Below are 122,884 nucleotides of genomic sequence, written 5' to 3' on the forward strand. Positions count from 1 at the left end.
CTAGTCTTCATTTCCTCTTTAACTAATTTTCATTTTGGACAATGGATAATGATATTTGATCATCATTTCTTGCCTGTAAGTGATGCTGTCTCTTTCTCACACATATATGGTATTCATTAAGAGCATTCCTGCCAAATTGTAATACAGTTTTAACTTGATGTGTCATTTTTCTGCCCTAGTTGTGACTCCTTCCTTGGTTTTGTGTCAGTAATATGCTGACTAATTTTCTTTCTCATTTTTTAATTCTATAAGGACTTCTGAATGAAATCCCTATTGCAAAAGTATAAAAAAAAATCTGCTTAAATTATAAATATTATGAAAATTTGAAGCTGTTGGTATTGTTTCTTTTTTTTTTTTTTTTAATTTTCATGTCTTTTTTGGTATTTATTGATGTTTATAAAACACAACTAAAATCCATTTCTTGAAGAATATTGCCTGTGTTTATTTGTACTCCCAACTCGTTCTGTATAAAGTCTGTATTTCAGTTTTTGAGTCTCTGGTTAACTTAGTAAAGCAACTTTAATAACAATACTATCGAATGTGTGGAGGTATTTTTAGACCTGTTGCAGCTCATTGGCTTAATGACTTGTTCCTCCAGGGGGCAGCTTTTGCTGCTGAATCATAAATACCACTCAACTCCTTTGCATTCTTCACTAATACTGTAACTTGTTCTTACTGGATACCAGGACAAACTAGTGATTTCTTTCAAAAGACATGCAATCAACAAATATAGTTTGCAAGGGAATAGCTCCTAAACTGTCCTTTAGGCACAAGATATTTGTACTCATGTGAGCAGGGCTAGCAGGGACAGAAATTACATGTACTGGTGAAGACTTTCTGGGCCAGGTTTTGTCCTGTGATTTCACAAATGCACACTGGGGTGGAGCGGGGACTTGAGGATCTGCGTTATGGCCAGGCAGACCTGTGCCCTGACTCTCAGAGCTGTACCTGCAGAGGGTAGGAAGGGATGGGTAGGAAAATGGCAGTGGCCCTGCCCGTTTTCTCCATCAGCATAAGGAAAGAAGAGAGATGAGAGGGAGAGAAATGGTTAATGTTTCATCAGTCTCATTCCTTTTTGCCATGTCATAGTTTGGGTTATGATTCCCCCTGCCCAAAATGTAACACATCACTCAATTTCTGCAGTGAAATAACTAGAAGCTTTGTGAACAGGATCCTTTGGTCAGCTGGGCTTTAAATCAAGCCAAACATTCAAAGCAGTGATTCGGAATGCCAAGTGTGACCTGCTAGGACTGCAGCCACATACTGCAGTGTGATGCCTTGTTTTCCTTACTGCACTGTGTAAGCACAGCCCCATCCTGCCACTCAAGCCCATGCAACTTTTGCTGTCATGGCAGGATCCAAGCTACAGCAGAGACCCGAGGAAGGGTACGGCGATGTCACTGCTGTTTCTGTTGCTGACATAACAGCAGGCACAGCTCTGGGAGATGGATTGGTCTCAACAGGAACACAGGGCAGCTGCCCTCTCCTTGCATGGCAAGCCTACTACCCAGCAGGCTTAGAGGTTACAGAGCTGCAGAAGACCTCCCAGCCAGATTTATGCTTCCTGCAAACCTGTCATTGTGTTCGTCAACAAGACAGACTGTCATTAACTACACAGGCTTTAAAAGAGAAATTTGGAAAGCCCAGTGTAAATATAATCATTAGAAATGCAGCTTCTCAGCAAAACAACACAGATGATTCTGGAGTCGGTGTTTTCAATTTTTTAAAGTGAGTATAGAGTATGGTAAGTGATAATGACTTACTGTGGTGATTAGCTCCTTACAAAGTCAAAGAACTTGCTGACTAATAAAGAATTTAAGCCTTCAGGTTCTCTGAGTCAAACTGGTTTGATGAATATATTTATTGCTTGGAATATTTTATTCATCTAGACAAAAATTTCTTGTATGTCACTTTTCACTGTAATTGCTGTGAGAAAAGAGGTAACTATTTAAGAGGGATCAGGAAATATTATTTCCTTTCTGAAAGCTCTTCCAAATCCTAAACCTGTAACAGAATGTATTTGTGTGTTGACTGGCAGATAAAAATAAATGAACTGTAAATCAAGACAGGGCAACTGTTCAACTATCTTCTCTTACTGGCAAAGTTGTAAATTTGTTGCTTCCTCTGCTGCAAATGCAGAAATTTAATCAAAACCAGAGATGAGACCAGAGGTTGAGATGGGTATTTGTTCCCAGCAATGTATTTATACTTGCAGATATGGAGACATTTAATATTAAAATACAGACTGTTAAAACCCCGTTGGCTTTGTTCAGCTGGCTGTTGTCAAACTTCACAAGAGCAAAAAGTATTTTTCAAACTGCAAAAAGTAGCAACAATAACTGAAACCACACATTTGATTTTGCTTTGTAGTTTACTAGACGCTATTAATTTTTTCCCACTGTGCAGTGACATATGGGATTGTATAGTCGTCCTGATTTCAGCTGAGTTGCACCTGTTCTCTTCAGGACAGATCTGAGCAGAAACAAGTAGGATCCAACAAAATAGCATCAGGAGAAGCCACAGGAGAAAAGCACCATGGCATTTTTGAGGATTGCTAAGTACCAGTCCTTCAAGAAAAAAAAAAGGAAAGAAAAAACAAACCAATCTGACAACCTGAGCCTGAGTTAACTTGACAACACTGGAACAGGATTCTTAGAGAGGTGGTTGATACCCCAAGCCTGTCAGTGTTTAAGAGGCACTTAGACAATGCCCTTAACATGCTCTTAACTTTTGGTAAACCCTGGAGTGGTCAAGCAGTTGGACTAGATGGTCACTGTAGGTCCCTTCCAACAGAAAATATTCTATTCTATTAACTAGAGTTGCAGGATTTTTTTTTCCTATGTTCATTCCTGGGTTCCCCAGTAGAAGAGAGATGTGGAGATACTGCAGTGAGTCCAGTGCTTGGGTACTGAGATGATTAAGGGATGGAGCAACTCTCATGTGAGGAGAGGCTGAGAGACCTGGGACTGTTTAGTCTAGAGAAGGCTCAGAAGGATCTCATCAATATGTATAAATACCTCATGAGAAAGAGGAAGAAGAGGGAGCCAGGGTCTTCCTGGTGATGCCCAATGACAGGACAAGAGTCAATGGGCCCAAATGGAAACATGGGAAATTCCACCTGATCACAAGAAAATATTTTACTATGAGGGTAGTCAAACACTGGCACAGGCTGCCCAGAAGGGCTGTGGCATCTGCATGTGTTGGCCTCCCTGCAGCTGATCCTGTGGATCACATCAGGGCAAAAACTCAGCAGCTTTTGGCTTGCTGCTTCCTCCTGATATGTTTTTTCATCCCTGGAGCTTAGTAAGCAATATCTTTACTAGGAGGTGATTTGTTCAATAATTTGTTGCTAAAGAGCTGCTCTGCTCCCCCTTCTGCCTGCAGCCACACATTTTTCCAGCTTTTCCACTGCCTTTTTGTGGTGTGGGTTTCTTTTACAATTTCGACATTTAACAGTCAGCTCTTGCCCTGAGCCCTTTTTAGTTTTTACTAAGCCCTCTGACTCCCAACAGTGCCATTAGCTTTGGTAATATAGGACTCCAAGACTGCATGGCATCAGGTAGTTGCAAAGTATACTTGGAAATCTATAGGAAGAAAAATATGAATAAAGCATGGATGAGGAAAGTTCAACAAATATGGTCCATTTAAGCATATTTAATCAAAGAGTACATAGTGAAGGCTGTAGTGGGCTTTATATGTAAGACTCTTGCACTGCTGGCCACCTTGCCCCTACTTGTCAAACTAACCCATCATATTCGTCTGTCCTCAACATTACCAAATTATTCCCATCCTGAAACATCATGCTCTTAGTGCCACTTAGCAACTCTTCATCTGCTGGAGTTTATTCTACTGGAATTATTTTCACTGGTCAGTCCTTCTCTGTCTACCAGCTCACCTGAAAGGTTTCTCTCTGTAAGCTGAAAGTCTTGTCTGGATTTCCTATAAATATCTTTTAACTTGGGAACAATTCTTATTCCTCGTCTGTGCAACTTGTTTGCCCTGCTTTCACTGTCTAACTCCATGGTACTCTGGCAAGGCTGAATCCCCATGGAGCATCATGCTCTGCTGTACTTGAGCCTTTTTCCTTCAGTCTTTTTTTTTTTTTTTTTTGTGAGAGCACTGGGAATGACATCTGTGTGGGAAGGTTATTTATGAGGTCCGTATACCTCCCATTTTTCTTGATAGGACTGTTTTCACTGCATCTGTTATACTTGTCTAAGGAAACATAGTGAATCACAGCTCAGCTGCTTCCCCAGCTGAATGACCTTTTCACATCCACTGCCCTTTGTAGGCTCCCAAAGAAAACGGCCCCATTCTGTAGCTACACTAAATGATCTATGTGATGCCAGTCAGTTTGACATGCCAATGGGACCCACCTGCAGCCACAGCCCCACGCTCACACCACAGCTCCACAAAGCTCCTAGATCACTCACCTGTAAACGAGGTGGCTAAAACCAGCCAAGATGCTGCCCCAGTCTGGGGCTTGGCCAGGGGCACTTTCCTGATGACAGCTGTTGCCATAGCTCCTCCTAGCACTGTGCTTGGAGGTAAAAGCAACATCAACCTCCTGTGTATTCACTTCCAAGGCCAGGTAGGTGCATTACTGTAATCATGGTAATCACCATGCAGGTGACAATGAGGCAGAACCAGGATGATGAGCTATTTTTCACTTCTGTTTTCTTTGTTTTATATCAATGGGAGCTGATTACCCACTGTAAGTCTGAAAATCACAGTAGGTTGCTATCAACATGTATAGGATCTCTGGTTGCCTTCAGGAAATTGGACTGGGCTTCTTTGCATGGTTTCAGTTCACCTTCTGTTCCTTATGGAAAGCACCAACACAATGGCTGCATTTGTTTCAGTGCCAAAAGATGCGGCTTTAATACAATAGACATCTGTGAGCAGCTTCAGTTAAAAGTTCAGAAGGAAAAAAGTATACTTCCTTAAAGTATAATCTAATGTATAATTTTTACAAAAAAAACTTGGAAAGTTTTCTTTGGAAAATTACATTTTTGCCAAACTATCTATTTTTAAAGAATAATAGAAAAACTACTTGGCTGAGTTGTTAAAAATGGAACATTTTATTCCAGCTGTGCTAACATAAATATTTTTGCCCACAGATTTTTCACTGTTTAAGGTGACATAAAGTTACTCTATCCAATTATTTCTCTGCCTTATCCTCAATAAACGAGTAGGTGTCTGTCACAAATAATTTGCATGGCTTTATCTTGAGCCTGGGCTCAGCAGTTGCTGATAAGTAAGAAATAAGTGCAAAGGACATATTTATGTTGGAGATTCCCCATGTGGTTTGTTCAGGGCAAATCCTGCTCCAGCTCCCTGAATGCTGTTCTAGCACTGGGAGCTATGTGCCAGGGGCTTTCTGCCAAGGTACCCCCCCTTTTTCCAAACAGCTGTATCAGAATGCAGAAGATGAAACTTATTAAACTAGGACAAGCTGCAAACACCTGCCAGGAAAAAGGAATGATGATACAAAGGCACGCAGCAAGAACAGAAGCATGGCAGGGAGCTAAAGGAGATGCCATCTGAAAGGTATGCAAATGAATGTGTCTGAGGCAGGAGTAAAGTGAAAAAGGACCACTGGTGGCTAGAGAAACAGATAGCAGCAGTGACAGAAAAGTATCTTCTGGTGAGAGGGGGATGTGAATTAGACACAAATAGGCAATATTGCAGCAAAAAGGTAAGGGAGGCTACCATTCCTCATGAGGCACATTGTCCCTTTTTCTCCTGCCACGGGACCACGTGGGGACAGGTAATGGGCCAGGGGAAAGAAAGATTAGTATCTGGGCAAGTAATACACGGGAAAGCCCCCACCCAACCTGTCACACACTCCCTTCCTGCTGCTGCTCTGGCTGTTGCCGCTCTGCTCCTTCTGCTCAGGCCATATGAGAGTCCTACTTCTTCCTTTGCTGTAGTGCTTCTTTTGCTGTCTCTTTGCATCTGAAGCCTCCAAAGGATTGCTCAGTAAACTGCACTTCATCTGGGATATCACAGAAAGGCTCTCCCTGATTGTCATGATGTATCTGTGCATAGCCTGGGCTGCTGGGCAGCAGCCAGAGCTGAGGACACCCCACTAACACCACCCTGGGTCTGCAGCCCCTCTTCACCTGGAGTCACAGAAGAGGGAGGGGGCAGCTGTGATCAATGGCACAGGGAACCTGGCATACATGGATAGCAACAAGCAGCAACCTTTACAGCTAAGTTTGGCTTCACCAAACACAGGCAGCACTAACAGTGTGACCCAACAGGTCTCCTCATCTAGGGACACCAAGCTGGTGTTTCCTGTCCTGCCACCTGTCAATGCCCCAGCTCTTATGCTATGTAGCACACTTCAGCACACATGGAACTAAGTACTCCTCAAAAACTGTTCTTTACATGTTCAGAGAGGGCTTCTCGATGAGAAATACCTCTATCCTCACAGTAATTTTGCATGTTATTCTAACACTGTTGGAAACCCCAAAGGCCTATACCTAATCTCTACAGTAAGAAGTCTTAAGAATGAGTAAAAGATATTTTCAGTAGTTCCTTTAAAATGGGAGCTGCTTCATGATTTTCAGTTTCCATTCCTGCTTTAAGAGGTTAGTTTTATTCAGAAATTAACTCCTGAGTGAACATGTCATTGTATCTCTGCAGGAATAATTTTTCTTCATTGATTTTTCTATATTTGAGAAGCTTGCAAATACACTATTTTAAATTACAGCCCTATGTTATATTCCTGAAGAAATGTCCAGCTTTGCCATTTCAGCCATTAATATGAAAACAAGTGCTTGTGAGGAAAAAGGGTAATCCCAATGTCTGATCCCAATAGTGGGTTAAAGGCTGGGTTAGATTTGTCAGGCAATTTTGTTAGACCCAAGTGGTTCAGATTTCATGGTATTTGTTGTAAGAAACAGCCAGCCTTGCTGATGTCAAGCAAAGGGCAAATCTGTGCTTTGCAGCAGGTGTGGTGAGATCCTGTGGTCTCATCCTCACCCAGAAAGGGTATTCAGTACACAGCTTCCCTCCTACCCTGCCACATTCTCCCACATCATCAGCTGTTGCATGGGCTGGTCAGACCTGGTTGTTGCAGAAATGCTCTGGAAGGATCCTGGCTTGGGCAAATCCACACCACACGTGTTTGATGGGCTCTGTGACTCCAGTAACCTTCTAAATAAGCTCATCACAGTGCCATAGGTGTGTTTAAAAAGAGCAAATCCAGTGAAGTGTCCCTTTAGCTTGTATTATACACACAACAAGAGAAACATCCTCTGATGTTTCTCATGACTGCACCTGTACCACACCCGTGTCAGCCCAACTGCAGTCTTTGATTGCTTTTCTGTTGTTGTTGCCATGTAGGGTCAAATATTACTGACCAGAAGACCCTGCCATCCTCTTAAATATGTATTTTTTCATCTAGGATGCAGAGGTTTCTGGTTTCCATATCATAAAATCTGCAATCTACTATTGCAGGTAGATAAAAATATTAATTAACTGATGGACACTTTAGCTGGCCTCAATAGCTCAAGCTACATGTATGTCTTTTAAAGGGCCCCTGCAGCTGTATGTAACCTAATCAAGCAAAAAAACTTCCAGAAAAAAATTTATTGGTAAATGGTTTTAGAAATGTAGAAACATTTAGAAATGTAGAAACATTTAAAACACATTGTAGCTCATTTTGAAGGTAAATAAGATTGGACTGACAGGTTTGTAATTACTTAGATCTGCTGAGAATTCAGAACAAGGCAAGCTGTTTGACCAAAGGCGCTTTCTAGTGTCTAACTCATCAGTATTCATTAAGTGGAAATGTAGGCTGCTGCAACGAAGAAGAATATGACATACAGTAACTTGAACTTTGGCAAGATCAAAAGCAATTAGTTAGGTACTAGAATCAGAGTGCTTGAGTTGAAGGGGAAGAGAAAACAGGAAAAAAAAAAAAAAAGCTCTGCATGATTTTGCATTACAGGAAATGATTATAATTTTGCAATAAAAGGGTGGTTGCAGAGAGAAAGTGAAAAAACCTAGCAAGACAGCCAGACTGGCCTTTGCTCAGCTGGGATGCTCCTAGCTTCTGTGATCTGGATTTGTTCAAAGTGGTTATCAAAAATGGCAAAGCTCTGCTGTTGCTCCCTTACGTGCCCCAGTCTGTCTGAGTAGTTGTCTTTCTACAATAACCCTACAGATGGTCTTCTGGGATGGTCTTCGGTTTTCTTCCCCAATGACACATCCCAGTAGAGGGAAAAGTGAAAAGCAAAAACCAAGGGAGTTTTAATGAGAATAGAACTGTATATATAAATAAATAGGTATACAAATAAATAAATAGAGAGCAAGAAAAAGGGGTTGGAAATTATGCTTAGATAGAGAGGCAGAAGAGGTGCAAATTCAGTTCAATTCTATCTCAAAAAAAGGGTTGCAGACAGAGAAGAGGGAAAACAAATTCAAAAACATTTTTTCTTTGAGGCAAACCACCTCCCAGATACTTCCTATTTACAACTAGAAACCCACCATGCAAAATAGCTAAGTGGAAGGGTAATTAGGAAAACGGATATGATTAAATGTTTGGGGAACATGGTATCTTCTCTGCCCCTGTGCTCAGCTGCTGCAGGAAATGTGCCAGAGACAATGGAGAAACAGAGCCATCTCTGCAGATAAGAAATAACAGGCAGGTGGACTCTGCCTTCAGTAACACTGGGATCCATGAACTCTGAGTGGGATTTGAGCAAGCAGGATCTGTTCCTCATCTGTTTCCACCTACACCCCTTCCAGACACCCTCAGGGACTGGACTGGCATCTTCAGGTGCCCACGGCCAGTGAGCGCCATCCACTGCCTCCTCCTCTTCTCAGAAGCCAGGATGCTGCAGGAGCTGCTGTGAGACAGTGTGACTCCTGCGAACGCCTGCGTAGTGACCTCTGCATATACATAAGGCATAAAAAAAAAAAAAAATGCCTTAGGACAGCTTCATGGTCACCTAAAGTAGTTACCTGGCCTCCCTCTTGGCTGGAAAAAAGGGTTATATTTTTCTTTTTTTTTTTGTTTTCTTGTTGCTTTCTTTAAAGCTAAGGCATAAAAAAGTATCTTGGAAAAACAGACCACACTTGTGTCTGAAGATACTGACTTCTGTTAAACTGGAATTGTCTGCTACTATGAGGGCTGTGGCACAGTGAAGAAAGAAATAAAAGGAGAATGAGAGCAAGGCAGAGTACAGAAGTGAGGAACCAACTTTCCCCTACATCATTGCCAAGGATCACAGGATTTGCAGTTGTTTTAATCTGTTCTTTTTTTCCAAAATTAAAATTGTAAAGAAATTATGCTAGAAGCAACCCAGCTGTTCCCACCAACCCTCACTGGAGCTGTTTTAGTTCACATGGTTGGGTCTGCACAGGTGGGTGCAGGGTGACACAAGGATGCAGGATGCAGTGTGACCCAAGGATTCCAGGACTCAGACAGTGCTGGTATAGGGGCCGTAGTCTGTGTCAGTGTAGTGCTAGCCTCAGCCTAAAATCTATATAACCCCTAGAACAGACCTCCTCTTGTTCATCTAGCTCAGAACATCAGCAGAAAAAGTTCATAGCATTCCATATCCATCCCTGCAGACACATGCTTTTAATTCTTTCTATTGTGTTGGTATATATATCAGCCATTAAATTATAGGCACATATTATAGAAACTATGGAAACACTATCCCTGGAGATACTCCAAACTCATCTGGGGAAGCCTCTGGACAGCCTGCTCTGGCTTTGAAGTGTCCTTGTACTGATCAGGGGATTGGACTAATTGAGCTCTCTATAGCTCCCTTCCAATTTAATGTTTCTACAATTCCATGATATGAGTTAAGCTGAGACCAACACTGAATAAGAAGAGAAGAAATTAACGTAGAAGTACAGAGCTTGTCCGCTGCTATAGGTTGTAACACTTAGTATTTACATTTCCACTTAGTAAAGTCTAGTTTGGTGTAATTCATAATATGGATCCTCCTATGATTTAAGTAGTTTCTATGGTTATTCTTAAAATTGTTATTTCACAATGTTTTAAAGTCCCACTGAAAACAGAACCTGTGATAGTTCATACACTTCTTCTGGGACAAAGTGAGGAAAATGACAGTCCCAAGACTGTGAAGGAGACCACCACCGTTCCTGGAGCTCTTAACATCATTGGCCTTAAAGTAACTCCAAACCCTCAGTACAGAAGTGGATTTTTGCTGTGCCAGCACTCTGGTTCCTGAGGTGGGACACCAACCTAGCCTGCCATACCACTTTGCCTGCTCTCTGATCCAAAAGATGTTTTGCAGGAGTATTAATGCATCAGTTTTTGTCTCTGCATATTGCAGCTGAGAGAGGCAGGAAAAGAGTAACACTACAAGCATGACGTTCACTGTCAAAATAATTTGAATTAAATAAACATCATTATTAGTTGAGATGTCTTATTACAACATTTTTGAAACAAGGACTGTTATCAGACTGTTTTGAACTATACTTAAAAGTGATTCATATATATCTTTTTTAAAAAGAAGTATCCAAAGGATGTCTGTACAGATTAAATGAAACAATCTTGTTTATCCTAAAAGTAGGTTTTTTAAGGCTTTTTTTTCAAAAACAGGGTCATCTTTTAGTGAAGAAAATGTACTTCTGATGGACCTGTGATGATTTTTTTCAATTATTTAATTCATCCAGAAAAAAAATAAAAAGGAAAAGTCAGTTATTAATAAAACCTTGATCTAATTTTCTTTTATGACTTGATCCTAATGCATGTTTGCACACAGACCTCCTGTTGACCTCCATGGAAGTTACGCATCTAAAGGGAATGCAGAAAGAAACTCAGCAGACAAAATTAGTGGTTTTCTAATTCCTCTAATTGGTGTTTAATTTTTCCGCAGTTTAGTGACCAAGTTACTGACTCTTAATGGGAAAAAGAAATGTATGCTGGAATGTAATCAGATAAGAAAAATAGTTAACATTATATTAGTGCTCCAGAAACAGAGCAATTGGTAAATGTGAATGTTTTCATTTGAATTACAAATGCCACCGATTGCCATTTCCGTTTCCACTTCAACTAATTTATATTCAGAAAACCACATCCCTGAAAATGTGTAAAACATCTGCTTTGAGAAACTGAGTGTCAATAACTAAACTGTGTGCATCAACATACAGAGACCTTCGGAGCAGTAAAGAGGAGGACTGGACCATCTGCATTAAGGACAATGATTTGTGAATTGTCCACAGGATGGATCTAATCATATTATCCATTAATTCAGCCTGCAGGGGGGAAAGAAGTGACTCAAAATATCAGCAATGACACAAAAAAAGTATGCTGAGGTTTTTCAAATGAAACATGACAGTGACTTCAACTGGGTCCTCTTGTATGTAGGTACTTCAGGAACCCCTTTTTTTCCTATTTTCTTTGTTTTTTCCTAGATTCTTTATTTTCCCAGAAATTACTGCTTGTCCTATGTATGTGGCACTTTATGCTAAGCAATCTTAAATCCTGTGGTGCAGTAACTAGGCATGACTTGACCTCCCACTGATTTACTGAGCCTAGAAAGCCTCTGCAATAAAAACTGCAGTGAAACAGTTGGGTAACTTGACAGAAGTAAGTAATACATGCCTATCAACTCTCACACATACCTTTATCAAGGCCCTTTACTGAATATTACTGACTTTGTTTAGCATGCAACATAGGCCTTCTTCTGATAATCAGTAACATCTGCTTTAAATCAAAAGAGTAGGGAATAAATACTTCTTGCCAGCAGACTCTGCTCATCCTGCCTGTCTGTAGCAAATTTTAAGTGGAGCTGGTGTCTAACAAAAATCACAGCTGACAAGGTCCATTTTTAGCTACATACCTCTCATCTGGATATCAATATACAGCACCTCATTTCGGGTTTGGATTTCTATCAGCAGTGAATCATAGAATCATGGAATCATAGAATGTTAAGGAGTTGGAATGGATCAGCTTAAAGACCATCTATTCCTAAGCCCCCCTGCCATGGGTAGGGGCACCTCCTACTAGACCAGATTGCTCAAGGCTTTGTCCAACCTGGCTTTGAACACTGCCAGTGTTGGGGCATCCACAACCTCCCTGGTCAGTGTCCGGTTTCAGCATCTCACCCCCCTCACAGTAAAAATATTTTCCTAATATCTAAGTTTCCCCTCTTTCAGTTTGTACCCATTATTCCTTGTCCTCTCACTACAGTTCCTGATGAAGAGTTCCTTTCCAGCTTCCCTGTAGGTGCCTTTCAGATACTGTAAGGTTGCTATGAGGTCTCCACGCGACCTCCCATTCTCCAGGCTGAACAGCCCCAGCTTTCTCAACCCAATTCTCCAAGCATCTCCCGAGTCCTGGTAAACTCAGTGAGCTTACCTGATGAGCACATAATGGGAAAAGTCTCTACAGTTAAATAGAGAAATGCTGCAAATACTATTTCAGGCTGTCTGTCCACCAGGTAAGATAAAAATCAATTAGTTTCATTATTAAAGGTGGTGCTGTCAGATTTATAAGCCCTTTTATGAAAATATCCTTATTGGTACTACATACTCTACCATCATTCACTGAGACTATTTAATTTCCTTAGTTCTATACTAATTTATATTGAAGATAGATTGGATAGATAGACAGACAGACAGATAGATATTCCAGGGTGGAAATGTATATGCCCTGAGTATATACAGGCCCCTTTCCTATATACAGGCACTAAGAATGATGCATGATTAAATATGGAATTCTCAGAATTGCTGCTCAGATTAGGAGAAGTGGGGATGGAGACTCCTTTCCATCCCTGTCCTAAGTATTAGACAACCTGTGTTAGCATTCAGGGAAACAACTGCTTTCTCTCACAATTCACACCAATGAACTTGGATTGGGAGAGAGTCTTTTTCCCTTATATGCCAAAGTTGCCCTTTGTGTTCGAAGGACTGGGGTCCAGTGCCACAGGAAAGCTGGAAGCCAGGAGAAGGAATTGCTAGGCAAATGCAGCTCAGCACTTTGAGCTCCATGATGGAGGCACTGATTTGCTCTATCAAATGCCCCAGAGGCGTTCAAGGCCATGTTGAAGGGGGCTCACTCTGAGCAACCTGGTCTAGTGGAAAGTGTCCCTTTGGCAGGGGAGTGCCCATGGCAGGGGAGTTGGAGTTGCATGATCTTTAAGGTCCCTTCCAACTCAAACCATTTTATGATTCTATGATTAATATCAGCACACGGAGGCTTGTACAGTACAATAAACACAGATATGCTATCTCAATCTTTAAGCCTTATAACTTTCACAAACCTGGAAAAATTTTCACAGAAAACCCAAAAAGACTATACAAAATTCATGACTCAGTGTATGAAAACAAAAAAAACTTAGTGAAAATGGACCTTTGGAAAATTAATGCATTTTTTTCTCTTCCCATTTTTTTTCTCTTGAAAGGCCTTGGAAAAAAGACCAGCTCAGTTGGACACTCAACAAGGTATTCTTAGTCTAAAGAAATATAATCTGGCTATACAGCAGTAAGTACAAATATGATTTTTCAATGAAAAACATCGTTACTTATATTAATAATAATTGGGTGTTATATCACATGCATTTTTTTAGAAGTTTTACATTATAATCCTAATAAATTACAGTATGATAAAATTATTAACAGCTCATAGATAAAGAATTAGAATATGCTTACCGTAAATTAACACTTGAGAAAATAATAGTCTTGGGTCCCTGAGAGAATTAGACTTTTTGAGATTTTTCTTGGCCACAGCTGTAATACAAGGACTAAAGAAATTGTGTCAGTGTTTTCTATGTAATTTCAATGTCCATAATCTAGAAGTAAAATTCTGAGTCATTTATATCTCTGGGCTAAAGTCCAATGAAGGAATTGTTAAGTGAATTCCTAGTAGTCAGGCTTTATGGGGTGGGATCACCTCTGTGAGAATTCTTTTTTTCTCATGGTGTTATTTTATAATATTCATACTGAAAATATGATTTTCTAAGTTATTTCAGATAATTTCTATTTTGTTTTCATAACTGGCCTCATCTGAATAGTTATACCTCTTCACCAATGCATCCTGGTTTTCTGGAAGTCCCCAAAGATTTGTGGGTTTACAGGGTTGAATTACAAAATTTTAATTAACAAGTATTCCTTATCATTGCAGGATTATTTTGCTCTCATGCAAAATCTAGTAGTACAGCCTGGATTAAAAACATTTAAAAAACACTTTCAGTGTAGGTTTTTGGACTTGCTAAGGCTATGATTTCACAAAGCCATGGACCAAAACAAGCCTCACAGTGATGGCTTTTAGTATATATGTATGAAACATAGATTTGTTTGACATCCTGCAAATGTTTGTTGATAATGCCAAATTAGTTCATTTTACTTTCTCTCACTCTAACATACACATCTATATTTGTGGGCTTGTGTGTATGTCACCAAACTCCTCCATCCTCTCAGTCACTTCTGTCATTCTTCTCTGAATTTTCCAATCACTTCTAGGAAGATAGTCTGCATCCCACTCAGTATTGCAGCTCCTGTCACCCCACAGGCATGGAGAGCATTTGCTGGATTCCAAGCTTTGGAAGGAGATGCTTCTGCATAAACAGCCCCAAACTGGCCATATATTGTGGCAACCTCAGATTTAATAATTTTTTAGCTCCAAAGCATCTGTGCGAGTCTCAAATCAATCAGCACAAATGAAAGCCTGGGCAGAGGCATGTTGCATATGGTATAATCAGAAAACTGAACTCTGCTCCACTCCATCAACTCCAAACCATCCTTTTCCTTAAGATCCTTTCATCAGTTTTTTGCCTCCACTGTGCTCACCTTGTCCCAGTTCAGCTCGCCCTTGGGATTTCTTCTAACACTCTGTTTACTACTCTCTTCAGATCATTAAATAAGATGTTAAATAAGCCTGCCTGTAAACCCAGTCTCAGTAGTAAGCCACCAAGCACCAATCTGATACATTAGCATTTATCATTACTCTTTGTTTACAATTCAGGGTGTTTTTATCCCAGTCAATCTATCAAGACAATTACAAAGTAATATCTCATAAGTGACTCTATCTAGTGCATTACTAAAACGTAATTATATTGCTGTAAATTGTCAGAGCTATCAACAGAATTAGGCATGTTACATTCATAGAAGACCTGCTGCTGTTACCTCCTCTGCTTTTCTTCTTCCTGATTTGCTTGTTTGAGGCAGAGACAGGGCCTAGGAGCAAGAAGGGTGTTTGGGCAGCACGTGCATGGATCCATGAGATACTTTGGAGCAGATACAGCTGGAAGAGTTACAGACTGCTGCATTGGATGGGAATTGTCTACAGCACTGTCCTCAGTGGTTCCAACTTTCCTTCCACAGATACCTAGGGTTTTCTTTCCTCAGAATTTTCTCCATTGTGTAAACCAGGATGGGAGCTCATCCTCATCCAAATGTAACTGCCATGATTTTTCTCCCTTCCAGAGAAACCAAACTACATTTGATTTTCTTTTCTTGTTCACAGACAACTTGGAGCACGAGTTGCCTTACTGGGGAGTTTACTGCACCCTGAGGTCATCAACAGGCAGTCTCTGTAAGACCTCCCCTTGAAGCAGGATACATAGAGTGGCAGTGCACTTCATAGCTCTTCATCCACTTCTTCCTGGTTCAAACTTTAAACCACTGCTGGAAGTCTCGTGCCAGCTGTTCCTTTTCTGCTGTGTCTCAGCCACTGGTCTTAGTCTGGGAAGCACATCCAGCTCCAGGAGTGCCATTGAAGCTACTTGGGACTGACAGCTCCACCCAGACAGTGTCTCAGATGGCTCAGGCTCTGCAGGAACTGGCAATGTGGCTGCTCCCAATTAAACCCTACATTTGCTGCATAAATACCACAGTCCCCATATGACCTGAATCCACTGCCTTTTTCATGTTCATATTTTCCGGGAGCCCATGTCTGGTTTAGCAATTAACAGGTCTTTTATTAGATCTCCTTTACTTCCTAAATGCTCTTATTTTTCTTTCTCAGTATGACATAACCTCTTTAGAGTCAGATAAAGCTCTTGTGTGAATTTAGTCCCCTCACCAATTTCTGGATGTTTTACTTTCTGGCAACCTTTTTTTCAGGCGGGAAGTGGCCTTCATTAAAATGTGTTATATTTTTCATTTGTTCTTTGATCATTTCCAACTACATTTCTACTGGCTTTCCTACTTATATCTTTTCCTTAAAAGCCTTAGCCAATTCTCTCTTTTTGTTTCGTTCTGTTGCTGCAGATTTTCTTTGATCTCAGCTCTTCTGTGTAGCTCATTGGTCTAGACCTGAAGATGAGGATGATGGGGAAGAAGCAAAATAGAAAGCATGCCTGAGATCTCAGCCTTAAGGATAAAATTAAACACTTGATTAAATGATGAGTGCCTTCTGGTATGGATTGCTTAGCCATGCTAAGAGATAACATCACTCCTGGCCACTGAAGGCACTTAGCTTCCCACCTAGTGCCATGCAACCTCGGAGCATGGCAGTAGCAGAGCAAAGTACACATGTCCACTTTTATTCATGGAAAGTATTTGCTTAAATTGCTTTTAAGCAGCTGAAAGGGACTAAGAGGAACTTTGTTTTCTGCAGAATCACAAACTCAACTAATCTCAGCCCTTCCAAGGTATTAGACTTCTTTGCTACAGTAAATTCTGTCCCACCTAAGTCAACAGTGAAAATTAATAATTCAAAATATTTTGTCATCTCAGAGGCATTTGTCTTACCATAAGATGTGAGGTGGCCAGTACAGCTGTATTGTGCTCTACTTCCCCTTGTTTTAAACTCAAAGATTTTGACAGAAGATTACCTAAAATAGGGAGTGTCTGAGTCACCCTAAAGAAATAGTTAATAGAGCATTAGATACCACATTTCAAGTCTGACTGCATTATTCAGGGAGGAAAAAACCCCACTTCAGTTTTATTTAAAGGACTCAAAGTAGTGTTTTCAAACACATGGCCTGCCACTTCTTAATCTCAGTAATCAACTACAGTATCTTCTGCAATGACTCGCAGAGCTAGCTCTTAAAAGAAAGAGATAATTTTTAATTAAAGAAAATTCTATGAAATAGTAATAAAATCCAAATCTTCTTGAAAGGATTTTTGGAATATTTTGAAATCCAGCTTGGGTGTCAGTGTTGATCTGAGGCATGAATATATTTGCATAAATGGAAAAGAAACGTGGAAAGGTCATGGAACTTAGAGAAGTGTTGGGCATACTGCATGAACTGAAAACCTTTCGCAAAGCATTATTTTTGCTGTCACTGTTTTCCTGTTCATCCATTTCAGAAAGCAACAGTTTTTCATAGTGTTGAAGGTCCTTCCTGCTGGAATCAGGTTGTGCAGTCATCACTTACTGTCTGCTGAGTCCTTCTGTTAGGCAATGGAAATCACTGACTTTCAAGAGTCACAGTTAGACCTCACCATGAGATGTACTAGAGCAGGGTACATTTGCAATGTGTTTCAATGGAGACATCAATTTTTTTTGTTCACCAGCACTGCTCCTGAAACAGACTTTGGGACTTATTTTATCATACTTGCAGCCCCAAATGAAATTGCAACAACGCACAGGGCAATCCTTGCCCCAAAGTATGCCCAGTCTAAATACAATGGAAGGAGAAAAAACTCACAGCTATTTTTCTTCTTTACAGATAACTGATTAGGTCTTTCAAGTGGGATGTTAAATGTCTTTTCCAAGGTCATATTAGAGGTGTATGGCAAATCTTGGACTGAACCTCATTATCTACCACTAGACAGTTGAAAATTACAAACCTTTTCTGCAAAGCAGTGTTCTCAAATGGAAAGATTTCTCTAGTGTTACCATCCACTGTACAAATAGTGAAGCGGAGGAAAACAGTTCAGCCCTCATAATTTAAACTAAATAAGGATTAAAGCAGTTTACTGACTTGTTAATGACACATAACTCATGTGCAGAACATTTGGAATCAATATCAGTAACACAAGAGATAAACCATGTCTCCTTCAGGCTAAGAAAGGTCCCTCCACAAGCCCCCTTAGCTGCATCCTGAGTGTGGATTCCTGCTTGTTGCATCCCATCCAGTCATGCCACCTGCTGAGCACAGGTTCCAGGAGGAATTTCATGGGGATGATGATTTGTTGGATGTAGGTGGTGGCAGGGCAGCTTCTGGCAGCATCAAACCAGGTTTGACTACTGCTGGTTGCCCTTCAAGGTGTCTCCCTCACCCCAATTTTCATGCTTCTTTCATACTTCATACTTCTTTTCAGGCTGACTCCTCCTTTGTTTTAAAGCTCTCTTTTAAGTTCCCTGCATATTGTTTAATCCACTGAAGTTCTCTCTCCCCCTTTTTAATACCATCGATGTGGGATTGATGGTCACTATCGTGTATTCAACACACACACACACACACACACGCACACACATACGCACACTTTACCTCTTTACCTCACACATTTGTGTTATCAGGTGTTGTTATTCGGGCCACTTGCCAAGCCTGGGCTGTGCAAGCAGCTACACAATTATTTTTAGAAGTGTTGTGTTGTGTTATTTTTTATTGTTTAATGTGGTTTGCGGTTTAGTTTGGTATCTTGGGGGATGCTTGCAACTCTGCACTCAGATGCATATTTGTTTCTCATTAAAGTAAAATTAGTGCCACTCAGTTAAAGGCTGTGTATTGGCACTTCTGCTATTTACATAAGGATAAACACCTGTGGCTACACCCAGCACACTGAGTTACTAAACTGGTGGTAAAGACATAAAGAACAGATGTCGTATTACCATCCATTAGCTTGGTTGCATCCTAGTGGACTGCACAAAGAGTGGGAAGCTGAGGAATCCTTTCCTTCTACGTTTTCCCTTGCTGTCAATCTACCTTGGCACATTAAGCACAGAGCCAGCACAGACTCTACTGTCAGACTCTACTGAAACCTCTTCAGCAGCTTGAACAGTCATTTACAGTAGTGGAGGAATGTGTTCCAACTTCAGGGAAACAGCAGCTGCACCTGGGACTTCAGATCTAGCCTGTGTCATGGGAATGTTGTACTTAGCTACCTCTCGATCCTCTGCCCTCCTAAGCTTAGTTTTGAGCTCCTTTTACTACAGGAACTAACAGAATCTCATAGATGTTTTACTTTGTGCTGGCTGGCTTCCCATCCATGCCAGCTGTGCAGATTGTGTCTCACAGTCCTGTCCTGTTGGCTTCATGGCCTGGGAAACCAGCACAGATCCTTCAAGCCATGTGAAGTTCCTTTGCAGTGCTCCATTTTAGGACAGGTCTGAGCCCAAAGAGAGTGTACAGGCTATATATTAATATTTTCTTAGCTCTTTACAAAGTACAGGTATGGCACAGTGGATCAAATAATGGCTTGTTTTGGTAACAGGCTGTTGTAGGTAGGAAGAGCAACAGTCTGGATTAGAAACAGCCCAAGAGGGAGGAAAAAAAGAAACTGAGAGAAAACAGTTAGCTATTATCTGCAAAATGGGAATAACAAAGCTCTAAACCAAGTTAAACAGTGGTGTTAACAAGACTGAAAACTTGTTCTCCTAGTTAAACAGTTTCCTGAAGAAATCGCAAGAGGTGACTTGACAGCAACTGCTTGCAGGAAGACCAACAGAGACACTGACAAAATAAGCTATATGACAACGTGCTTGGGTAAGTCTTGACGGAACCTACATTTTAGAAAAAATTAACTAGTTTGGCAAGGAAGGGAAAGGATAAAGGCTCTGCTTGTTTCAATCTTGTGCTCTCAGCTTGTTACATTTCTATGAATAAATAAATCACAGGAGTCTGGGAAGAAGTTGTGCTGGGTTGTCTTGATACCAGAAAACTAGAGGGTGGCAAACTGGTGTGAAGCCAATTTTGAAAAGGACTCTGGAGGAGCTTTGTGGAACTCTAGTTCTGTAACCTTGATACTTCTACCGGGCAAATTAAATGAAAGTATAATGAAGATTAGAATTAGTGGGCACTTGAATAAAAATGATCGGAGAAGAATCGTCACGGGTTTCATGAAGAGAAATACTGCCTTATGAATTCTTTGAGTGGTTGAACAAGAATATGGGTGAAGGTCTACTTGGATTTCCATAAGACCTTTGACTAAGCCTATTGCCAAAGATCATTTAGGGAACTAAGCAGCTGAGGAGCAAGCAGGACAGTGCTTTTATGGATGAGTAAATGATAAAGAGGTAGGAAAAAAACAGGACCAACTGTTTTCAGACCGGAGGGAGCTGTGGAGGATCATTTTGCTATTTGACATAATTTGTGAATGAGCTGGAAGGGGATGTGGGTAACAGGCTCCTGTGATATTTCAGATGAAACTAAATTGCTCAGGGTTTTAAGGATTAAGAAAACAATGAAGAAAGATGGATAGCCTACAATGTCATGTTATGTGAGTTAATAAAGATTAAGAGAGGAGCCGTGCTGAAACAAGGCAAGGCTCTTGCACTATAATATAACTATAAAATGTAACACTGGACAATTACAACTTGATTTTATAAAGTTGTTTGAAAATGGAAGTGATGAAAATTAACATTTTTTGATTTCATATTTGTTATAGCTTAATTACTTTCAGATCAAACACATTGCCTTTATCAATAAGAGATGTGCTTTGCTAGCTCTGGAAATTCTGCCTGCCTTCTAGAACTCAGACTAGATTCTCTTCTCATTATGTCTGCTTTGATGCCTATAGAAAATCAAGCTGTGAATTCACTCAATATTCATCAGCCCTAAGATCTTCCAACTGTGCTTTTCTAAAATTTGTGCACAACTCCATGAACCCAGGTTTGGTGATCACCGTGACAAGAATGCCCTTGAGGGATTCGACATATTCAGTTTTACTGATATTATATAAACAAGGTGCTTGCAGAACTGAAACACAAAAAAGGGTATTTCTGTCACAATATAGGGACTGCATGCTCACAGGCCTATGACCTGCTGTGTAAGAAGATGGCATTTTTACATATCTCTTTTCCAGAGTATGGCTACACAATAATTATTTTTGATGATGCACTTTGATATATTCTGTAAAATTAATGAAGCCATACCAATGGCAGGTAGAGCAGCAGCATTTTGCTGTTAAATCCTCAGTGATTACTTAATTCTAGAATTAAGGAATTTATGGCAAGAACCTGTTCATTCTCCTGCTAGTGCAGACAGAGTCTCAACGGTATTGGTAAAAAATACACGGAAGCTAGTGAATTATAAATTAAAAATAGAATAACTACTACAGTTCCTCTCTAATGAAAGATGGCAGAGAAAGAGACAAATTATTCTGTTTAAAGAGACAAATTATTTTGTTTAAAGAATCAATATGTGTACACCTGCTAGACTGATTTGTTTACTGTGAACTACTTAGGACAAGGGGGCACAGGCTTAAGCTCCGCCAGGGGAAATTTAAGTTGGATATCAGGAGAAAATTCTTTACAGAGAGAGTAATCAGGTATTGGAATGGGCTGCCCAGAGAGGTGGTGGATTCACCATCCCTGGAGATTTTTAAACGCAGCTTGGACGTGGCACTGAGTGCCATGATCTAGTAAATGGACTGGATTTGGACCAAGGGTTGGACTCGATGATCTCGGAGGTCTTTTCCAACCCAATCGATTCTATGATTCTACTTCTTTAAATGCCATCTCTTGTGCTCTGAGTCATGGTCGTCACAAAGCATGCACAGTAATTTTAGCTCCTTCATGGAGCCTTAAGAACTTTTATTCTAGCTGGTTTTTTTACCAAGAATGAGTTGTCTGCTGAGAAAGCATGTCTTGATCATGTTAGTCATTTTAAGTGTGGGAATAAACCAAATTGCATATTCCTTTTTGTTGTATGCCTTCAGTTCAGGAAACAATGTTAATTTTGTCATCCTGAGTCAATACATTTCTTTCTAAATGGAGAAGCACCTAGTTTTTGCCTTATAATTCCCTGAGAGTTTTGTTAAGGGATAATAATCTCTGAAACTGCAAGAAGGTAAATCCTATATTGTCTCACTGAGAACCAAAACTGAGATCTATCCAGAGTGCTGGACAGTTGAAACTCTAAACAGATGGCTTGGCTCCTTGGCAGGCTGTAGGTTCATACTCTATCAGTCTACCTTCCTAAGTTTCTTAACCCTATTTTAGTTCACACCAAAAGACATAAAAAGACAAACAGTGTTGACATATCATCAATGTATTCTAGTAGTAGAACCCCTTTGAATTTGATATTTAACACTAATGGAAGATAAGTCACTCTAGTACCTTCAGGGTAGGCCAAGGAGCCAGAATTTCTCTATTTCTCTTGCAGAATGTTGTTATTCTCTGCATCCCTGCCCAGTTCTGCAACTTTGTGCAACTAGGCTGATTCAGTCCTACACGCCTGCTTAAACCTTCCCTGTTGACTTCCTTGGGACTGAATGTGCTTCTACGTATAGTCAAATACGACCATTGTATTGACTTCACCAGGAAAAATTACAGTGTACATTGGTAGGCTCCTGCAGAGCTCTTTGCAAGGGAATACAGGAGACTACTGGGTGTATTGCTCACTGCTAAGTTAAGAAAAATATTGCATTGGAGTTGACACTCCATGGTAGTCAAATAAGAGTAAGTGGAAACAAAAGCTTAACACTTTTAGAGATGTTTAATTGAAGTAACACTTCTCAACACCTCGGCATGCAAAGCTGCATTCTTGAAAGTGAAGCCTTTATCAGCAGAGTTATAAGAAAAAGCTTGGGAGATGGGAAAAATTTTGGCTAGACTTCAATAGCTACATCTTCTTACTATTTACCTGCTGGCAACACAAAACAGCCAAAAAAAGTACAGATTTGCTTCTACAGTTATTTTTGACTTTTATATCACGTGAAAAAAATTAGGGCTTGTCTGCCTTGTGGACATGTAGAATATTTTAATCTCCACTGTAACAGCTCTCATCAAATGTGTTTCTAACAGAGATGATAAATCTGGCACTGAAGTGAGGTTAGTTATGGGCTAGTGAGGAAGAAATGTGCCCATTGATGTCAACAGTTCCTTTGGGTGGAAAGGTGACAGCTTATGTTAAGGAAATTCCAGTACCATGGCTACTCAAAATGCAACTGTGGACATAGTCCCACTGACTGTTTGCCAGTTTTTAACTTTCTATTTCTGTTAAAACTACTGGGGACACAGGTCAGTGTAAGAAAAAATCTTTGAGGTTACTGGGTGCCTCAGATATCCTCTGATCTTGTCAGTGTGGGCATAACACAGGATTCAGACACACAGCTAATGGAAACAAGGAGACATCTTTGAAGCTGAGGCCTCAGCTATTCATGATGATTTTTTAAACCCAATTTTGGATCTTCAGGTCATGAAACGCAGGCTCTTTTTGCTCAAATATCTGAGGAGAAAGGACACACTGAAGACTGGCAGTATATCTTTTTAATAGGATACTAAGTATGGCATAAAAGGTTTCTAAGTGGATTTGCAACCAGAAAAGTCTTGTGAATCTGGGTCAGTTCCTTTAAGTGGAACATGGTGATGCAGAATTTAACAAAAAGCCCATTTGATGTACTACACTGTGTCTTACAGATTCAAGCCACTTTGGAATCTCCATTTATCAGGCAGGCATCTGAAATCTTGCTCCTTTCAGTTTTCATTGCTTTGTAATGTCTCTTTATGCAAAACAAACAAAAAAAAAGGATAAAAAAGTCACTATGTATACCTCTAAATTCATTGGCCTGAACTGTCTCCTGTCAAGGATTTCATGATGGCTTGCCACATGTAAGAACAAAACAAGATCCTGACGCAGAATATTCTGTCATTCAGAGGTCAAACAGGTAGCAGGGGGTGGATAAGCCCTGTTTTGTTGAACGAATTTCAGAAAAAAGCCAAATAATACAAGTGTTAGTACACAATGGTCACAAATACTCATGACAACCTCACATTTTTATCCTTGGGCTGTTACGTCCCTTACAGAGGTTCTGTGAGTTAAATCCTGATGCCCTTAATATTTCAACAGTCCAAAAGGTATTAGTGGTTTTGCCTCAGAAGTATATCAGATATGGCTACTGACTGAAGAACTCTCCAAGTCAAACACTGTTTCCCCTAAGGTCCTCCCTTCCCCACAGCTGGAGACTCCTCCCAGTTTTGCTAATGGACTGGACAAGGCAACTGAAACAAAGATGTATCTTTTTGAATTTGTTTTGAGCTTGATCTAGTTCCTTATCATATTCACAGCATTTCCTCACAAACAGCCCTGCCAGCACAGCTGTAGGAGAACTGCCTTGTGGCACACAGGCATTTTGCCTAAGAAGCCACATTTTGTTTAAGAAGAAGATGCATTCCCTTAGAAAATTAGCCTTTTCTGAAGGACCTCATGTCAGGATACCTGCACAGAGAAATGAATGCATCTGCAGCAGGAAGCTTCCCTCGCCTTTTTCTTCAGTTACAAGCAGAACAAAACATTTGCCATTTTGTCTGCCCCCTAGAGATGTGTGGTTATCTCTCCACAGCAAGAGGGCTCAAAAAACAGCAGTTGCTTACAATATATCTGTCCCTTCATTATCTGGAGTGCTAACTGGAGCCTGCCCAGTAAGCAGTGATGTTGAGAGTAGCATAAAAGCTAGTATGGCAAAGGAAGAGCTAGGTGCCTCGTGAAGTTATAATGCCAGAAATCCTGAGAGACAACAAAACCAGTGTTGGATGACACACACACACAAAAAATTGCTGGTCTGCATAACCCAAACTTGTGGAATTGTTTTTGTCTTACCTACCTTTAACAGCATGTACCTACTTCAGAGCACATAGGGCTGCCTTTACTGCCAGGAATGAAACACAGACACTGTGAGGACAGGTATGTTGGCAGATGTCCTAAGCTCTCTCTTTTACAATTAATACACTTATTCACTTCACTGACAGAAAGGGAAGCCTGAAGTGGCAGGTACAAACATCCCAATCATAATCTCTTGCATTTTCACAGATACCCTTCAAACACCTCTAGTCTGAATGCAGGATACTGCTCACTGCTATAAATGCTAAGAAGAAAACCAAAAAAGAGAAAGGTTTCACTGAGAGCAGAGGACTAGAAAGGAACTTGTCCCCTTCTGTGGGAGGACTTCTGCATAGCATTCACAGCTTCTGTTTCACAATAGGTTATTGCCTTTTCAGAGAGAGATGAAACTCAGTTGGAAGGTGTCTCAGTCCTTATATAGATAATTATTGAGAACTAAACCAATTTGTCCAGTTGAAATGCAGTTTTGTGGCTCATTACAGAGATTACGGACAAATGTGCATCCAGTTCAGGTTTTAAATTAATCTTCTCACTGGTTTATGAATGTTAAATGGTCTGAGGTATCCATGGTGTGAATGTGCCTAGAATGAAAATAAGATTAGATTCTTTCAGAGTAGGCTTGCATCCAGTTCAGGAGATGCAAGTTTGTTTAGTCACTAACATCCAAAATCAGTGACATGGAGAGCTTCATTCCTCACTGACTGCTGAACAAATGTGGCATATATCCCTTCTGGGACAAAGAGATTAATAAACATTTGAATGCGACAATCAGTAGCTAGCATGTTTTACCAATTTTAAATTAGCTATTTTGGTTCCAAAGTGACAGTCATCAGAAGAGAGAAATATTTCTTATCTCTATAAAACATCACAGCATACTCTTCCAACATGAAACTATCACTCTGAGGAAAAGAAAAATCAAACATGAAACCACTTGCTTCAGAGCTTGGTAGATCTACACTACATTGCAGTCAGTGCAATAATTGTGGTTTATACCCAGAAAGACTACAGGCTGTATAGATAAAATAGGTAACAAGGATTATTATTGCTTCTTGCTTTTGTTCCTCAGTTGAGGAAATGAAGGATTAATCCTAGATCCTCAAAGTTGATTAATCATTAATTCAGTGGAAGTGTGGGACTAATTATCTCTAAGGATCTGGGCAAAAGAGGTTTCCTAAAGGTCACCAAGGAGTCTTTGACCAGTCCATGAAGAAAAGGAAGATGAATTAGATAAATATGCATCCAAAAGTATGACCAAATACTGTCTCCAACTTCTGTTTACAGCAGTTAGGAATCCCAAGAAGACCACTTTGATGATAATATCTCTGAAACTTTGAATGAAACAACACAAACAAGTAACAGGCATGAGAGCTGTGATTTTGCAAAGTATTAGTGACTGTTCTTTAAACTGTGGTTAAGTGTCTCAAGTGGTGAGTAAAGGCTAAGCTACCTCGTATATACTGTGGGATGAAAACATTTTCATAAGCTCTCCCAGCAGAATAGCTACTGTGGTGTAAACTTGCCCTGTGGCAACCTGTTCATGCAGCCAGTCATTCTTTCTGCTAACTTCCAGGGATTAGCAGAAGATGTGTCCCATGGGTGAAAAATGTCTATATCTTTTTATTTTATCCCATTTTTTGTGATACAGAGTATTAAAATATTTTTACTTTTTTTTTTTCACTTTTCTAGTTTTGAATATAAAATAGGCTTAGTGCAATTCTCCGATAGGAGTTCTGTCATTGCTAAGCTGATTAGAAATCCAGAAGCAGCACAGCTGAGCTCTAGTATAAGCTATCAGTAACAATAACCACTGGGGTTTACTGTGTACTCCTGAAGAACAAAATCCATTTTAAATCAGAATGAGAGATGTGGAACAGTCAAGGAAGCTTGGAGGGTGACTGGGTAGTGACTAGTTATCAGTTAAATGGATTTTATAAAACACCAGTTTTTCAAAGCTTTACTCACTAACATGATATAAGACCAGACCGTCAGAGATTCTGCATCTCATCAGAGGCAAAACATGGCAGCAAAGAGAGAGCTGGACTATAAATTGTTTTTGATGGCTTGGTTTCTTGAAAGCCTGCAGCACTGTAATCACTGAACTTTTCTGAGTCCTCGATCACACAAAAACCTTACCCTAAACAAGGGTTCTAATAAAATGCCTCCAAAATGCACTATCAAGCAGCACATAAAACTGCTGTACATGCAGAACTCTTGGCATGAATCAAAGCTTTGAAGATTGCATTCAGCCGATGAGGAACTTTATGAAGTGGAAGGACATTTTTTCTATCTCGCCACTGTTTTCTGACATCATTTTCATGATTTGGGTCTGATGTGGGCCAGCTATGTGCCGCTGCATAAGTGTGTGAGCTGTCAGGCAACACACCAGCACTTCTGTTACAGCAGCAATCCTGGTGGCTCCATTCACTGAACAACACTGGGTGACCTATGACAGCATGTGGTGGTGTGGCAGTGGCAGGCAAGTGGACTGTTGCATGCAAACTGTCTGCATCCACACATTTGTTGTAGAACAGCAAGTCTGATAACTATTGCTTTCTCCTCACCTTCATCTCCCTCTGAAGTAGACCACTGTTGTTACCTTGCTGCTGTTTAATCCTGACCATGATTTTGGCCACTTCCCTGAGCAATCATTCTGCTTCTTAATAAGAAAACGTGGTCTTACGTAAGTAGCTAGAATTATCAGGCATTACTGGTACAACAAAATTATTAAGTTTCCTCAGACTTCTTTTTTGAGCTACTTCCTTCCTAATTTGGAAGAACTAGCTATACATGCAAGAGGGAACAAAAAACTCCTTATAAATCCATTTTTTTCTCTGTTCAAATAGCTAATGCACACAGCATAATGCACACAGCAAGACAAGAGGTCTAGGACTGAGGCAATTCTCTCTCCACATAGACCACTAAAGACACTTCAAATTCTCCACTGAATCACATTTAAGAATATCTTGGATCTGGTGCTTGCTTGCTCTTAATCTAAAGGTGAATGGTCTTGCAACTTATCATAGAATCATAGAATGGTTTCTGTGTAAAGGGGCCTTAAAGATTACTTAGTTCCAACCCCACCCGCCAGGGGCAGGGACACCTTCCATTAGACCAGGTTGCTCAAAGCCCCATCCAACCTGGCCATGGACAGTTCCAGGGATGGGGCATCCACAACTTCTCTGGGCAACCTGTGCCAGTGCTTTGCCATCTTCACAGCAAAGATTTTCTTCCTAATATCTAAACTAAATATCTCTTTTAGTCTAAAGCCATTCCCTTTTGTCTTATCACAAGGGTTGTCCCAAAGCCCCAACTCCAACGGTAACCTCATCTGGAGTTCCCTACATCTTGTTATCCCCAGATTTCCCCAGGGCCCTGCATTTCAGCATGTTTGGTTGTGGGCCCTCCAGTGAGGGTCCAGATGCCTAGTTGTTTTATGCAAACCCTTAGACAGTGAAAGCTGCCATACCAGAATGTGGCACTGACTAAGATCACTTCACTTGATAGTATGTTGTGGGGTGTGGGGAACTGGGGGTTGTGGCTCCTGTTCACAGGGTAGCTTCTGGTTTTATTCAAGGGCTGTGTAAGCAGGTGATCATTCCAGAGGAGGGAACCCAGGTCTTCACCTTATAAAATTCTCAGCTGTGATACTTAGGGTCTCTTTGAGTACTCTTCTCTTGACCCTACTGTGCTTGCCTTCCTGGCTGCTTAGAGGTTTCACTTGGAGGAAGGTGCTGTGGGTACCCTGCCCCTCTCACATGTTCAGCCTTAAGGCCAACACACTGTTGGAAGGAAGGGTAGATGGCTTGCCTCCTGTCAGATTGATGAGGATGCTGAATCTAATTAGAACACTTTTTGGATGATTGAGATTCTCAGAAGATGTGAATTCTGGTCTGTGAAGTATGAGCACTGTATGTAGCACGCAAGCTGAAGGAGGCATTTAATGTGGGTCCCTGTCTCTAATGGTAGAGAAGGACTGGAGTTCAATCACTCTTTTTACCATAGACTAATTTCTGTGTTTTCCAGATTGCTCTTTGGAAATGCCCTGGAACATGCTTATGCTTTGTGTAGAAAACAGAATGAAGTGCTGGATGCTCCTCTGCATTTGGGTTCCACCATCTCACTCTAACAATGGTGCTAGCTGACTCCTGCATCCCTTCCTGTTCTCCATGTCTTAACTCTTCACACTGTCTGCCTTGGCTCCTAATTCACATGCTCCAGCTCCTCTGCTGAGGCTGAAGGGCTACTCCTTAACTATTGTAATATCTATGTGGGAGACATATCAGCAGGTATTGTGGATCTTTTTAAAATTAACTTAATCCCAGAAGTCTCATTAGCTTTGGTCACAGCACTATTTATCATTTTCATTTTATTTATAATTTCCACAAATGTAAATATGAGACAGATATATAACTGCCACTGAGACCTGTACCACAGATCCTTCACAATCCCTGTTTCTCAGCTTTTAAATACATAACTAATCCTATGATCCCATGCCGAGATTCTTAATTTCTCACCCCAGTCACTTCTCCTGGGGTTGGTGGTGGCTGCATCTGCAAGAGAATTATGAGTCAATCCTGAGTCATGACAAACCAAATGCTGTGCACAATTAACTGCCAACTCACAGTTTTAAAGAGACGCTGATCCTATTAGGGTTGCAGTGACTTATGAATAATTATGATTCCTTGGATAGACTTCTTGTTTTCTGAATTGACACAGTCAGATCACAGAATCACAGAATCGCAGAATCAGAGTTATCAAGATTGGAAGAGACCTTCAAGCCCATCTAGTCCAAATGTCAACCTAGCACCACCATAATCACCCCTAAACCATATCCCCAAGTGCCACATCCAGACAGGTCTGGAACACTTCCAGAGATAGTGACTCTACCACCTCCCTGGGCAATTTATTCCAATACCTAACCACGGTTTCACCACAATGAAAAGAAAATTTCTAATATCTAATCTGAACCTCCTCTGGTGCAACTTAAGACCATTTTCTCTCATCCTTTCACTTGATGGCACATTCTTACCAGCATAGACCGTTCACAAATATGTACATTCTTGCGCAGGAAAATCTGGTGCTAGAAGCCAAACAGGAATCTGCAGTTTATAGTGCACACTTGTAATTCCAATGCCAGCGCTTGAACACAGAATGGTTGTGCTGGAGTTTTCTAATGTTCTGCTCTTTCTTACAAGTGGCTGTTAGAGACTTAAGGCCTGCCTATGCTTTAGACACTGTTAATATTTACAATAACTGATAATAATAGTCAATTATAAAGGACCGTGTTTATATAGAAATGTTAGTTACTTGTCTGTCTTCTATTCCAAGGCATTTCACAGACTGATGGATAAGAAATCATCTCCATTTCCCGATGGAGAGAAAGCAATCTGCAAATAGGGATGGCCAAGTATGACAGTTCTATGACAATGTATCCAGCATCTGCTACAGATATGATGCCATACATTCCTTATTGCATATAGAAATAGGCATGGCCTACTGCTTCAGTACTTTGTTGGTGTTTGGGTCTTGAAGGTATTTGCCCCAGAAATCTGTTGTAAATGGTTCCATGGGGTCTTTTATATGGTTGAATAACTATGAGAAAAAATGGTCATGTTCTGCTTTTTCCATTTTATTTCTTGTGCATGATGAATTGACAGTCTTGTACCTATTAGCCAAAGGGAGCAGATGGAAGAAATTACAGTGACAATTTTTTTCTAGTGGTATGCTTCAAAGAAACCACAAAATATTGCAGGGAAGTCTTTTCCTTCTATTATTTTATATATCAAATGTAGGTATCAGGCAGCCAGAAGTGCCCATTTCAGTACAATTTCCCAGTACCATTTCATAACAGTCAGTGTATTAGCTGTTTTGTTGTTCTCCCCCCTCTCCAGTTTCTGGGAAAAAAGGAAAAGATTCAGACATTCTGTTATGTTTTTTTCTTTTAACTACAGTGAACCCCACTGATGACTGCAACTGTGACTAAGGTAGGACCTCTGGGATTCAATCAAGTCTTCTGCTATGGAGGAGATTTGAGTGTTCTCCTGTTAAAGCTGTGAACTCAAGTTTACAAATACAAGTCTGGAGCCTATTCCTTTTTGATCCAGCTGTAAATGGATATGGAATCATGGCCAGACAGGCTACAAGCTGCTGCCTAAGAGAAATACAACGACCTTTCCAAACCAATACAATGGTCTTTTTCAAGATTCTTCTCTCATAAACCTCATATTCACTAGGATATTAGCTATTAGTCTCAACAAAATCTCCTACAAATACTATTATGAAAGGGTCAGCTTAAGGGGAAACTGTGATATGATCAGGAATAATCTTTCCCCCATGTTTTTAAGAATATGAAATTGGCTGCAAGAGTCAAAAGAAGGATTCATCTAGCCTGGGATTCAGCCTTCAAAATGAGTTACTATGTGGTTTGTCAGAGGTAGCACTTGATGTGTGGCACATTTGGCCTCAGATATCTCAGTTTAGCTATGTTCCTCTTGGCAATAACTCTCAATTTCCCAGAAGCATGGACCATAAATAATTGCCAGTATCCAACAACTGATAATAGAACTGATGCTTCTGGGAATCACAGAATCTGAATACAAGGGCAGTGACAGATGAGACACTAGGAAACCCTAGAACCTCCCACGTTTTTATTCCCTTTTCTCCCACCCACTGACAAAAGCACCATCCAGTGGAGTAGAGCAAGGTTTTAGTCAAGCATGTGCCCATGGCAGCAGCCAGACTTCAAAGGTGCCAGGAACAGATGGTAATATCCCTTAGTTAAGGGATGTTTGCTGAAACAAATAGAGCAGATTGTGGCACTGAAGGCTAGTTTCTTTTGAGGGGAAAAACAACAACAGCAACAATCCCAGGAGAACAGAGGTTAGCAGATTGGATAAAGGCAATAAGAACAGTACACTCACAGTACTGTTTCTTCCAAATGCTCCCATGGCAGCTATCCAGCAAATAATCATTTGAGGACTTCCTAAGCCAGAGGTATTGTCACTATGTATATTAGAATTGTACTGTGCAATTGTTTAATATAATTGTGGTGTATACAATGGATATTTTAAACATACGTTGCATATAGTACCATTGAACATAACACAATACATCTGCATTTTACTTTGGTTGAAGTTTTTTTTCATGAATTCGTCCAGTCACTCTGAATTATGCAAACTTGTACCAATAACTTTCTTCAGGAAAACTTTCCACAGCTTGACTGAATATTGTATAAAAATTCACCTCTTTTGTTTGCTTTTATCTAGTCATCTGCTGGTTTCACTTGAAGTTCTCTTGCTTTTGTACTGGATGAAATAGTTTATAATAAAAATTTATAATTTTCTTTTCTATCCACTCATTTTCACAGACCTTTCTACCCTCTCAGTTATCTCTTTGCCAGTCTACTCTCTTGTCTATTTATTATGTAGCAGTTCCATACCTTTTATCATCCTTATGACTCATCTCTGTGCTTCTTCCAGGTTTGTTATTGCCCTCGAGACAGAAGAACCAGAACTGTACTGAGAAACTAGAACAGGAACACTATGCACATTATTTTCTGTTTTGTTTGCCGTTGCTTTCCTGATAATTTTTAATACACTATTTCCTTTTTGCTTACAAACAGAACAATTAATAATAAATTAGAGAAATAACGAGAAAATAGCCTAGATTATCCCTTAGCACCAGTAAGGTACAAACTGATCTTGGCATACAGAATGCAAGAGCAGCAAAGATGCTAAAGGTGCAAAGAAGTCACACATATGCTCATAACTAATATGAAGACCACTGCCTCCTACTGACCCCTGAGGAACTGTCTTAAATTAGAACTTCTATTAAAAATAATACTTTGATTAACCTTGAGCTTTTCTTGCCAGCATTTATTGCTCTATGGAAGGGCTATGACATTTCCAAGGGGCCAGTGTTTGAGCATATTTCAAGACTCACTGGATCAGAAGGAGATTTAAATTAAGGCTTTACAGTTCTCAGATGGGACAACCTCCTAAGGGGCTTTAATTACTTGGCATGGAACCTGGGGCTTGTGAGGCTACTGCTTCCTGGCAATGTTAGCTAGCAGCCCAGAAGAAGGTGCCACCAGCAATTCCAAGTTTTTTATTTGGGAGGAAATACTTCCATGCTTTATAATCATGATGATTAAGACTGATTCAATTTTGATCCAGCAAAAGGTCTTTGAATACTAACGCATTTCTTTCAGTTCAGTGTTTTCCATAGAGATTTGGCTGGAGTCAACACAAACACAAGGCACTATTTGGAGACCTGCACTGTGAGGATGCTTCTCAGAATTTTGTGGCTTTGACATTTAGGGTTTGAAATTTGAGCCATGACAGGCAGAATTTTAAGCAGGAAAACAAGGAAACGAATATGCATAGAGACAGAGTAGCATCAACTGAATGAGGGCAACAACAGAACTGCTATGGCTGTGCTAACAGCACTTTGGAGAGATTTTTATGGCACACATAAGAAAACTGAGAAAAGAGAAGTTTGAGAGAAATTTGTCTTTTGAGAATGACCAATGAAGGAAAAAGAAGCCAAAGGCGAGAGGACTTTAGAACTAGGTATGGGTGATCCATAATATTTCCAGTATCAGGTTCAACTTGATTTATTGAAGCTATTCAGAGATGCTGATGATGAAGGGAACACTTGCAATTCTTGGGCCTTATCTACAGAACAGACCTGTTGCGGAGAAAACGGAAAAACATTAAAAGTTCAGTTTGTTTGCATGTTGTTCTACATTTAGACTCACTAAACTACCCTGTTGCAGGTCCATCAGAATCCTGCAGCACTCACAATTTCAGGCATTCTTTTCTAAAGAAATTGGGAACATTTTCACTTACTGGAGAATCCCATGGAATTGTCTGAAGACAAATGTAACTCCCTTATCTTTGAGTCAAAAACATAAGTTCATTTAAAATCAAGACTAGGGTTTGCTATTTCAGTAAAAGCTCTCTAGACTTTTCAAGAATGAGGTGGGTAAAAAAAGGAAACTAATCCTACTGGATGAAATTAGCGTTGGTGGAGTTTCTGATCATATAGGGATTGTGAATGTCCTTCCTTCCTTACTGCACCACAGTTTACTTCCTGATCCCACAATCTCTGAGAGAGCCATACTCTACTCATCAGGAGAGCAAATATTCTCACATTTCCAGTTTTCCAAACAAGTCTTTTATTATTGTGTTTTGAGAGGGATGAGAAGTCTTGATTTATTACCCTTTTTTTTTCCCCCTTAACAAACAGATTTTCATCTGTATGTCTTTGGCTTTAACTTATTTAACCTATTTAACAGCTTTTGGTTTATTTAGATAATTTTAGCTTATGCTATTTTCTTATGATGATTCTTGGCAATGTCAGTTGATGATTCTGGGAGTTTTGGTAGGTGCAGCACAGAAAATGGCAGAGACAGCCTCTGTGTCACAAGAACTTCTGGGTAAGTACCAGACAGAACACGATCTGGTAGGTAGAACATACCTCACCCGCATGAGAATAGGGACCTAACACATTTTCTTTTCAAGACATTTTTGTTGATGGCTCATACCTCATCCCTCCCCTCTCCTTCCTCCCTCTTCTCTATGAAATACAGGTGTCTTTTCTACAATTAACCTCAAATATTCACAACTAGAGCAGTAGAAACAGTTTTCCTTGAGCTCAAACCTTTTAATATTTGATTTTGGAACATATTCATTTATTTATATGAATATCAGTATGGATCGTTATCAGATAGTGGGACTAGAAAATAATTACCTTTCATGTAAAACCTTTACCTTTAAAGGGAAAGCCCAGATCAAGAATTTTTAGAATTAGAATTTTGTCCCATTTCTTTCCTCTGGACCAGAAGTCACAGGATGGCTTTGAAAACCAGAAATGACATGCTGCAGGGGACAGAGAATTGTGTTAATGTATGTTTTGCTTTTTGGTTTCTGCAAGCTATAACCCCCCCCGCCAAGCCTGTCTGCTGGGAAGCCTTTCTGTTGGCATATGCATGGAAAGAGCAAGAAGAAATGCTACTTCTAGGAGAGAACGGAAGTATAAAAAGCTTCAGACCTTTGTGACCTTTGCTGGGAGACTGCTTTGTCCTTCCATGGCAAGGGCTGCCAGAACTAGTAGTGTCTTGGGGACACAGAAAATTTTGCCTATTTCTTCTGTTGTTCCCACATAATCTGCAAAACTTGTCCCTTACCCTGACTGTACTGCTGTGGTCTCAGCCTACTGGACAGTCACTACAGCGGCAACTTCTCTGTAAGGAAGCACTCTTCTTTGTAAGATCATTCAGATCAGAACATTTCAAATATATAATTGATTGTATATGAAGCTGTGGGAAACGACTGAGCTGTAGACAGCTTAGGCCTTGAATTTGAGCAGTTACAGCTACGAGGTTGTAAAGGAATGTAAACATCGAAGATGAGAAAGCAGAAAAGGAAGAAGAACTGCAGTAAATAACAGGTGTTGTTTTGAGAGTTGCCAGCATATGAAGGAATGCTGACCACCTATTAGAAAAGCAGCTTAGGCACATGAACAAGAATACTTAACCAATGAGATATGGTATATTTGCACGTGGACAGAAGAAAAAGACTATAAAACTAAGCCGTCTGTAAATAAAGTGTTCACTGCCTGTCGACTGACTGAGTGTGCGTTTTTTCAGCCGCTGCATGAAGCTACCAGGTCTTCTTTTCAGACATGAAGTAGCAGCATTATCTGAAGTACAATTTTGCATGAGCTATGCTTTGCTCCATCTAATTCATACCAGAGCAGATACAAGCTGCTCTTCAATGTGAAGAAATCTGAAAAGCCTGTGGAAAGCCTCAGCAGTTGCACAGAAGAGCATTATTGCTACAAAGCCATTGAACTTGTCTCCACAACTAAGGACATACCCAGTTGTCAACATCCCATCTCTGTCCCTCTCAGAGTTCTAGGCACAAGGACACCACAGGTAGCAGTGCTGCCAGTTGTCCTGCTGAAGGAAACTCCTGTAAGTGAGTATAGGGAACAAGTCAGAGGTGATATAAGGGAAGAGATGGAAAAGAAGACAAGTTTCTCCCTTCCTACAGTGAGGAAGATACAACCTTACATAACAGAGGAAGGTTATTGTCCCAAATGCAGGGGAAAGGAAAGAAATATCTACAGAACATGTTTCCACTAGATTTGGTTTGTCTAGTATATTTAAACAAATAACAGTATTACAACCACCTTCTAGTTAGTATGACTGAGCTCTGTGATCCTTTGATATTAATAACCTGAGTACTATCAAAAGTAAGATTTATGGTATCTACAGTTGAACTGAAGGGAGTTTACAGACATTACGATGAGAAGTGGGCATTGGATCACCCGATTTGAATCTCCAGTATTTCACAGACCATTTCACAGATGTATCACCCAGCTCCCCTTTTATTGTGCTATCTTGTGTTTGGCTAAACACATTTTCCAGCAATCTAGCTAGGCTTGTGTCATGGTTTGAGATAGTCCCCAAATCCAATTCCCTAGTTCCATCCCCCCTCCCACATCTCAACCTAATGTGAGATGGGCTTTTCCAGACAAAACACACCAGACTCAAAGTGGGGGAAAGGGAATATATTACAGTGACTGTACAAATAAATACCATATCACATTATACACATGATCACAAACTATCTCTACCATGACATATGTATTTACAGTGGATCAGGTCTCCTCTCCCCTCCAAATAAAAGTCCAGGAGGGAAAGAAGGACAGATCCCTTCCAGTCCTTAAGCAGCAGGATCTTCTAATGCAGCAGGTTCTGTCTGTCTTCTCCACATGCAGCAGCTGATAGCTGGCTTTCTGCCAGCACTCAACGAGGGAGGTATCAAACTCCCCCGGCCCCATCGCCTCACCCGAGGGGTCTTCCGTGGACTTCGTAACCCCAGACAAGGTCGTATCACCACGTCATATCACGAAGACACAGGGGGGTCTTCATGAAGGTCTGGTATCTCTTGCAGGAGACTCAGCTCCTTGCTTGCAGGGCCTTTGTTGCCCTGCCTCTCAGGCTGCCACCGCGGCAGCAGTGCGAGGGGGGGGAGCCAAGGTCAACTCCCCCCTGCATTCCATCTGGCTGTCCCGGTCCAGCTCCGGGACGCTCTGAGCTTCTCAGCTCCTCTCTCTCTGGTACTGCATGTCTAAAACTCTTCTCCTAAATAGGAGTCCATGTCCCTCTTCTCCAAGAGGGTCTCCAAGGGAGTTTGGGGAATCTGGTACAGTCTCTTACCCCAAACTCTGTCTCTCTGCTGCTCTCTTCTTCTCCTCCCTTTCCAGGAGTCTTCTCTGTGGTGCTGCATGTTGTTTCTGCTGCTTCTTCAGTTCAGGTCTTATCTCTGGCTCTCTGCCACCGTTTCTCTGGTCAGCCCCAGCTGCTGTTCTGTGCCCATGGAGAGAACATCTCCCGTCTTAACTGCAGGCACCTAGCCCAGCTTTATGCTGTTCCAGGTCCCTGCAGCCCCCCAGGCAGGGGCTGGGAGGGGGCCAGAGGCCCCAAGGGGCACAGAGCCCCTTCCTCGTGGCTCACAACATGGCCACCTCTTCTACCACCACCAAAAACTACAACTCTTCTCTTCCGGTCAGTTTGTGAGATGTTGACATTTCTGCAGGAGCGCCCATTGGGTAGAATTTCAAAACTTCCAGAGGTTTCCACCCCTTGGGGTCTACCACTTTTCAGCCTCTGGGGAAAACAAGGCCCAAACCACGACAGCTTGAATCCAAGAAACAGAAATCCACCACTGTTTTATTAGCTTAATCCAGTGGTTAACCAGCTTCACTGTTAAAAATTTGTGCCTAATGTCCCATTTGAATCTGTATAACTTTAGTTTCCAGAAACTGGTGTTCTGGGGGTTTTTGGTGTTTTGTTTTGGTTTTTTTTTTTTTTTTTTTTTTTTTTTTTTTTTTTTTTTTTGTTGTTTTTGTGTTTTTTTTTTTTCCCTCTGAGGTTTTCTTTATTTAATTCAATTTAATTTAATCCACTTACTATTATTTTCTCTTCAAAAACCTACTTATAATGATGTCACATCTCAGGTTTTCTTATTGAGTGAACTTGCGTCTCACTCTAAAGCTATTCTTGCACTTAAATCTCTGATGTAAAGGGTGGGGTACTTTTGGTTTATTTTTTTTTGTTGTTGTTGTTTTCCATTCATATATTCAATTTTTATAAATTTTTTCTAAAACAGAAAAGCTCATGTAACTTTTTAGTCATATTTCACAACGAAGTTTCACCAGTGTTCCATAAGAAAATGAACTTGTCTCCCTAAGTGTGAGTATTGAAAATGACATTTTTACCTGAATATCACAGTGTGAGATTTTAGTGAGATGCATGCATATTGTGACCTTTAAAGCATTTTCAGAAACTACGTTCTTGCAGTAAAAGTTCACCATTCTGTGAACTTGGCCTGAATTTCATGTTCTTAGTTTTGTACTGTGGTAAAGTACATTTTTAGAGGATGACAGGGACACAGCCACAGTCTGTAATTTACCATACCATATATCTTCATAAAGTCTGCAAATTTCATTAGCTCTTTGTATTTACTTCCACACCATTAATTCAAATGTTGAAAAATGTCAGAATTACTCCAAGTCCATGTAAAATACCACTGCAGACATTCATACTCAGTTATGACTCTATGTGGACAATTCATCACTGGCACCTGTTTAAAAAATTACTTCCCACAATATTTTCTTACTGTTTCTTTACTCTTCATATACTGTACTGATCTTAATCAGAACACACTGGTGTACAGCCAAATTACTTACCAAAGCCTAAATAAATTACATTTTGTACTTTTCTCAAACAAACATACACTACGTTAAAAATACAATTAAAATCACCCAAAACCCCCCAACTAAAATCAGACTCAACTTTAAAAGTTCTATTTCCTATGAAAATGAACTTTCATTGATAGTTGTTTTATGTTTGATATCCAGCTCCTTGATAGCTATGATTCATGTCTAGTCTTCACTACTGAAGATTTATATACCTGTGACTTACATCAGGATAACCAGTATATATTGCTTTGAGCCATCATCCCTGTCTTTGGCATATTGCTGCAGCATTGACAATATTCTTGCCTCTTGGAACAGCTGTGGTGTTCCAAAATTTATTAAAAATGAATTTCAACAGAAAAGAGATCCAGCTCCTCTGGTCTCTGGGTACAAATTATACAGGCCTGCAAACTTAACAGAATTTTTCTTTTGCGGATATTTAATATCCTTCTTAGTTGCTATGGAACTGAAAGATACTCTTAATTTTCTCCTATTATGGGAAAAAAGCATGGTACATTTTTCAATAAATTAACATAAATATTTATTAAACCTCTATTTTTTTCCTTAATAGTAGCTTCATCATCTCCCTTTAATAGCAGGTCTAGGAAGAATTTCTAAAAATCTTCAGCTTTTCCTTTATTCTATGTGTTGTTAACATTCTTAGCCATTTTTTTACATTTCATGATCATATATGCCTCCTTACCCATTTTTCATTACATATCATTTTATATTCACAAGTCCTGCCCTGGCTACATTATTGTGCCAAGACTGGCTCTAAGCCAAAATTGTCCCTTCTGATAGATTGGAACTGTCCTTTTTAACGATCTAATAAAAACTTCTTTAAAATCAACTATTTTCTATTTTTTCCCCTACGCTGTTTTGCTCACAATTTTTCCTGTGTTAAAAGTCACAGTCACAGTCCTATATGCATGATGTGCATCTTAATGTGTAGTACATATTTTTATGATTACTGTTTAGGGTAATCTTTTTTTCACAGTGACTGCAATTAGTCTTGGCTACTGGTTCACCAATCTTGTACTCTGTGATTAATTCTTCTTTACCATAATCTGGCACTTAATAGTATCTCTCATGCAAGAAAATTACTATGTCAATTTTTAGAAAGTGTAATAATGTCTTAGTACTGGCAGTCTGAGCCCTCTCTCGGTATTCTACACTTTTAATGTAATAGGATGATGTATTTGTTATAGAATAAACTGTTAAAAGATCAAAAGTTTTGTTGGTTTGCCTGGCTAGGGCATGCTTGAAAGACCATTACTTTAAGTACAATCGCTTTATTATGTGGGAGTAAAGAAGCAGATGAAAGCTAGACATGGGTTAAAGAGCAATTCTCATGGATTACATTAATACACTGGGTAGTGCTGGCTGTCTTGCCTGTCAACAAGCTACCAAGAAATTAAGGATACTACATACAAGCTCAAGCCTGCTGCCAGTGGAAATAGGCCAAACACAGCTGCAATTGGCCACGTCATTGCAAACATCTGACACACTTACTCTTGTAACAAGGGATCCAGGTCATGGGCGAACTAGGAGCACTAAACACAGTAAAATAAATTATTAGCCTTCAGGGATCCCACTGCAGTCAGTAGTGGCGACTTATTTTTATATAAATGTTTCTTTTTCTTTCTTTCTACAAGCAAGATGGATCTTCCAGACATTGCCTTAGTAAGTAAAGGCATTGTGATTTCCTTGACAGTAAAGCTTGAGTAAAAGAAGAGATTGTCAACAAATAAATGGCTTGTAGGTCCCAATTAATCTCTGAGTGGTATTGGCATAACTATGTGGCAATTGGCAGTGTTGACTTTCAATCAGAGCTGAATTTTGCAATTAGAAGTTCTTCACACTAGATAGTAAACAAATACATATAGGCATAGAGTCACTTTATTCACACTATTATAAAAACAATCTAACCAATATTGCCGGTTTAAAATTGGATGAGAGGGCAGACTGTAACATCTAGATTCTCTGGATCTAAAGATCTTTTGCAATACAGACAGTTTCAGGGGAACATAATGATTTAAACTTCCAGCTTGTGTGTATTATATATAACATGGCATTTGTATTTTTCATCACCACTAATCAAGTCCAAAATCTGCATCTGTGTACTCCTCACACTTTATTCTCAAAGCATTGGTCTAAAGCTACTGGTCGTCCTAATTTCAGTATAGAGAAGAATGAAGGAAACCCTTGGTGGAGCGAAGTGCCAAAGAGAAGCAGAGAGGAACAGATTTACAGTTTCCAGACTTTTGCATGTTTCTAAACATGACTTATAATTATTTATTGAGAAAAAGCCTCTGAGCAAGAATTACCTGGTCCTTAGTCAACTTTTACAATTACTTGGAATAAGATTGTCTTCACTAAAACTCTTTTGTGAAGAATAATTTATAATAAGAAAATAATACCACGGGAACCACTTTCCATAACATGACTCCTCCAAAATTAAACTGTTTAAATATCTAGCTTTAATAGAATGGCTTTGAAAACAAGTGGGTCCCCAAGGACTTTCCAACAGGCTGTTTATCACAGATGCTTCAGGGGCAGCATTCAGGTCCAAATTAGACATGTTCTTGGTTGCCAAGATGAAAGGCAGAATAGCTGTATGCACACAATACAAAGACAGCATACTTATCTAGAAAATGTTACTCCTGTACCCAAATACACAAGTCTTGTAAAACCAGTCTGAGAAAGGAGAGAATAAATAGTTTAGGCAGAAATTTGTTATTTTCTGAGGATCAAGCCATGCTTCAGTCCTGCACAGTGATAATTCCTTCCCCTCTTGCCTGCAAAAATGAATCCCTTTTGATCTCTGATAGACTGAATCTGATCATAATAAAGTCCCTATATATGAACTCCCATTGTACCTGTATTTGCTGAGCATTTCAAAGAGAACAGGAACAGGTCATTGAGCAGAATATAACAAAAGAGTTAAAAAGCTATGAATTTGACTCCTTTTCCCCTGACTTTCTGTGAAGCAGAGGAGTGACCTAGCAAAGCATATATATAAGGAGCCTACAAATCTTATTTACTTGCAGTTCTTAACATGTAATTTCATAAACCGGGGCATTTTGACTTTCCTGTCTCGGGGAGATTTTATGCCTCTGTCCTTCCCTTTCTGGGTGCTCACCCCATCGCTGCAGTCATGGCTGGGCTTTGTGAACGAAGATTTGGGAAAGGTCTCTACCCACATTTGTCACAAGCACGCTGGTGGCTAAAAAGGCCAATACAAGACAGGCACATCTGATTGCAAAAGGCGCAGCAGAAAGACTCCTTAGGTGGCATATTCTGCAAGGCACGATTCTTTCTGCGTTGCCTTTTCTCCTCAAGGGTGATCCTGCGTGTGTTCTCAAAAGAAGCAGCAGCGTTAGAGATGGTGTGTCTCCAGACCTCCCGGTTGGAGGCCAGAGTAGACCAGTTATGTTGATCAATATGGCCAAGGCTGAGATGTTGTTTCAGGGAGTCCTTGTATCTCCTCTTTGGGGCTCCTCTCTTGCAGCAGCCAGTGGTAAGTTCACCATAAAGTAAGATCTTAGGGAGGCGGTGGTCCTTCATCCTGGAGACGTGCCCTGCCCAACGCAGCTGTGTTCTCAGCAACATGGTCTCAATACCTGTGATTGCTGCTTGTTCTAGAACAGATGTATTGGTCACATAATCTGACCAGTGGATGTTTAAGATTGTTCGGAGACAGTGTTGATGGAAGCGTTCTAGGAGATGCAGGTGGTGGCGGTAGATGACCCATGATTCGGAACCATATAAGAGAGTAGACAGCACTATGGCTCTGTAAACACTGATCTTGGTACTTTTCTTCAAGTGTTTATTTTGCCAAACTCTTTTGTGGAGTTTTCCAAAAGCACTGTATGCCTTTGCTAACCTGTTGTCTATCTCTCCATCAATCTTACCATCCAAGGAGATGAGGCTGCCTAGGTAATTAAACTGTTGGACTGATTTGAGCTCTGATTGGCCAATGGTGATGTGGGGATGATGGAAGACTTCCTGAGGTGCAGGTTGATAGAGAACTTCTGTTTTCTTTAAACTGACTTCCAGCCCAAAGAGCTCAGCAGCATCTGTGAAGCAGGATGTTAAATGTTGCAGAGCTGCTTCTGTGTGGGCAACAAGGGTGGCGTCATCAGCATAAAGCAGCTCCTGGACAAGATGGTTTAAGGTCTTGGTGTGGGCCTTCAGTCGCCTTAGGTTGAAGAGGCTTCCATCAGTACGGTATCGCTGCAGTACAAAGAAGAAAAAGCGATTGTGATTCTCTTACTCTTTGAAGAATGGTGGCTTAAATAGAACAAATCAAAACAAACTTCTCAGCTTCCTACTGAAGAACAAAACAGAAAAACCTCTGTGAATGTGTAGAAGAACTGACAAAGTTGCTATTTCACGGCTTCAACAAAGTGCTAGAAAAGTGTGCAAAAATAGCTCCAGTTCAAGAAAGAAATTCCTGTTAATGGGTCAGAACCATCCCCTTCCATGAAGGGGACTTCAAGTCCCCTTCAAGTGTGAAATACATCCTTCAGAAAAACTAGACACCTTTGATAACACTTATATGTGAGAAATGTGTGGCATTAAGTCAGAAATAGAAAATATAAATTTTGCTGTCCAAATAACCACGCCAGAAGTAAATCTTCCAACTTTTGCTTGAAATGACATGTAAAACATACTTATGAGAACAATACAGGAAATATTTCACTGCTCAATTAAAGTGATAAAAGACTACTCGAACACAACTTATGGAGTGACTCCAAGGTGTGAATCCCATAGATCATGAAAGGGAGTCAATGACAAGAAGCTCAACATGACCCAGAATGTGTCCTTGCAGCCCAGAAAGCCAATTGTATCCTGGGTTGCACCAAAAGCAGCGTGGCCAGCAGGGTGAGGGAGGTGATTCTGCTCCTCTACTCTACAGTTATGGGTACTGCATCCAGCTCTGGGGTCCCAAGATAGGGTAGTGAGACATGGGCACAGATTGCCCAGAGATGTTGTGGATGTCCCATCCCTGGAAGTGTTCAAAGCCAAGACTGAATGGGGTTTTGAGCAGCCTGGTCTCGTGGAAGATGTCCTTGCCCATGGCAGGGGAGTTGGAACTAGATGATCTTTAAGGTCCCTTCCAATCCAAACTGTTCTATGATTTTATGTATGTCAGCACAAAGGCCAAAACACATGATCAATGTTAGCAATTGTTACAAAACAGGAAGGAAAAGATGCTGACATTCAGATACAGTTATGAGCTGCTTGGCAGCCACAGCTGTTGGCAATGGACAGAGCAGCTAATCTGACATATTTCCCTGCCAACAGAGGATTACTTCCCTTATCTAGAGCTTTGCTTCCATCTAGTTTTAACTTCCTTAATAAGCAAGGCTCTCCCTACTTCTACTGAAAGAGAATGTTTCATAGTCTAAAACCAAGCTCGCTCCTTTTTTTTTATTATTATTTTGTAAATTTATCCTGTTATTGACATTTACTGCCTCATAAAGCAGAGTGACTATCCCTTTCTTTTCTGTTATTCATGGTTTCTCGGCTATAAGGAGAGAGATATTGTTTTAAACTAGGCCTGAATTCAATGATTTAGATTGAGAGGGTATCCATCTGTGAAACAGGAATAGCTAGAACTAGCAACACTGACCTCTGCTAAGGTGATAACTGTTCCATACCACAAAGCCTTATATCATGACTCACACAGACTAGGAGACATTTCAGAACACATCCAAGGATGCTGGCCCTGCATGAGAGGAGAATAGAATGACACTGACCTTGCTCAGATGGCAAAAGCAATAATCACCCATACATTCACCATGAATGGAAATCACCTAGACTAGCAAAATGGGCTCCAGATAAGTTTTACTTCAGCAATTGAAAATTACATCAAAGAAACATTGTTCTGAGATTTAGAAGTATTCTAGTAATTAAAGTTGTTGAGAGCACACAGGCTAATAAATGTTCAGTGTGAGGTTCAGAGCATATTCTAACTCCTGTCCTGCACAGTTTTATTCATGCCTATTTCTGATTGGTTTTATTATATTGTGAATGTGAATGTTAATTTTATTTATAAGCTGATTAATTTATGTCTAATTAAATGTAAATATATGAAAGGGGAGACTTACTTTCAGCAGAGCTATTAAACTTATCTGTTTTCATGGGACAAATGAGAGAGGCCCTTATTTTCTTTCAAAACTTATTTCTGATGACCATTTTATGTCACACATTTACTAAACTGTCGGGGATGAGGATGAAGAAGGCTACAAGAAATGGAAAAGAGAACAGGAGATTTGTCACGAGATCTGTGGTACCCCGGAGAATGAAACCCCTGTTTGAAGTAACTGAGAATTTTAACCCCTATGCATTTTGGGTTTTTACTGTTATATTCAAGAGTCCATTGTATTTTACCCTCAACTGTACTTTAAAACAGTTTTATGAAAAATCCCTCTGTCCTGTACACCCTTTAATCCCTGTCCTTGATTGGCTCCTGCTTGCTGCATCGCAGCAATTTCTTTTATGGCCATGATTCCCTATATGGTAATGTCAACCCCTATTTCTCCTCTTATGGTCATTATTTGCATGCTCCTCCCTGGTTCCTCCTCTCTTTCTGGTGATTTCTACCCCAACCCTTATATAAAGACAGAGCTCCCTTAATAAAGTGTGATTTTCTGCAACCATCCCAAGAGTGGCGAACCCCTTTTTCCCTTTGGGACCACGTCACTAAACCCAGAATGCATATCCATGATGCAAACAAAAGTTCTGTTTAGTTTTTTATTTCCATGATTTGCAAAAATAAATTTGTCTGTAATTCATAAAGCCTAATGAGTTTCTGAAAATACTCATTTAATATATTTGAATGGTGTAAAAGAGGATGTTTATTTTTATAAAATGAAAAGTTTGATAAAATTGGCATCAGACTTTTGTACACTTATCTGAAAACCAAGCTTTAACAGGCTGACTACAGCAGTTTGAAATCCTTTGCTTTCTATTATTCATAAGACTTCACCACCCATTGTCACCTGGGCATTTGTATCAGTAAGCACATTGATCACTCTGAGCTTTGCCCTCCTTTGAGGGCAGATCTGTTTTTAGACTGCTGAGCTTTTGAATCTTTCCATGACTGTATCACTGTGCAATTTGACTTGAACCCCAAGAGCAGGTAGGAAGAATAAATGGGGAGTTTGCTAAGCAGTACAAGGTACAACAAAGCAGAAAAATCTCTCTTGACTATATATAGTCGTATTTTGATTCCCTCATCAAACAATGTGTTTCTAAAGAAATGTGCTTTAAAAACTTCGTTCTCAGCCCTCCAGCAGTCTTCATTCCCGTGCAACTTTTGAGTACCATTCATTCCTGTTTTAAAAACCCAAATGCTCTCCTTGAGTCAACCTGTTCATTTTATAACAAGTAACCAATATCAATAAGGTTACAAGATAATTTGCATTTAGATTATGTCTCCTTTGTAGGGTTATCACAACACTGGAGGTATGAATTTCATAGTCCCACATCTCATAGAAGTTCTTAGTATGGCCTGTGCTCTTACAGCAAATGATAAAGACAAATGCACTTCTGTGTAAAAGATAGATAGATAGATAGATAGACAGATAAATAGATAGATAGACATATTGAGTGAACAAAATTCATATCATAACTCATCAAATAGTGATAAAATAACTTCCAACATTTGAAAATATTACTTCAGCTATAATCATTAGTACTATCCTGGTCTGTAAGTAAGACAAATCAGCCTCTCCAATGATTATTACCTTCCTGAATCATAACCTGTATCTGTTTTTTTAATACGTGTTGTTTCCCAAGACAACTAAGAACTGGATATTAAGAACTAGCATAGAAATCTAGAATATTAAAATGAACTATTTCCCAACCACAAACAAAAGAGACAGCAGAAAATTACAGAATCCACTTAAACAACAAGATGTCAGCAAATGGACAAATGAAGTTATTAGATTTCAATAATTGTATTTGGCATCTCCTTTTAATTGCAGCTGGGAAGACAAAACATGATGCAGCTGAATGGCAATGATGTACAGACTGGTGTCAAAATTTTCCAAACATGACATTCCTCCCCAAAGAGCCAGACTGACAGAAGTGCAGCCCAAAGAAAGGACTACTTTCCTTTATTTCTTTTCCATCACAGATTTCTCTTTTCTGACCAAACTAGGCATACAAAAAAAGAAAGCATCAACGGTAGCTTTTTAAGAAGGGCTTAATTTGTTAGCTCACACTAATTTAATTCCTATTTATGTTTCTATGCCCTAAAGCAAGTAGATGATAAGGTTCTGGGATAAAAAGAACTGGATAAAACTTCACGTTGCAATACAGTAATAGGCTCATTAAATATAAAATTCATTTGCTAATTAATTAACCCTTTCAGTGCCTTTGTAAGGTACTGTTAGTTTTCTGCAGCTTTCTGTTGCTCTTTGTGTTTCAGATGAGGAAAATAAGAACTATGGAGTTGAAGTGTGCTTCCAGGCACACTCTCCAGTGACATCCCCATGCATTACCAGGGTGTCTAAGGCAGAATCCAACCTATTCTAAAACGGAGGGAGTTTTCAGCAGAGCATTTGGTTGGAAACCCTAACTCCACAAAAAATTTTCTCATGTAGCCTTTCAGTGCTTCAGTCTACTGGTCTGACTGGCCCATGACAAACTTATGTGTCTCAGTGGGGCTTCAGAGAAGTGGTGGTGAAGGACACAAGCAACTCTGCTTCCCAGGATTTAAAGGTTATCAGCTTTCCATTTCTTTTAATTAGTTATCATGTGGATACGTGCAGGGAGTGTGGCTGGAGAAAAATATTATTGATTTTGATTTGTTATTACTTTGAATTTTTCTTTTAATTAATTTCAGGAGCACTTAGAATTTTAAGAAGGAATTCTTTCAAGATGCATTTAAAGCAAAAAAAAAAAAATTATTTCAACGGAACTATAATCCGAAAAAAAACCCCCAAACATTTTGTGACAGCCTCTGTCTTAAGGAGCTGACATAAAAGAGATGAGGCAGGAGAAAAAGAAGGCTACGTGCAACTTTTGCATGTTTCGCTACAGGCACAGATATAAGGCTGAGTTCTAAAGAAAGCTTCTGGTAAATTGTCCCAGCATGGCTGTAACAGAGATGAAGAAGACACTGAGGCAGATGTGGGGAGGGTAAGTCTTCACTGACCACAAAAGAAATAGTTTGTAATTCCAGTTTAAACACTACAGCTGGGAGTCACCTTAGCCATATTAAAGTTGACTGGTGGGTCAAAGGCGATGAAGAGAGAGTTACTCGGTTCACTGTGATTTGCCTGTGACTATACCACATCATTAACTATTTTGACAAATGAAGGAGAACTGTATTATGACAAGATCGAGGGTGAAACGGAATGGTACAACTCTAAACAGCTTAATAATTTACCTTAATGAAAGGAAAAGGGAGCTGTGGTAATTGCCAGGGAATAAATGGAGTCAGCACTGTTCTTTAATATGGGATTAACCAATGCATGCAATGAGAAAGGCAAGAGCCCACAGACAGTAAGGAGGTAAGAAAAATGAAGGGGGGCAAACAGCAGGAGATCAAGGAGATGGAATTCAGTGGGACTTCTCTGCAGGAATGAGGAAAATCCAGTGCCTGACACAGAAAGAGTAAGTAAGAAGAATACTGAAGGTAGGCACGACAGTTGCATTACAGGTAATGTTTTTCTTGGAATAAAATGCAAGAGCTTTGCAGAGAAAAGGACAGGATTGAGGAGTGACGAAACATCTAAGATTATGGATACACCATTCACTTACATTGCAGAATAAAGAAATTTACTTAGCAAAAATGTACTTGGCAGGAATTGGGTGAAGATAAGTTTGGCTGCTCAGATGAACCTTGTAATAGGGAAGAAGCATCCAAACTGCCATCCAGAAGTAATTCAAAGAGAGAATCGATTTCCAAAGGAAGAAAGGGAAAGGAGCAGCATGCTGAAAGCTACAGGGGCAACAACAAGCTAGGGGAAACAAAAAGGCTAAGTGGGAGAAGCCAAACTGCATCACTTTGTCCCCCAGCTGAAGTGACAGTGGCTGAAAAGCAAGGACACAAGTACAGCCTACAGACAGCACTTCGGAAGATCAGTAGCAGGAATGTTTAGGTCTGTACAGACATGACAGGACCAGAGCAGGACAGGAGGCTGAGCAGGCTGACTGGGTGTAGAACCCCAGAAGATAATGGGCTAATGTGTATGTCTCAAGAACAGAGAGCCAGATGGCTGTGAGAGACAACCAAGGACTGTTGGTACTAACAGGCTGTGACAAAGATGTGACTGGAGAAGGGGAACATGTGGAGGTAGGGCAGCACTTTTCTGCACAAACACCCTTGTTCTGGAGATAAGCACAACACAGTACTGTGCAAGTCCAGGAATGAGGCCAAGAAATGGGCATGGACAGTAGTGGGGGATCAAGACCACCCAAGACACCTGAAGTCCTCCAACTCATTCCCAGAAAGATCTGAAAGAACAGACTGCACATGACACCTAATTTACATGGAAAGCAAGAAACCTATCTTCAGGGTCAGGAAACCTATCCATGAAATGGTATCCCCACAAGCCCAGGCGGCACCCCCAGGATTCTGAACGTCTTTTTCTCTCTCCTTCCTTCATTTCTTTCTCTCTCTCCCCTCTCCCTCACTCCCCTTTACTTCATCTCTTCCTTTCTCTCTTCACTTTCAGGCTTCCCCTTTATCCAAAACCCACTGCCATACGCCTATATAGTAGGTCAGGAGCTAACACATCGACTTCCATGCCAAGTGTGCAATTTACTAATAAAACTTCGATTGCTTGCGGACCCTCTTGACTTCTGTTGTTCCTTTCGACCATGAGCATTTACGAATCTCGGGTGTTCCCTTTCCCTTAAGGGTGGGACGTCACACCGGCCCAAACCACACTAGTGGCTGTGCCGTGACTAAAAGGACTTCCTGCTATCGTACGCCGCTGCAGCCTCGAGGTAAACCCCCTCAGACCACCCAAAGGGCGGTGCCGCCATTACAGCCGCCCCCGCGCCCCCTCCCTCAGCACGGCCGGGGCACATGCGCGGCGCGCGCGGCGCCTGCGCGCTGGGGCCGCGGCGAGGGCTCGGCGAGGATTCGGGGCGCCGCGCGGTCGGGCAGGGGCGCTCCGCGGGGCTGCTCCGCCGCCGCTCACGCCCCCGCTTTCGCCTACTCCTCCTCCTCCTCCTCCTCGCCGCCGCCGCAGCAGCAGCTGGCGCTGCTTCTGATGCAGCCGTGCGGCGGCGGGGAGGCGGCGGCTGGGACGGCAGGGGTGGCGCTGCAGCCGGTGTCGAGCGCCGACGGGCCGCTGCCGCCCTCCTCTAGCGGCGGCTTCATGGTGCTGTACGGGCTGGGGGGCCCCGGCGGGGCCGAGGCAAGGGAGGAGGAGGCCGAGGCCGAGGCGGCGGGCGGCGAGAGCACGGCCAGCTTGGAGGAGCTGGAGGAGGAGGAGGCGGAGGCAGAGGCGGGGGCGGCGGCGGCTTCGAGCGGCGAGGCGGCGGCGGGCGGCGAGTGCAAGAGCTGCACGTACCAGGGCTGCAGCGAGACCACCACGCAGGTGGTGAAGCAGCGCAAGCCCTGGATGTGCAAGCGGCACCGCAACAAGATCTACAAGGACAAGTACAAGCGCAAGAAAAGCGACCAGGCCCTGGGGGGCGGCGGGACGGCGGCGACAGCCGGGGGAGGCTCCCGGGCCGAGGTGAGGCGGGGTGGTCGGCGGGGCCTCGACCGGGACACCCTCGGGGGTGCCCGGGGGCTGCGGCTTCCCTGGAAAATCGGCTTCTGTCAGACCCAGGAATGGGATCTTGCTGGCCAGGAGAAAGGGCAGAAATGTGGGGCGGTGCTACAGCTCACTCTTCCTCCGGTTTGCCGGAGCAAAGCCCGTTTCTTCTTAGCTCTCTGACATAAATTGTAGTAGCGTACAGCTAGACCAGGATTCCAGGGAAAAAGTTCTTGCTAGAGGATGCTTCGCTGTGTAGCGCGTGGTTTTTTTCACAGGAGGAAGGGTGAAAGTATAGATCTAAGAGAGGCTTCTTGTCAGATTTCTTGCTCAGTTGATACTGAAATAAGTTTGAAAGTCACAAAGGCCGTTAGATATCAGGTTATATTGTATATAAGAATCAGCTGTGTAGGTTTTTCAAGATGCTTTTCGGTTATTATTTTTTATATTATATGGCAGTTATATATTTAGACCACTGCTAGTTCATACTTACTTTTTATAAGCTTATGTGTATTGTTTAGATGGGGAAAAATTGTCAGTGGGAGAGCTGATGGTAACGTTCGACTTTTTAAATAGTTTTTCTTTCTACAGTTACTGACACAGCCAGGATCACACATTTTCACACTTTTGGTCACTTGTTACAGAGTTAGCGTTTAAGATCTTGTATTTAGATGAGACAGAAAGAGGGAAATGGTTTTACTCTTGAAGGTGCTGACTAGTTTGTGCTCAAAGGGGCAAGTATAAAATAGTGATTGCCAGAAGGAAAAAAACACCAACTTACCTGACACTTATGCTAGAAGCAACCCTTTTATGTCAGCACAGCTGTCTCTCGAGTTATGTGGCTGGCAATTGATCTAACTGCAAACTTAACCACCAAAAAACTTATCCTTTTTCTGTTTTTCTTCATATAAATATAATAGTAACCATATTGGGTGTCACACTAAAGAGTTTTTTTGTGTAGCTGTAAAAGCCGGCATGAAGCAGGTGCATTAAAAAAAGGGAAGTGTACATGATGCTGCTAAGAAGTATTCTCTCATCTTCTCTCTCGGTTCAAAGAACTTGCTGAAATAGGTGTAGATTTTGTAGCTCTTAAGTAATGCCTGTTCCATGTAGTATTTTGGATTTTTTGTTGAACTGTGTGAGCTCTGAGCATCTGTTACATTCTGGTAGTTTCTTCAGGTGTGCTGCTTGGTTCATATGATCTCCTTGTTTTTGAATCTTACTGCTGTCAACCTGATTTGCCAGTTAGTGTTTACATGAGAAGATACGGTGAACAACTAATTCTGTTCAGTTTGTGACACTTAAGACTTGCCTCCTAAGTTGTTTCCTTCCTGCATTGAAAAGGCCTAACATGCTTGTTTTCAAGGAAAAAGTTACATACTTTTATTGTCCTTGCCCTCCTGTTAACCTTTTCTAGTTCTAGTGGCTACTTCTCTTTTAGATGAGGGAACAGAAGCTGCACACAGTATTCAATCAAGATCGAAATGAATTCTAGATTTTTATACTGGCATGACTTCCCCCTCTTCTCTCTTTCTTCTCTGATAGTTCATCCTGCTCAGTTTGTGAGCCGGGTCTACAGAACTACTTCCTGCTCAGTCTACAGAAATACTTTTGCTAGTTCAGAAAAAAGGACAGTATTGGAGGAGGGCAAAATCATAGCATACTGCATAGTGATGGGTTAAAATCTTTTGATCTGTAACATGAAATAGTGATTATTGCATTTTGGAAGAAAGTGAGCTTGCTTTTTCCCAGGTTTTGCAAATGCAGGTTGCTTTGAATGTTATGAAATTAAGGCCTGAACTTGCAGAATAAGGCAGGATATTTAGTCCTAAACTTAGTATGCTTTTTTGCAGTGGTCTCTGTTAAGACTTCACAAGATACTGTTGTCTTGTGGGGTGAGAGTTAGGTTCCCAGTAGATGTTTTCATTTTTGACTTCTGTGGACAGGATTGAAGTGAAAGATACTGGGATACTTTGTTCTTCCCTTTGATCCCTTTCAGGTAAATGGAAGTGTCAGTAAGTTATGAATTTATTACACAAAGAATTCAACATAGATTTAAAGTTTCCGAACCATTGATATTTTCTTCAGAGCGGATTGTAGAGCCATATGTCTAATTCAGGTGACTGGTGATTGTACAACAAACAGAATAAACTGGCAAAGAGAAAAGTAAGCCTGGGGCTTTAGCAAGTTCAAAATAGTGTTCTGAAGTATGTTTTGTTTTGGTACTAGAAGTATTGTCATACCTGCCCAGTTGTAAATGGTAAATATCACTCACTTTCAGAAGCTGGAGATTGAACTGTTCTAAGTGACTTCTTTTTTAAGAAATTCAGTCAAATAAATTCAAGGCTACAACTAGCCCTAGTAACCTGGTTACTTTTGCAGTGTGGAAGACTTAAATCAGCTGCATTGCTTCGCTGTGACTGGTGAAACGGTGAAAGGATGTGGAAAGAAGAGGCCCAGTCTTGAATAGATACATTTCCATTCCTGTGCTGTTACTTTCCTCTGCAGATTAGGAGGCAAATGTTCTTTACTCTTGGGATTTTCTGTATATCACTATATCAGAGTTTATAGTCTCACTTTCTCTTTTTCATGTGCAGGATAGTGTTGAAGGTTCAGTTCCTGTTACAAAGCAGAGAACAGGATCCATTGGAGATCGCCCAGCAAGACCTACTCTTTTAGAACAAGTACTGAATAAAAAAAGGCTGGTAAGTCTTGTTTTCGTAGAGGTTTTGAACTCAAAAATTGTTACACCACCTTTATTTACTTAACTGGCATTGCTGTGAAAGAAGATCAGTTTAAGATTGTTCACTACATGTGCATATTTTCAAATCTGAAATATGCTGCAGAGAAGATATGTGCCTCGGCCTCTCTGTGAAGAATACTAAGATAACTGAATTTAGTGATCACTGCCACATTAACTGAAGTTGTGTATTATGGTAGTAATAAACAGGCATAGTTATTTCTTCAGTGTAAATAGTGCTTATAGTATAACTGAGGGTTTTTAGCTTGTTAAACCAAAGCTTTAGGTAGAACAATGTATGGACTTTAGGTCTGATGTAAGCTTTAATTACTCTGATGTGTTTTAGAAGTTGTAGATATATCACACTTAAGATTGTGTATGTATGTGTTAATAAACTGTAAACAGTATGACTCATCTGTAGAGTGCATGAATGGCATGTGTTCTGAGTTTTTAAACGCTTTGTTGCTCCTTTAAAGAATTAGGCCCAATGAAGGAAAATAATTCAGTAGTTACAGTTTCTTTGGCTTCTCCATTACAATTTTCAGTCCTGGCTGGACTGCTGTTTTGAAGTGTTGGGAAATTCTGCACACTCAGTGAACACAGCATCATAGAATATCCCGAGTTGGAAGGAACCCATAAGGATCATTGAGTCCGAGTCCCTGCTCCTTGCAGGTCTACCTAAAACTAAAACATGTGGCTAATACTCCAGATGCTTGAACTCTTGATAGGAATGTGAGCTTTGCTGCAGAATTACAGTATTTTGTTTGTTTTTTATAGTCTTTTTGAGCTATCTGCAGTGGGAAATGTAGAAATTGGCTCAAAACTGAAGACACAATTGAGAGGTGTTTGTTTTCAGTATGTCATTAGATTATTCCTGTTTGTTATATTTTTTTTTTTGCAATATTGTATATTCTTTACATTATGAACCTGCTTTCAGGATGTGTATTAATGCTGCTTCTGGTTACCTGGTGGTGTCTTGAAACAGTGCCTAGATGTCTTGTGAGTGTGTTTTGTAATTCTGCATTTGATTGAACTCTCGTTTGGATGGATGTGCTGGTATTGACTGGGATACAGTTAATTTTCTTCACAGTAGCTTGTATGGGACTGCGCTTTGGGTTTGTGATGAAAAGAGTGTTGATAATGTAGTGTTGTTTTAGTTATTGCTGAACAGTGCTTCATTCCACAGCAGGGAGGGAGCAGGGGAGGGAGTGAGCAGAGGCTGCTGCTTAGTTGTCTGCCACGGTTAAAGAACAGCAAGGAGTAATGCGCAAATTAATTTAATGGAAAAATATTATAATAGAAACATAATATAGCTATTTAAAATATGTGAGTTCTCTAAAGTAAAGTTCACTTTCTTTCTTTCTTTCAGTCCCTACTCAGAAGCCCAGAAGTAGTGCAGTTTCTACAGAAACAACAGCAACTGTTAAGTCAACAAGCTTTGGAACAAAGGCAACAACAGTTTCAAGGAGCCCCTGGGTAATGAGAATAGATCAATGACCTTCAGATCAGTCTGGTGCTGAAGGAGGGATAGGATCTGTATTTTGTATAAATACAAAGAATCTCAATGTTTAAAGGAAAATGAAAGTTGCTTTTGTTATGTATTTGTATCTTGTTTGCACTTTTGAGGTTTTGAACTGTTTGGGTGTCTGCAAACTTCTGAGCAAATCATAGAATCATTGATTGGACTGGTTTGTGTTAAGGAAACTTCCCAATCTGACAATTCACCAGACTCTGGCAGTCATGCTCCCAGTGCCAGAGACTTTAACTGCTGGGACCAAAGCCCCTTCACTGCAGGTGGCTCCAGTGAGCTGATGGCTCTCTGCCTTGCTTGACTCCTTACAAACCCCACTTACATGCAGTCAGACCAGGTTTCCTTACAGGTTCGACCTCACGTTTCCTATAGCAGAGTCTCAGATGTCTCATTCCATAAAGCACTTTATTCACAGTGCAGTCACACAGAAACAGCCCCAGACGGTGCCTCTGAAGAGGGACTTCCAACCAAGGAACCCTTGGGCTTTTATACCCTCACAGTCTAAGTGCCAGCAAGTCTCGCTCTTCCTCCTGAATCTTTGGCTCCTGATGTGGCTCTGTGTCCACTCACCTGGCTAGTGCCATCGGACTTCATGCCCTTTGTTATGCAAAGAGTTGGCTTGGCAGTTCATGACCTCTTGGCTCCTAGCTAGAGCTCAATCTGCATCTCAGTCTGCATCTTTGAATTGCAGCTTGCAAAATGAGCTACCTGCACCAGATGTATTCCTCAACAGTTGCAAGGGACCTTAAAGCTTCCTCACAGGAGAGTCGCTCCATCCCTCTAATCAACTTAGTGGCCCTCCTCTGGACTTGCTTTAACAGGTGGATGTCCTTCCTGCATTGGGAGCCCCAGAGCTGGACACAGTACTCCAGGGTCTCACTAGAGTGAAGTAGAGGGGCTGTAGTGGGTTGACCTTGCATACAGATGTATACATTTGCATTAACTACTATCCCCTGTCCTTTTACAGATAGGTATTATTTTCCCATTTCATGGGCTTCGTCCACCCCTCAGATGTTCAAAACCAGGCCATGACTGGGACGTCATTTCATCAGGATGGGTGGTCAGGACAGAAGCAGCAGCACACTCAATCATTGGACACTACCATAGCCCAACTCGGGGCATTGTCACACTCTCCTTGTGCCTCGCAAAATTCACTCTTCATTGGTTCATGTAATTCCTGCAATGTACAATTTACACCACAGATTATTTTTCCCCCAAGGTTAAATCTCCTTGAGGCACACACCAGGTCTCCCCATCCTTCTGCATTACCCATCAAGTACACCCAGGTCCTTGAGCAAAGACAATCCCACGAATGGGTTTGCCTTTTCCCATGGGAGGAGAAATCCACACTCAGCTTCCCTGTGTGTAGTATGGGGAGCTTACCTCCCCCCTCAGTATGCAGGGGTTTTGTTTGGTTGGGACCAGGGCAGTTAGCAGATCCTCTAGTGTAAATCAATCAGCCAGCTGACTTCTGCTAAATTAGCATCTCAGTGCTTCCATGCCTCATTGCCTAATGCTCTTAACATAGTCTGCAGTAGTCCATTATACCTCTCAATTTTTCTAGAGGCTTGTGGGTGATAGGAGATGGGATATATCCACTCGATGCCATGTTTCTTTTCCCAAGAGTTTATAAGGTTATTTCGAAAGTGAGCCTGTCTGATTCAATTCTTTGTAGAGTACCGTGTTGCTACAAAATGTACCTTTCAAGGCCTAAGACAGTGTTTTGAGCAGTGGCCTGGTTTACAGGATCTGATTCCAGCCAACCAGTAGTTGCTTCACTGTGGTATGTAACACTTACCTTGGCGTCAGTTTGCCAGGCCTCACCATATCAGAAATCCCAGTTCCCTCTATTCCAGGGAAATTTTACATGTGTAGCTCTCTTCATTGCAGCACATTTCTCATTCATGAATGATCTGTGTGATGGACTCCGTGGTCACGACCCCATGGATCATGAGCCCATTGTTGCATCTCTTCCTAGATGTCCTGATACTTCATGGGCCCATTTGGCTATAAATAGCTCACCCTTCTCCCAGTCTAGTTCTATCTGTGCTATTTCAATTTTGGCAGCCTTATATACCTGCTTATTGTTCTGATGTTCTTCAGTGGCACGACTTTTGGGCATGTGAGCATCTACCTGATGTACCTTCAGAGTCATATTTTCCACTTGTGCAGCGATGTCCTGCCACAATGCAGCAGCCCAGATGGGTTTACCCCTGTGTTGCCAATTGGTCTTCTTCCATTGCTGCTGTGAAAAATAGAAACCCAGTCGGGCAATTTCCAGTCAGAGTTTTATTATATGATAAAAGCAAATTCAGCGCTGGGTGATCAGGGAAGGGGTTCAACAACTCCCAACGCCTGTCACACCCAAAGAAGACATTTGTTCTACATTTATTTCCAGCTACTACATGAATATTCATTATACATAAGTATAAACTCGTACATTGTTAGGTACGTGAGTATAAACATTACACATTGTTAGGTCAGACATTCCACAGATATTTCTTAACAAGAATGTTACCTATAAGCATCCATAATATATTGTTAAATCAGACTTTCAGCAGATGTTCGCTTGTTATCTATACAAAGTTATAAATTTTAAGAAAGGTGCTATTATCTAGCTAACTAAACAAAATTCTCTCACTATAAATCCTACACAAGGTAAAAGGGAGGTAACTTGTTTTATCTCTTTATAGGGGCCCAATTAAGTTTTACGACTTGTTTTTCTTTTCTCTCCAGGTCATATTGACCTTACACTGTTTTCTCTTAATTAGCTCGAATCATTTTCTCAGTTTATCACACTGCCATGCTCACAGGGCATTAGCCACCATCCAGGCCGCTTTTCTTGTTCAGCAATCTTAAGGGCTAGTTAGATGGCTTTCACTTCTGCGAACTGGCTTGACTTGCCCTCTTCAGTGGTCTTAATGACTTGTCGTGTGGAACTCCATGCAGCAGTTTTCCACCTCTGATGGTTTCCTACCACATGGCAAGATCCATCAGTAAATAGAGCATAGCCTCTTTCGCCTTCCGATAACTCATTATATGGTGGTGTTTCTTGAGCACAAGTCACCTCCTCAGGCAGTGCTCCAAAATCTCTGCCTTTTCTTCAGTCCATAATTTCTTCCAGGATTCCCAGAAAACTGGGTTTTCCCATTCAGGCTCATTGTGTGATCAAAGCTACTCACTTATTCCACTGCTTACGTAATGTATTGAGGGGATGTTCCCTTTGAACATCCAGTGCAGCACAGGCAAACACAGTGCCAAGAGGAGACATGCTTCTGTCCCAACAACTTCTGAGGTGCCTCAAACCCCCTCATAGGCTGCTAATATCTCCTTTTCAGTTGGCATGTAGTGGGCCTCTGATCCTCAATAACTCTGGCTCCAAAACCACAGGGTTTCTCCTGATGTTCTTTGCCAGAGGCTCCAGTTGAGACCATGTTCCCCAGCTGCAGCGGAGAGAATATTTTGTGTGGTTGGTCCTGTTCGAACAGTCCCCAGAGCTACCACATGGGCCATCTCTTGTTTGATCTGATCAAAGGCTTGTTGTTGTTCAAGGCCCCACTTCAAATCGTTCTTCTTCTGGGTGACTCGATAGAGGGGCTCACAATGTGCATCCTCCAGAATCCTACAAGGCTTAGGAAAGCTTGTGTTTCCCTCTTGTTAGCCCGTGAAGACATCGTTCCTATTTTGTTAACCACACCCGTAGGCATATGATGGCATCCATCCTGCCATTTTACTCCCAAGAACGGAATCTCTTGTGCAGGTCCTTTGCTTTTCTTTACGGCAAACCCAGCTTTAAGAAGATTCTGAATTATTCTTTATCCCTTCTCAAATGCTTCTGCTTTACTGCCCCACACAACGATGTCATTAAATTGTAGGTGTTCGGGAGCATCACCAAGTCTGGTACAGCTTGGATCAGTTCAGTCCATGGAAGATGGTAGGGCTTTGTTTCCACCCCTGGGCAGTCAATTCCAGGTGTGTTGGACACCCCTCCATGTGAAAGCAAACTGTGATCTGCACTCTGCTGCCAGAGGAATTGAGAAAAATGCTTTGGCAGTGTCAGCTGTACCCCACCATTTGGCTGCCTTTGACTCCAGCTCACAATGGAACTCCTAACATGTCCAGCACAGCAGTGCTCAGTGTTACCTTCTTTAGGCCACGATAGTCTACTGTTAATCTCCACCCTCCATCAGACTTTTGCACTGGCCACAATGGCACCATTAAAAGGCAAGGGAGTCTTGCTGATCATGTCTTGGCTTTCCAGTTGATTAGTCAGCTCATGGATGGCAGCCAGGGTTTGTGCAGTATTGCCTCCAGTGCACTGTCCTGGTAGCAGCTGGCACTCAGTGGTCTTCAATTTGCAGCAATCCCATGATGAAGAGACCTTCTGAGAGGCCAGACAGGGTAGATAGCTGCCTGATCTTCTCTGTATTCACAGTAGCTACAACAAAAGCCCATCGGTACGACTTTGGACTCTTGAAATGCCCTCTCCTGAGGTAACCGATGCCAAGGATACAAGGGGCCTCTGGGCCAGTCACAGTAGGGTGCTTTTCCCACTTGTCTGCTGCTGTGCTCATGTCGGCCTCTAATACAGACAATTTTCGGCATCCTCCTGTCACTCCAGAGGTCCAGATGGGTTCTGCACTCCTGTGTCTTGATGGCATCAGTGTGCACTGTGCACCCATATCTACCAAAGCTCTATACCTCTGTGGATTCTATGTGCCAGGTTATCAAATCCACACAGTCCAGTAGGCCCTGTCATCCCTTTCCTCCTCCTGGCTGAAGGCAGAGAGCCTCTATTCCTGTTCCTGGTTAGAGTATTCACTGTCTGACCTTTGTGATGCCAGATCAGAAGTCCCCTCACCAGGATCAAAGGAGTTGATTTAAGTCCTTTCATGTATGGGAGGTTGCTGATTGCTTTCTTGGATCTCTGTGGCAACTACATTGACAGCCTTCTTGGATAACCCCTTCTTAACAGTTCTCTTTCCTCTCAATTCACATACCCGGGCTTCCAGCTTAAAGGTGGGTTTGCCATCCCACTTCCTTTTTTCTTCCCTGTGGTCATGCAGAAAGAACCAGAGTTCACTACATGGCCTGTGCTTGGGGCTTCCTTTCCCTCTGACCGGGGAGGGGACCGATCTTGGGCTGCCCTTGAGGGCTGAGGTGCTGGCCTGTGGGAATGAGGAAGCGCCTAGAGTTTATTCTATGTTTTGAAGCCAGGAGGACATCACCTCTACAGCTGGTGAACCCATCTTTGGGTAATATGATGCCACCAGGCTGTTGGAATATGATGCAGGGGCATTTTGAACCACCTTCCTCCACCTGGCCTTTGTACAAGGTCCATCCTCTGGATCTTCAGGGGTGTTATCATGTCCTAGATTACTATAGATGACTTCTCATTAGCACTGCTAGTTCTCTCAAGTACTGAATACCTTTATCTGGAGTGGTCCACTTTCTTGGGAAGTTCACAAGATCTTCCTTAAATGTGTATCTTGCCCTCACACTTGAGACGAGCCATCTCCTGAGACTGCAAATTGCTGCCTCTTTTCCAATGCCTCTTTAGCAAGGGATCCCAGCTCTTTGGCTTCATGACCTCCTGATTGCTGACTGTAGGCCTTGTTATTCCAGCATCAACATACAGAATCACCTCCATTGACCTGCTGGCCATGCTCCTTTTGATGCAGCCCAGGAGACAGTTGCCAGCTCATGTCCAGCCTCTCATCCACCAGCCCCTGAACTCCTTCTTGGCGGGGCTGCTCTTGATCATCCCCCAGCCTGTACTGATACCAGTGGCTGCCCTTATCCAGGTGCAGCACCTTGCAGTTGGTCGTTAAACAGTGGGATATTCCCATTGGCCCACTTCTTGAGCTTGTCCAGATCCCTCTGCGTGGCATCTCATCCCTCAGTTGTGTCAACCACACCACTCAGCTTGGTGTCATCTGCAAATCTGGAGGAGTCTATTTTTTGATTATTTTTAAAACTTCATTTTAATGTTTAATTTTTTAATAAAAAATTGTTTATAGTAGTAATGTTTAGCCGTATACCCTTTACCTAACAAAGTCTTCCATTTAATTTAACCTTTTTTTATATAAAGATTTACAGTTAAATCAGTCTTTGATGACAATCATTGAAGGAAGTCAGTTACTTTCTATGGAAGTTGTGAAATAAAGTTCTGAAGTTGAGCCAGCCCAGTGGCATGACCTAACAGTAATTACTCAGGGATATGAGAACTGTCCAGTAGAATCTTGCACTAAAGGCAAAGATAACATGCCATCAAGAAGTCAATCCAGTGGCTCAGGAAAGTACAAGTAGGTGATCCTCCTGCTATCTGTTCATTATCTACAAGTTGAGTAGGTTTGAAATGCTTCATTGTGCATAGCATGTAAAAGAATTTATGTTTAAAAGTTCCAAAACACATAAATGGCAAAAAGCTTTAAAGAAGAATTAGGTGGAATGTATGAAACTGGAGTTACATCTTGTTTTGTGGAGTTATTTGTAACGACCAATTTCTTATATGTGAAATATAAATTAATTGCAGATTATCACTCATTTTTAAGTTACTAAATTAAATTTTAAAGCTTTTAACTCATAATAGCAAATTAATCAAAAAACTATTCTTCAAAGAAAACCTACAGTTAAAATATTGTTAAGACAACTGATACTATATCAGCTGCAGTGCTGAAAAAGGTTTTCACCCAAATCAGATGAACTTGCAATTGATTGGGTTAAACATCCAAACACTGTATTATGTGTTATATCCCACGTTTTGTTTTTAAAACAAAAGTTCTGTATTAAACCACATTTCTGAATAGAGGTTATCCAGATGGGTAGGTGCTTATTATAAAGTACTACTTTAAAGTTATTGCAGCAGTTTGATCCAAGAAATAGTATCTTTTCAGGAGTATTTGTTAGTCTTATGGATTTCTTCAAGCTGTGCTTTTTGTATGTATAAAACTCGTTCAGTTGGGATTTATTGTATTTAGCAGAAGTTGTTCTTTTAAAAAGAACTTGAAAAACTTTGTATACCTGGACCAATAAGTGTTTGAGTAAAATCTTTGTTTTTCTTTAAAAACAAAGCCTGTTCTTTTTTGTTTTGTTAAATTTATATGTTTGGGTTTTTTTCCCCATTACTAAAACAGCCAGCTCTGACTAGATGGCATTCTGTTTTCCAAGGCTCTTGGTATAAAAAGTTATTTTAGCTTTAGGTAAAATCAGGTTACTTTTCAGTGTATTAGAATATATGTGAAAACATAATTGGCTGAAAGTGTAGAATAAAGTATTTGATTTTGTTTTAAATGGTCAGCTTATGAAAGGCGAATAGATCGTTTAGGTGAACAGATATGATTAAACTTTTAAAAAACTCAAACCCTCACAGCAGAAAGGTGGCACAGGGAGTTAAGACAGTGCTGAACAAGTTGGTTATGTCAAAACAAATGCAACTTGCTGAAGCTGTGCATAGAGATGTTCAGTACAGTGCAGCTCACCTATCCTGTACTTTTGGTGGTCTGTGATACCAGTGCCTTACAGGTTAGTGCAGGTGTTGGGAGATGTGCTGGCAGCAGGGCTGTCCTGTTTGCACAGAGTTCCAGATGGGATTCCCAGGCTGTGTGTGAACTCAGCAGTGCCTGCATGGCTCTGACACTCATTATGTTGTCTACTCCCTTGCTTCTTTTACTGCAGAATAAAATCTGAATTTTAGGAAGATTAAAACATGACACTTCTGTAACAGTGCATTCTTACTGTATTTGTCTTTTTCCTTGAGCATTTCAAGAACTGTGCAGCTGCAAGTCTGTCTTTCCACTAATGTCAGTCCGGTGCAGAGCAAGGGCCTCTGTCATAGGGCAGCATCACTGCTCATTGACTGCCTGTCAGATCAGAGCTGTCTCCTTCAAAAGTAAGCTGAGCCATCCTCTTAAATCACCAAATCTACCACAGAACAGTGAAGGATTCATATACTATACATCCAGATTTTATGCCATATTAATTTTCAGTACATTTTCCTGTGTCTAGCATACCATTACTCAGTGCAATCACTGATTCTCTTGCCCAAGATGGACTTGTATGAATAAAGGCTTTCTAAATGCTCCAGTTCCTACAGTCACTTGTGGTCTGACTGGGACCTAGAGTTTTCCATGGCCAATCTCTTTCAAAGAGAAGAATGGCAGATGACAAGGGAAAGAGCTCTTAAATCAGAAATTTCTTTATTAACAGTAAAACACAAGACGTGAATAATCCCTTTTACAATAGAATAATTTCAGCCAAAGAAAATGGAGTGTGTTAAAAAGTGTATTGTTCAAACATCAGACTAAATGTGTTGACTTCAGAATGCCTCAAATCAAATGCAGCAGAAGGAATGGTTGTGAAAATGTCCACTTGGTTAGCAGTCATTACATCTTTCTTGATACGACACAGCATGGAATAGACTACGCTGGGGCTGAGTGGAGTACTTGGAGCTGCCCTGATCTCTCGGGCTCCTGAAGCTATGTCTGAGATTTTTCATTCTCAAGAAGCAAGAGTCCAAGTATTGTTCTTTATACAGCAATCTATGCTGGTTTACAGAATATCATGAACGGTGAATAATACTTGTGGATGGTGCAGATGTTTTGCTTTGCTTCTGGTGGAAAAGAGAGGGCAGAATTGTTCATAGACAGAAGCGACTGTTAAATCAATGCATGACTCACAGTGCTTTTCTGCACCAGACTGATAGCTTGTATTTAACACAACCCCCCCCCAAACACACACCTTGCTCAAATCCACCATTTCAACCCCTTGACTGCGTAGAACTCTGCAGCCTTATGGCTTCATTGTTCCACACTAAAAGGCCTGTTTCTTCACTTTCTTGTCTCACAGCCCCATTTATATCACAGAGGGGATGCTGAAGTGAGGGTTTAAATTGCTAACACTGACTTAACTTGCAGAAAGTGTGCTGTGGTACATTTAGCTTGTACTTTAGAAGTATTTTAAATCATTAAAAACTCCCAATTGCTTGAGTAAGTGAAGAAAATTTATCTAAATGTGCATTATCTCTGCTCATCATTATGTTTGTTCCCTTGCTCTCTTGTTTGCAAAGCTTCTCATGGACATAACTGAACTAATAAGACAACACACACTTTAGCATCAAATAAACCACTTTGAAATACAATTTGCTCACTCACTACTGTGAAAGTGCAAGGGGTCAGACTTTACCAAGTTTTTTTTAGCTTTTCTTTGCTGATGAGGTCTGTATTTAAAATTATTAAGTGGTCGGTCTATTTCATCCTATGCTATTCATATGCAATATTATTTGAATACTAACACAGAATATAAAATAGCAGCATCCATGGATAATAAAAACACCATGACTGAAGATCTAAAATCTGTTCACAATTAGCTGCAAATGTTCACATTGACTATAATGGAAGAGTAGCTGACTCTGGAGGATGTAGTGGTTATGTCTAACTTGTGTAAGAGACATGGCCTGCAAATTAGATTTGTTATCTCTACAGGCACCGTTTGCAAGCATTGCCCAGGTGCAAGTGCAGGTGTCCTCTTGGTAGGACTCTCATGCACCTCACCTCCCTGACAGGGAAGTGGGGCATCAATATGGCAATGTAACGTAAGGCACGGCTGGGCAAGCTGTCTGGAAAGCCCTGGGGTGAACAGGTAACAGGATTTTGGCTGCTCCTGCCCATTCAGAGCTTTCCATGAATAGATAATGGATACAAACCAACGGCTGTTGTGTGTGCTGGTGCCCAACATGTAGAAGTGTCTGTCTGCACTAGAGACACAAAAGGATTTCTCTCAGCTGAACAAAGACTAAATGCCCTCTCAGGCTTCCTGTATCTTGCAGTAAGGTACTCCTGAAGCTGCGATGAGGAAGAAGCCCTGTTTCAATGGGTGCAGTGAAACCTCCAGGTTGAGAAGCTTTTCATTCACAGATCTAACGTCTCATATAATCTCCCTCCCTGCTGCAAGATGGGACCAGCTCTTGTCAAGCTCTTTTTTGATAGTGACCTGACCTCTTAGTTGCTCTCAAGGAAGCACATTTGTCCATTCTTAAGTACTGATAAAAATATGAGTCCCCATGAAAGCTCCTGCTGACTCCGTTTTCCTTTGGGCACTGCAATTTCCCACCTATGCATGAAGTGAGCTGGTTTATCACAATTCCCAGGTAGATGCTCTTATACAGACCACGTCTTTCAGTTGTGCAGTTTCTGTTCAGACTGCATCTTTCTTTGAGGAGCACACAGTGGATGTGCTTGTAGTGTCCTTGAACATTTGCCCCAAAACTCAACTCATTAGTTTTGCAGCAAGGCAGAAGGTAATCTTTCACGTGCAGTTCCCAGATGCAACCAGAGCCTACTTTCTGGATCACATGGGACACCATTTGCCCCAGCTATCGAATGGCTTAATCAGGAATCTGGCACACTCAGGCTGGATGTACAGGAGGAACCACAGCAAGGATTGTCATACTCCAAGCTGCTCTAAAAGCAGGTCTTGACAATTTGGTTAGATGTGAATGTAAAAAGCGCTAGTGAACACAATAGCTGCCCAAGCACGTACTGCCTTGATACCTCCAGTAATGACCACTGAGTTTAGCTGGTCATATGCTCTCTCCTCCTCAGTCTCTTCAGCATCTCAGTGCACTTTTGGCTACTTAAACAACCACGAACTGTAAATCCTCTATAAAAATCTCAGCCCCTTCAGTGGGGCTTCCCCTCACTCAAAAGGGCTTGGTTTCAGCTGTCCAAGTAACAGTCTGCTCTCCAGCTTTCTCCAGAGCAAGGAACTCTTGCCTTTGGCTTGAAGAGCACCTGGGACATCATCATCATCAAATGGTTTGGGTTGGAAGGGACCTTTAAAGATAATCAAGTCCTAACACCCTGCTATGGGCAGAGACACCTTCCGCTAGACCAGGTTGCTCAAAGCTCCATCCAGCCTGGCCTTGAACACTTCCAGGGATGGGGCATGCACAGCTTCTCTGGGCAACCTGTTCTAGTGCTGAGTACAGGGGAAGAATCACTTCCCTGGTCCTGCTGGCCACACTGTTCCTGATACAGGCCAGGATGCCATTGGCCTTCTTGGCCACCTGGGCACACTGCTGGCTCATGTTCAGCTTCCTGTCAATCCAAACTCCCTAGTACCTTTCTGCCTGGCTGCTCTCCAGCCACTCTGTGTCCAGCCTGTAGCACTGCAGAGGGTTGTTGTGGCCAAAGTGCAGGACCCGGCACTTGGCCTTGTTGAACCTCATCCTGTTGGAATCAGACCATCTCTCCAGTCTGCCCAGGTCCCTCTGAAGAGCCCTCCTGCCTTCCAGCAGATCAACACTCCCCCCCAGCTTTGTGTCATCTGCAAATTTGCTGATGGTGGACTCAATCCCCTCATCCAGATCATCAATAAAGATATTAAACTAGTGACCAGCTGCCAACTGGATGCAGCACCGTTCACCACCACTCTCTGGGCCCGGCCATCCAGCCAGTTCTTAACTCAGCAGAGTGCCCCTGTCCAAGCTGTGGGCTGCCAGCTTTTTCAGGAGAATGCTGTGGGAGACAATGTCAAAGGCTTTGCTGAAGTCCGGACAGACTATATCCACAACCTTCCCCTCATCTACCAGGTGGGTCACCTGATCATAAAAGGAGATCAGGTTGGTCAGACAGGACCTGCACTTCCTAAACCCGTGCTGGCTGGGTCTGATCCCCTGTCCATCCTGTAAGTGCTGTGTGATTGCACTTAGGATGAACTGCTCCATAACCTTGCCAGGCTCTGTAGTTTCCCAGGTCCTCCTTGCAACCCTTTTTGTGGATTGGCGTGACATTCGCCAACTTCCAATCATCTGGGACCTCCCCAGTGAGCCAGGACTGTTGGTAGATGATGGAGAGCGGCTTGGTGAGCTCTTCCACTAGCTCCCTCATCACTCTAGGATGGATCCCATCTGGTCCCATAGACCTGTGAGGATCCAAATGGCTCAGCAGGTGGCTGTTTCCTCCTGGATTAAAGAGGGGCTATTCAGCTTCCTGTCTCTGTCTACCAGCTCTGGAGGCCAGTTGTCCTGAGGACAGCCTGCCTTCTTGTTGAAAACTGAGGCAAAGAAGGTTTTAAGTACCTCAGCCTTTTCCTCATCTTTGGTGACTTTGTTCCCCCGTATGTCCAAAAAAGAATGGAGGTTTTCCTTGCCCCTCCTTTTGCTATTATGTATTTGTAGAAGCACTTTTTGTTGTCCTTCACAGAAGTGGCCAGACTGAGTTCAAATTGTGCCTTTGTCTAATTTTCTTTCTACATGACCTAACTATATTCCTAAACTCTTCCTGAGTAGCCAGCCCTTTTTTCCATAGTCGGTAAGCTCTCTTTTTTCCCCTTATTTCCTTCATAATCTCCCTGTTCAGCCAGGCTGGTCGTCTTTCCCGCCAGCTCGCCTTTTGGCACACTGGGACAGCCTGCTCCTGTGCGTTCCAGACTTCCTTCTAGAAGCATGTCCATTTCTCCTGGACCCCCTTGTTTTCAAGGGCTGTTTCCCAAGGTACCCTCTGAACCAGTCTTCTGAGTAGGCTGAAATCTGCCCTCTGGAATTCCAAGGTAGAAGTTTTATTGATGGCCCTCTTTGTGTCCCTGAGTACTGAAAACTCTGTTATTTCATGGTCATTGTGCCCCAGATGGCCTTCGACCACCACATCTCCCACCAGCCCCTCTCTGTTTGGGAACAGAAGGTCTAGTGGGGTCCCATCCCTGGTAGGCTCATTTATCAGCTGAAGCAGGAAATTATCCTCTATACACTCTAGGAATCTCCTAGACTGCCTCTTCCCCACTGTGCTGAGTTCCCAGCAGACATCCAGCAGGTTGAAGTCACCCACAAGAACAAGGGCTGGCAATTTTGAGACATCTGCCAGCTGCTTGTAGAATAATTCATCACCCTCATCATCCTGCTGGGGGGTCTATAAAAAACAGACTCCCACCAGGATGTCAGCCTTGTTGGCCTTCCCCCTGATTCTGATCCACAGGCACTCAACCTTATTGTTACTGACTTTAAGTTCTAGAGTGTCAAGAGACTCTCTAACATATAGAGCCACCCCTCCACCTCCCCTATCCCTTATGAAGAGCTTGTAGCCACCCATGGCAGCACTCTGGTCATGCAAGTCATCCCACCACGTTTCTGTGATGGCGACTACGTCATAGCTTTCCTGCTGCATGATGACTTCCAGCTCCTCTTGCTTGTTACCCATACTGTGTGCATTGGTGTACATGCATTTCACCTGGGCTGCTGCTATCACTCCTAACCCTGGCTTTCTACCCTTAGGCTCATCTCTGGAGAGCCTGGTTTCAAACCCTTCCCCTTTCAAACCTAGTTTAAAGCCCTCCTGATCAGCCCCAACAACTTATGGGCTAGAGTCCTTTTGCCCTTGCTAGATAGATGAAGCTCGTCTGACTCTAGAAGGCTAGGTACCATAGAATTTGCCCCATGGTCAAAGAAACCAAAATTCTGCTGGTGGCACCAACCCTTTAGCCACCTATTGATAAGACAGGTTTTCCTACTCTTCATTCATCTCTGCTACTGCAGGAACTGAGGCGAACACCACCTGTGCTCCTGTCCCATTAACTAATCGACCCAGTGCCTTGAAGTCCTTTTTAATTAGCCTGGTACCTCTTTCATTTATGTCATCACTGCCGGCCTGGACCACGACCAGCAGTGTATAATAATCAGAGGGCTGGATTAGCTCAGGGAGTCTCCTACTAATATCCCTCACCCAGGCCCCGGGAAGGCAGCAGACATCCCTAGGGGATGGGTCCGGTCGGCATATAGGGCCTTCCATTCCCCTCAGAAGGAAGTTGCCTACTACAACTACCCTTCTTTTTTTCTTTATAGCTCTGGTTGTGATCCATCTAGTAGATGGGGTGCAACCAGGAGACCCTCCAGACAGATTCTTTTCTTGACTGCCCTCTGCCTTACTCTCTGGGTCCAGGGCCTCACACCTGTTCTTTAAGGGCACCCGGGGAGGTGATGGCGGTCTCTCCGGTTTCCATTCCCCCCCATCTACTTGGTTTGCTCCATCTGCCTGATGGCAGGAGGGGCAGGGCTTCACCGTCTCCTGCTGGACTTTGTTTGGGGTTGAAAGGGTATGACTCCACCAGCCTATTTCCCTTTCATGCTCCCTAATACTTCTTAGCCTCTCTACTTCTTCCTTGAGCTCTGCCACTAAGCACAGCAAATCATTCACCTGCTCACATTGTACACAGGTGTCTCTCACACTGTCCTCTGGTACTAACGCCAGGCTCACACAGTCCATGCAGCCAGAGACCTGAACAGCCACATCCTTCTCAGGGGGTTCTGTCTGGGTTAGCACACTCCCCCTGATAGCAGCACCAGCAGCTTTTGCTCATTTGTAAACCATTGCTGGGTCTAGTTGACTTGCAGGAAAAAACAAACAAACCACAGCCACCCACCTACGTCACAATCCACCAGAGAGAGCTGGGAGGGTGGCTGTGCCCTTCCTGCTTCCCCTGCCTGTGCAAACTGCCATGCCACAACCTCACTGATGTGCCACATCCCTGTTTGCCTGCTCCAGGTCACTTACACTCCCTTGAGCAGTTTAAATCTCCAGGAAACTACCTTGGCTCCACCCCCTGGTCAGCTGATTGTAGTCTCCCATGAGTGAGTTTAAATCTCTCAGGAAGACTACCTCCAAAGCTTGAGTATTAGTGAGTACATTTAAAGGCCTTAAATTGACTACAGGTGGATAGGTTTATGAAGACCTTTCAGCAGCAAATATCTCCTTCCAAAACGGGGAGACATTAGAGATACAAAGTTACATTGCTGTAAATTAAGAGAAACCTGAATTTTTAACCAAGTTCAATTCACATATACTAGAGAAGCCTGTAAAAGAAACTTTGTTCAAAAAGAAAGGGAAATAAATGGTTTAATAACCTTACTTTTTATCTCTGCATCTGGGCAGGGATTATCTTCCTATTTACTTGTTTTCCTCAATTACTATTATCACTTCTCTGTGAGCTCTCCCCTTCACTTGGGAAGGAGCTGACAGCTTCTCTGTGTTTGCACAGCATTCCACATGGTGGGATAAGTCCCCAGAGGCCACCAAAACAGGAAGAAATAGTTGACACAGTGATACCAGCCTTCCTAAAGGCTAACAACTCTGTCATGGCCATTGGCTTCAATTGCCCAGAATCAGGTGCTTTGATCCAATTTCTGACAAATAGTTATATTTGCTGAAATTCATTTCATTCTAATACAGATGTTTTAAATAGGTCAGAAGAATCATGCTTCAGAGATTCCTCTTTACTTATTAGTAAGGCAGTATTAAGGTGACTGCCTTAAATGAGATGCATGTATGGACTGCATGGAAGCCAAATTCCATTCATATAAGGATTACTATAAAAGTAGACATATAGGAAAGAAAGAACTGCTCTGATTTTACCAACTTTTATTCAAACAACACAGACACTTAACTGAGCAAGCATCGTTATTAGGCTGGGAAAGCTACCACATCTTCCTTAGGGTCCACCTCATCTACTTTTGGAATGTCCAGTGCAGCAGTCCGCATTTGCGCTAGAGACACAAGTTCCCCTTATACTCAGTGGGAAAACATAAGCATGCCCAAAGTACATTTTCACCTACTTGAAATGCCTGTCTTATGATGAAATGAATGATGTCCCAAAAGGACCTGCTTCTCTTCACTGGCCTATTCTTCAGCATTGGCAGAAAGTGGGTTCTGGAGCTGCGCAAGAGCAGATACACCTCAGAACATCTCCTTTTTGCTCTCTGTGAGGAAGATGACAATGCTGGGAATGTCTTCTCTCTATAAAAGCTTCACTCTATATTAGAAGGGAATGAGGTTTCAGCCTAAAAGACAAGGGGGAACCTAGGATAAAGGACAGAGCTAGATACTAGACAGGAGAGGTGATTTTCTCTGGTCCTTAGCTGCTAAGAAAGCAAAGAAATGAGCTACATGAAAAGGTGCTCATCCTAGAGCAAAGGTGCTACTGGAGAAGAGGTGCAATAAACATGCTAAAAAACATGTTACCAGTACCTTGGTACAGGGTCACTGATGACAGAGGGAGCTGAGGAAAACGCATTTTTCCAAACTGATGTCTCTCAAGTCTGCTAAACAGTAAATGGCACACCTGGAATTTCTGTGTAATATTATTATTGTATTTCATTGCTGCAAGAGACTGTAAAGCTTTTCCTATCTCACAGTGACAGCCCTGACGTCAAATGGTGACAGAACAGGTTTCTTCGCATGTACAAATTTCATATACAACTTGCTATTACTGCTCAAACTTAACAATAATTTATCCTTCTGTGTCCTGCAAATTCCACAGGCAGCTGAAGATGCACTGAAATGAAATAACACTGTTACTTTACTTACTGTCTTTCCAGTGAATGTTATTTCCTTTGCATATGTGATATAGCTGAAGATTTCAGGCATCCTCTTCGACTTACGCAGCAAAATGTGTAGCACCAGATATTGTGCGAGAAGAAAAGAAACATTCTGTAAAACATTTTTTTTTCCTCATGATACTTCTAGTGTATTCCATGGAGGAATGAGATTGGAGAAGTTATCACTCTTTCTGATCCTTAAAGCAAAACAATTTTCAATGAACTTTTATGCCTTGAAAGAAATAATACTTGATTCTTTCGGCAAAATGATGGAGACAATCAAAATGTATTAAGAGTTTCACCTGTCTCCTCCGAAAAGGTTACAAAGTGAACCTTTTTGTAAGGCTGGCTCTGTGGATGAGGGTATGGGCAATAGGTTTCCCTGTTTACAGAAGGAACACAGACATCGATTCACTCTTTGCTTGTTCACGACATACACTACCTCACCATCACCTGCAGGTAAGGCAAAAGTACAGCAAATGATGGAACCTGTATCTAAGATGAGAAACCATTTGTGGGGATGTATGGAGTGACTGGCAGGGAAGCCCTCTCTCTGTTGGACCCAAGTGATGCAGTCAGATCCCAAGGATTGGCCCAGTACAGGGGATGGAGGTGGCTGACTCCCATCTCCTTCTCATTGCATCCTGTGGGCATGGGGCTTCCTGCTCCCAGTATGGAGACTATCCCAAGAAGAATGATAAAGTAATTATTTGCTTCTTCAATGCACACTTCATTTCCCTTTTCTGAATCACAGTTCAAGCCCCTTTGAGGTGTACCCTTGATATCAGCACAGTATTCTATCTACAGACAGTCCTAACTTTAAAACAAACTACATCAATACTGTATCATGGATAGGATTCAGTTTACATGCCGGATACATATGCAAGTATGTATGTACTTTGCAAAAAAGCACTGGAAGTTAATTAGTTTTTTAACTCATAGGCCTATATTTCAATTATTATTTTTTTCTTAGGAGCTTGTTGCTTTTCAGTGCAGCAATACCGTACCCTACTGTGTCAACAGTAACAGATTACTTGGAGGTGTCCAGAATGCTCTGATAAGGCTCCAGTGCTGAGTATGTCCTGAGGGCTCTCTCCCCCTGCCAAATCCTAGGGGAGATGCAGGTGCCTCAGCTCCTCAGAGGATTTGTTGTCCCATCATGCTTTGCAGTAGGGAGTCAGACTGGAATTGCAATTTAGTCCTTCAGTTCACTAGATAAAAGTCATCTCTATGCGTAAGTCCTGTGCACCATCTAAGGTCCACTTTTAGACCTGAAATTAGGATGTAAAATGGATATAAATGGCATAGAGATCTGACTTTGGTTGCCTGCAGAGGGGTGAATTTCACCTACTAGGAACAGCTACAGCCAGGTTTCCGAACCCACATGAAAGTGCTGAGAATTCGCACCATTTACTGGCTTGGCTGGGGAATGAAGATGCTCACAGGAAATGTTTGACACTTTTGCAGGAGTTTGGCTTATTTTGCACTAGAGAACAGATATGCTATACCTGAATTTCTAAACTTGTTGTACTGGCATCAGAGTAACTAGAAACCACAAAATGCAGCATGGAAAAAAAAAAAAGAGAGTAGACTATGTATAGATATATTTACATCTACATACATCTACATATAGAAGCTTCTGTTCACTGGGAATTCTATAAGCCACTGCCTGCAATAGCATCCATCCTAAAAAATTTCTAGAGATGATTTTTAAGAGACTGAGGAGATGGGGTTGTGAGGTGAGCCCATCTGTGTCAGCACCTTATCCAGCCATTGCAACGGTCCATGCAGGTGGATCTCAATCCAGCAGGGCGTGCTTGTAACATCTTGGCGATGATACTCTGCTCCCCAGCCCTACAAAAGGACCAAAAAGTAAGCGGTTTTTTTAAGAAAACCAAAACATTAAATCACAACTCCAGTGCTGACAGTCTAAAACAACTACAGGTAGTACACCACCCAAGTTCCCAAGATGTAATGCTTTGTCCTAGGGATAATTTTCTCTAGAAACTTTGCTACTTTTTAACGTCATTGTTATCACAGTTACCTATATGGTTACTTTATGGTATTAAATTAAAAATCTCTTCACGCTTCCAAGTGCTGAAAACAACAGGCATGGAAAGGCCTGTTTCCAAGCTTGTTGCTGCAAACAGCCCATGGGGAACGGTCCCTGCTGTTTGCACCCCAGAGACATGCCCAGGAAGGTCTGGCAGACTGCTGCCTGGCACAGATAAAAAGCAGGCCAGGCTCTTTCATAACATTTTAACAGGAACTGGGTATGATCCTGGGCACTGCTTCATGTATTGGTAGGGATGCATTCTATGAGTCTGAGACCCTAGAAGTTCTAGGTATTTATCTAAACCTCTGGAAACTTTCAGCAGTTCCTATGTACCATACCTAGCCTATGTATAGATATTTTCCATAGGTTTTCTATCCTTGAACATGTCCTCTTTTCCCACAGGAGTTCCCAGCTGTCTGCTGTGGGAAGTCCTGCAGTAATTTCTCCAGCTCTTTTGGTGTGACAAGGGATACAGAGCATCTGACAGAAGATGGGGATGTGGTGCTGGCAGGGAGAAAAGAGCCTGGAGCCCCCATGCCTCAAGGGACAGGTTTAGGTTACATATCAGGAAAAGGTTTTTCACCCAGAGGGTGGTTGAGCAGTAGAACAGGCACGCCAGGGAAGTGGTCACAGCATCAAGCCTGTCTGAGTTCAAGAAGTGTTTGGACAACGCTTTCAGGCACTTCTCCTGTGAAGGGCCAGGAGTTGGACTCGATGATCCTCATGAGTCCCTTCCAACTCAGTATATTCTATGATTCTATGATTCAAGCAGGCTCAGTGTCTACTCCCTAAGCAGGCAGCCTGATTTCACAGCAACACGAGGCCTCTGAGTCACAGCCCAAAGTCTTGCAGCTCACCGGCTGTCTCACTGGCAGAACTGAACTGGGATTTCCACAGGGCAATGTGTAAAACATGGTCCCACTACAGGATGAGGATCTTCATTTGTGGGATGTTGATCAGACACTGAGTCTTACCTATCATTATGCTAGTCAGGCAGGATGGTATTCTTGTCATGGAAAAAGGATGTGGAGGTATATTAAGAATGATGCCTGCCAAAAGCACTTAAATTGTAGACTGCTGAACAACTCTGACAAGTGAAGGTGCTAGAGCCCACTTCTTTAGATGTTCAGCTGCAAAATTAGGATCTACACCGAAACAGGATGCCATAATAAGTGGTCTGGATAAAATTCATTGCTACTAAATAATGAAAAGGGGAAAGAAAGCAGAAGAGTAAAATATGGACCCACAAAAGCCCAGAGTACTTCTAAACAGGCAGCATTTTTCTGAACTGCAGAGCATTTATCAAGCTAGAAAGGGCCTGTGTTCACAGGACCTCAGACTGATGTTCTGTAAATGTTTGCATAAAATGCCAGTGCTGTCACACTCCTGAGATGATGAAGTTGCAAGTACTCAGCTGCAATGAAGATACATAGCCAGAAGGGCATTAGAGGAGCCGACGCACCTCTGCTGACTGGCAGAATGGAAAAGCCAGAGGAGTGGCAATTGCAGGTTGAAAGTACAACCTGCCAGATTTGGGGGAGTCTGGCAGCGCATGCAGGCGGCTGGCCATCTCCCTCTGCTGGCAACTCCCAAACACTCCCAGTGATGCTGTCTCTGGCTGGAGCCCTGCCAGGGGAAACAGTAGGAGGACAAGGCCCCTGTGGCCCCTTGTATATCACTCTAGGGTCGCAGGTAGCCTCCTTTATCCCCAGGGTCAAAATGAACTCGGACTTTCTTAATGAGGGAATAAGATGAGCACAACTTGCAAAGCTGTGACGGTGTTTTGCACAGATGGTAGGAAGAGGATACTAGTACCCTCACAGGGTCCTGCTGCTCCTGCCAGCCCTCCCTGCCTCCTGTGGGCAACAGCTCTCTCCAGCCCAGGCTCCAGCCATGTCCCAGAGTACTGAGTTACCTCATGCCATGGAACACAGTCGAGTCTGCTGGGTCTTCCCCTTAGCCCCAAGACTTGGGAAAATGTGTGAGGGATTGTGCTGGGTTCAGACCTCAGCTTAGAGAAACTCTTCATCTCTACCCTTTGTGCTTCAGCTGCCTCAGCTGTGGAGAGGGGCCAACACCATCCTGCTTTGGTTATCAGAAGTGCTCAATGGATGAAAACTGCTCTTACTGATGGTACATCCACAACTGAGCTCCTAGCTGCTCTGTGGGGACACAAAGGACATCAGAGGGGACAAGACATTTACCTCCCTCTGTCCCATGTCCTGCCTCCAGAAGACAACACAGTCCTGGCAAGTTTCTCATGTCTTGGTCCCTCCCCATTGCTGTCTCCCAGCTGGTAGCTCAAGCATTGGTGGGGTAGGAGACAGGGTCTCCAGCCCTTTAGCTGTGCTTGTCCTGTGGGTTGTAGGTGACCAGCAGCATCTGGACACGAATCAGGGGAGAAGCCACAGCATCACCCTGCACCTGGGGGCTCTCTTGGGGGCTCTCTGACAGACAGCATGCCCCTATCTGCAACTGCATACCCAACATCTAGCGGCACTACTGACCTCAGACTGAACACACAGGGGCTCACACCTTGGGAGAGAAATATTTTGAGAAGACTGAGTACAGGAAAAGGTATTCGTAGGCCAGGAACAAATAACCTAGATGAGATTTGCATAGCAATTTCCCAAAGGTCATGGGAAAGGTTTCAAAAGAACTCCTTGCACTGGTCTTCTGGTGCCTGAGGCACTATAGTAGCTGCTATTGTTTCAACAAAGCAAGATGATAATATGGCAGCAGCAATATAGAGTGCATCAACATCACCATTTCTGCTGCCATGCTGAGCACAGAGGCAGATAACACATCAAACCGACTGTCCCCAAGTTGCTGAGATAATGAAAATATTGCGTAACTGGCTACACTGCCTTTACAAACAACATGCCCATTCATGTCTTCCATTAATTAAAGAAAATGTTTGTTGAGTTTCTTGCTTTCCTTTTTCCCCCTAAAGTTTGCATGTGAACAAGATGTCAGCTTCACAAGAACAAAGCAGCGGCATGGTGATGGGCATGGAGATTTTGGCTTGGACTCCTGGGAGAAGTTACAGAGCACTCTTAATGCTCTCAAAGACTTAAGGAGATGGGTCCCCAAGGATGGCTTGAAAAAGTCAGAAAGATGTGTAGGACTCAACTCATCTGCTCTGTAGAACATAAGGTAACTGGGCTCAAGCCTCAAGCAATTTTTCAGTATCTTAGAATTCAATCATCTTGATTCAGTCATTTGTATAGAAACAAATCTGCAAGACGAAAGCACATACACAAGCCATTTTTTATGGTACCTAGCAGGACCAACTGGCTTCTAATGGTGCAGCTCCTCTAGTTTGCAGGCTGAACATTGCTGCCAGCTCTCCCCAGCAGCACTATAGCAAGTCAGTCTAGCATATCTGCAAACAATCTTTAAATTCTTTGGGTTTAGATGCTACGATAGGCACCTAAGTAAATTCTAAGTGCTAAAAGGAGTCAAGAGATCTCATTCTGGTGAGAAGGCCATTCAGAAAATTTGAGAAACTCCCACAAATATCACACAGATATCACACAGAGCAGTCAGACTGTGAAGTTCAGATATGAAAGACATCGAAACAGTAATTGCTTTGGTGGCCTCCTGTCTCTTCCAAGTAACAGAGGAAGATCAGATATTCTTTTTCTATTCTGCTTGCAAGAAGCCCTTCTGATCCTGCAGCTGGCCAGAGGGTACGTCATCAGAAATTATGACAATCTTTAGCCAGGGATCAGGCAGATGGCAAACAACAACTCCCTGCAAGCTAAGTGAGAGATGAAGAAGGATCCAGTGTTTCTTGACTGAGACCATATATATCAGTCTATAGTACTGGTGAGACTGTAAATTAGCCTAGAGACATAAGGACATTCTTTTCAGACCTATGGCTCTATCAAGCTCTATTGCAAACCTGTAACAATATGAGAGATCACAACTGCCTAAGACATTTACATTTTGCTAAGCCCTTCCAAGTTGAGCTTTTTGTGCAATCAGTGGGGGAACTCCACCATGCATTCTCTGCCTATTTTCCAGAGAGAGCCTATGGAATATCCAAATTTTGGAATCTAAGAAATTTCGAGGTTGACCTCAAAACTAATGATTGTAAGCACCTAGAAGTTTAAGGCAGTACTGGAAAAGAGGCAGTCTGAATTGCTTCAGAAAGGATTTGATGGGAGCTAGAAAGTAATGGGATTTGCCTTTGCAGAAATGCAAGAGAAAACAAAGAATCCTTACTTTAACAAAGCTCATTCGAATAGTACACATCTTGGTCAGCTCATACACCACTTCAAAACCATGATTGACTGACTGGGCAAGCAGCTGGGCGAAGAGCTGGTTGTTGAAGATCTTGAGGCTGCAGCCACTGGGGATCTTGCAGACAGTGGCTGGGTGGAAACCATGCTGGTAGTTACAGTTGCGGCTTTGCACAAAAATACTGCTGTCACTGACACATTCGGCATAAACTTCCCCACCAACGTAGTAAAGATGAACACCTTGAAAAAGAAAATGTAATGTGTATCATTTCTTCATTGTTCACAACACACTTTATACCAATAATTTTTTCTTTTATCCTGGCATACAAACCCAGGATCATTCCAGATACCTGGTACCTATACATTACCTTTTAGAAGACAGTAAAATGTGTGCATATCTATGTACTGTACAAGAGGCCACTAACATTAAGAGGAAAATATCATAAACACTATTTTGAGGTACTGGTCTAGAAAAAAAAAGTTTTGGAAGGCCGTATTTTTCTTTGTTTCTCAGTAAAACTTGGTTTATTTCTTTTACCCAACAGCACAGTACTTTATGACAGACACACATACATAAGTATCAAACACATGTCAACCATATACAAAGCATGAATCAAAACTATCCAAGAACTGAAAAATCAGTATTACATTACACATTGAAGTGTATTTTCTCTGTTGAGAACATGCACGCTGACCAAGACCCACTTCACTGCATGCAGTTATTTTACTACAGGATCCTACGTCATACAGTTAAAACACAGCATAGTGTGTACTTAAAATAGCTTTTCTGTATTTTGCTTTATCCATCACATCAGAACTGAGTATTTGCATTTACATGATGTGACTGACTCGTCAGATCCTGTTCCAAGTGACCTTTAGCAAGAAAAGGACTGATTTTGTTCTGAACTTTCCAGTGCCCAAGTGACTTACCAACACTAACCTTCAAATTTTGACTGTGCCTTGGGGAAATGAAGGTGGAAGCACTTCTATCCATTCAAATACTCTGATCCCCTCAGGATATCTGCTTGCATGAAAATATACCTAAATTGGTGTGAGAATTTATCTTAGCCTAATTCAGTAACCTTAAAGTTAGGGATCTTGTGTAAGCTAATTGTGTAGACACCTTCCCTAGATGATAGATGATGACAGGCATTGTGACCAGATGATTCATTCCATCCGCTACAGAGTGCAGGCTTACAGCCAGTTTAACGCCATGGAAGTCTGTGTAGGTGCTGAAAAGGCTCTCCCATTCCCTACCCCTGCTGTTTCTTCTCACACCTACTTTCATGCTGGCAGCAATGGCTGAGGATCGGGAACCAGCTAATAAACTTCAAACCAAACCAAACCAAACCAAATCTATTTGCAGTGAGATCTTCATCAGTGCAAGCGCAGCAATGGGGACCCAGCCTGCTTAAACGTGAGCATGAAGCCACACCCTAAAAGGGGCCAAGTCATCCTGTGAAAATGCCCAGGCAGTCACCTTTCCCATGGCTGGATTAGGGGAAATGAACCCCTCCCATAGTCAAGAGAGGTGGAAGAACTCAATTCTTTGTTCTCATAAAAACCACCACTAAATAAAAGTAAAATCCTCCTCTCTATTCCCAGGTATGGCATTCAAACACTTACATACTAATGTACATTTTCACAGAGCCTCAGTGGACTGCCTCCAAACCTAGTGATAACTATGCTTTAATAATGCAGTTGAAATTACTTTTATTCCTGGTGTCTTTCATAGAAAGACTGGTTACATATTCCCAGTCTGTTCATCATTCTGTGGTCATAACAACAAGGGGTAGCAGCACATCCCCAGGACAAAAGCAGCCTCTAAACAGAAGTGGGAAAGGCTCAGGGAAAAGCAGGTTGAGTGGGAAAGGAATCTGGGAAGATTATGTTCTCCCACAGTTTTCCAGGGTGACTCAGACAGGAACCTTTAAGTCTGTCTTCAAGCCACCACTTGACTTCTATGCACCCACAAGATCTCAAATGAGATGCAAGTGGCAGGGGTGTGGCTTGAAATACACACTGGTGCTGCACTGGGAACACAAGCAAGGGGACAGCTCCATTCCACCAGTCTTCAGGTCTGCTCTGACTACGCCAGACACTGTGGGGTGCTGCACACTGTGACTGCTATTACTTGACCTACTCTCCTTTCCTTACCTTGGAAATGCATAAAAGGGAAGGACTGAAAACAGGAAGGACCTTGATGGAGTCCGTATAATTTTCTGAAATAATCAGATGGGGTGAGAACAGAGGGTAAGGAGAGAAGAATAAGGACATAAAAATTCACCACATTTCAAATCTTAAAGTGTGGCTACTGATTTAGGGTAACCACACTTTGTGGTACTAAGGTGAAAAATTTTTAAGGCTGGGTTTTTGAAGTATATTGAGTAACCCATTTTCTGGAAAAAATTAATTCTTTCAAAGGCATCGCCCAATCTGTCTGCTATAGTAACAAAACCACCGTTAGTCCCAAAAGCAGATGCTACAAATTGCTTTTTCCTTGTGGACTTTTTAAAAGCAGTAAATACAGCAGTAATGAAATATCAGTATGTATTTCTATTCTTCTAGTATTCATTCAGCAGAGGAAAGCACCCTCAAGGAAACCAAGCTGCTAGATACATATTTGTAGAAGACCAAATCAAGGGTCCATACGTTTTAGTGGGATTTCATTGCTCCATGCAGAAGCTGGAAATTCAGCAGTCTCCAAGCATCCACATCGTCTTGACACTGATCAAAAGTCCCCTTTTTGTCCTTGAAGTCTAACTGCTGAAACAGGTCCAATTGCTAGTAGATGTTGCATTGTGTTCTGGATTGTTTTTAGCTTTGATGTGGTATTTCCAGGAAACCGTTTCACGCTGATACACTAGATGACAATTCAATCGCATATCCTTATCCTACTGAGCTAATCTTGTTTACTCACTCTTTTTTCTCCCCTGTTAACATGTGACAATTGTATCCATTTCAGTAGCTTTCATCTGTCCACCATGCTTTTGAACTACACATTTTGGAGCTGCTCTGTGCTCTTCTGCAGGCCTGTACTGGTGCCACTTATACTCCACTTTATATGTTCTTTTAAGATTTACATAAACAGGCAAGAACAGTAAAATCACGGATCTCTGATACACTAAACTCCTCTCTGGGCAACCTGCTCCCTTCCCTTGGGCAGATTCCTAGTGTAGGACTTTAAAGGACTTTTAAGCAATGAAGACAGATCTTCAGATTTAAATGGATGAAGACCATTAGCATTTCCCTAATTTTATTTTTGTTCTGTCTCTTCCTCTTTTGGCGCAGAAAGTCACAGGATGTAACATCCTCAAATGACAGCTGGGATCTTTTGTCATTCTTTTAGGGCCAGGTTCATCTTTCATCTACATCCCTCTGACAACTTACACTGATAGGGAAGCTTTGCTTTATTTACTAAGTTAGAACTAGATGTACAACACATTTGCACCTCTCACAACGAACCGCTATGACAGACACTTGTAGTATCACACTGGCTTCACACAGCACATCTGCAACACAAGTGCCTTCCCTCCCAGAGAAAAGTGGAAGAGCAAAGCACATCTCCTGCACCAGCCTTCAGGTTCACTGCTGTTTGCAAAAACTGTATCACATTTGTCTCAGAGCTTCCTTGTATTCAGTCATTCAACACTAGACTATCAAGAGCCAATTAAAATATTGCTCTAGGCCTGGGAAATAAGGTGAGGTTGACAAGATAATAGCAGTGGAACAATTAGAGTTAATTAGCCCAGTGGGAAATACATTCCCAAGTAGCTACTGGTGCAAGGCTGAGTTGGCAAGATAATGAGTCTAGACTGGATATACCAGAACATGAAAAGCTTCATCTGCATGGAGAAGTGGCTGGCACAGGGCTTCTGACTCACCATCACAAACAACAGTAAATTCTGCGAGAATATCAAGCCCTACACAGCCCCAGTGAGCTGGGGCAGATTGTGTGTGGTCACGCATGTCCAGGTGTGGTCTCTCACCAGCAGCAGATGATTCTGCACACTGTACACCAGAAGTGGAGCATACAAAGAGAACCACCGATGGGAGAACGGAAGCCTTAGTTTTACTGGTGAAAAGTTGGCAAAGCAGGGAATCATTGGTGGTGGCAGCGAGGGGGGGGAAGCTACAAAGACAACTCTGGTAGAGTTCTTCAGCTAAGTAACTCAACTACTAAGTGTTTCATCCATTTCCCTTTGTTATTTGGTGGGAGGAGAATCAGCCCTCAGGCACTAGCAATTATCCTTGTAGTGGCATTTCAATGGCAATATTCCCAGTTGCCAGAAGCTCTAATAAATAAAATGAAAATACATACTGCTAAATCAGAACACATAACTATAAACAACATTTTTCTCTTCACTGGCCAAGTAAACAGCTTTTGTAAGGAGCTACTCTGCTGATTGTTATCCAGTCAGAAAAGAATCAGCTGCTTTTCTTCTATTTCAGAATAATCTCAGAGCTTTTATTTTAAGACAAGCGCATTTGACAAATCAGATAGGTTTGTTAATGCAATATGTGGATCTTTTGAGTTCTGAATATTCCTGAGGAGAAGGGATTTCCTCTTACCTTTTCCTATGTGTCTCCTGGTGTTTTCTATAGTAGAGTTGCGGTTTACATTTGACAGCAGACCCAGGCAGAACCTGTTTTTGTTATTTGAGGGATCTGTAAATCCATCTATAAGGATGCTTCGAGAGGAAGCCTGGAAAGTCTCCCCTACACGGTTGTTGAGTTCATAGTAGGCAACTGAGCACCAGTGTTGGGGTTCCTCATAACAAACAGGCCGAAAGTCTGTAGGAAATAAAAGTTAGTCAGCTGCTCAGGTCTCAGTAATATTTTTTAAACAATCCTTCTCTGTTTTCTTTCCTCTCTCCCATTCTCAGCCCCCCATCTCTTCATCTAAACAGTCACTTATGTCATGCTTTATCTCAACAGCAGCTTCCCTTGCTTCTTAACTTTTTTTACTGAAGTCCCAAACATGCAAAAGTTTGATGCACCAGCTTAACTCTAACACATTGACATTCCTTGCTGAACTGGGGCCCAAATTATACACTGAAAATAGTAAGGGATACATCTGCTCTACACACCAGCAGGAGCTAGGGATGACAGATGGGCTCAAAGCAAGTCAAAACTAAGGCAAGCCTTCAGCCTAATACCAAACTCTGTAGTTCAGAAGTAATAAATCACTACCCCCACCTCCCATCCCCCATTCTCAATTTTTAGATGCTTTCAGGCTTTCTGCTTCCATGTGGGATCGTAAGCAGAAATGTCAGCAAGGTCATTTCTTTTGGATCTACCCATGCCCAGGTTTTCTAAGTCAGAGACAGACCGAAAAATGTAACAGAATCTCTGAGCCTCATTTTTCCTACAGAAATTAGAAGGAAACCTTATCCTGCCTGCTCACCACAGGCATGTAAGCCTGCCTGCCCCCAGAGCCTCTGTGCGTAACCTCTAATAAACTCCTAACTAATATTCAGTAGGATAGTGATCAGGGTGGTAAACTATGATAAAGAGATTAAAGTAGCTTGACAATTTATTTTAAAGTATTGGTGTCTGATAACTTATTATTATCTGGTCATTCTGTGTAATTAGCACCATCCCACTCATCTTCCTTCTGCTCCAGTTCCATGCTACATACAACCTTCTCATTTTTTCAGAAGAACTGGCAGTAATTTTTTAATGTGCATGTGTGTGCACAGTGTTCAGTCCTCATTCTATAAAACACATTTCTTTAAGAATACAATATGATGGACTAAAAGAACAATGGGGATTTTTCCTTTGCAGTAGCAGGAAGCCAAAGTAAAACCCAGCAGAGGAACTCCCATTTGCCCTTGGTACTCTCCAGCAATCGGCTTTGAATAGTGGAGACATTAGTTGCCAGTACTGGTGCAAAGGTAGCAGGGACCATGATGAAGATGACATCAAGTTGCTTTGAGGGGTGCAAGGAGGATCCCAGACCCTTCTTCTCTGACCATCCATGCCCCCTTCCACTAAAGCATTCTCATAAGAGGACAGAGGTTGGTCTTCTGTAAAAATCTCTTTGTACTTAACTAGAACATGTCCTTTTCTTTTCTAGCCAGCCAGTAATGTAACATTTATACAAAGATGGCAGCAGAAAGGTTCCTACCACAAGACTTTAAAGTACTTGAAACCCAGAGCTGAAGGTGGTAAAAAAAAAAGAGTTCTGATATTGATAATGCTTTTGTGTGTTATACTGCCCCACCATGCTAGATTTGATATATTTATCTTTATGATGTAGATAACAGTGCTTGCTTTCATGAACAACTTTTAAATGTAATAGTACATGGATACAAATAAACTAGATAAAGTAGTTAAAGTACAAAAGTAAAGTAATAGTAGTAAAGTAGTTGACTACATAAAGTAGTTAAAGTACAAAAATACAAATAAAAATACAAAATACAGAGTCTAAACTCTGTAACTTTGCACATAATACATGGTATTCTTACATCAACCTATTCCGCTAGGTAATGGGTGGGTCTAGCACAGAGCCTTACTGCAAAACTGCCTGAACCCTATTATTACACATCGATGAACCCTTTTGTTCAAAGGACAATTCTTTTTCTTAACAGTTTTTATGTAAAAAATAGTACAAATGGTTATTTACTTTCAGGTTCTCCATCGGCAGATTTACCTCCATTGGGCAAAGACAGCACTAGTTGACTTTCAGCTATTGCATCCATTGACCGTCCATTGTGCATTCCTGCAGGTTCTCTTGTGTGGTAGGGCGGAGGTGGAGTTTCCACTGGAAGAAAGAAAGAGAGAGGGAAGGGAAGGGAGGGAATGGAAGGAGTGAGGGAGTGGAAGGAGGGAGGGAAGGGAAGGGGACGGAAGAGAAGGGAGATGGAGGGAGAGAGAGAGAGGCAGACAGAGAGAGAGAGAGACAAGGAGGGAGGGAGGGAAGGAAAGCAAAGAAAGAAAGCAAGAAAGCAAAGAAAGAAAGCAAGAAAGCAAGAAAAAGAAAGCAAGAAAGAAAGAAAGAAAGAGAAAAAAAGAAAGAAAGAAGCCTAAATCAGTATGTTGGTAAATTCCTTCTTGGCTTTTCCTGGTGAATATTATACCTCTTTGGCATTGTTTAGCCAGAGAAGGGCTGGAAACAGCACAAATCTGAACCTGACCTCCCTTCAGTCTCTAGATTAAGACCATTGTGTGTTCAGAGAAGATGGGAAGGAAGGGCTGTCATGTTGGACATGCAGCACTTGAGACAGGGACAGTCACAACAGTGCCTCAGGCCTAGACCCGTGCCAAGTTCTCTCTTAACACCAGCTGTTACCCTACAAAAGTAATGAAGTTTGATCCTTCAGTTCCAGACTTCTCTCATGAATTTAAAACTTACGGAGATGATTTAAGAGCAGAAGCTAACTTTAAATGATCCTCTGGGAGAAAGCTCTCTTCACAGTCTATAAAAAAAAGCCTATGGAAAGCATTTACACTCTAAAATCAGACTTGGCAAATCTCCTTCCAGATTTATTTTTTTTACCTCTGTCCTACAAGGGAAGTCTGTCCTCTCTTGGTTTGTTCAGTCTCCCGTCAAGGAGCAATGGATGTGTTGAAAACATTAGGAGAAAAAGTATCAACTCGCAACCTGCCCAGCTCCTGATTTGTTCCATTTCCAGCAACACGAGCTAGAAAATAGGTTACTCTATAGCAGCGATTCTCAAGAAAGACAGAAGGCTTCAAAAAGCCAAAGAAAAAAGGTCTTAATTTTCAAATTAAAAAATGTCAACATTCACTGCATAAGCACTCAAAGCATGTAGCTTTGTTCATTTGAACAGAAACTCTGTGAGCTTATGTGCTAATTATAGCCATATACAAGCTTGTAGGACTATGGATCTCTTTAAGCACTGTTTAATTTGGTTCCAGTTTGAAATTCCCTGTTGTGTTTGGGGTCTGTTGGCTGGCCCTCAAAACAGAGCAACTTCATCTGGAAGTGGATGACTGTGAACTGTCTCATAAGACAACCATTGCATCTTCAGTACTTACTAGTACTGAACAGGAATGTAATTTTACTTAAGCACTGTTCAGGATTTAGGAATTTCATACACCACATGATATTTCTAACATACAGGTGACATAAGCCTCCCACATAAAATACAACAAGCTAGAATGGTAAAACAAAACCAAGAAATAGTGGAAGAGAAAACAAGTCACAGAAAGGAATATAATCACACAGTCATGTGGTTATATGGCTATTTTTGATGTCTATGCCTAAGCTAGTCACCATAAGCTCTCCTTATATCCACAACAGAAACATAGGCACCCACAGAGACAGTGTATCTCACGTACTTTAAACATATACAAGAAGATGCAATGAATCCTGTTGTAGGAGTCCCTGTTTTCCTCCATTGATTAGAAAGAGAGTATAGAGAATCGCATGAGATGCAGAAATTAGCATAGCTGACATCTATATTTGGTCACAGCAATCCTGCTCAAGGTTCTTGATGTAACTCCAGTTTGCTTTAGATACCCTTCCATCCTTGATTGTTACATAGGCAAATTATGCTTATCAGCATGCCATGTGCTGTGATATACTGAAGCTCAGGTTGAGCCACTTCCATTTTTAAGTAGATTTGCAAGGTCCCAAGTTCAGTTAAATGCACGAGTCAGAGTCATTACATAGCTGGAACGGGCCTGATTTACTTGTCAGGACCAGCTCCACTGAATCCAGCTTGGTTACACAGAGGTGAAAGAAAAAATATAGGAGAAGACAAACAAGTCTTACTACTCGATGAAATGTTTCAGTGTTGCTAAATATGACTTAATCTGAAATATAGATCTAGAGAAGAAATTAATGAAGACATATTCAATGAATGGAGAGAGAAGGAAAAACATCACACTGTATTGAAAGCATTCAGCTTAAAAAGGAAGTTCAAATACTACAAATACCTTGTAAAAATAAACTTCTTGCACTTAAAGTGAAAATAGGCATGTCATTAAGGACATGCATTTAAACACTTTGCAGTTGAGATACTAAAATTTTAAGCTACAAGTTTCTGATCTGAATTCATCTTTGTGGAAAAAGCTGAGAATAATGAAACTATTTGAAAGTTAAAGAGTAGAAGTGAATCTGAAACATGTTTTGATATTAAAACTATCAGCTGTGTTACATTAACAGCAAATGCATAGTTAAATTTTCAGGTAATTAGAGCAGTACTAAGTAAGGAGTTTACAACACAAACAATCTGAGTGACATAACCCTCCCAACTTCAGAACTGTGGAACACATTTCAAAGTCATAGGAATCTGTCTAGTGGCTTCCACAAGTTAGGCCAGATTGGTAAACACCTTAATTTATACAGTCAGTGGGATCACCACACATTTAAAAATATTTCTGCACACCAATTTCCCCATTTTATCCTCTCTCTTGATGGAGTTTCTAAAGGTTCCTACTCTGACCATCTCAGGTCCCTTACTTGGGTCTTGCAAGTGCTCTTTTCCATGAATTGTATTGGAAGCTTGGATGGACAGCTTTAGACAGAAGGTGGCCTGGCTGGCACACTTGCTTCTCTCCTCAACTTCCTCTTTACAGTAATCATGAAATCTCACCCAGGCACTTCTAGGAGTGGAATGACTACAATTCTTAGTCCCTTGAGCATCCCTCAGAAGGACTGGGAGTCAAATACACAAGAAGCAGTAACAAGAAATCACATTCCAAGTCCACTCTGTCCAACAGTTCAATCTGTAGCTACAGCCTAAGGGAAGCATACAGAATTGTCACCTGACTCCAGGCTCTGGTAAGAACCTCAACTGCCTCAGTCAGAATGTCTAAAAGCTCATTATTACCTGTGAGCTGATAGGGACTTCCTGGTCCAGAAGAGCTTTCTGGTGAGTTGGGATAGCTGATGCTGTTAGGTGACTGGGAAAACATGTGGCTGGGTGATGATGGAAAAGGGGTGCATGGAGGATGCTGGAAAGAATCAGGATAGGTGGCATTGTGCGGCATCAGTGGCTCACTGTGCAGAGAAGTGTTTCGAAACTTGGCAAGGAGGCTGAGGTGAGGGTTAAACTCACTGTGTCTTGGAACGAGTACAGGAGGCAGGACTGCAAATAAAAATAACAACAAGAAATAAAATGGTTAAAACTGCATTCTTGAAAGTATATCTCTTTGTAAGTTAAAAAGAGGTATATTCCATGCTGCTCAAATACTGCTATCTATAGATAAGTCATTGAAAGGCAACAAACTTGTTCAAAATCAACAATCAAAAGCTGATTCTTGGGACTTTTTTTTCTGCAGATTTGCAGCCAGTTACAGCAGTTCCATATGCAAAACATGGAATCCTGACTTCAGCAAAGTACCAAAAAATTCACAGGTACGGCATGAGCACACAGTCCTCTTACAGAAATGCAAGTGGCACATCTCTCCATCTCAAAATCATTTATTCTTTCCTTCTTCAAAGACTGACCATGTCAGGATTTTGCTAAATATTATCACCGGGATGTGCCAAATTCACAGCCACGTTTAGTAACAACTAATAGTACTCTGCAATACACAACATATTTTACTACCATTGAGTCACAGATGGGCAAAAAGAAATACAGACCCAAAGCTAGACACCAGATTTAAAATGTTCTCAGGTACTTGAAAATGCTACCAGCCAGACAGTGGGATTTTTAAAAGGAAATATAAATGGCAATTAAAATATTGCAGCAATATCAATTTAGCTCTTGCAATATAGTTAGAAAAGATCTAGCATAAAAAGGCATATGTCAATGGTTGGTATTTAAGACATGAAAAATGGAGGTCAGAAAACTGAAATCCAAATTAACCAATGTAAAAATTGGTCTAGTAGAAGATAGCACCTCTCTTCACAAACTCTCTTCACTTACATCTCATACTGTCAGTGCTGTTAACACCATTGCTCCTTTGAGAAATCCAAAACGGATCCGAATTAGTCTGGATTCTGACATGAAGAGCAAGAGCAGAACTGGAATCAAAACACTTTAAAAATCCTGACTAGTGAGTTACTTATAAAGATGAAGTCCGTAGGCTGGAACACAAAGGAGCTTGCTAAATAGGACTACATATGAGAGTTCAACTTGAGGCTTAAATTGGGTCCCCCATAGTCCCTGGGGGGAGAACAGCACCTACAGTGGGCAATTCATGTAGCCTTAAGCTGTCCTGCAGATCTAAAAGCCACCAGAAGAGATAAGGAGGCAATTTGAGCTATTGTGACAAGCATGAATTGTCCCAACAGCAGGGACAATTCAGCAGGCTTGTATTGATTGACCTAGTGTGCAGAGTTCCTCTGGCTTAAAACCCAGCAGCATGTAATCTTTCATCTACTCTTAATATAGAAACAAAGAGCAATGGGCACCCTTGGTCTTAAATGTTGTTGGGAATATATGGTTTGAACATGTTTTAACATACTGCTTGGGCCCAAAAGCTCTGCTTAGGTAAGGCAAATCCTTTTTAGGCAGGTTAGCTAACACCTTTTAATTATAGCAACCTCTCATTTATCCAGCTTAATGAAAGCATGGAATAATTGCTATAAAGCAAGTAATATATAGATAATGCAAAACATGTGCATGAGAAGAGGCTGCAGAACTCCCCCCTTGAAATCCACATCAACAGCTCGGAGAGCTGGGGCACTTACTAGTGCCTGGTAACAAGGACAGGTTTACAGCTTCTTGCTTGATGTAGCACTATGCTGCAGCTGGGGCAGGATTAAACCACACATCTGCCTACCCACTAGCATATACCATTTGGGAATTTGTCAGTCACCCATAAGATGAAGAACTGAGCCCTAAAACCATACAAAAGATTGGACTGATGTCAGGGAGTTCACTGCAGAAGTCTTCTTATCTGCCTGGAAACACAGGCACTGGGATACCTATTAAGAGATTGGACATAGACCCTTCTCTGGCCCAATGCATTTCTAATTAGCTTTTGGCCAGGACAAGGATTCTGCTTGGGAGACTACTTTCCTTCCTTCTGGATCTGATATGCCCCTATCTGCGGTGTAAAAATTCTGCCACCACTTTCTTAAGTCCTTTGGTAGAGAAAGATGTTTCTGCTTCTTTACTGCGTTTTTAGTTTTATGGATTTCCTAGACTCTTCAGGTAGGACTCATACAGGCAATACAAGTATTCACATCTTATTCACGTGGATCTCTTCATAGCTAGTGGAGAGAAACAGACTCTTTTACTGCTAAGTTCATCTGCTATACGTTGGGACAAGACCAGTACAACCACTGCAGATGTGTTTTTGGTGAGCTGGATTGCTCCCATCCCATGCTCTTGCGAGCAGCCCCAGGCTTGTGAGGTCTTGCTGCTTCTGGAGTTTTCCTCTGCTGCTCCATGAAACTGGTATGATGCTTGCCAGGTCTGCTGCTGCTCAGCCAGCTCTGACCAGCAGCCTTAGAAAATGGGGAGCTGGTGATCCCTTTGCACCCAGCAGAGGTGCTGAGCAAGGGACAGCTAAGCTACAGCAATGTCATGCAGCATTGAGAGGCTGGCACCTCACTGTGAGTACCACATGCTTTCTTCAGCCCTTTGAGAACTCAACGTAACTCCTCTAAATGAAAGCTGAGAATTCAGATGTGTGAATAACGCTTGCCAGGGGAAGCCTTTGATTTGCCTTGAGTGAGTCAGCATGCTAGAAGAATTTTCAAGCCTTGAACTTCTTCCCAGCTCTGACCTGGGTACTCTTAATTTCTGCTCTACTGTACATTTTTTGCCACCTCACTTAATCTTTCCACCTCACTTAATCTTTCCACTGACTGTTCTGTGACTGCCTAGAGGGCTAAAGCCTCTGCGGTGGTGAGGAATTCAGAAATTTTCTTGTTTGTGGCTAAGAGTACCCCTGAGGGCCTTGTTCTCCTTGTTCTTTTGGTGACATGCCACTCTCCAGGGCTCAACCACTCTGAAGGAAGTGTGATCAGAGGCTCAAAACTAAGTAACTGAGTGTATTTGGACTTGTCTGCCCTCATAAATTACCTGCACTTTCTTCACTCAATGGGGGTCCTTTTCTTCTACCTGCTATTGTCTACCAAGAGCCAGAGGTGGATCCTTCCTTCTATGCGTGCTCAAGTGTTGATGATCTTTGTTTAACTGAAGACATATACGGTCATGTCCCAAGTCCTGCTACTGCCTTTCATGCACAGGGCTTTCTCCTCTTCCCTTTAGCTTCAGCAGTTCTTGCTGGAAACCTGGCTGTGCCCAGAGCCTCTGACTTCAGAGGCTCACAAGCAAACTACCTGTCTCAGTTTAGTTCCAGGTACAACATCCACACTGCGATTTCTAACACATCAGTCCATCTCCGCAGAGTTTACTACCTTTGGAGATCTACCCTCTGGTGAGATCCACCTACTCCCTGTGCCCACAACTATTTCCAAACACCAAACACATGATCAACAGTGAGATAACTGGGCAGTCTTCCACCTGGGAGGCTATCACATCTTAGTCCTACTCGGGCTTGATGAAAGCAGTCAGTTAATCTAAACGAAAAATTCATTTAGTCTCCTGCTGTCTAGAGCAATGGTGCACCCTCAAATTTGCAATATCTACACATGAATGATCTCATAAAAATAACAGGGTACATGTTTAGGCAGCTTCGAGATTTTTCTGAAACTGAGGCTTCTTCTGACAACAAACAATTCAGATTTCTGACGAGCTGTTTGAAGAAAACAATGAAGGGGGAAGTAGAGCATAACCACCATACCTATCTCCTTCAGACTAGGTGGCCTAACCCCTTATGCAGTGGGATGTTGTACAAATAAAGGAAATATTTGCCGCTTTTTTCTAACTGGCACCTGATACTTGGCAGACCTGATAAGAAATCTGCTGGGGACACTGGTAGCAGCAACAAAAGCTATGCACAGTCTGTGCGGTATTGGTTAGCATAACCTAAAATGTGGCTGGGTAGCCTGAGGACATAGCAGAAGCAATGAAACTGCTGAATCTTCAACCAGAGCCTAAAGCTGCTCTCTAGTAACAGAGGTCTAGGGATCTGCCAGGCCACTGAAGAAAGGGTGAGGCCCTCCCATCTTTGACACAACTCATTCATTCTGGATAAAAGTCAACAGGTCTGGTCATAGAGTGGCTGACTCAGTAAGAAAGACTGCAGTGATGCAAAGTGGTCTGCAGAAGGATGGACATTAAAATGAAAATAATACTGGCACGTAGATTATAAAACATTTGGCTGCCATTTAGCAGCTGCTGTACTATTCCAGTACTAGTGTTTGTTAGCTGACACTGAACAGATGACAAGACTAGGGTTGAAAACAGCACCGTGCAGTGCTGTCAGCTACTGCAGAGGAGACTCTGTTAACTACACAGGAGTTACACCAGAAGAAATGAAAAGACACTTAAGACTGCAGCCTTCAAACAGAAAGATACACAAAATGGGATACTTTATGAGCATCTTCTTGTAGATTACTGAAGAGTTTATTTAGCAAGGCAGGCAATCAGCTTTTTCCACTGAGATCTGTTGACAGCAAGCAGCACTCAGTGTAGCTGTAAAATTTAAAAGTTGTGACAATGTTTACAGCAGTTCAGATACAACTTCACAGCAACAGTTCTGCTGCAGTGGAAGGACTATCAGAAGAGGAAGCGGCCCCTGTTGTTTGACAAATGTTAACAAATGTCTTTCCCTTATTTCATCTATGTGAAAAGAAGCATCCCACAGTTCACTTATCTGATCCTAATGTCACCTCAGAGTAAAGTTCATGCCAGACAAAGAGTAATCACAGAATAATACACTTACCAACCATATCCATTAGTAAATTAAATTAGTGTGATTTTTGGCAGCAAGGGAGAGCTAGGTTAGACATTAGAAATCATTTTGAACTGTAAGAAGAGCAAAGCAATAGATTCACTTGCCTGGGGAGATTGTAGAGCCTATATCACATGGGATTTTTAGAGCTCATTAGAAAAAGATCGGTCAGGAATGTACCCTGTCATTTGTTTTGGTTTGGTGGTCTGGGCAGAGGAAAACAGGATGACTGCTTGAGATCTCTGTCAGCCCTGCTTTCTAACGTCTCTATAGAAGTCACACTGAACACTATGATTTTTTAACAGCTGTTTCATTGACATAAAGCCCAATTAAATGACCCTTCAGTGTTTTAGTGCTGGCCAAGTCCAGTCTAAAGAGGATCATCAGGGAAAATTTCAAAGTTTTATGAGAACTTGGGGGATTTATTTCACATAAACTCTCCCTTTAGGTAAGTAAATTCCATTTAGGGCAGGCCACCAGGCATTTTAGGAAGAATCAACTGATCTGGTTTCATATCCACTGCAAAATATGCGATCTTACTGCAACTCTTATCTTTAAACGGAGAGCTAGTGTTTCCTGTGGGTTAATGAGTCAATTGTTGATTTTGAGACAATGAGACGTAAATCTTGCCAGGGTGGTAAGTCTGGGCTGGTGCCTAGACTTAATGCAAATGGACATCAGTTCACGAGGGAAGGATTCTGCACCCATATCCATGGAGAGGAAGCTGCTTTCAGCACCCTGGACAAGATCTGGGCACTCTTGGTGGTCTGATGGGATGCAGACCCCACGGGGGGAACGGGCTCCTTACTCCCTCCTTACTCCTGGCTGCCAGAGCTATGATGCCACAGGGCAGGGTAAGACCCAAGATCTTTCCATTAGATGGAGCCTGCCTTTTCACATTTCGGAGCACAACTCGTAGGATGCACCAAGACTAGACCTGCTAGAGCAAGAGCTAATAGAGAGATGTGAATCATTGGCAGATGACATAATTACCTGGGGTTTCCACCCGCCGGTAATGGTAGGGGTTAATGCACACTTCTTTTTGTTTTGAGCCAAATGGGAATTCGCAACATTCCAGTGGTTTCAACTCATGGTGAGATTGTAAATCAGGCCAGCGCCACACTCTGCAATATATGACGTGGGGAAGCCCCTTGCGGTGAGACACCTGCAGTCGCCCATCCAAGGAACGTGGGATAGTGACACATTTACTGGGCTGACCCGGGCAGCTCAGAGCCCTTTCCAGTTCTTCCATGGCACCCTTTTTCTTCTTTAACTTCTTCACTAAGGAATCAACAGCTTTTTCTGCCCACTTTTCTTCTTCATCTCCTTGTTTCCAGCCCAGCAGCCTCTTCACTGCAGGGCTGGTGAAGGAGAACAAGGAACTGATAGGGGTGCTGGAGTGCATAAGAAGCAGAGATTACAAACAAGCGCCAATGGAAGCACAAATTACTCTCCTGCCTGGCAAGGGTTGCACGGACTCTCCACAGTATAGCAAGGGACACTTCCTTCAAGGAAAGGTTCTTCCACACATACGTTCCTGTAGTCTTAGGCACTGGTTACAAGTGGTCCGACAGGGTGGGTCTCAGAACTTTCCAAACATCAAGAAACTGCTGATGAAGCCTGGAACAGCAACACAATACATAGTTAGGCTTCACACACTATTTTCATTGTTCCTTCAATAAAATATTTTGAAAGAGAAATTATTCAAAATGTGTAGTTAATTTGCAATGGTTTTCTGTTTGGTTTTTGATGTTTATTTTGGGTGCAAGCTTCTCCTCCCCATTACCCTCCCCACTCCTTTTAGAGTTGGATGATGGAAATTGTTAAGCATCCAGCCACTTCAACTCTGTTTAGAGTTCAATGCACCAGGCAAATTGTTGCACGACTAGGGTTATATTTACTAGAAAACAAAATGTAGCTCTTTTTTATATGCTAGTATCTGTGGGTTCAGCTCAAAGCATCTTCTATGAAACTAAATCTGTAATATCAAATTTTATGGAAGCAATGAGTAGAATATTGTACTGATTTCAACTCCCTCTCTGCCACTCCAGTCTCACAGTGTACTGTCAAGAGTTGTACAATATTAACTGCAAAACTAATTTAAAATGACTACTCTCAGGTTTCATTTAGGGCCTTTGAAAGATTTATTAGTATTCTCTAAGCTTATTTATATTTTCTCACATGGAAGAGAAAAACCTTTTTTGTCTAGACAGTCTGTTTCTCTCTCTTCAACAATTCACAGCTTTCTGGATCCAAATCACATACTTTTGGACACAGTCTGTGGATCCTCAGTTAGTTTTGCTAGGAGTTGCTACATCTGACAAAGTCCAACAGAAGGAGTTTAGTTCTTGGGGGTTTTTACTTTTTTTCCTTCATGTAGCTGGAGACAGTCTAATTTTAGCTGTAAATGACATATTTCCACTGACTGGAACCCTGAGGAAAGATGTCCTCGTATGTCAAGCTATTTACTGCTTTAAATAAACTTCATGGACCCCCTGTGCATAGGTAGTCCAAAGGTCCGAACTATATAGAGAGAGGGCACTTAAAACAGGAGATGGGAACAGCTTCTAAATGGATGCTTCTAGAAAAGCAGCTCCATGACTGCCCTGGTCCACTCTTGTGGACCTTTCCCCCCATCCAGTAAAGGCCTGCTCATAGTCCTCAGCACTACTTATATGCAGCCACTGAGGAGACACGTCGCCCAGTTCGGGGAGCAGCAGAGCTTCACAAACCATATTATTCTGCAATTTCCTTAAACGTACAGTTCTTATAAGAGTTCAAAGGGCACCTGGGGACACCATGTGCAGGCACAGGTACAACACATTGATACAGGAGGCCAATCTGAAGATTTGGCATAGTCTGATACCTTCGGCACCATACAGCTCTGGAGCATGCTGCAGAGTAAGCACACACAGCCCAGGGCATCAGAGCCTCTTAGACAATCTGAGGACCAAGGATTGCCTGGAGCTGTTTTTTCTACCAGCTCTTCTGTTCCCATGCCCACCCCTCTGCCCCACTGCATTACCCTTTAAGATGCCAAGCACTCTAAGAAATGCAGGTACACGGATGCATAACAAGCTTCTTCCCTTCTTCCACAACAGTGGCAATGGTGACAGCGGGGGCTCAACTGCCCAAATGCCTTCTACTGCACTAGGAAGACGGAAGCAGCATAAAAGCAACACCCTGGCATACCACAAACCCCACCAGTAGTTGCTATTCCCCAAGAGATTAATATTCCAAGAACCAGTGAACAGAAGGCTGCATGAAAGTATGCACAGAAGGACTACAAAACTGAAAGGCAGAGCAGGCCCACCTTGCTTCAGGCACCTACCACAGTATTGAGCTGTGGCTTACGCAATTTCTACATTATCAATCTATGTGTATGTCCATTTGTCCTCAACTATCAAGAGAGGTTCCTGACAGAGCACAGCAGAAACCCCCTTGCTCATGCCATTCATCAGTCAATGACCAATTGATTCCACAGAACTGCCCAAACTTGTCCCTTCACACCAAGAGAAACTTCATATTCCAGATTTTTTCCCTGCTCTGTATTAGTAAAAATCCAATGACCTGGAGTATTTAACTGGACACTTAATAATGCTTCTTAGTAAAAACCAAAGTCTATTTCAAACACTTAGAGGGTACATGTGAGAATGAAGTAAATTCAGAATGATTTATCACAGGGAAAAAACCCTCAGGATGCTTGTAAAACATAATGTGGATAAAATTTAGGCAGGCAGGCTCCAGCCTTTGCAGGAGCAGGCTCAGCCTACAGAGGCTACAGCACCAGCCGCATCTTGACATCCTGTGCAGTGGGGGTGTCTGTCCCTCACTGCCCCAGTGAGAATCTCTGGAGGATCCACCACCACACTGCCGTCACTGCTTGGCGGCACCAAACCCCATCCTCACATAGAAAATGAATCAATGCTGGGATCGCTGTGGATAAGCCCTGAAAGCAGCAACAGGAAGCAAGGAAAGCCTGGGATGAAAGCCCACTGGACCAGCAGCAGTGAAGTCTCTGCTCCAGGCTGAGAGGGAAAATGGCTCACACTTCTTATCTGAGGGGGTCTCTTGGGCATTGGCATGTGTAAACAACTGCTTCTGATAAGTTAATGCAACATTACAATCATCAGATATGAAAACATACATGTTCACGTAAAAGTATTGTCCCAAGATTTTCTTTTCCATTTTGACTAAGGTTTTAAATAAACACATTAATCTCGTACAGTCAAATTAAATAACTCAACAGTGACATCAGTATGAGTCTGAGTGCTATTGTTGCTAGTGGGAGAGTAGCCAAGACTATGTGTATGAAAGCAAAAGCCATGCTTTGCAGACCATGTGATGTAGTCTCAGATAAGTACTTTGCACAATTTCCTACTGTGCTCCCCCCCAGTTTCTTCTAAAATCTTTTTCTCCCCAAATTCAACTGACACATAAAATATAAATGGTATTAAATAAACAGATTTCAAATAATATTATCTGAACATCCTAGTTTAATGTTATTAAATTACATAATACTGCATACTATTCAGCAGACTAAGTCCTGTGTTGCTACACTTAGATTCTCCATTATGAAATACCTAGGCAGCCACTCTGCTCCAGGGCTGCAATGACAGGGATGTAAATTCACAATTTAATTTTAACAGTCTTTTAGGACTGAAGCAGTTGCTTCAGCTCTGTGCCTTTGGTAACAGGCAACGTGCCTACCCAACTGGAAACTTCCAACATTGAAATGTTTCAAAACCATGCTTGATGTATTTTCTGTGCCGATGATCCAGTGTGCTTCTTGATGCTCAACAATTTAGAGTGGCAGTGGGGAGGGAAGCGTTACAGTTTTGATCCATATCCCCACCACATGTGTAAAGCCATACCAATATGGTAGTTCTGGTCTGATCACCTCTATCTCCCTCAGTGACAGCATGATGTGGTATCCTGAGTACAAGTCAGGCATCATTCAGGGTACATTCCTAACATGATTCCCTCTCCTCTGGGACTATAAGGAAGGCTTCATCTGTCTGTCAGATAAGTGACTGGCCAACACTAAACATGGTCAGTCTTCCATGCCATAGATCTTCATTCCATCACCGAGTTTAGCCTAAGGTCTGAAGCTTGATTTAGGGAAGAGGCAGAAGACATATGGTACGTGAGCATGGACCTTTTGCTTCTCTAGGGCCTGCAGGAGAAGGTGGGACTGGAAATGCACTAGCTCAGTTCCCTGGCTCCATCTCCCCTAAGCACAGGGTGCCTACCTTAGCTATGGCATAATAGTGGTGGGAAACTGGAACTTTATTACCTATAGCATGTTATGACCACAGCATCTGGAATAGCTTTGGTCTGTTACAGTAGCACACCTCCAAATCACTCTTGTGTGTAGTTCAAGAGTTAGCAGGGAACAGGGGTCACTCCTGATAAGCCTGCACAGAGCCACCCTGTTTTGGAGGTTGAGACAGCCATTGCATGGAAGTAAGCCTCAAGTCAAGGAACAGTATAAGGCAGGTTTTTCCTAATGTTTAATCTACACCTCCCCAGACACAGCACACCATTCCCTCAGGCTGGGGGAATTTCCCTACCATAGGCACAGCAGGGAAATTGTACCAGTCCTTGTCACATTTCACCCTAAGTTTTCCACGGAAGTCAAAAAGGAAAACTGCATGGATGCTAACAAAACCAGACTTAAAACACAACTGTATAAAAAGCAAAGGGTCCAGTCTCCCTCAAAAGCATATCTGTGCATGTGTGTGTAAGCACATGTGTATGCAGATTGTGTATGCTTTGGAATAAAGAGTCAATGTGCTGCCTCCACTGGAAGCGCTTGTCTGGGCTAACTGCGCCATGAGAGGCAGAGGCAGGGCTATCTGTCTCGAAAATGGCTGACATCAGTCTTGGTGTCACTGCAAAAGCTATGTAAGGCCACAGAAGGAGATTCCTCAGAGGGTTGTCTAGACATAAGCTGTGCAGTTCTTGGAGATGAATGCGGCTGGAAAATGGGAGTAGTGCGACAATTATAGCTGGAGTCTGCCGCTCGGCGACTAAATCACAACAGAATTGGAAGGGAGAAAATAATTTCAGTCAATCAGTAAAGAGGAATGCTGTGAACATGCTCTTGGTTAGTTATTTTTACCTAGCACTGATTCAGTTACTTCTACCTACTATGAAAGAGAGAAGCATGCAAGTTTTCTTAAAGCTGAGTCTTGATATGTTTTCAAATGTGGCCAGATGGCAGCAGCCAGCACATACTCAGGGCTGGCAAAGAACCTCCTGGGTTTCATCAGCACTGCCATTCGCTTATGGGGATGTTCCACACATCAGAAGGGGAAAGGGCTTTAAAATAAATAAATAAATAAACTAACAGAAGCGCGTACAAATACTTGGGCCTCAAATGAGCGAGGAACGTCACCAACCTTGCTTTGGGCCTCATGCACAACCCTTTTTGGTTTTTTTGCAAGCACAGCAGCTCAGAGTTAGGCAGGAGAGTTTCACACCTGCACTCACTCTGGAAGAGCAGTGTGGAAGCACACACCTGAGCTGCACAGTCATGAGTAACCAGCTCATGGCTTGGGAACGGTGGCCACATGTTACTCTTGACATATGTAAATCATTTGAAGACTCATGTTCCACTCGTGGCACCCACAACATCATTTAGGATTCCCCGAGGCTTCTTGCTGTGCTTGGGACCTGCCAGACAAGGGTGCTGTTATGAACCTATCTGAAACCACTGTCTTTCACACCCAAGAAAATACAGTGAATGAATTATTCATTACAATGTTACCTTCTTCTTCTTACTGACAACCACAGACCTGATAGCCAGCATTTTAATCACATGGGACATAAAGGAGGTTGGGTTGTTTGGGTTTTTTTTAATTAAGAAACTAAATTTCTTCTTGATTTGACCGTGGTCTGCTTCAATTGGAAACAGCTGCAATGATATGAGGTAGAGTGCTTGGGATTTAAATATATCCATGTTTCACACAGCCCTGGCAACATCTTGTTGTTTATTCCTATAAACTTAAATGAATAATGCAAACTTGTCAAACTCATTTTCTTGAGTCTTTTCAAGTTTGTTCTGAAAACCCTTCTACAATGAACTTTACATGCAGGCATCAATATCAAATAGAAAATCCCACAGCACCTCATGCCTCTCCAACCACTCATCTACCCTGTGGAGCTTTCACCGGAACTCACCGCCCTCCAAATAAAGCAAGGACAAAATTTGATGCTAGTGCCTAAAAATCTGTGACATCCAAATAACTTCTCTGAACTTTGAATTTTGAGTGTAATTACTCAAATATTACCTCATCTGCTCCGCATCATTTAGCTTCTCTTGACAGGAATAACACATTCTCCTTTGATATAAAGAGGGATAGATTCAGGTATATAAGCCACACACCTTAGCACAGCTGCAGGCACTTCCATAGGCCAAACACTTGTGGAAATGTTTAAGATGCATAAATTCTGTCACGAAAGAAAATTAAGCACCAAGGTCACTTTTGGTATGTCCATGATGCCTGACTAGGAAGAAGGGATGCACCAACTCCCACAGTGGTTCTACTCTGGGTGAGCACATTGACTGATGTTTCAACAAAGCTTCATTGGTGTGTCATAAGATGGGGAGAGCAGAAGGGCATGGACATGGTAACAGTTCACCCATGTGCAAAAGGCTGTTGCAGGCAGGATAGGGGCAATCTGTCTTTCATATCCATTTGAGAAACAGGGAGAGCATATGAATAGAACAGATACATGTTAGGATAGCTGCTGCTGGAAGTCTGTGAGTGCATATTACACAGCTTACTTCAAGAACAACTGTGCTGACCTTGGGGAGGAAGAAGGGACTGGAAAACCCCTTAAGATGAGCCCTTATGACCCTACATCCCCTACTATGACCAAGCAAAAGAGTCCCTCTCTTCAGGTGCAGCACTAGGCTAACGTGGCTATGCTGGCTTCGGCCCCTGGGCTACTTGCATCCAGCTGCTGAGGGTAAACCCAAACCAGAGGGCTGGATGTTATCACTGATTTTTGCCTTCAAAAATCTCCCACAATATTAAAGGTACCCCACAAAATTACCACAACCAATGTCTGTGCAAAAACATTAAACCAGACCACTTTTATCACTATGATCTCTCTTTGACTGCACTTCCTTCCTTGATACTAATTCTTAAAGGAAACCAGTGACTGTGATGTTTATAAGCAGTGAACTGCACTGTGTTCCCTGGCTAGGCCACATTGAAGTTTCTAAGATCCAATTGCACAGGGACACATCCTCTTCTCTGCCTCACACCCTGCTCCCTGCAGGCAGAAGGAAGACTCATTCACCCAGCCCGTCTCACCCCTTCCTGTGGCTACCTTGCTCAGCCTCAGACCAGCAGCTCTGAGGAAGAGCCCCTCTCCCTGCTGCTTTCCACCAGCAGAGCTGAAGGCTAAGGAGCACATATGCCATGGAGGAGCTCCGAGTGCGTATTTGTGGGAGAAGGCAGGAGGCAGTGGGGTGATGGGGAGGCACATCAACCTGCTCTGGGAAGCCAAAATGTCTTCTCATGGCTCTGGTTATCCCCATTTTGTAGCCAGTCAGTCCTACATTCTCCACATACCCACCATTCCCACAGAAACTGTAGCAAAGCCCATTGGTGTTTCTAAAAATGGAACGGTTAAAAATGCCCAAAAAATAGAATTCCTGCTTTTAAAATAAAAGCTGACTCGTCTCTAATACAAAACATGCAGCCAAGTGCCTCCAGAACAAACACTTCACAAAGGAAGCAGGCGACTTGAAAAGAATTTCACCTTCAGTGCTGGCCTGAAGTTTATATCCACACTAATCAGATGCTGTAACCCTCGTTATCAATCACTGGCATTCTTGGAGTCATTCCCAAATACCCATTTTAGGAAAAGGATTTTCTTAGAGTTAGATGTTAAGAACTTGTTGAACAAGGATACATCTAAAGAACAATTACTTCACCAAGGATGTGGCACTCCAGTCTGATGGAAACCTATTCTGGAAGTTTAGTGTTTTAAGTTGTTAGAAGAGAATACATTTTGGAGCTCTGGTTGTGAATTTATGGTACACAGAGGGAAGAAGGGTAAAGCAAACACTCTCCTCATGTTGCAAGGTAGCACATCCACCTACTTACAGGAGATCTGAGGGCCAGCTGAGTGAGCACCATGTCAAATACCTTCATTTCCTGAGAGAATACACAGAACTGGGAGGCTGGCTCCCACTGGCAGACCTGCAAGGTCTGATCCCAGCAATGAAACCGGGCGCCAGGTTCTATCCATGCAAGGACTACATCTCGTGTTTCTGAGATCTGCTGCCTAATTGTGCCAGGAATCTAATGCCACAAAGTCAGAAATAACCTATGGCATTGGGCATTAGCTGTGGAGTCTGTTGTCTCCAGCACCCCGTGCTTACGGGGCACCCTGAGGCACGCTCCTGGCTGTAGCCTGGCAAAGACACTCCCTTGCGTAACACCCAAGGTCCCAGAGAGACACACATCGGGGAGGTCTGCCTGAAGAGTTACTTAGTTATGGTATTAACACAGCAGACATCTTTTGCTGGCCATTTAGCATTACACAGTTAGGCAAGTGAAATACAGATCATCAGATCATATAGATCATCAATAAAATACTCAAAAGGAAGAACTTCCAGAAGTGCTTCCCCTCTGACTGGCAGCAGGCCTGGAGAGGGAGCAACAGTACTGCTGGCCACCTGGCTTTGCAGGTGAGACAGCCTGGCCAACTGCATACAGAGGGATAGGTTTCACACACAAAAGACTTTCCATATACATCATGTTAGCAGTTTTCCATGGAATTGCATTAGCATTTCATTGTGTTCAAACCATATCACATTCAAATCTGTTTTTCCTAAAAGGTTTTCATTGTACATCACTGTGGGAAATTGCTAATGCAATAAGATTGACATATAGGTTCTCCTGCATGAACATCCGCAGTCATCTGTGCTAATTGAGCTCTCAGTGGCTTGTGAAACCCTGTAGGGGGGGGAGGAAGGGTGGAGCATCCACAGGGCTTACATCTTGGAGAACTGCAACAAATAAGAGTGTGGAGGACAGGTACGCACTAATATTAGTGTGCTTTATCCACATAAAGATCTGATTCAGTGGCAGGGATTGCCTTGGACGAGGGACCAATGCTCCTAAGCAACAGCACTGAGGCATTTTCTATGAAAAATATCTGGATATGCTTGGACTTTCTACGGAAGTTATTTCACAACGACAGGACTAAGAACAAAAGGAGCAAGAACTTGCCTATCTAGTTCCCTTCTGTGGGGGCAAAGGAGGAGATGGCTGGCTATTCCCACTGATTTCAGCTGAAGATGTGGGTGCTCAGATTCTCTAAACCAGAACACTTGCTTACGAGATTAAACAGTCTTCATATGCCTATATTTGAGCCTGGGAGTGTAAAACCAGGGCTGGACTCTCTTCAGCATGTAAGATGACATGTCATGTTAACTACCAGCTTTGGAAAACACTGAGCAAAAGGCACAAATTGGGCCCTGAGTCTTTAAAAGAAACATATCACTCTTCTGTAAATCCACCCCAGGACTGCAAGGAATATCCCCTTTCTGCAGGGCTGCTTCTCCCCTTCTTCTCCCCTCCTAGCACTCAGTTCTCCCCCATGCAGCCCCTACAGCCCAAGGGTCCCAAGGAGGCCACCACCAAGAAGCCTGAGGTGGTCCTATAGGACATGCAGCAGGGCAGGCATGGGAATCACAAACTGCAGCCTCCCACAGGAATGAATTTTGGTTTCTCTGCTCTAGATGTCTCTGTGAAGGCCTCATGCCCTGTATGAAGTAATTCAAGATCTGCTGATGAGAGAGATAAATTAGATACCTCATATATGCTGCAGGGTAAGAAACTGCACATTGGTAGCAGAGTAATTTGACAGAGACAAGTATGTTTGGATAGACAAGACCAGCAAGTAACCATAAGAGAGTCTTGAAAAGCCACATGAACTGCTTGTGCCTCCAGTCAGTTCTGTGTCTACTGGGTAGCGTGTGGGATCACCTCCTGCCACAGGCCTCTGGGTGGTAGGAGGTGATGGCTTTCCCTCAGGTGCCTTGATTTCTGCATCTGTCTTACAGGCACCCTGACAGGGATGGCTTTGTAAAGCACTATGAACTCTCCTGAATGAGGAACGCTGCACAGGAATGTTTAAAAAAAAAAAAAAAAAAAGGATTTTTGTTAAGGAAAGGCACAGCAAGAAAACACACAAAAAAAGATTAAGTATTGTTGAAATGTATTGACCTCATCATCAGGGTTATTCACGTTATAAAGAAGTCTTCATTACGCGGAGCTTTGCTGTTTGCAGATGTCGCCTTCTGGAAAGAGTCTCTCCATTGCCAGCTCCTGCCTGCTGTTCTGCACAGCACGGCTGCCTGACCAAGCACACCACCAGACCGAACAAACACAGAACCACCGTTATCAAGAAATGGCCAATCTGCCTCCTACTGTAGCCAGGTAACAAGGGTGAAAGGAAGCCTGATGCAGAACAAACTCTAATGACCCGGGCGTCTGTCAATTTTCTTTCCTCCGTATTTCTCTCTTTTAATGGACGGACAGTGAGTTTGAGGCCAATAGTTCTAGGGAACTCTGGATGCAGGGAACATTTTCAAAGCCTATAAAAAGACCAGGCGTACAGATACTCCAGAAAAGGGGATGTTTCAGAAAGAAAAGCAAAAGATGCAGGATTTTGGCGTGGATCATGCTAACTGGGAGCAGAATGTAGGTGGGAGAAAAGAGCTTGTTGGGAAACTGGAGGTTGCAGTATCAAGCTGGAAGGTTGCCATAGTGTGGGACTAATGCTTTGGCAGCTGCAAACAAAAGGAAGGAGGAATGTAAGAAGCAACATGAAGAAAAAGCATCAAGAGGTATCTGGAAGTATCAAGACCTATGAGAAACAGAAAAGGCAAAGATGATGCTAAGTTTGGCAGAAGGGAGGATGGCGTTGCTACTGACAAGGAAAAAGAGTGGAAAGGAAACAAGTTCTAGAGAGAAGGATGTGGGAAAGATAAGGCATTGCTCCGCCCAATCAGAAACACACCTCAATCTTAATGCTGTCTCAGAAAAACAGAAATCAATTGTCAGATTTTCTTCTTTTTTTTTCTTGTGTTTTTTTTTTTTTTTTATGTAGGAGTGACTGCATAAACTGGGAAATCTCTGCTCTATGTCCACCTCTACCGCGTCCTTGATGTGCCCTTGTCCAGAGGAGCCTAACTTCAAAGTGAACTGCTCAACCTGCCATCTGTCTAAGATGTTGCAAGAGTTCCTGAAGAAACCTGCAAGTGGTCCTGTAGAACAATCTGTCTAAAAATCACACGCATCTGCACAACATTTGGGCAGATAATGTTTCACCTGCTTTGATTTAAATGCGAACATGTATTAGTCAGGATCTCAGTCTGGGCTCTGATCCCGCAATCTATTAGATCCACTCATCTGCAAAAGCACAGCAAGGTTTTTAGCTGCGCTAATAAACACACAGGACCCAAGACTCTTTAAGTCACCTGTCCGTCTGTAAAATTCCCACAGTATTAACCATTCAAACATTACAGACAAAATATAAGACGGGAAATAATTTGGGATATTTTTTAAAAATTAATTTTATTATACTCTATTCAGAGTCTAATGCTTCCTTACAACCAGTGTTCTTGAAGACAGTAATAGGGCTGCAATGATTATTTTAAATTGTCATTGCTATTGCTATCTTTTGGTGTTCATGTATAATAACACTAATGATTCTTTATACATGCCTGTAGCAGGAAATCAGGTAGTCTAAGAGAACAACCTTTCCTATGTATGTTTTTGCTGTGTTGTTTTCAGTTAAAATATTTATGATGGGTTGTCTTTTTTCCTTCCCTGTAATTATTATTTGTAAAGCGTATATTGCACAGCAAATGGAATATCTGTACACTTTCACTGTATTTTTTGCAGCAGACAAATTTCCTAGAGCATATATATATTTGTCTTCTGGCTCCCTTTATTCTTTAAAGTTTCTTTCAAAGGGGTGCCTAGTACTGCTGATGCTGGAATTACTGTTAGTATCAGCACTGGTGATAAACTCTAGCTAGTGTTCTGGTTAGAGGTCACTCGTAATTAGTAGTCATTGTCCTTTGAATTTAACAATGGAAAAATAAAACTTTATAGCGACAGATTAGCCTGGCCATCAAAATTACAGCACTTTAGCATTCAGGAGAGAAGATTACACAACACATTATCTCCCAGATTGATAACAGCAGATAACTAAGGATTCACATGTGAGATGCAGAAAGTCTGTAAAAGAATAAAAGGAGAAAAAGAAAGGATTAACTGTCCAAATGTTATGTGATACATTATAATGAGACTTCTACACTCCTGTTTTAGTGAGCTGGGTCTCCTCTTGTACCCACTGAAGGCAAGGTGGGACACTACTACGAGTTTCTGTGAGAGTAGCTTTCAAACCCGAGGTGCTACCCAGTTCCTCTACACACATCCCCACCTTCTGCAGATATCTGGCACATGTGTGCACGACTCTTAGTCTTGGGCAAGTGTGTTAATAAAATACTAATACTCAACTTCTTCACAAAGTTGTGCAGTTGACAGCTTTGTGCATATTCATTTCATATTCATATTCATTCTATCTCCACTTCATATCAATTTACAAATCTTGATATGGATGTGATACATAAATTGGTAAATCTTCCAATTTGTGTATATCATATGGATACGATAAGGATTCATGACAAAATAGACTTGACCCTTACTCTAGTCATTTTTGCAGAATTACCGTTTATCAGCTTATGTAAAAGTTAACCAAGTCAAGAAAAAAAAGTTTCTAATTCCATTACAAACAACAGGCAGGAATGGGAACCAGTGCCAAACTCAGTAAATACATGATATCCTTGATACAATTGACTTTAAATGTATTTTTGGGCATGTTTATTTTAGCTACTAAGTCAAATTAACTCAATATTTAAAAAACCAACAAACAAATCACAAACCTCCCCAGCCTCTGCTTTAAAATCTAACAGGAAGCAAAGATGAACCAGCCAGACACTGGTACTTATCAAATCTGAAAGAAAGGAGTTGTCTGGCTGGATTAAAACGGATGAGGTTTGTTTGAGTGATGACATTTGTCCTTCCATTGCTGAGGGGAAGAATTTTGCAGCATTTTCTTCAGCTTATACTCCCGAAGACGAGAGGATTAGTCCTACTACACAAATATTTGCACGTAAAGAGAGGCACACTTTCACACCTCAGAGATAGAGAGTACTGAAAGTTGCATTATCTGCAGTGTCCTTCCCAAACCACTACCAACTTGAATACATTCCCGAGCGGTGCACATCATTTCTCACTTCTGCCAAGGGAGAACTCATTCACTGAATAGTTGATCGTTTGAGGCTGAAATTTTTTTTCACTAGTTTATAAAATGCAAGTAATTAACAGTGCACGCGCATGTGTGTGTGTGTGCACGCACGTCCATGTGTGATTTATTTTCATTCCCACTAATGCCTCTTTTAAAACCAGACCTGGCTAGCATCAAATAAATTTACCCATAAAATCAAAGTTACCACACAATATCCGAATTGTTCCAAATGAGCCAAACTCCGAATTCCCTCCACTTAGAGCTGCCTGGGCATAGAGATAAAATTACAATGATTTATAATTTGCCATATCGAGGGCTATTGTTTTTGGAAATGTTGGGTTTGAACTTAAGAGCCAAATAATAACGTTTGAACTTAAGAGCCAAAAAACCCCAAAGAACACAACAACAAAACAATCAGAGTCACCGTTCGTAGCTGGAATAAAAACCCCAAATCCCAGTAATTCTGCTCCGTTTTGCCTGGGAGCGTGTCCAGGAGTGGGATTTCTTGAACAGAATATAACCTCTAAAAGGAAAAGTATTTCCAAACGTGTCATGTGGGGCTCTGTTGTTTCTTTTCTTTTATTCCCTCTCCTACTTAAACGAGGAGGAAAGAAACCCTGACAGCGGGAAGACTTGTCAGCGTTTAGCCATCCATAAAAATGTTTTTCCCCGCGCTCCTCCTTTCGCTCGCCGCCCTGGCGTCGGTCTGTCTCATCTCGCTGCTCCGCGGCCCCAGCCCCCGCCCGCACAGCGCCCCAGCCCAGCGGGGCCGGGGCCGCCAGCCGGGGGGACGCGGCGCGGGGCAGCCCCGGCGCGAAGTTTGGGGCGGCGACGGCGGCGGGACTGTCCTCCGTCCCCCCTGCCACCCCCTCCGCCCTTCCCGGGACGCGGGCGGGAGCCCCGGCTCTTACCTGCCAGCGGGCACGGGCTGGGGTCTCGGCGCGCCGCGGGTGGGAGCGGGGCTGCAGCTGCGCGGCGGCGGCGGAGCCAGGGCGCAGCGGCAGCGGCAGCAGCAGCAGCAGCCCCGGCCGGCGTCAGTCAGGCGGGAGCCGCCAGGCTGTATTAGTGCGCCGGGCTGGACCGCGGCCAGCAGCGCCGCGGCCGCCGGCCCGCCCCTGCGCCCCCCCGGCCGCGCCGCCCCCGCACACAACTCACAACCGCACACACTCACACAGGCACATCCACACACGCGCACACGCACTTTCACACGCTTGCACGCTCGCACACGCTCACGCAGTTACACACTCGCACACACGCTCGCACACCGCGCACCTCCCAGCACACGCACCCACCGCACGCCGCCCCCTCCGCCGGCTCACCCGTCCGCAGACGCCGAGTTCTGCCCCTCCGGCGCACGGGCACACGGACACCCCTCTGACAGAGTTCACCGCAAGGCACAACCATACGCCCCCCTGGCGCGGAACCCGCCCTTCACACACACACCCATACACGCTCCCACTCGCCCCCAGCCCAGCGCCCCGCGGGAGCGCAGCCCCCTGAGGCGCCGGTATGTGCCCGCCCCGCGGCTCCGCGCTGAGGGGGCACTCCCGTCCCTGCCCTGCCCGGGGCTGTGCGGCGGCGGCGCGGCGTTTGTGTGCGGCCGCCGGGTCTCCCCGGGGCAGAGCCTCCGCTCAGTGCCCCCGCAGCCGGCCCTTCCCCGTGGCCTTTTTCGCAAGCCTCCGAGCCTCCGAGGATGGACACAGCGGCCAAGCGGGACGTGGGGCATCTTCTCCGTCCTGCGCCGCAGTGGGTGCTGCTGAGGACCCCGGTCTCTGAGGATAGGGACAAACCCCGGCTGTGGGGAGAAACTTGGACAACGTCACTCTGGAGCGGTTGGACAGCACAGCTGCAGAGGGTTTTGGAGGCCAGGCTGCACCTTTCCACACCGACTGTACAGGGATTCCATCATTGCACAGGACTGGTCAGAAAACATCAAACTGCAACCGGCACTGGGGAGCAGATGAATTTTCTGCTCCAGAGATTACCTATTAAGCCCTCATATTACTTAGGAGTAACCATCTCTAGCTATGTAGCATATTGTATTAGCTGTAATAAGGAAGGGCTGAAAGAGAAATATCAGCGAAGTCAAGTGGCTTCAAGGATACTACACATAAAAGCTACTTGTGAAATTGGGGCTCCAAGCAGTGCTAGGAACAGGCACCAGCTGAACCCGGCCGTGGCTGCACCGAGGGGTTTCAGTTAAATGGCGCTGAGCCTTTTGAGGTCAATCAATAAATATGATTAAAGATACAATCCTGCTGACATTTTCACCAAAATTTTTTTACATTGTAAACGTGACAGCAAAGCTAATATTGTTTGAGTAGACATCAAAAAGCCACAATGGAATTACAGCTCCACAGCACAAATTTATCGAAGCATGCGTGCCTGAAGGTTGTGGTGCAATAAGGAGATATACAATGTAATGCCCCAAAATGTCTTTCTTTCCCACTTTGGCCTGAAACATCTTAAAATACCAGCAGCTTTCCCACTGCTGTTTGGCTTCTACAGGAGACTTCTCGACAGATGAGTGGCAGAAGAGATGCTGTTATTTATAAATCACTGTAAACATTAATAAAGTGCTGGTCACACATTCTAACTCAGCATGATTTCAGATTTTTTATATCCATAATGATGTTTATTTTTAACTGAAGACATCACACTGTAAACGCTACACACACAGACAGTTGGGGTTGCTTGGCTGAGGTGTGGTGTGTAACTTAATGAGGCATGGCTCTTGATCATGAATCTGAGGGCCCTCACTGCTGGGTCTCACTGCATCTTTTCAGGTGTTGAAACCACCAGTTTCTCATGCCTCTGCTCACAGTTGCTGTTACCAACAAAGGGACGGCAGGACAAGGTGGGTCTGTACCCATTGCCGCTCTGGTGCAGAACCTGCTGTGCTATCTCCAGTCCATCTTCATTGTTAGGGTTCATTAAAATGCCAGTACTGCTACTGGAGCAATCCCTGCCGGTGGGGGATAGCAGCAGAGCCGCTGTTGAGATTGATTGATCAGTTCCTAAGGCTTTACTTTGATTGAAGCTTCCTGTTAAATAGGCAAAAACTATTCGTGAAATGACTGAATTGCATTCATATTTGTGTGGTGCTAATTTTAACTGTGCCATTATGAAAAAAGTCTAGCTAACAGAGATTAGATGGGTATATATACTACTACAGTTTGATATACTATAGATTATAGAGCAGGCAACAATTTTTTTGCATACAGTTGTACTTCAGATCATGTGGCATTTGCACATAGAAGTTTTATTATGATAGCTGAATATATGCTGGTGTAACCTCTGATCTGATAAACCCTTTGAACTATGTGTCTTCTCAGGAGCAGGGCTGATATATCCCACATCTCCTTCCCCCTCTCTCCACACACACTTTCAGACCCATTCCTCATTCCAAATCTTCAGCATGGCTTTCAAAGCCTATGTCCGCTTTATAAGGCTCTGCTCCTCCTGCCAGGGTGACTCATCACCTGTCCCTCCTCTGCACCGCCTAGGCTCTGCTAATTCCATTTCTCATTTGCTGTTATCCCTCTTGAGTGCCTCATTTCCCATCCTGCCCCTTGTAAATGCCTTCCCTTCGTCTGCACATGATGTAACTTATCTTCTCAAATCCTGTCCTGTAAAACATGGACCAACCTTCTTTAATCATAAACAAAATCCTGATATGAGGGTATCCTCCTTATTTTGGTCTGTATTTTGTCTTTTTTTTTTTGCTGGATAGCTATGTAAAGAAAATCAAATAAAAGGTTAAGTAGAAAATAGCAAAGATTGGATGTAACTGTAAAAGAGAAGGAAGCATTCTAATTCCTTTTAGCATTAAAACTGTGTAAAACACATAGAATAACATGAATTTTCCGCTCGGAGAGAACTGCAAGTTCCTAAGAGCTGTAAGTCCATTGACTCTGTATGTACTGCTCCAGAGCTCCGCTGAAGTACTGGCACTGTCCTCCACCTAACAAGAAATAGCTGTAAAACAGCAGTCATGTGCTGTGTGATGGAGATAGCTCAAACAGCTCCAAGTGTGCTGGTGCAGGCACTAGAAGACTTCTAGCCACAGTATCATGGATTTACTGAGTGAGTTACATTTTCCTCAAGGGCTTTCTTGAGGCGAAGACACAGCAGGCACTTGCCTCTGGCAGCAGATTTTTGAGAACAGCAACATAGCTGTGGTTCTGTTGCCCGCTTTGCCTGTGCCAGAGCCCTGGAAAGTGAGGGCTGTTCCTGTATTGCGGGGTGGAGTCAGACATGCAGGGCAGCATGGCCAAGAAGAAGCTGACTATTCAAGCAGCAGCAATCACCATCTCACTCCTTCAGTGGGTGCTTGAACAATGAGCCCAAACCCTTCTAGGATGCCTAGCTCCACACCTTTAGCTCCCCTTTCCAGGATAGGACTGGGCCAGTCCCAGCCCCTCACCCTTGGGGTTGACTAAGTTTGATGTCTCTTGTGCTGTCTAGAAGCTTGGAGCTTGCTCAGTTTACCCTGCTTCTTATTCACAGATAGTTTGGTTATCTCAGTATCCTAACTAATGTCCAGCCACTTTGGACACATCTGTATCAGGTTTAAAAATAAACACTTGAACCATCAGGAAGTCTTCTGTCGCACCTCTTTTCCAGCACCGGCAGGATGAAACATTTGCTCTTTACAAACATATTTCATGCTACTCGCGTCAATTTTCCTGCATGTTTGTGGCTTAAGATGATAATTCTCAGAAGAAAAGCAGGTGGAAAAAGCAGCTGCAATCTTGTGCAACATATCGGTGAATGAGGCATTGCAGAGATTGTGCTGGGCAGCTGAGTTCTCTGGTTCCGTCACAGCAAAGGCATTACAATTGCTCATCTTACTGCTCTTTGCTTCAGACTCTAAAAGTGAAGCTATAAATCCAGAGAGACAGAACGAGGTAGGGAGGCAGGTTTGGAGATCTGTGTCTAAAGGGAGAGAAGGGAAAAAGGGAATCATCAGTAGAGTGGATGGGTAACAAGGATTACCTGAGAAGACTGTAAAACAGTAGTTCAGAAATACTGGGAGACACAGAGGTGACCAGGCTGAGTGGCTTCATGTACTGCCACCAGGGTGTGGATTCTGACCCTTTTAGGTCAGATGACCAGTAAGATCTAAAATCTATTATTTAGCCTCATGGCACTTTTCATGTGGAGTTGAAAGAGGTGTCAAGAAGTGAGAGAGCATACTCTGATATGGACAAATGAACTTCAAGCAGTCTTGATAACTTTGAATTACTAGCCGAAAAAGACTCAGGAAAACATTTGCCCAGGTTACTACAGTTTTCAGAAGTGGAAAAGATAATTTCCTACCCAGAACAGTAATTGAGCTAAAGATTTTTGTTAATGCGTGTATGTAAGTACCTGCTGAAGCAGTTGAACAAGAATGAAATCATATTATTTGTGATTAAAGATTTTGGGGGCAAATTCTGCTCTGAGCTAAAACCCCATAAATTTTAAGGCATTCCAGTGAAATTTGTCATCATTGTATTATACCAAAGCTCTATAGACTCCCTTGGTTTTTTTCCTTTTCTTTAATTCATGTACAAAGGCTTGGCTTTAATTCACCAAAATTTTTAATGCATTGAGATCCAGCTACCTGTCTTGTTATTCGTGCTGTTTGTTTTCTGCTGCAGAGAATAAGACTCAAGATGCTCAGAACAGTATGATGGTTGAGATGCCTTTTTACTCCAAGAGATGTAGATTAACCCCAGACTAGCTGAGTTTAGTCTGAAGAATAAGATCTTCCAGTTGATAGAGTCTGTTACTTCCTCCTCGAAACTATGAGACCATGTGAGGAAGAGGACAGACACAACCTACTTTTGTACTTCTTGTTCCTTTTGCACAGCAATGTTGATGACTTAATAAACCTTAGAAGGTAAATTCCAGAAGGATTCTATTTCCACCCTTTTTAGCCAGCACTGGCTGAAATGTGTAATAAATCACTTCCCTGATGTTTTCTTCACCTGGATGAAATATTTATGTGCCTCTGGCTCAGCTGGCACTGGCTCAAGAACCACTGTAATCCCCTGCCTTCACTTCACCTTCTGAACTTCACACCTAATGCTGGGAAGAATCAGATGAATTATCAACCATTTTATGTTAACTCCACTCTTTATCTTACTAATGTGAGCAGTTTTCTTGTTGTTGATGATTTGCTTGGATGAAAAGAAACAGTATGGAAAAAAACAGTATGTAAAGATTCATAAATGGTAAGAATGAACCACTGTCCTCTGACTTCCCGTACATACAGAGGTCCCACGATTTCACTGAACTGTGGCATCAAAGCCAGCAGCTATGGTTGAGCTAGAGCAAATCTTCTGGATAAAGAGATTTTGAAATCTTTAGTGATGGAAAATCCATTACAAGCCCTGCTAAGTTGTTCTATGGTTAGGCTTATCCTTGGTTGTGAAGAAAAATGGCTTTGTCTGCTCTGAATTTTTCTAGCTTCAGCTACTAGCAGTTTGATCTTGTGTCTTTACACATGAGATTGAGAGTTCATTATTACATGTCTGTTCCTTTACAGCCCATGCTTGTGCTACCTTTTCCTTCATAAACTCGGCAATGGCTATTAAGTATCAGGTGATTAAACCATCCTAAGAGTTACTGGGCTCTCTTTTGAGACCTTTCCAAATTCTTAACATCTTTTTGAATTGTGGACATCAAGAAATCAGGCTTCTCCAGCTCTACCAGACATCAGGGGACATACACAGAGCACAATAAACTTTGTTAAACTTGTATGTCTTTGTTTCAACGTATAGAGATCACACCAGCATTTAATAATTTTGGCTCATGCTGAGAAGCCCAAGATTTATTCAGATTCCAGGTTAGACTCCCCATCTTCTCATACGTTGACCTGCAAACATTCTTCACTCCATCATGTCACCTTACTTTGAGTGTGCAGAAACATCTGCTGTTTTCTTGTACCAGGCTTACAAGGAAGTACTAGAGTAACTTCCCTATGGGAAGAAACTCTCCCTCTGAAGAGCAGATTAAACAAAAATCTATCAGAACAGCTGGTCCTTCCTTGGAAATGGGGAGGGATGGAGTGACCTTGAAGTCCTCACCTGCCCTATTGATAATCTAACTACATAATCCCTTTAATTTTTTTCTCTTCCCTTTTCAACAATACCATACTTTATGTCATTGGCAAAGTTCTCAGTAACAACTTCATGGATTGTTTTGCGTCATTGTTAAAAACATAGTTAAATACTGTTGGGTCAAGAAATTATCTCTTTGAAACCTCATTAAAAACCCATCAAGCTGATAAAATTTTCCTCATTTATGGTGACATTTTCAGACCTAGGAACTAGTCAGTTTTTAATCAATGTAGAATAATGCAAATTCAATACAGCTTACATTAATTTCCTAATTAAAATGTCAGGTAGGTAGCGCGAAGCTGAATACCTCTGAAAGGTATGTAGTATCAAACTCATTTCCTTTACCAGCTAATCTTTTAATTCAGTTTTAATTTCACCAGATGTATTTGTTGAGTGGTGGTACTTATGTTATCCTCCCTTAATTCTGTAGTTACTATGACCTGTGTTAACTGTTCCAGTGTTTTCCCTGGAATTGCTTTTAGCTCTGAAAGACCTCTAATCATACCACCTATTCCATATATCTGAAAATGCTGATATAATATTAACCATCTTCCACTTTGATGTACCTAGCCTTTCAAAATCTGTTGAAGTAGCCTGTGTTGGTCAGAGAGCTCCTTATTGCTCATATTTAAAATTCTTGAGAGCAGGGTGTCAGGACTCGATGATTTCAAAATGTCTTAAGTTAGGATTTGCTTTTTAACATCATCTTTGGTTATTGTTAAAATAGAAAATATGTTACTGTATTGCAGTATAAGTAATTTATAATTTAACCTTTTTTCTTTACCAGATACTTTTTGAAATCTTTCCTTTATTATACTCAGTTCTATCATTTCCACCTAGTACTGATACAAATAACTGTTTGAATTACTTTAACTTCTGGAGTGCTTAACTCCTTTCTTAATGTTACTTCTTCTAGCCAGGGATTTGTCATCCTCTTTTTTCCATTATGATTTTTTTTCGTAAAATCTCTATTACTTTGTTATCTGCCATGTTTTATAGAATATATTTGTATTTGTACTTGTTCTGAGTCCTTCTGTTCTCTGTTAACCAGAATAGCCTCCGTTCTCAGTTGGACTGTGGTTTTGAAAGCATCCCCTAGAATGTTTTAGCAGTTCCTAATTATTATTCCCTTTTCTATTTATTTGCTTTCTTTTCAGCTGATTTAGCTTTTAACTGTTTTCAGCTTTGTGAGACTGGATGGCTGGGTTTTTTTGTGGAGGGTTTTTTTTATTATTTCCAAGAACATGTATAGCTGTCTGAACTGTCTTCTGGTCACACATCACAAATATGATCAAGTCACAATGCCTTGGACTTAAGCAATCTTTATAATTTAGTGACAGATTTCCCTACCAATCAAGACTAAGTCTAAAACATGTTCCTTTTGTGTTAGATGCTGAATTTTTGAGGCCAGGGAAGTGAGTGGCCTCACTTGGCCAGGGAAGTGGTAAGTCTTCCTTAGTGAGGAGAACTTTTCACAAGAAACTATTAACCTGATAGGATATCATTCCTGACCCTTCCTGGAAGTAGATTTAAAGTGAGTCTGTGAAGAGATTATTCTCTTGGCCATGTTGACAATGAAGAAGAGGTATGGAGAAGATAAGCAGGTTTTGGAAATATTGAGTGGGGTCATCTTGATGTGCTAATTTCGGTTCTGGTGTGCCTTCTTCCATTTGAAACTCAGCTTAAGTTCCATTGCTCTCTACAAGCACCTGAAAGGAGGCTGTAGCAGGGTTGGCCTCTTCTCTCAGGAAACTAGTGACAGGACAGGGGAATGGCCTCACCTTGCACGAGGAGAGGTTCAGGTTGGATATTAGAAAAAAAATTTTTCACTGATAGAGTCGCTAGCCATTGGAACATGTTCCCCAGGAAGTGGTAGAGTCACCATCCCTGGAAGTGTTCAAAAACCAAGAAGACATGGCACTTTTTGATATGGTCTAGTGGGCATGGCGGTATTCAGTTGGAGGTTAGATTTGGTGATCTTGAAGGTCTTTTCCAACCTTATTGATTCTATGATCTCAGAATCATGGTCTATTAAGGACATGAAGCTGTTGGAGTAAGTCCAGAGGAGGACTCTGAAGAAGATCAGAATGCTGGAGTACCTTGCCTATGAAGATAGGCTGAGAGAGCTGGAGTTGTTCAGCCTGTAGAAGAGAAGTCTCTGGGTAGACCTTAGAGCAACCTTCCAGTACCTAAAGGGGCCCTTCAAGAAAGCTGGAGGAAGACTTTTTGAAGGACATGAAGTGATAGGACAAGGAATAGCTGTAAACTGACAGAGTGTAGGTTTAGATTAGATATTAGGAAGAAATTCTTTACTGTGAGGGTGGTGAGACACTGGAACAGGTTGCTCAGAGAAGCTGTGGATGCCCCATCCCTGGAAGCGTTCAAGGCCTGGTTGGATGGGGCTCTGAGCAACCTGGTCTAGTGGAAGGTGTCCCTACCTATGGCAGGGGCTTTGAAACTAGATGATCTTTAATATCCCTTTCAACACAAACCATTCTGGTATTCTATGATGTACAGAAGTTTGGGGCAAAATAGGAACAAAATACTTTTGTCTTTATAATGTCAAGGTATGGAGTTACAGAAGCATTACCTTAGCCACCTGTGCAACCATATCTCTCACCATGTTTTGTCTTTTTCTGTCGTAGTGCAGCAGTAATCCCTAAAATACTCTTGTGTGTTCTGTTAATTTAGAAAGTATGGTTATTTGGATTTTCACATGCTTGTATGGTTTCTTAATATTATTGCTGTAGAAAGGGAAAAGAATGGTCACAACAACAACAACAACAGGCCAGTAATTCCCCCCCTCCTTTTTTTCATGGATTTACAAGCTCATTAGAAATGTCTCAAAACAGAGACTGTAAAGATGTGTATCACTTTCTGAGAAAGCCCATCTTGACCTTCCCTGTCCAGATGAAAACATGAAAAGATGTTCACAATTAATGTCAATGGCAAACATCTCCTTAATAATATTTTATTTTAAAACACTCCCACGGTTTAAACAAAGACTGTATGTGTGCCTGCCAGGGGAGAAAAAAAGACATCTTTATAAACTAGACTATTTAAAACTCAAAATATAAAAAGAGGAAAAAACCCTCAGTGATATCTGGCAGACAAAAACATTGTACTGATAAGCACAGCTTATTTGTTCAGTGTTGGCATTAAAGCCAGATGCAGTGAGAAGGGAAAGTGCCATTTGTGTTAAAAAACTCGATATATTTTAATTAAAACTTGATTTATATGGATCAGATTTATCTGTATTTTCATTATCTGGCAGAAGTAAAAAGAACCCCATAAACTTATAGTTGCTTCAAGCAATAGGGGTCAAGCAATGCATCATTTTACCATCTTTTTGCTTTAACACAAGTTAGGTACTGACTGAATATTTTGCTTAGGAGTTCCAAAAAGGAGACCACTGCACTCCAATCCACTTCTTGCAAATATGTTAACAGCAGTTGTCTTGGAGATTATGAAGTTATTACTGCTCCATACGACCAGTAGCAGTAATCTGGAGGTCTGTACCCTTCAAAGGGAGATGCATTTGGTAATTTATACCCTAATTTAAAGTTGACTGTACTTCATAGGAACTACCACCATTTTCATTAAGTTATAGATCTAGCAGTTATTAAGTAAGGATTGCAAAACTAAGCATGTGATAAATTCACTCCCCTGGGAATCACCTGGCACCAAATTCCAAGCCTCACATTTGATCAAGTTATCAGAGAAACTGAGACACATGAAGATCTGTTTTACTGAATATCTGCTCAGTGATTGTGAGCATCCAAAATATAGAAATTTTAAAGATTATTTTTATGCCTACAAACATTTTTAACCGACTCAGTGCCTAGGATGAAATACTTTGAGATAGTGCATTAGTCTTAGAGTCTTTTAGTCTTATAATAAAAAAACTCAACCCAAACCAAAACAGAAATAGGAGGAGAAGAAGCTATTTCTTATAGATGAAAATACATCAACATTTAAAGAGATGCCACTAAAACATACCTGTAGGTATATCACTATAGGAACTTTGGACAGAAAAGTATTTATTCCTTAAGTCATAAAGCAGCTACTTATTTTCTAGAGTCTTACCACATTTGCATAACAGAGATAGACAGCGATGCATATACTGTTGCCTTTTCATGATGCCTCTTCATCTTTTTCCACCCTCCAGACCATATTCCAGAAAAATTTCCTCACTTCTTCCACAGAGACATCTGCCCAACTGTAAAATGGACCTTTTTTTTGTTGTTGTTGTTTTGTGGCTTCCAGAATTTTACTTCCCCCCATCACAAGACTTAAAGGCACCATATTCTACAATCTAACACATTTAGATTCAATGAAACCCTATGTTACTGCACACTAATGTAATAATGAGAAATGTAATTAAAGTCACTACTATAATAATATCTTATCGGAATGCACAATGAAGATAAACTTGCTTATTCCAGAGACAGAGGGCTTATTGCATAGGAAGTAGTTTGTTCTGATGGATTCTTTGATGTACAACTGGTATCTTTGTTAACTGGAGGGATGGGGAAGAGCTTGGTATATATTGCCACATTTTCTTTCATCTGCCAAGAGGAGAATGATTAAAAATAAAGGGGGCTTCAGGATCAAGGAAATGGAAAAAGTTACGCTGCCTAGTGAGCAGGCTGAGGGAAAAAGTTTTAAAAAAGATCTTAATTAGTAAATATTTAGAAAGCACAGATGCTGAATAAACACCTCATTTAGCTACAGACTTCAGCAGAGCAATTACTGTATGAAAAAAATCAAAAGACTCAAAAATAAAACTAAGTTGGTGGCAAGTATATAAACTGTGTATAGAAATACCACAACTATGCACAAGGTATCAGGTTTTCTTCATAAAGGGCAAGAAATTACTCTGACTCATCATTCCATATTTTGTACACAAATGAGACTGGATGGCAACTGAAAGCCTCAGAGAAAGCTCAGAAGTCAGTCTCTGGGAACAGGATGAGATAGTTTCAGCAAATTGGTCCTTGGCACTGTGTGTCTCAAACTGGGACATTCAGCTAGGTCTAGTCTCTGCCAAAGGAGGCACTAACAAGCACAGGGAAATAAAGAAGAAAAGGAGTGATTTCTTTTTTCTGCTTAAGGCTTGCGAAAGCTGGAGCACAACATTAATTGTTTATTCCAAAGACTTAAACACTCAGTGCAAGGGTCCATGTTTGCAGAGTCCAAGTGGAAATGACTCAGTATGCTAAAAAGAAAAAGAGGAGGCTGTCCTGTTGTAATTCACATAATTAAAATATTCTGCCTAAATACGTTACATCTCCCCACACACATCAAAGGCTTGTGTTTCCTCAAACTCTCCATTTACATTTAGGGAAGCCAGAGTTCTTAAGCTCTTGTGAGAGAGAAAATATCATGTGGTCTGGGCATCTCTGCCTTGGTGTGGATAACAAATCACGACACTGTGTAAAATACCAGGTGGCAGGCAAAGATGCCTTATATTTAACATATACTGCAGCACCACCACTACTGCTCTGTTACTCTTTGCTGCACTAAGGGCTATATATCTAATTCAGTTTGTGTGTCAGTCTGTACTGACATGTACCTTCATTAGGGCGTCTAGGGCCTCTAATAATCCACCAGCAGTCCAGCTGTGTTGGAAAACTGGGTTGCAGGTGTTAAAGAATCGGCAGGAATTTGTGTCTTAGTTGGTATATTTTCAAAGGTTTTCTGGGGATGAATGATTTTTGGTTTAGTTGCTTTTTGAAGGTTATATGGGGAAGTTTTGGAAAGTAGAGGGCTGCCTAGAAGGGCAGCACTTCTAATGTGAATGGGGCAAGTGAATGTGCTGTGCTGTGTATTTCAACTGGCATTTGGATGGGGCTGCCCTTTTCCTCTGTGGCTTTAGATAAAATTGATGAAGACTTTCTTCACCAGCCTGTGTGAGATATTTGCTGTCTTGCCTGGCAGCCTCAAGGTGATGGAGAATGCAGGTTGAGAGGCTGCAGTTTAGGGAAATAAGGACTCAGAGACACTGATGTTGGAAGAGCAGCAGGAGCAGTAGCTGTGTGTTTTGGGCCAGTAATAAGAGTGACAGTCATTGCAGAGGTCTACTGAAAGCAATGAGGAGCCAGCAGTAATTCTTGTCCAGGCTGCTTGCATTGTGAATAACCAGTACTGGGGCTGGAGTAGTTTTGTGGGGCTTTGCTGGGAAGAGAGATGGACAAGAAAGATGAGGGACAGGCACTTAGTGCTTGTTATACCTTCTTATATCACATCCAGGAGGCCTAATGATAAGAGCAAGAATGACCAAAAGCTTTAGAAGAAAAGGTGGATGCTATTTTCCCTTTATAGCCCAGCTGGGCCTACAGCTGGGATGGTACCAAGTCAAGGATGCTAAGAACATGAAAATAGTGAGGGTAGGGGCCAGGGTGTGGTGGTGTAATGCCCCCTCCCCCATCTCTAGATGTCAGGTTGAGTCTTTGCCTTGGATTAGAGGGCTGTTTTCTGGCTGACCATGTGATGGATAGTGACAGGGCTCTGCTGATGGAGGCAGCAACTCCAAAAGCTGGAGTCCATCACCTGGCCCATATTCTTCTTGGCTGAAGCAACTTCTCCCTTCAGGTTTCTTTAAGGTAATTTGGTACTTCCAGTGGGCTGGTGGTACTTACTGGGGTATTGTACTGTGTATCTTGTGAAGACAAGACTTAAGACTGAATACTATAAACAACTACCACATAGTTCAGCGGATGAAGAAATGAGACCATGGACTGAGTGTATTTTAGAAAAATTTCCTTGTTCGGTATTTTCCCATGATACTCCCAATCTAATTTTCTCTAGCAGAAGTAACCAATCATTCTGTTGCTTTTAGTCTTATGCTACAAAACATCCCAATTAATTATGTCTTAATGAAGAGTTGGGGAATAGATCTCATTTCCACAACATGGCTGTATAATCCCTTTTTGGTAAAGTTTTGATGATAGTAATAGCATTCTCCCTCCTTGCCTTAGTCCCTCAGTTGAAAGTTGTTGAGCACAAGAGATGGTACTCGGTCACAGTGGGGTGGTTCTCACAGTGGAAGGCAGGTGGTCGGGCTCTTCATGATGGACAAGGCTGGGTGCTCCCACAGGAGGGTGAGTGAAGTGTGTGTGTGACTCCATGGTGGTCTCCAGCTGATGAATGCAGGACTGCTCTCAGTAGGGACCAATCCACCTTCCCTTGGCTGTGGCTTCTTGTCCCTTCCCTTGCACAGGTATTTGTAATTGAGTCTCCATGTGGGGAGTTTGATGGGTAAAAGGTCCTGCTGAAAATGAAGCATGCTTTGAATGGACAACTGGGCAACATGCTGCTGCAGGTGTGGTTTTGTGGTAGTGACATGAAGGAAGAGATGAGGATGACAAACAAGAAGATCAAGACTCCACCTTACAGCAGTACAGGAACCTTATGTAGGCTACCTCTTCATGGTATGAGGGCTCCATATGCCTCTGGATGGCAATTTCTGGGTTTGTTTTAATGTGTGTAGGAGCAAAGCCATTTGGAGTCAGCTCATAGAAAACACACAATACCCTTGAAATGTGTGCTTCAAGAGGCAGTTGACTCAGGGCTTCACAAGAGACTTGCACCTCTCTGTAGGAGAGCGAACACCAGACCATCTTCTGAGGAAGGTAGGAAGTAGGAACTACGTTACCACAGCAATGTAATGGTTACAGTAAAATGGAGAAGAGGGACTCTGAGTCCTGCTTAGCTTAAAGGAATTTAATCTGTGGTACCTCCTTTCTGAAACAGCCGCTGAGCTATGGAAAGGTCTAGCATGAGGCCACCAAACTGTTTGAAATTGGGCCACTGTTCAGCGAGGAGTGCAAGACTCTTGAGGATACAGACTAAATGAAGAGGTACACACCCTCCTTTCTAACAGAGGAATGTGTCTGAGAATGGGAAGTCTTGGTTCTTGTCCGTGTGCTGGAAACTGCTTCACAACACTCGCCTGAGAAGCCATTGAATAAAACGCCTCTGCAGCACTGGAAACAAGACAGAGGACTCCTTTCCCAAGAGGATATTTAAACTTTTCATTGGAAAAGATTTAAACTTGTCATTGGATATATTTTGTCAGCAATGATTTTATTACTCAGTAGCTATTAATCATGTGCCTTACTGTGGCATTCGTATTTCAAGTCATTATCCTCTTATTTTCTGGCAAAAATGTAGTAGATCTGTAAGACTGACTGTTCCCTGCTGTTGAGAAAGCCATGGCATCATAAAACTTGAGAAGCCTTGCACTAATGTAATCAATCTACTCAATGACAGCTATATTTGAAATACTGTGTGCATGTATAATGCCTCACAATAGAAAACAAAATACTAGTAGCATTACTGTGTTCTGGCTCTAATCCAGAGTTTGGTGAGTTTTTTGTGTGAAACTACTTCTGTGCTGCAAACCCTTCTTCTACTTGAAGGTCTGTTCCCTCAGACTTAGTGGTGCTTATCAAACACAAACGGTGTCCTGCCACATAACATTTTGATGTCAGGTTTGCATCTTAGCAAAATGACAACTATATCTTCTTTTTTCCTTTTTTTTTTTTTTTAACTACATTATCTCTCCGATATCAAAGATTATGTTTGCCACTGACTTTAAATCCAGTGAATGTTTCCCCATAAACTTTTTTGCTGTGTTAAGCAAAGCCCTGGGGAATGTGAGTCCATTTATTTTGAAGTTCTTTAGTGTGATACTGACTACGAGGGCAACAGCCATCTTAGGTGTATTGCTCACTTTGGTCTATCCTCTTCTTTGAGAATGAAGAATTTGTCTCTAAAGGACATAGTCCCATCTAGAAGGACTGTATGGGATTCAACTCTGAGTGGATATAAATGCAGATTAAATTATGGACAAAATGTTGACAAGTCTGCAGCAGAAACATGGAAAGAACAAACCTTTTGCAGAGCTAGGGATGTGAGTTTCCTAAGAAACTTTTAGGGTCCTCCTAAATTATTATCTAGACACAGCTGAGAATAGCAGTCTACCTGCTGAATTTTCCTAGTTCCTAAATATCTGAAGTGAGTGCAGTAGAGGCTTTACAAATGATCATTCTGCAAATGGTTTCCCCAAACATTTTGCTTGATGGGAGAATAAAAGCTTTTGCACATTGCTCAAACTTGTACAGTGATATTATGCATTACATTTGCACTTAGTAGCAAAGACTGTATTCTCCCCAAAGTAATCACTGTGCATAATAAAGCTTCTTTAAAGCAGGGAACATGATTGCTTGGTGTTGACTGCACACCTACAGAACTATATGCCTAGTGCTTACACTAATAGAGAACATCTTCGTCGGAGAGAAGCTAAACCCCAGGATTTTTAGTGCAGCCTGCAGACAGGATAATTGGGGTCCTAGGTAATCAACAAAATTATGTCATATCCCCTGTGAATATTTGCTGTTCATAGCAAGGAGCTTCTATTCTAACATATTAAAATCTTTTGTCCTACCACTGGAAAATTCAGTAGGAGTTTTTTGAGGGTAAATAAATTATCATGCCCATGTTCCAGATTAGGGCTAGACTGATGTACTGTATAATCTTGAGTAAATCAGGAGTAGCCAGGAATAGAAAGAATGCTTCATTATTT

The 122,884-nt window shown here is 42.0% G+C and overlaps 3 protein-coding genes across 8 annotated transcripts in view; 2 read left to right on the forward strand and 1 right to left on the reverse strand.

Annotated features, from left to right (window-relative positions):
• The window catches only part of SERTM1 (serine rich and transmembrane domain containing 1), a 17,104-nt gene extending 14,366 nt beyond the window's left edge, over positions 1–2,738 (forward strand). For 3 of the 5 annotated variants that reach the window (XR_010428305.1, XR_010428308.1, XR_010428307.1), the window contains 2 exons: positions 1–1,728; positions 2,407–2,738. The exon at positions 1–1,728 is cut by the window's left edge and continues 645 nt beyond it. The gene's annotated coding sequence lies outside the window, so the exon portion shown is untranslated. Of the gene's footprint in view, positions 1,729–2,406 lie in introns of those variants that run through there. The other 2 variants (XR_010428306.1, XM_064645560.1) reach the window with 2 other exon arrangements.
• Positions 2,739–47,544: 44,806 nt separating this feature from the next.
• On the forward strand, positions 47,545–54,508 carry RFXAP (regulatory factor X associated protein). The gene is made up of 4 exons (XM_064645587.1): positions 47,545–47,591; positions 49,318–50,146; positions 52,765–52,872; positions 54,277–54,508. The coding sequence occupies exons 1-4, from the start codon at positions 47,545–47,547 to the stop codon at positions 54,385–54,387; spliced, it is 1,095 nt and encodes a 364-aa protein (XP_064501657.1). The 3' UTR covers positions 54,388–54,508.
• A 6,021-nt stretch (positions 54,509–60,529) lies between these two features.
• SMAD9 (SMAD family member 9) lies at positions 60,530–107,544 on the reverse strand. 2 transcript variants are annotated; one of them, XM_064645562.1, is made up of 7 exons: positions 107,098–107,544; positions 92,831–93,457; positions 86,908–87,165; positions 83,760–83,870; positions 81,677–81,898; positions 77,088–77,344; positions 60,530–72,655 (listed from the first exon to the last, which is right to left on the reverse strand). In XM_064645562.1, exons 2-7 carry the CDS (start codon positions 93,240–93,242, stop codon positions 72,512–72,514), a joined length of 1,404 nt encoding a protein of 467 aa, XP_064501632.1. In that variant the 5' UTR covers positions 93,243–93,457; positions 107,098–107,544; the 3' UTR covers positions 60,530–72,511. The 2 variants fall into 2 exon arrangements, with proteins under 2 accessions (XP_064501632.1, XP_064501631.1); XM_064645561.1 differs by having other exon boundaries at positions 83,733–83,870; positions 107,098–107,540.
• Between the last annotated feature and the right edge of the window lie 15,340 nt (positions 107,545–122,884).

Source organism: Pseudopipra pipra, chromosome 2 (assembly GCF_036250125.1).
Source record: "Pseudopipra pipra isolate bDixPip1 chromosome 2, bDixPip1.hap1, whole genome shotgun sequence".
In the NCBI taxonomy this organism is placed as follows: domain Eukaryota; kingdom Metazoa; phylum Chordata; class Aves; order Passeriformes; family Pipridae; genus Pseudopipra; species Pseudopipra pipra.

What these genes read in the sequence shown, in the direction of transcription:
- RFXAP (XM_064645587.1), top strand. Translation starts at nt 47,545, where the DNA reads ATGGCTGTAACAGAGATGAAGAAGACACTGAGGCAGATGTGGGGAGG. An exon ending in GGGGAGGCTCCCGGGCCGAG is followed by an intron (nt 50,147 to 52,764) that starts GTGAGGCGGGGT and finishes TTTCATGTGCAG; the next exon opens with GATAGTGTTGAAGGTTCAGT. An exon ending in TACTGAATAAAAAAAGGCTG is followed by an intron (nt 52,873 to 54,276) that starts GTAAGTCTTGTT and finishes TCTTTCTTTCAG; the next exon opens with TCCCTACTCAGAAGCCCAGA.
- SMAD9 (XM_064645561.1), bottom strand. Translation starts at nt 93,242, where the DNA reads ATGCACTCCAGCACCCCTATCAGTTCCTTGTTCTCCTTCACCAGCCCT. An exon ending in AAGTCCCTATCAGCTCACAG is followed by an intron (nt 83,871 to 86,907) that starts GTAATAATGAGC and finishes TCTTTCTTCCAG; the next exon opens with TGGAAACTCCACCTCCGCCC. An exon ending in CAGGAGACACATAGGAAAAG is followed by an intron (nt 77,345 to 81,676) that starts GTAAGAGGAAAT and finishes TTCTTTTTCAAG; the next exon opens with GTGTTCATCTTTACTACGTT.